Source organism: Prosopis cineraria, unplaced genomic scaffold, assembly GCF_029017545.1.
Source record: "Prosopis cineraria cultivar Desert tree isolate PC_DT_omini unplaced genomic scaffold, ASM2901754v1 PC3, whole genome shotgun sequence".
NCBI lineage: Eukaryota > Viridiplantae > Streptophyta > Magnoliopsida > Fabales > Fabaceae > Prosopis > Prosopis cineraria.
Window position 1 is genome coordinate 47,426,406 of NW_026555334.1, and position 107,023 is coordinate 47,533,428.

The window sequence follows — 107,023 nt, forward strand, 5'->3', positions numbered from 1 at the left end:
AAGGTTAACTTTAAGGTATACTGTTAATGACTATAGCTCATGACTCTAACAATCAATGTTTCCCATTAGCCATGGCTAAGAGTGAAAATAGGGATTCTTGCAAAACTTGCATGAAGACATTGGGAGCATGGCTAAAAATATATGGATGTTTATTTCAGACCAATAAAAGATATTTGTTTGACTTTTAAAATTCCACATGTTTCAGTATGTTGACTTTATTAATTATGTGTTTCACCTTTAGGGGTTAGTTTAAACATTTAAACACTTGCTTAAAGGTGCTTAGCATATATATTGTGTCACGCACTTGTATACCAACATAAACTCAAGGTATAAAGGTAAAATTGTAATCAGAGATCTAGTAATGTGTGCAGCAAAAGCCACTTACAACTTAACATGTAAGGAATAAACGAGGCAGTTAAGAAGTGTATTTAGGGAGGCATATGACCACTTAATATCTTTTAAATCTTCTCATTAGACCAAAATGTGATATGATTATGAATAACATATTAGAGTCCTTCAATGGTAGATTGTTGGAGGCAAGAGAACTTTCAAGTATCGGTCAACTTGTTTGGACTTATATTTATTTAATGATGATATTTGCAGAAAATTGCATCAAAGCATACAAGTATTGTGGCAAGGGAAAAGTGTGTCCTCAACCTTATAAAAGGCTTGATAAAGAGGTTGAAAAGTCCCAAAAATGGTTAGCTATAGAGGTCGGAAATGATATCTTTTGAAATCTTGTGCAACTTTTATCGGTTCTCAATTAATCTTAAAGTAAGAACTGTGAATGTAATTGGTAGCAATTGATTGTAATTTCATGCAGGTATTGGTTTTAGTCATTTATACTTTCATTGTTATCATAGTCGATTTTAAAAATATCGTGTAATATCTTATAAGCATGTTGTTTCTCGTATCTATGTCAAATGAGAAGATCCTCAAGGCTATCTTGATGATTATTTGACTCAAAAGAAGTATGTTGATTGCTAATCTCTTGTGCTGCAATCTATAAATGAAAAAGATATATGGGCTGGAACTAACTTGGGGCCAATTGATCCTCCAAGATATCACAAGCTTCCTGATAGGCTAACAAAGAAGCATAGAAGGGAGAAAGATGAGCCACTACCTTGAGATAATTGAAGAACTTATAGTCAAGCACTCAATCAAGCTTTAAATGCAAACTCACAATCTGAATCTAGCTCACAAGGTGGAAGCAGCACCCTTGAGACAATGTGTTTTTTAGCATATAGTAGATAACTTGTGTACTTGATGGTTGTACTCTTTTGGTTGCTTTAGTTTTAGTAAATGACTTCGATATTATTTTAGACTTGTCATTCCAAGTACTCTTTTGAATCTTTAGCAAATATATAGTTTTATGTCCTCGGGTTTTAATTCATAAAGGGAAGTTTATATGACAATAAGTGCTTGTTTTTTACTTTTTATGTTGGTTTTCAAAATGATAATTAGGTGCAAGGTGTGCAAATGCAATGTTCTAGTGTAGACAAGCACAATTCCAGGAGAGACATCTCTTGAATGCATCCCTCTGTGTTTTTAGGAGAGTATAGGTGTTCATAGATTGATGATTGTGCTTTAGTATATAGGGCTTTCTCGATTTCATAAAAGGGAGCATAAAGATTGAATGACAAGCTTTTTATTGAAACCAATGCTGACATATTTCACTGTTGAATAAAAACTTCTTGCTAGCCTATAGATGTCATGATAGCAAGTTCATATGGTTTCATATTTTAGTGCAGGATGTTGGTATTTGTGGGTTTCATATATTGTGTCAAGAAAAGAAAATACATTAGAAGGCATTTGAAATTATACATAACAACAACAATATCATTTTGTACATTAATATATTATACCTTGTTGTCGCATTTTGTGCATCACCAGCAACTTTTGTGCTGCAATATATTATATTCAAGCAAGTGAGAGCAGTATTAAAAAGAAGATGATAGCAAAAATGACAAAAGAGAGTAGCGACAAAAGTCACCTTATTATATAATAATGGTAATTATTATAACCCATCTACACATTTTACATTCCATTACTTTTAGTACAAAAAGAAACTAGAAGACAAAGTGTTCCACTTATCCACTTAATTATATTTCACCATTTTCAATCTAACAACCTCTCACACCCCTATATGATAAAAATCCTTTACCTCATCAAAAAAGTATGAATGATACCTACAATATACAACATAGTCTTTAAGGTCTTCAAATTTCTCTTCAACCTTTCTATCTTTTGCTTCATGCTCTCATTCTATACTCCAAATGTCCTATCTCAATTCTAAATTTGCATAATCTCCTATAGTTGCCTTCATTAATAGTGGATTTGGATAAGAAAACAAAACAAAATGATACATAAAATAATAAAGTCAATTGTTAAGGAAACATGTTTACATGGACATGTTCATGTGTCTGCAAAGAAGACATAAAGAGAGAAGGCAAGACTGGATATGTTTCGTATAATGACACAATCAAATTAAATGGCTTCTAGCCCTAGTTGCAATGATATGACTGAATTTCATCCCAAGAACCATCTATACACAAACATATTCACATCTCAATTATAGTATAAAAAAGAAAAGAAAAGAAAAGAGAATCTTGAGGGTTTTTAACTAGTTACCCCCTCACTACCACTACCAGTATTACCTTTCAAGGCACGACATTAAAATAGATCCATATATGCAACACAAATAGATATATCATTTTTATTTTTTCTTGATAATCATTTCAATAAATTGTAATACCATCTTTATTGTCCCAGCTATGTAATCAAAACCACCTTGATAAAAGTAAGAATTAACTCAATAATCAACTCGGGCTTTTGGACATAATAGTAATAATTATGGGATCCCAAGTTTTTAATTTTAAAGCTTTAAATTAAACCATGACAAGTTAAAATTAGAGTAAAAATGTTTATAGAACCATGAGATACTCATTTGTACTTAAAACCATTGAAAATAATGTGCAAAACATCATTTATGCAAAAACACAAAGGAATTCACTACAGTTGATGGTATAGAAAAGGCATACTTATATTTTGCTCCCTAATTGGGCTTAGGTTGCTTAATTAATTTTACTTTGAACGGCTGTAGTAAAAGTTAAATAGATCTATTAGCCCTCTTTAACTATCCTTTATTCAATTTCACTTAAATTTACTCAATTTTCCTTTATTAGATTAGTTTAATAGGGAATTAAATTTGTTTGGATGTTACACAAATTCTCTTCACCTCTTACTTACTATTTTATCAATACTAAAAAGCACCCAAAATTATCGAGCAAACAAAATTGACCTATTGCATGAAGAAAATGCCAAATCGCTTTGTCGCACGCCAAAATGATCTTTCTTGTGAACATAACTGCAAGCCCTCTAAATTTTTTGTGGAATGAAGACTGAGTTGAAGCCTTATGTTTAATGAGGATTCCTAATCGCATCAAGTAACCTTTGAACTTGCATGTGTTCTCCCTCAAAATTTCAAAATTAATGCCGCCCGGTGCTTCATAAATCCCTAAGGGTATTTCAAAATATTAAAGGGTTATCGTGGCTAATATAGGAAACTTAAAAGGGAAAATAAAAAAGAAAAAAATTATACGTACCGAATTAAAAATTGAAAGAAACTATACGTACCAACAAAATGATCTTTCCTTTTTCTAACCATTGCTAAAACTATTGTTATTACTGTGTTGGCAAAAAATCGTTCTTGTGAATAATTTTATTTTTTAATTTAAAGTCTAAAATTACTGTGACTTTGTTTTCAAGACATACGTGTTAATTTGATTTTTAATGCCAAGAATGTTTTGTTAAATATTCTAAAATACTTAATTTTATTAATCAATATCAAAACTGTGTCGTGTATATTCATTTGCATTTCTTCATAGTCTAATTATCTATTCTTTTTAGATTTTTAAAATTTCAATCGTTAGATGTGATAAATTGATAATAGTTAAATAAATAATTTATAGAAATATTAAAATTAATTAATATAAATTATGATAAAAATAATAATTTTTTTAAAAAACACATGAATTATGATGACTAATTTATCTCTTGTTATATTAAATTCTTAATTCTATAACTATTTTTTTTGCATGTTTTTGAAATATTATCTTAACCTATTCATACATTTAAACTTTAACATCTCATACCGTGTAATTATCACCTCCATGTTTTTTAATTATTTAAAAAAAAATTAGTATCCTCCCATAAAAAATAATTATATTTGAAATATAATTGAGTATTAAGTGTGGGCATTTTTCCCAACATAAATTTAAACTTTGATTTATCTTATTATGAGGGATTAACTTTTTTTATTATGCCTAACCCTATCAGTATCACCTTCATGTTTTAGGGCTAAAAATCAAAATTTCAAATAATTTTTTATTTTTGATCGTTTATTTTAAAAAAACTCAGTCGGACGTTTGGAAAAATTTAAAAAGGAAAAAAACCCATTTTTTTAAAAGTACAAAACGGCGAGTTTTAGGGAGGGAAGTCGTGGCAAGCCAAATCCGGCGGCATATGGCGGTAAGGGGCCTAACGTCTATCTTGTTGACCCATAAACCCTAGTTATTTGGGACCATCACCCGTGTCACCGAGACAACGGTCACTAAATTTCAGGAAACCGTGATGGCCGTGAAAGCGCTGGACGAGTTCGATGTTGGCATCTCCTGCTACATTTCCGACCTTCCTGGTTTTCGTGGAATTTTAAAGCAAAGGTCTTCAATTTATTCGTTTTTCTGCCCTCCTCGCTGTCCACGCTCTGTTTGGCTATTTAGATCATGCCCAGAACAACATGATTTCGGATATAATAGTTCCCACGAAGTGCATGCTTAAAGTTCTTATTTGTCTTTACAACTTTTGTTAGCGCTTCGTCCTGCTCTACATGAACAGCTCAAATCACGTGGGCCTCTTCGTATATCTGGGTGAAAGAAAAACAACTGTACTTGAAGTTGAGATATCTTTTAGTTGCTGTAAACATTGAAATCATAACCTGTTTACAATAGACATGTTGAGGCAACACCTAAAAAAATTGATACTAGAGTCTTTGATACTGGCTGTATGGATCTGAGGGAACGTATATAATGAGACAAACCATCTAATCTAAGTTCTAATGAAAAAAAAAAAAACATGAGATGGTTTTATATTTATCTTGATTGAATTATTTTATCTTCCAAAGTGATCTATATGTTCCTCAAAGTTAGTTTGTATGCATTTTCTTTATTTTATTTTTTCCCATTTCTTTCCCCAATTTTTTTTGGCCAACATACCCAATTAATCATTATGCACAATTAACGCTTAGTCACATGACAATTCTGTGTTGTGAGTCAAGGTATTATTATTGTTTTTGTCGTAGTTACTTCACAGTGTCTTGTTTATACTGTATTAATTGTGTTTTTGTTGAAATTTGATTTAGGTATTCTGATTTTATTGTAAATGAAGTTGACAGAGATGGAAATGTTGTTCAATTGTCCTCACTTGACGTCCCTGAGGAGGTATTTAGGTTTTGAAGACCTAATTATTTCGGATAATTTATAAATTTAAGTTTCGTATCTTTAATTTTGACTCCTTGTACCCTTTTCAGAGTGTTGAAGGAAAACAAGAGCAGATATCTGACACAACAAGTTATGCGTCTCTAATTGAGTCATTTAAATCTCTTGCTAGTGATGCCGATGGACAGCGTTTGGAAGAGTTTTTGAATCAATTAAGTTCCAGTGGCGGAATTAGTGTTTCTCCCATCGTTCTATCCCCAGATTCTGATAAAGCTCATAGAACGGTAGGTTTAAGTTTTGTCACATTACTTCCATTTGTTTTAGGGCACTAAGGGGGCATTTACACCCTATGTTACATGTGGGAAACTGATGGGTATCTAAGTTGGGTGGGGAACACTACCTTAAAAGCTGGCAGTTGAAATGGGAGAACTAACCCACTTAAATAACTCATTAAGAATCCCATACTATTCAATGTGAGACTTGGTATCCCATACTACCAAGTCTCTATCAATTGACCACTCTTGGAAAGTCAATGTCCTAACGATTGCACTCCATAGCACTTAACTTGGCATATTGTTGGTTAGAATCCTTCATGGGTAGCCTTCTCTACATGGGTACCTAAGTAGAATAGGGAGTCTTACCTTAAACGCTAGCTGTTGAGGTGGGAGAACCAATCCACTTAAATACTATATTGAGCATCCCATACTATTCAATTTGGGAGTTGTTATGCTATACTACCAAGTCTCCATTAGAAACATTGACAAGATGCTAATAATAGATACTGCTTTGGGTCAAAGGCAGGTCCTAAAATTTAATTCAATAATTTTTGTTTTCTGGGACTGAAAAAAATGGTTACATAACTGAATCTTTTTGTTCCTGCCTCATTTGTTTAATTTATGCTGTGATTATAACTTTAGATTAATTTGAGTTCAGTCTGCAGTTTCTTACCAAGCAAGGACATCATTAATTTGTACTTCTCAAAATTTTCAGGCAATGCATAATTTCTTTAAAGAGAACTTCAAGTTTCTTGTCACTGACACTATTGATGGACCAGATGCTTCATCAAAATGCATTCGTGTGAGACTGGATTCAGATGGACCTAAGAACAAAGGCAGAAACTCCAAGAAACGCAAAGAAAGAGATTACAAGCCTTTTGACAGCAGAGGTTCAGAAAATTGGCCAGAGAATACTGGCAAATTCCTCAGGTAAGTTGTCCATCTACTTTTCTAAGAATTAATCAGTGCTTACTGTCTTTCATTTGATTATTTTTTTACATCTATTTAAATTGTACTAGGGATTTAATTTTCATCCTTAAATGGATTCACAATATCACTTTCTCTTAGAAGGACCCAGGTATATGGATATATTAATATCAGCTAGGCTAAGCAGGATACTTGGATGAGATTCATGTATTTCTATCCTCGCCTCTAGGTTGTCTGTTGATGTGGCTTGTAAAATTGAAATTGGAGAGTGTGTAGAGGTCAGAAAGGAGGCTGATAGGTGCAAGGAGCCAAGGATGTTAACTTATAATTATCTGAACCATAACATGGGCTAACCTTTCTAATGGTTACGTATTGACCATACCACTCATTTTTAATGTTTTAAATTCCAGCACCTATTGATGTAATTACGCAAATCATCCTTGAGCACTGTGGGTGTGGTGGGGCTTCAATCTAGTACAGTCTGGTTAAGCAGGAAGCGAATTCATTTATTCAATATAAGATGGTACAAATAGTTGAGTTTAGACAGGATCCTTTCGGTGGGTGCCTACATGGTATTGTGCAGAAGACTCCAGCTAGGCCAGCAAGCATTGGAGATTATAGAGAGTATTTGACAAATTCATTTATGCTATCATGAAACTGATAATCGTTTGTGATTGCTTCTGATCTTTGGTCATAATCCTTTTCCCCTTCTCTCTTAATTTCAGCTGTTTTAAGTTGTTCATGCCTGCAAGCTGAATGTTTTCATCAATATGATCACTAGGTTTCATCTTTATAAGGAGAATAAAGATACACAGGAAGCTCTGGGGGTGATTGGAAAGATGCTTGGCGTACAGGTGAGTGTTACTTTTACTGTGACATAGTCCTTGGGCTGTTTTTTTTAGGGAAAATAATGATGAAGGACTGCTGGAGGAAATTTATATCAATTAAGGACTAGTTGTCAAAATTCGAATGGAAAAAAGCCCGAATTGATTGTTGTTAATTTAGAATAAGTTGTTAAAATTTGAATGGATACTTGTTGATAAAAGACTAATCCAATCGACAGGTATCTATTCAAATTTTAAAAAATAATTTTTGACTGATATAAATTTTCTCTAGTGGTCCTTGATTGATATTTTCTTTTTTTTTATTTGTTTGGTGATAATTTATTGCGTTGCTGTGATTTTTTTTCCATTCAGAAATGACACATGGAACATGTTTGTAATTGATCCTGCATTTTCCCCAATTTTTAAACTTGGTAGATAACTTCTGTAGTCTTTCGTTATTCAAGTGTATGAATTTGATGTGCACTTTCAATTTTCTCTTTTGCTTTCTTTGGGTCTTCACTGTAACTTGTATCAATTGATGCTGATTATTAAGAATATTTTTAATGTCTTGAGTGCTCCCGTATCTACTAAAAATACATGAATAAAAACTAGCAATTAGGTCAAATTCATATGTTTTCTTGAAAAGCTAGTCGAATGGTTTTCACCTTAGCTTATTGATATTTTTGCTGACAGCCAAAATCATTTGGGTTTGCCGGTACAAAGGACAAACGCTCTGTTTCGACACAAAGGGTAATTTATATTCAGATTCTTGCCTATTTTTTATTAGAGAATGATTTCTTATTTTATCTACACGCTCATATCTTCTGCTAGTCTAGACAGTAATGCATGTGATATTAAGGAAATTCTAAAAGAAAGCTTAGGCCTCATTTGGTTCATTGGAAGCATTTTGATGGAAGTGAAAATGGAAATAAAAATATGTTTGGCATGTTGGAAGAAATAAATGGAATCATGAAATTATTTTATGTATCAAATTGATTTTAAAATGTGAAAGGGCAGTATTATCCCTATATCTTTCACACCAGTTATCCTAGTTCTTCCCAACCTCGCTGATTGTTCATAATCAATGTTGCGCAACATGGAATCATACAAAAAGATGCAAAACTAATAGCAACAATAACAAGCCTTATCCCATTAGGTGGGGTCTGCTACATGGGTGGTACGACATCATTATACCCCATCATTTACCAAGTTTTTAGGAATGTTGCTATCTGAGAGGTCTCAATCAACAACTTTCATAAGAGTTTTTTCTAGCCTCCCTCTGCCCCTTTTATCAGGGTTTAAAATTATCTGTTCCACTTTTCTTATTGGTGCCTCACATGGTTTTCTTTGTACATGTCCAAACCATCTTGAATGATTTTCTATTATTTTCCCCTCAATAGGTGTGACGCCCAAAAAGATGCAGAACTAAATTTCTAGAAAAATCAAATAATAATAAACAAATTACCAAACTCCAGGAAAAGAATAGTTAACAAATTCCTGAAGCCATTTGTAGAAAAATATTCAAATTCGAACACCTTCCATGCTCATGTGAAACCCAAATCTTCGAATTCAAAAGCCTTCCTCACTGTTCTTGTTTCCTTTGAGCCATATATAAAAATCTATCAACATAAAGTTGCAAATGCTGAAGCAACCCATCTCCTTTCTTCATTAGGGTCAAAAAATAAATAACAAATTCCAGACCCTCTGTCACAACTAGATCTTGGAACATCTGTGAAGGTGAGAAGTAGTTACCTTCTCCAAATCTATGATAGAGGGAGGGAGATGACGGAGGATGAGGAAGAAGCTTTGAGTTTGATTTAGGATGAGGGAGAAGGTGTGAACACCATTTGGCATCTTGTGCACAATTTCACATCGGATCATCTTCTTTGTTAAAGAAGAACATTGAATATCACCAAAACTAGTGGATGCATGGCAAAGTGTGGAGGTCAGCTGAGATGGCAGTTTGATGATGGCAGGTGAAGGTGAAGCTCGATAGAGTTTTTCCTGGTTCTTCACAAGGACAAGGTGGGGAGTGGAAATATTTTCTAAGGAAAATAAGATTTTCCATGGCTCAAGGTAAGGAAATGAATTTCCAGGTTTATATGGAAAATTTGGGTTCCAAGAATCAAAAATAATAGGAAACCAACCAAACAATAGGAAATACATTTTGCATTTCCTGAAGCCCATTTCCAATGAACCAAATGTGGCCTTATTGGTCATTTATAGTTGGATTCTCTATTGGTTCGATTATTGTTTTGTTTCTAGGTCACTGTTTTTAAGCAGCAGGCAAGTAGGCTAGCTTCCCTTAATGAGAGGTTGATTGGTATCAAAGTTGGTGATTTCTGGTAAGATGAATTTTTTTTTTTTTTTGTGTGTAATTTGGTGTTCCTATTCGGTTGGTCTTCAATTCATTAGTATATTATAAATGAATTGTTGTCCAGTTATGTTAAAGAAGGACTTCTTCTTGGCCAGCTATTTGGGAACCGATTCACAATCACTTTGCGGTGAGGCTGTTTTCTGTGTTTGAAATCCATGTTTTACTGTGTTTATTATTGTCTTTCGTGGTTAGTATTATATAATGACTAAGGTAACTGAACAACTGCTATATTTGCACCATTCCTCTGACTTGTTCTTAGAGGAATTGTTGCAGATTCTGAAGATAGCATAAAAGCATCTGCAGATGCTTTAGGAAAACACGGCTTCATCAACTATTTTGGTTTACAAGTACTTCTTCAGCCACCCTCTTTTTTCTTGCTTCCTATTCCTGGATTAGTTTTTTTTATTTGTTTAGGCTAAACTTTATCTTTGATCCTCTAACTTTATATAAAATTTTAGTTTAGTCTTTTAATTTTATAAAGTATATTCTCAGTCTCTCAATCCTATCATCGTTAGCTTCAAATGATTATTCTGTGTCAATCAATCATTGTTATTTTAGAAAAATAAACTTATTATGTAAACATTTAAGAATGTTTTGTTCATATTTATAATTTCAATGTAAAAATTTTTTGTTGATAAAACTAACAGTGTTAGGGTTAAAGGAATGAAAAGATATTTTATAAAATTAAAAGACCAAATGAAACCTTGTATAAAGTTAGAGGACTAAAAGTGCACATTAGCCTAATTGTTTATGACTTTTGATTTTTTATGATTACATGCGAGTGCTGTAGCATGAGGTTAAATTCTCTAAATTATTATTCAGAAAAAAATTGCTCATGGTCACAATGGTTAGTGTATTACAGTTTTGGCCAAATGATTGATTAAAGTTTAGTTAGTATTATTTATTGAAATTCTTCCTTTTACCACTCTTTTTTCTTCCTACTTGAACCTGTGTATGTAGTGCAGGTAAACTGCTTGTTTACTTTCATTCACCAATAAGATCTGTTTACCAAGAAACTATTCATTTTTTGCTTTATCAAGAAACTCATATGTATACAATTGAATCTGATCAGCGTTTTGGTAGTGGTTCTGTTCCAACTCACCGTATTGGGGCTTCATTACTTAGAGGGGAATGGAAGGTTGCTGTAGACATGATTCTTGATCCACGAGAAGGAGATATCCTTTTTTGATTGAATCAAAGTTATCCCCACCCCCAAAAAAAAAATTATGATGGACAGTATCTTCTTTAGTTAGTTTGTTATGTGCTGATAAACGACTTCAGCATACTTATTTTCTTTGTTTTTTCATAATACTGTTGTTTGAATACAAAGAAATGCAATAACCAAGGCACGTGAGTATTATAAGAACAGTAATGATGTTGAAGGGACACTGAAGCAATTACCTCGACATATGGTTGCTGAAAGGGCTGTGGTGAGTTTTAGTGAAAATTCCTCCTGCATGAGTTTCTTTCTGCTGGAGCAGTAGTAACTAAGTGTGATTACTTAAATTTCATTTTATACTAAATTTTTTTATGCCATGTTGCAAATTACAATCTGTTATGTTTTTGTAATTTTGACATTTTATTAATTAGGTATAACTGTTGGTTGGTTACTAGCCATTGGGTATATTCAGCAGCTATATAAATACTTTTGTGTTTTATTGTGTTGTGTTGTTGATCAATAGACTTAGTATTATTCAGAAAGTTCTCGCCTCTCTTTTTTCTCTTTCTCTTCACCCTCTCGTCTCTCACATTCTCTAAGCCTCATCTCTTCTTCTCTCCTCCTATTCTCTTTCTACATCTATTCTATTCTGTCCTAGTATTACAAAAGTATAACAGTGGTATCCAGAGCCAGGCAGTCCTTGGCATTTCCGTATTGCATGGTTGATGGTATATGGTGAAAACTCGCACCCAGAAACAGCAAGAAATGGATGAGCGAGTTGCAAGACTGGAAGAAAGATTCGGAAGGGTAGATACCTTGTCAGAAATGGTAGAGGGGATCTCCAATCAACTCCAACTACTCATGCGTGATAGGGAAGAAGGTTCGACCAACCATGACAGCAGGGGGCGATGTGACCACAGACACGATGAGCGTCAAAATAGAGACGACGGACCACGCTACAGGGAAGACTATAGGCGGCCGACTCAATTTATGAAGATGGAGTTTTCGAAATTCCTCGTTCTGACGTGGTGGGTTGGCTTATGCGTTGTAAGGAATTCTTTGATCTTGACAGTACACCAGAGGATGACAAGATTCGTATGGCGAGTATTCATTTGGACGAGAAGGCTTGGTCGTGGCGTGTAGCGGTCAAGAAATTATGGGATGGCATCGAACCTACCTGGGAACAATATGTCCAGTCCTTGCAAGAGCGGTTCGGTCCTATGCATGAGACACCCATGGCCGACTTGATGCGTCTTCGGCAACAGCGGTCTCCGTCGGACTACAACGATATCTTCGACACCATAGCCTGTAAGATGAATCTTCCACAAGATTATATGGTTCAAGCTTATGTGGAAGGATTGGTAGAAGAATATGCTGGCCCAGTCAAACTCTTCAAGCCACACACACTTCAAGACGCTCGATCCTTAGCTCGGATGCAAGAAATCACGTTACAGCGCCAGAACGAGAAGAAGACGAGTGGCAAGAATTCTTCGCACGTGGCCAGCTCTTCGAATTTGTATCCCAAAATGTTCAGCATACGTGGGGTTCTTATAAAAACGCTTTGTTAAACGATGGGACCCAAAGCAAGGGGAAAATGACTTCTTTAGCCTCAAAACCCCCTTCTTTGTCCACTAAGAATGCTGGCAATAATTCTAAGACACTTTCTGCAGAGGAAGAAGCTGAATATTGAAGTAAAAACCTCTGCTTTTACTACCATGGAAAATTCTCAAGGGATCATAAATGTCCCCAAAGACAAAAATTACAACTTCAGTTTATTGAAGTTTCAGAGGATATTGAAGGTTAGGTTTGTATGGAAGAACCAGAAAAAGACGACAATATGGAGGAAGGAACACCTCAGGTCTCCTTATACGCTATTGAAGGGATTGATAGTGCTTCCTCAATGAGAGTGGTGGGGTGCTGTGGCAAGAAACAATTCCAAATTCTCATTGATAGTGGAAGTACACACAATTTTTTAGATCTAGGCTTTGCAATAAAAATGAGGTGGCAGCCAGATCAAGCTTATGAATCATGGGTTGAGATTGTTGGTGGCCAGAAATTAAAGGTGCAAGGGATGTGGAAGGGCTTTAGATGGCGAATGCAAGGCTTGGAATTTATCTTTGACTTTAGAATTTTAGAGCTGCATTCCTATGACATGATTTTAGGGCTGCACTGGTTGAAAAGCCTTAAAAATGCTTTTTAGAACTATGAAACTCTCACCATGATTTTCTGGTATGAGGGAAAATTGTGCCAACTTCAAGCCAACATTCCAAATCAGCTTAAAATGGTGCAGCCGAAAAATTTGGGAGTAAAAGTTTCCCAGGAAATTCAAGCCTACTTACTACAACTCATTATAAACCAATGATGCACCCTGCAAAATTTCTCCCTTTTCACACTGGGAGAAGTTCCTGCAGTGATTACAGCCACTTTGGAAGAATTCTCTGACTTTTTTGAGGAACTGGAAGGGTTACCACCATTTAGGGATGGTCATAATCATCCCATTATTCTTCAGAAGGGTACCAACCCAATAAACCTTAAGCCTTACAAATATTCAGCCTCACAAAAGGATGTTATTGAAAAATTAATTGGCGATCTCTTACAGTCCGGGGCCATACAAGAAAGTTCCTCTCCATTCTCATCTCCTATTGTTTTAGTTAAAAAGAAAGATGGCACTTGGAGGATGTGCATTGATTATAGAGATTTGAACAAGAGGACAATTAAGAACCAATATCCCATTCCACTAGTGGAAGATTTGTTCGATGAATTAACCACAGCAAAATGGTTTACAAAGTTGGATTTGCGTGCAGGATATCATCAAATTAGGATGGTACCGGAAGATGTGCACAAAACTGCCTTTAAGACTCATAGTGGACACTACGAGTGGTTGGTTGTGCCTTTTGGCTTAACAAATGCCCTAGCAACATTTCAAGGGGCCATGAATAGCATCTTCCGACCATTTTTGCGGAGGTTTGTTCTTGTGTTTTCTAATGATATGTTGGTTTATAGTGTTAATCTTGTTGACCATGTGCAGCACTTAAAGCAAGTCTTCTCTATTCTAAGAAAAAACCATTATTGTGTCAAAAAGAGTAAATGCTCCTTTGCTGCCACGGAGGTGGAATACTTGGGGCATTTAATTGGTAATGGTAAGGTTAGAATTGATCCTAGGAAGATACAAGCGGTGGTTGATTGGCCTAAACCCCAAAATATGAAACAACTAAGAGCATTTTTGGGGCTGGCAGGTTATTATAGGCATTTCATTAAGGGATATGGGATTTTAACTAAACCTTTAACTCTTCTTCTTAAGAAGAATGGTTTTGTATGGTCACAAACAGCCCCGGATGCATTTAATAATCTAAAAAGGCATTGATTTATGCACCTGTACTAACACTTCCAGATTTTTCAAAGCAATTTGTAGTTGAGGCAGATGCTTGTGGAGTTGGAATTGGAGCAATTTTAATGCAAGAGGGACAACCTATTGCTTATTTCAGCAAAGGATTGGCAGAGAGACATCAAGGGCTATCAATTTATGAAAAAGAATTGATGGCAGCAGTGTTGGCTTTGCTTCATTGGCACCAATATTTAGAGAGACAGAAATTTATTATTCGATCAGACCAAAAAAGCTTAAAATACTTGCTTGGACAGAAGCTAAAAACATCCTTTCAGAATGATGCTGTAATTACAGAAATCCAGGAAAGGGTTCAAGCAAACAATGGGTTTTGGAGCCATTTTTCTTGGGATGGAGAATTGTTAAGAAGGAAGGGAAAGCTGGTGATTGGAAATGATTTTAGTTTGAGACAACAAATTTTAGAGTGGTTGCATTCTAGTCCTCAAGGAGGGCATTCTGGAATTCAGGCCACTTACCACAGAATAAAGGCACTATTTTGGTGGAAAAAGCTGATCAATGATGTGACAGAATTCATTAAACACTGCGACACGTGTGCTCGTTGTAAGTATGAAGTTATTGCACCTCTCGGGCTGTTGCAACCTCTTCCAATTCCTAGTCGAGTTTGGGAGAGTATTACGATGGATTTTATTGAAGGACTTCCTAAATCACGTGGTAAGGACACAATATGGATACTAATTGATAGAATGAGTAAGTATGCTCACTTCATTCCTCTTACTCACCCTTATTTAGCTTCTTCTCTAGCACAACTTTTTATGGATAATGTGTATAAACTACATGGTGCACCTGTTGAAATTATAAGCGATTGTGACCCTATATTTGTGAGTGGGTTTTGGAAGGAATTTTTGCAGGTTTTGGGGATTAAATAGCAACTTTCAACCGCATATCACCCTCAAACGGATGGGCAATCCAAGGTCCTAAATAGGTGCTTAGAAACCTATCTTAAATGCATGTGTTGGGAGCAACCCAAGGATTAGAGCAAGTGGTTATCACAAGCTGAATGGTGGTATAACACCACATTTCATACAGCTACTAAAGCGACCCCACACGAACTTGTGTATGGTCAGAAAGCTCCTATTCATTGTCCTTATTTGCCTAATGGTTCTGTTTTAGATGTTTTAGACGGGACTTTTTCGGCTAGAGAAGCTGTGTTGGCTGTTTTGAAGCATCACCTTCATCGGGCAGCCAATTTGATGAAGCAGAAAGCTGATTCCCATAGGACAGACCGAGAATTTGCTGTTGGTCAATGGGTTTTCCTTAAGTTGAGCCATAATTTCTACAGCAGCAAGGAGTACCCAAAAGCTGGCTCCTAAGTATTTGGGTCCTTACAAGGTCATTGAACGAATAGGTGCTATTGCCTACAAGTTGGAACTACCCGCTGAATCTAGAATACATCCAACTTTCCATGTTTCTTTATTAAAGCTATGTCCTGATCCTAAAGTTAAGCAAAGGCATCCGTTTCTTGATTGGCCAGAATTACCTCCAACTTTGGAACCTGAAACCATTCTACAAAAGAGAGTTGGTAGGAAGAGGGGACGTATTATCATTGAAGTTCTAATCAAATGGAAGCAACTACCTGATGAGGAAGCGTCTTGGATGGCTCTACATCAATTACAGCAGAAATTTCCTCAATTTCTTATTAATGATCCTTGAGGGCAAGGATCTTTTTGAGGGGGGTATTGTTATGTTTTTGTAATTTTGGCATTTTATTAATTAGGTATAACCATTGGTTGGTTACTAGCCGTTGGGTATATTCAGCGGCTATATAAATACTTTTGTGTTTTATTGTGTTAAGTTGTTGATCAATAGACTTGGTATTATTCAGAAAGTTCTCGCCTCTCTTTTCTCTCTTTCTCTTCACCCTCTTGTCTCTCATCTTCTCTAAACCTTATCTCTTCTTCTCTCCTCCTATTCTCTTTCTACATCTATTCTATTCTGTCCTAGTATTACAAAAGTATAACACAATCATCATGTGCTTTTCACTGAATCTGTTGCAGCTGCAAAGTTTGAAGAAGGCTCCTGGAAACTACTTGCAGGCTTTGAAAGCTATACCACGGACATTGAGAATGATGTGAGCCATTTATATACAGATATGTTTGAAGTAGTAAATTTTAAATTACACTCTGTTATTTATAAACAGATATGTTGGAGTGTTTGTATAAGTGCACCAAAGAATTTCTGTTGTCCATTAATTTGTGCCATCTGGTGTCATATAAGTCAACGTCTCATTTTTTGGATACCGAACAGTGGTATGCTTCTGTGTCAATGTTTTCTTGCTTGAATAATCTTTTTTTTTATTGTTAGATTCTACTAGCCTTTGTAATGGTTTGACTCCTTCTCTTCCTTTTCAAATTAAACACCCTTCTTTTCAAATTAAACACCCTTGATTTGAAAATTGGCAGACATCTTGCATTAAAATTTTGAGATGTATCAGTGGCCCAATGATAATGTGAAGTGTTAAGGGACCGTGGCTGACTTACTCTAGAAAGCCACGTCAGAAAAAGAATTAATTTCCTGTTTGTTATTTTTCATCATTTATTTCAGTTAATGGTTGAATTAGTTTAGGAGCATGTTGAGAGAAAATAGGACCCTCAAGGTGTTATGGATTCTAACGTGCAAGTAGTTATTTACTGTTAGAGGTTTTCTTGGCATTTCCTTGATTTATTCAGTTGTAAGTCATCTATATGTATCCTAGCTACTTTCTAAGCAAGATATCTTGAATTAATCAGAATTTATTTCATTCAATTGGAGATTCTCCTATTGTGGCTGTTGGGAGATAGATGAGTGAGATTCTTGCTTAGTTATTTCTTAACAGATTTAATTTGGGTACTAACATAATGTAATGTCTTCAAGGTTTTAGAAGGGCTTATTGTCAGTTAAAATAAAATGTTTGTCTATGCCACTATTAATGCCACACCTCACATAGCTTGTGAGGTGTGAAATGTAAGTGTAAGAGAGTGAAGGTTAGGCAATAGGTAAAGAATATATAGGGGGAGTGGGATCAGTGAGAGGGAAGCAAGAATTTGGCTGTTGTGAGGAGAGTTCTCAAGTCTCTCGAATCCTAGAGTTCCTTGTATGTTTCATTTTGTGTTATCCATATTATTTTCTTCCATTTTCATCATTAGTTGTAGCTTAATCCATTAGACTTACACACTGTGAGTAATTTCATGTATTTAAATATCTTTTCTGGAATTGGTTTCCATGAGAGGCTTATCCTTCAATTTGTGCCAGTTTATTTCCCATATTCAACTTTGTTCTCGGATTATATTTGCTTTTCAATCACCCTGTTTTGTTGGTAACTTGTTAAATTTGATTGACTTAATTCTGTGGCACAGGGTGGTGCAAACCTACTTGCTAAATAATTGATAAGTGCAGTATTTTATTTTTTTTTTCATCCTGTGGATTTTCAGCACCCCTGGCACGCAAAAAGTTTTGGGAAATTAATATTTTGGTACTGATTTTGGAGGCACATTAGTGTAATTGATTCTACAATCGAAATCTTCTTTTTACTGAAATAGAAAAGTCAACATGAATGCAAACTGAACTTAATCTGAAAGTAGAAAAGTACAAACAGAAAATGCATGTTGAAGCTTCAAAATTGGGTTATTTAGTCAGTCCATTCATCTACGCTCTCTTCCGTATGTCATGTACAAACATGTACTTTAATGAATGCAGATGAGAACTTAATATTTTGTATGTCATGTACAAACTGTGTAAGTAATGAGAAATTGTTTATTTTAAAATTGCTTGTTTTTTATCATGGGAGAAAAGTTGATTATCGAATATTTAGATTATGATAGCTATATTGCTGCATTTTCAGGTATGTACATAGTTACCAAAGCTATTTGTGGAATCATGCTGCAAGTATGAGGGTGCAAAAATATGGTAAGTTGGGAAATGTGACAACTGGGCTTTCTGCTGGTGCCCCCCCCCCCCCGCCCCACCCCAGCTTTTCAGCATAGTGCATATAATATTCTCCATACTCAACATTTTCATAAAGTTGAAATGCTTGGGGGAGGTTCAGATCTTGATATTTCTGTGATTTAATGTTTGGCAGGTATTGAACAAGTTGTATTAGGAGACTTGGTGTATCGCAAAGATAATGCTGCTGGAAATGGCACAGGGTTTGTCGGTCTTGACTGTTCTGATAGCTGTAATAGTGGAGGGAATTCCTCTAATGAAGATGAAGAAATGGATGTTCATGAAGAAAGCAATAGCCATGTCAAGGTAAGTGAGTTATTTTGTTGATTTTGGTCCTTTAGAAAGTATTGATATTGCACAATTTGCTTTAGAATAATCAATAATGTCCTTAGTTTTGGTGGGGCAAATGTATGCACAGATATGCAAGTGCATAATTTCAGACATGCTATATATTTTTGTTTATAATAACAGTAGCAGTCCAAAAAGTTTTAAACAAAGTGAGGCTTCTTAAATACTCTTCATATACCCATTTCTGCATTTCTGTGTGTGATACACACATCTGTGCATCAATCAATGTATCAGCCTCACAAACTGTCGCCATACATAGGCAAGTTTGCTTCTCATTCCTATTCATTAGAAACTATAACAAGTTCAATACTTTATGGGCAAACAAATTATTGCTACATTGTTGATGAATGAAGAATTATGCTGAGCCATGTTTGTCAAGGAGAGGGCTCCTTTTAAGCTAACGCCCACAATTATTGCTAATATATATATTGATAGAGAGCAAAAACAATTTTCTTTTACTTTACAATCTTACGATAAAGACTGAAATTAACTTTGTCATGCTATCAAAGCTCCTTTGTGCTTTGAAAAGAAAATTTTAGAAGCTATAAGACAAATAGTTGGATTTCAATGCAGTAACTTGATGGGTGCTTAAGGAACCCTACTCCAAATGCCCTATAAAACATTCAACAATGAGAGATTTGGGCATTCTATATTAGCCAAATCTTCATCAATTGGTTCCCCTTGGAGAGGCAACGCCTCAATAGCTTCACTCTGCAGAACTTTGCACAACTCCCTTACTGTTGAAGACCTTTTCTAGGTTAGAACCCTTTGTAGGTAGCCCTTTCCATAACCATCAACCACTTACTTTGATGCAATTCATGGGTATTTAAGTGAGATGGGAGTCTTCCCTGAAAGCTAACTGTTAAGGAGGAAGAACTAACCCTCTTAAATAACTCATACAGCATTCCATTTTACACAGTGTGGGGCTTAGGCACTCCATACTTACCACCCAAGTCCCCATCATGATTACAGATCTAAATTTTCTTGACTTTTTAGACCTAAATGGTTTATGAGCCCTGTACCTTGTAGTTGATGAGTAATTTGAGGAGCAAGCTTACTCAAAGAGTTGTTTTTATAGTGTCTCACAGGAGGTTGACAGTTGCATTGACATTTTATGGCAGGTTATGACTACTGAAGACCTTGAGGCAGGGTGCTATAGTATTGATGATGTCATCCTTCCGATGCCTGGGTAGGTTAGATCAAATGATCCATATAACTCAGATCCTCTCAATCAAATTTGAGTTTCTTGCTCTCTATTTTAAGTTGAGCCTGACATTTCTGTATTGATGATTCTGCAGTTCACGGGTAGTTTATCCAGCAAATGATATTGCCCAAGTTTATCATGATTTGGCAAAGAAGGTATTTACATCTTCCCTACTCGTGTACTGGATCCAAAGTATGATCAACTGGTATGACTGATTCATGTGTGGATCATTCTTTTTCTGGAAGCATCCTAGTCTTAAGTACTTCATGAATAGTTGTTATTATTATTTTTATATATATTAATAGCCTTTTTACTTATACTGGTCAGGATGCGATCAGTTTAACAGAGTCTGTCCATGATGTTAAGTAAGATACAGATTATCTCGACTGTAATTATCTTTTGTTCCATTGCCTCGTCTCACTTCTATTTATTTCTTCTTTGGGTTAGGGAATTCTCAATAACCAGCATGACTGGAAGTTACAGGAGGGTTTTTCAGAAACCAATAAATTTTGAATGGTACATAGTTTGACCCTCCTGTATCAAATATGCATTCTTTTCTTTGTAGCCGCTGTCTTTCCAGATTAGTTCACTTCTTGAATAGTGTCTATGAATGTCTGCTTCTGCAGGGAATCACTTACATATACTGATAGTAGCAAGCCATTGGCAGAGACAGACTTGGACAAGATGGGGAAGACCCAGCTTGTAGACAATGTCAAACCAGTGGACGATCCCAGTGGGGGAAAAGAAAATGTTGATTGCATTAGACAATCAGAAAGTTCTGATGCTGGTGCCAAGCTTGAGATTGCTAATGATGAGACGCCTTGTGATGAGGTAGAGTTATTGCAAGATGAATCCATATGCACCTCTAATTCGCAGGATTCCCAAATTGCTCTCAAATTAAGCTTTACTCTTCCTTCTTCTTGTTATGCGACTATGGCCATAAGAGAGCTGCTGAAGACTTCAACATCTGTGAGTACTCTATTTGAATGTGTCATATATATATATATATATATATATAATTTTCGGTCCTATGATGCAATCCCATTTATCCTTTTACATCTATTTATTCAATAACATAGATGTTCTCCAAAGATAATATTTATTTTAAAAGTAAAGGTGCATTTTTGTCTTTGAAATATTTTTTGAGGAACACCCAATACTTTAAAGTATTTGTTAGAGCATTTTCGTCCCTAAAATAAATAACAACAGGGTAGAGGATGCTCCAATTTAATTACTTTAGGGGCAAAAATGCTCCAATAAATATTTTAAGATACCTAGTGCTCTTAGGAAAATATTTGGGAGCAAAAATGCATCTTTACCCATTATTTTAATAAGAGGCTATTGCAAAGAAAGAGAGGCTACACTCTTTTACACGTTTAACTCTCTACACGTCTTTCAACAACAGATTCCTACACTCTTTAAGGGAGTTGAATTAGCAAACTTTGTAATGGCAACCAATTGTATTTCCCAATTTGCTACTTTGGTATGCGGTTAATTTTAATGTGAATCTTTTTCTGTTGCTTCAGGTTGCATATCACAAGACATTAAACCAGTAAGGTAAGGTTCAATGACGCGTCAAAAGGTGCAAGTGTAGCTTGTTGGAAGAAATTGAACAAGATGTCCCACGTGAGAACAAAATACTCGTCGGGGTCCGTATTCTCGCCATTTAAGTTATTCAAATGTCTGTACACACTTATAATTAGGCCTATGTTGCGCTGGTTAAGAAAAAGGAATGGGAAGAACAAAATACATCAATTACTTAACTACAGGAAAGCAGGGTTTGAACCTGCCGCGGGTGGAGAGATTCGTGAGATAGACAGAGTTATTTGGTCACCTTTATCTTTTTTTTTTCCTCCTTTTGGTTTGTGGGATAATAAACAAATGTCCCGAGACGGAATAAAAATTGTACTAATGACTGGAAGCTGGAAGTGATTTCAGAAATAAGTGTGAAGAGATAGGAATTAAAATAAAAATAAAAATAAAGGAATACTTTATAAATTCGTGAATACTTTGTAAATTGTGTCATTTTTATAAACTCAATATGTTAATCTTTGAAAATATTTTATTAATTCATTCAAAAAAAATATTTTATTCATGTTTAAAAGTTTAATATAAATGGAGCTGTCTGACCTATAAATTGAGCCCATGTAAGAAGAGCAGCTTAGTAGCTCATGAAACATCTCTTTCCACGAATTCATTGCAATCTGCTTCAAGCTTTGAAGTTTGTTGTGCCATTGACAATCATGCCCCGCAGCTTGTCCAGCAGAGTCCAGCTGTATTTTACTATTGCTGCTACTATTATTATTTGCGCCCTACATTCATCAAACCCTAGATTCAGCTACACAACGTAGTGTCTGTATGAATAAGATGATGGCGTGGTATGGGCAAGAGCAGCTTAGTGAGATCATGAACACGGCCTAAAATGTAAAATGGTTGCAGGCGGAGGAAATATTCTTATTGTTGGAGAGTTGAGTTGTAAGAAGTGCGGTCGGAAATAGCAGGGACTCCATCAAAAATGGGAATGGGTTTGAAAATATCTTAGTCGGGATATTCAGACGCAGAATATGCTTATCCCTTCTGTCCAAATCCAAGGCGAAGGGTGAGCGATGAGGCTGTATCATACCACCGTATTCCATTGTACCATCTGAAGATTCCCTTCCTTAAATAATTCGGCCCCATCCTCTGCACGTTTTCACGTGTCCCCGTGCATGCCCATCCCAAATGCCGTTATTTACACCATCGGCCTCTCTACTCTATCGGATTCATTCTACTGCCCCTTTTCACACTCCCATATTTCCTTCGCTCCTTTGTAGAGAATCGTCTTCTGCTCCCCCACGCGCGTCTACTTAAACCAACTCCTATTCACGCAACTAATTAATCAATCACCTGGAGAGGCCAGCTGTGATGTGCTGCCCTGAGCGGATGGGACAGCAAGCACCGTTAATTTTGGTACGGTTTTGTAAAAGATGAGTTTGGAGTTCGTTGGTGACCTTGATTGAAAACGAGGATATATTATATATTATATGGCTTGTTATGAAGGCTGAATTGAATCTACTTGTTCGTTTTTTTAATGCAACGTGGTTGGACGGAGGTTTTCACGACGAGCACGTTTGTGCTGGATAAAATATTTTCTCTAGGGGGAAGTGAATTCACTTTCTTCTAAAAGCGTGTGGTGGGCTATCCTTTCTGAGTTACAAGCAAGGACAAATTCCTTGATAAATGTGCGTGTCTGCCTGTGAGAGAGAGGGGGGAGCTGTGATTTGTAATGTGCTTTACAGTGAGAACAGGGGGCTGAAGGGGTAAGGGAGAGAGAAGTCACTCACAGTCACAGGGGGGGAGGGGGGGGGAGAGAGAGAGAGAGATGTTCGATGGAGCGCCAGAGCAGTTCCACCATCTCATAGCTCCCAGAAACTCATCACTTCCCTTCCCTCCTTTCGATGCGCATAACCCTTCTCCTCATCATCATCTCTTGTCCCCGTTGCACCACAAGGATGAAGAACGCGAGCAGGAAGAAGCTTGCACCAACTTGGAGATTCATGGAAGACAACCACAACCGGCCCAGCATGAGCTCCTCGATTCCCCCTGGACCGACGATGAAGTGCTTGCTCTTCTGAGGATCCGATCTAGCCTCGACGCTTGGTTCCCTGAACTCACCTGGCAACATGTTTCGAGGTACCACGCCTTATAACTGTCTTCTCTCTTACTTCCCTACTTTCAGTTCCCCATTAATTAATTAGCGCCACTGAACATCTGGGCTACCTCTCCATCCTCCGTCCACCTGATCATTGCACTGAAAAATTCGTTACTGGAAAAATCAATACCTTATGTTTACCTTCACGTGTAGACATGGGAACACGTGCAAGCACAGTTACACACACTCCGAGAGAAAAAGAGGCCCAAGTTTCAGGCGATATATCGAGTTGGGAAGGGGACGAAATTAATTGTTATATGAAAAAAAAAAAACGGGAACGAAATTAATTATAGTATTATTTTTTAATCATTCATCTCATATTGAAAAGTGCGTCGGTTGTTATTGCAGTAGATCTATAGTTTCTTGAGCAATATATTTTTTCTATTAGCTTTGAAGGAATCAGGTTAAAAAATTGATGATAATTAAATTTAGTTATCAGAATCATCACATAGAATCTGAACCAACATTGAATGGACAATGATTATCCTTCTTCCCCTTAACATAATAATAAGACTATGTGATATAAAAAATCTACACATCACCAATTAAAGTTGGTGAGTAGTAAGGACTTTTGTCACTTAAGTATGAAAAGATAATCTATGATATCAGTGGACTCCTTATGATATAAAAAAAAATTCACATATCTTAATTTAATTCAAAATAATCACCTTAAGTATGTAACACTAAATATATAATTTTTTCCTTCCCAATACTCAGAATTTGGAAAATAAAAAGATATTTTATATTTTATATTTATATAAGCATAATATTTTATAATCTAAAATAAATAAGTTAACAAATAAGCTTCTCAGGATTAGCTTTAAGTGTTATTTTTTTTGTCTGGATATTTGATTTTAAGTTTCAGGGGTGAATTTTTCATTTGTATAAAAATAAAGAATTATAAAATTACTTTTATATTTTTAATGAAAATTTTGAGGGCAACGTATGTAATTTAATTCTTTAATTTGTACAAGAATAACAAGCAATATTATAAAATGAATGAGCGGCTACATTTTTAACATATCATAAAATAAATTATTTATATTTTTGACACAAACAAGATGTTTCATCATGCATTAATATAAATAGCTATTTATGTTTTTTTATGATGGCAACAAAAAAATTCTTACATTTTTTATTGAAATTGATTTTATAATCTCATTTTACACATTCTAAATATTATTACATTAAATAAATTATTAAATTAATATTTACTTAACTTTATTTTCTTATTTAAGTTTTCCCGCGCATTGCACGTATTTAAAATAAGGAACAATTCTAGAGCAGATTTAATAAGTAATGCTGGGATGCAGGAAGCTTGTAGACCTTGGATTCAAAAGGAGCGCAGAGAAGTGCAAGGAGAAGTTTGAAGAAGAAACTAGCTACTTGAACAACATTCATTACACTAAGAACAACAGTTGTCACTTTATTAGTGAGCTCGAACAGCTTTACCAGCCACAGCAAGCGCATCAAATCCCCAGGGTCGAAGTTGAGGTTAGGTGTCACGAGAGCAAGCAGCCATCAGAAAAGTTGACTGATCAAGAACTACATAGCAAGACAGATCATACTGTAGAAGATGGCCCCAAAAACGATGCAACACTGACCCAAAAATGCGAGAAAAGAGCGAAAACATCAAAACTCGGGAAGCTAAAGAGGCACGATCAGTTTGAGATTTTAAAGGGTTTTTGTGAGAACGTCGTGAAGAAAATGATTGCAAAGCAAGAGCAGATGCACAATAGGCTACTGGAGGACATGATGAGAAGAGACCAGGAAATATTCGCAAGAGAGGAAGCTCGAAAGAAACAGGAGATGGATACGGTGAACAGGGAGCTCGAAATGATAGCGAAAGAGGGGGCTGTGGCAGGGCAAAGGCAGGCCGCCATTATTGATTTATTGAAGAAAATTTCAGACCACCAGAGCCATCCCATGAAAACGGTATCGGTGGATGATCCGAATCCAACTTCTGTGACTACTTCTTGCCCGTCAAACTCCAAAAACCCTAATCCGTTTTGTAATTACAGCGGCAAGAGCAATCCTGAGCCGCTGCCACGCGGGGTTCGAAACCGCGCAAGTGAAGGTGTAGAAGATCAGAACCCTGATAATTCGAGTGAAGTTCCTGATGCAATGATCAGGCAGTCAAATGGGTGGAGCAAGAGAAAAGCATGGGCACAAAATTGTGTGGTGAGAGAGAAGGAAGAGGTGGGAAGAAGATGGCCGATGGAGGAAGTGAGGATGCTAATAAAGCTGAGATGCAGTGCCAAGGAAGAGAGAGAAGGAGGGAGCAACAGGGTTCCGGTGTGGGAGAGAATATCGGAAGGAATAAGGGAGATGGGGTACGAGAGGAGCGCTAAGAGGTGCAAAGAGAAATAGGAGAACATAAGCAAGTACTTCAGAAAAACGAAGCATCTGAGCAAGAAGAGGTCACTGGATTCTACAACATGCCCTTACTTCCATCAACTCTCTTGCTTGTATTCTCAACAGCTCCCTCCTTAGCATTTTCTTCATTTCTCCTTTTTCCACTTCTCCCAGCAGCTTTTATGTAATCATATGATGCTCCTATGATCCTATCTCTCCTCCTTTCTACTGTTATTAATGCTCGAGTGTGTCTCAACACTTATATACATTTTCCTCTTGGCCTTGGGTGAGCACCTAAAATATATTTCTCCCCTTCTGTTGCATTAATTAATCTGTAATCATTTTTAGTGAACTAATAGCTGGCTCTATTTTTCTTTTAAAAAAATAATCTTATGATTTTGTAGCAATGTTTAATATATGTGCATTTTATCTTCAAGAGATTCAACTATATAATACAACCCAAATATAGAATCGCTCATGTTATGCTAATACCCAACCTTGTAGTATGATCCGCGGCTTATAGCTAACCTGCCACATTAAATTATCTATTTCTTCATTCCTTTTTTTCATCCAGAACTATATAAAGTTTATGTTGATTGGTTTATAAACATATTAGGTCAGCTTCGTGTATTACTCAAAATTTAAAGTATTAAATGTATGATAATATGAAATATAATAAAAAAAATTACAAGCATTTATATATGTGTGCATATATCCCACCGTGTGTGAATAGGCAGGAGACAGCGTGGAATGGATAGGGGTGAATGACGAAAGTATGAGAAAGGTTATTGACAGTATTGTTGTTTTAATCAATGTTATTTGGTGAAAGAAATTTGTCAATACATGAATCATATATGCAATTATTCAACGTCTAGCACAGGTCTTTGAGGAATTCAAAGGTCAGTAGTATTCACAGTATTGTTGTTTTAATCAATGGAAGAAAAAAAATGACGATATATATATATATATATATATATTGTGGACAAGTTTTGGGTAGAAGAAATAATTCCAATCAATGTTCTATAGACTTCCATCTTACTTTCTTCTCAAGAACGGCTCTATATATGCTAGTTCACTTCCGGGCACACAAGACACTTGCTTGCTTTTTAACGAGGTATCAAGAGTGTTGTATTTTGATCCTTTTTGTATGTTAATATTGCTCTTGGTTTCAAGAATAAACCTTGAAATGTGTGAGGGTGACAGGCTATAGTCAAATTGGCTGCTGACACAAATATTTTGTGCTAAGATAGCCAACATCTTGCCTACCAACGGGCGCTTATCTTAATGGTTAGAGACCTAGATAGCTTAATTTGAGGTCTTGAGTTTGAGTTTCAAATTATGTAGCAACATAGTTGAACATGTAAAACATGTGTTGCCAGTGGTACCCACAAAACCCCCTCAAAGAAGGTCCCACCTAAACAAGATTTTGGATCAATTTGGAATGGATTAGACAGGTAATGAATCTAATAAACCTAAATGCTTCAGGATATTGAGTGTGAAAGGAAAAAAATACAAAAAAGAAAAAAAAACATCTTGCCCTTTTGCATTTACTATTATCAATCGTCACTTTTTCCCCTACCGAAGGTATTCACACAAAGTAATTGTGAGATTAATTTTTCAAACAATTTAAATGACATTTAAAAAATCGTCCCCTTTCAAAAAATATTTTTTCATGCATAACTTTTTCAAGTAAGTGTGGCATAGACAGTTATCATTTGTGCCACACTCACTTGATGTCAATCATCACTTTTCATGTCAAAGTTATGATTTTTTAATATTATATAGATATTCACTTATTATATATAATTGGAAAAATTTTAGTAGGGCCCCTTGACCCAACTTAATTATAGTCAAAACCTTTAAAATTTTGAAATTTTACTATACATGTGGGAATTGAGATAACCTTATCGAACATGATAAAATGAACAATTAATGTATGAAAAATGAACAAATGATGTATGTGAAACTTACAACTCTTACTAACAATATAACACCACTATAAATATAAACAGGTGAAGTTAGGTGTATGAATAACTCATGTAGAAAAAATGAACAACTAACATAAACAGAATAATTCACAGTAGTATTATGCTACTAATGAAAGTTGCAAATTCTACCTATGCCAGTCATTCATTTTTCATACACTAATTGTTCATTTTTCTTATATAAGTTGTTTATGCACTTAGCTTCATCAGGGATAATAAGAAGAGGAGACTAGAGATGATTCGATAGAAGCTATTAATTACTTAAAGTCAATAGAAGAGCTATGTTGATAAGAGGAAGATGCAATTAGAATTCGAGGTAGGTGACTATGTTTTCTTGAAGGTTACACCTATAGCAAGCATTAGAAAGTCAAATTGAGCTAAGAAGTTGACTCCATGTTTTATTGGTCCCTTTGAAATTTTAGAGAGGACTATGACACTTGCATATCAGATTGCATTTCCACCTCATCTTATGGGTGTCCATGATGTGTTTCACATCTTTTAACTCAAAATGTACCAACTCGACCTATATCACATCATTGAATCAAAAGATGTTGAGCTATGAGAGAACTTGACTTATCAAATAAAACCTGAATGAATTATGGATATGTGAAGGAGAAGCAACTATGAAACAAGATTATTCACCTACTTAAGGTGATATGGAAGGGAATGGTTTCTGAGGATGTTATGTGGGATATTGAGGAGAAGATAAAGCAATAATACCTTCAATTGTTTCAACGAGGTATGTGTTAGTTGATTGTGCAAATTTTGAAGATAAAATTTTTAAAAAGAGGGAAAAGTTATAACATCATAGAAATCTAACCCTTGATTAGCTAAATTAAATGAGGTTAATTAAATAATTAATGTGGTGAATGACTACAGAAAGCTAATGAGTAATTTGAATTGTGGTTTTAGCCCTAAGGGTAAGCCCGGAGCAGAGTTGGGACAACCAAACTTCAAAATGGGAGAAAAATTAAAAGAAGTGTCTTTGTACCGTATGCTGCAAAACATACATCATGTGCTGCAATGCACGAGTCTTACAAGCATGAAGATGACTCTCTGTATCACATGCTGCGATAAAGTGTGATTCGTGTTTTTTTCTTCCATCAAGGCTCAAGTGGCCTAATTTCATTTTGAACTTAATTCAAAAGCTACAATCTCTTCTCTCCTTTGAGAAGAGGGAAATTTTTTGTCCTCTCCATTGGAAAAGCCTTTTTCTTCTGTTCCCGCAATGTCTTTGTTATTCCGTTATGAATCATCACTTCAAAAAATGCCTTTCACCAACGCTCTTCAAGCTACTTTTATTTACCAACTCAAGGCTTAAACTTACTAGTTGGTTCATTTGTTTGTCAAATTCAACGACATTTTCAAATCCTATTAATTGATTGTTTAAGTTACATGACAAAGCATCTTTTAAATTTACTCGGTTTGAGAAATAAGCAACAGATCATCACGTACGCAGAGAGTTGACATGGTTTGGCTTTTATAATGTGGAGCCAGATACTTTTTGAAGAGGGGAAAGTACAAATGTACAAATAACAGAGGGCTTTGTTTATGGAAGTGGAGCTGGAGACCTTCCTCCATCGTTGGCAATTTCGTCGGTCTGAAACATCCAAGACCGTGTTTGGTTCGTAGGAACAGATGGGAATGAAGTGGGAATGGGAGAGGGAATTAGCAATCTAAATATTTGGTGCATATGAATATCCATTCCAATACAATGGTCCATTCCATCATTTGAGGCAATGGCCATTCCACCAGGGGAATGGGGATCCATTCCTAGAAATATTTTTTTTATTGACCAAATTATCCATGGTTATAACTTTTTCAGGCAATCTTATCCTTCCTTACTTTTTCGTACTCTCAGCCATAAATAATAATAATAATAATAATAATAATAATCGTGAATGTAGATAAAGGAAAATACTAGGTTAGAATGGGCAAATTGGGAAATTAGAGACGCGTTGTGTCGGGCTCGGGAGGTCAACGCCACAGTGCACTTCCAGTCTCCTCCTCAAACTTTTTTTGTCGATAACTAAATCATCGTAGAAATTTATATTTTTGAGAACTACCGACTCGGGGCCAAAATAAAATAAATATCGGTGGTGTTCCCCGTGCTTCTCCTTGCCACCCCACCCCCCTTATTATTTTCTTCATATAATTGATAATTGATTCTCTTTTATTTTCTTCATATTTTTAGATCTCCGTCTCTTCTATTTTCTTCTTCATATTAGTTATGGTCTCCACTAACAATTTCTTAACAAGGGTTTGACCATCCCATTGCGTTGAAAGAAAGGCCAGGCAATGTGCCTAATATTATCAAGTCACGTCCCTTGCTTGAATTTCCCAGAGTACACTACGAAACAAAAAATATGCTGCAGTCAACGGTTATTTTCCTCCCTTGATGGCGGTTATAACTGCTACAATAACAGGCGATCGGAGTAAAATCAAAGTTTTTTAAAAAATAAGGACGAAGATTGAATTAATCATGAATGGCAAAAGCAAGCTTGAAATAAATAATAATAATAATAATAAATACTGTTAAGCAGAGTAATGCGAAGTTGCTCGGGTTGGAAACATGTGACTTATAGAGAGGGACAGAGGGTAGTGCATGGACTATGGCGCGGGTGATGCGAGTCTCACTGCTCACACACGGACAGTCTCCCAGTTTCCCACCAACGCATTACGCATCGCTTGCTTTAATAAACTGCAATCTAAATCTCTCCCCTATCATTTGTCGTCTTTTTACTCTGCACGGGAATGGCGAGAGAGCTTCTGCAACTTTATCTGCTGCTGCTCCTCCTCCTTCCTCCTTAACAACGGAATCCTTTTGCACTTCCTCTGCTCATCCCCAAGTTTGCTTTCTCTCATCTGTCTTCCCCGACCGCATTTTAAATTCCTTCGATCTCTTTAAATCTTCATCCCTAAGGTGCGTCCCGCGCCCCCTTCTTACTCTATCCCTGCCCGTTATTTTGCTATTCTCTCCACTTTATGTTTCATTTCACTCCATTTTCTGTGCTTGCACTTTTCACAGTTGCAGTTCTTTTTTTTTTTGCTTCGGATTTACTCACTCCTTCTGTATTTGACTCTGCCACAACTTTATTCTTTACTTATTACTGTTACCTTTTCGGCGTTTTGGCGGCGTCAGGTTGTCCGCAAAATGTAGCGAAGGAAACAAGTTATGATTATTGATCTTAGTCATTCATTAATTCCTCTATGGCGTTCTACCTACACCCTCCACAATTAGCTCCTTGTCCTATGGCGTCCGCCTATTCCGGTCGTACTGTTGAACGGTGTTCTACCTACACCCTCCACAATTACTGTTTCTTTCCTCTTGGGAATATTATTGGTCCCTTTTTTACCAGCAAAATCAGATATTGGAATCATTTTGTGCTTGAAGTGTGGAATTGACAACCCAATTAATCAACCTCGATTATTCCACCTTGAGAGACAAATAAGTAGGATTAAATGCCGCATAATCATATTTATTGGATACTTGATGGTTAAAAGATTGGCTAAACTAGCTTCATGATTACACATTAAGTCTCTTCTGTCTTTTCTTTTTCCAATTCACACACGCACGCACGCACACATTTTTGGTTATAGAGCACTGCTACGAATTTCTTCATGGTGAATAATTACAATGATATCGCCTTCATCTTTCCCAGACATCACTATATTCCATTATCTATCTTCGTGACCTTGTTTTCTTTCGTTTAATTTTTTTCCCCTAACTTTCTAGTACAATTTTATAACTATCCTCTTCTGCCCCGTTCCCATGTTTTTTAAAAATGATCTAACATTCTGGATTTGAACTTTACACAGTGGAGGAAAATTTTATTACTGATCACATGGAGCAGTATGAAATACTTGAGCAAATTGGAAAAGGTGCTTTTGGCTCTGCTCTTCTCGTGCGGCATAAGCATGAGAAAAAAAAGTGAGAATGGAATAAAACTTGCGTTACTTTCTTTCTGTTACCTACTTAATAATGACTATTCAACGATATGATTTGTGGCTGAGGCCTGGAAGTGGTTTTTTTCTTTTTTCTTTTCTTCTTTTTTTTTTTAAACTGTCTTTGAATCATATAGATATGTGCTGAAGAAAATTCGCCTTGCTCGCCAAACTGAGCGGTCTCGTAGATCTGCACATCAGGAGGTTGGTTCTTAATAGTGTATCAACAAATGAACTAACTGAACATTTTGATGTCATTTTCTATTTAATTGATCCCTGCCATCTTTGCTTTTATGGTGATGCTAGTTTGTGGCGTGTTCATGAGCTCTAGACTAGACAAATATCATTTGCTAACATGCCCAAAGAGCAGCTGCACCTACTAGCAAATTCTGTTATTTTGGATGTTTATTGTGAAATTTTGTACTGAAATTGTTATTATACGGGTTCTTGCTGACATTTCTTTTTTGTCTTGTATAGATGGAGTTAATCTCTAAATTAAAAAATCCATTTATTGTCGAGTATAAGGATTCCTGGGTAGAAAAGGTAATACTTTTGTTTCCACTGATAAAAAGCTCACCCTAATAAGCCTGTATTGGAAAAAAATGCTAATTATATCATAATAATATTGTTTAGGAAGTTTAACTCTTGGCCTTATCTGACACTTCCCTTGAATATAATATTGCTCATTTGTTGTTATCACTTGCTGTAATGGTGACCATGCAATAGAAGTTCTTGTCCATGCCATAATAAATGGTTTATTCGTTTTCTTGTATTATGACACTTTTTGTTTCTGATTGCCAATTACATAAAACTAATTGTAATTGCTTTATGTTTGCCAATATTGCGCCTTCCTCTTAGGGGTGCTATGTGTGCATTATTATAGGTTATTGTGAGGGGGGAGATATGTAAGTTTCTCTCTCAAATACCCTTAGTTTATATAATTTGTCGCCTGTCATAAATTGTGGCATTATCTTTTAATAAATACATTATTGATTTAAAACAGGGCAGAAGCTATAAAGAAGGCTAATGGTTTTTTTTTCCTGAGGAGGTATGTCTTTTTCTTTCGTCCTAGCTGACATTAGAATGTCACGATGTGTGATCAAATTCTCTGCATGAGAATTTATCTTTGACTGCATTAGGTTTAGGTGACATTTTGTTATTTGCACTTGAAGTCTAAGAGTCCTTTATCTGCAGAAACTTTGTAAGTGGCTTGTTCAACTTCTTATGGCCCTAGACTACTTACACCTGAACCATATTCTTCATCGTGATGTCAAGGTTAGTGGCAGGTTTCTCTTTGCACTTAACAATGGTATTTCTGTTTCCATGTAAATTTTCTTAACCCTATGCTGGTAAGAACAATTTCATGCTCCTTTCAGTGTTCAAATATATTTTTGACGAAAGATCAAGACATACGCCTTGGTAAGTTATTCTGTTATTTTCATTGAATATGCCATTTGAGGGTTGAAATTTACTTACAAGTGGTTGATGGTGAAGCAGGTGATTTTGGACTTGCAAAAATATTGACTTCAGATGATCTTGCTTCCTCGGTAAGAAACATGCAATCTGTAATTGGATTGATGTTCCAATTTATAAATATTGACCTCTTGTCATCGTAAAAAGAAATAAAATGAGAGTACTTATCTATTGGTTTTGTAACTTAGGTTGTTGGAACTCCTAGTTACATGTGCCCTGAGCTCTTGGCTGATATTCCTTATGGTTCTAAATCAGATATTTGGTCCTTGGGTAGGCAATCTTGTGTTATGATTTTTAGTCCGCGGTGAGTGCTTTGTTATCTTGATAAACGTGCATTTTTTATCCCTTGTATTTGTTGTTTAGGATGCTGTGTATATGAAATGGCAGCTCATAGGCCTGCATTTAAAGCATTTGTAAGTTTCTTACCTTTTTCTCATCTCCATGACTTTGTTAAAGTGACTTATTCTTTTCCATTTTCATTTGAATTTATCCTGTCTCTTGACTTTGTTTCTCTCTTGGATGCCATATTCAATATGCATTGAATTTAGGGAAATTCATCAACTATTTATCTTATCTTCTCAATTAATTGTTAACGTTCATTTATCTGCTTGCTTTATTATCTCTAAAAGAATTGAGAGTTGAGCAGTCCTGCATTCATTGTTCTTTCTGTCTTTTCTGAAATTTTACTGTATCAAAGTTTCAATTTATCTTTCAATTTCACTGAGCAGGATATACAGGCACTAATCAACAAGATTAACAAGTCTATAGTGGCTCCACTCCCAACAAAGTATTCTGGTGCATTGTACGTCTGTCTTTTCATCATTGAGTTATTTGTCTGTCCTATCTGTTACAAATTGCATCTATATGTTTTGCATTATCGAAACCAACATTTCCACAAACTTGGTGCCTAAAATTGTGCCAAAAGGCGTGCATTAGCCCATTACAGATCATTAAGAGTGAGTTTTCTGGTAAAATTATTGTGAATAATGACCAGTTGGTTGTAATATGGAAGATTATTGATTCTAATCCTGTTTGTTTTCTCTTTATGCAGTCGGAGTCTTGTTAAAAGCATGCTGCGGAAAAATCCTGAGCTTAGACCTAGTGTATGTATTACTCTCTTCTGACATAGACAATGCAGTCCAGTATGGATGCTTCATTGCTCTATATTGCACCAGCTTTTGTTAGCTTGGTGATTGATCCATTGTAGACATAAAATATAATCACTTGTGCCATGCACAATAATGCATGTCAAGCATATTTCCCTCAAAATTTGACCTGAATCCAGAAGGCCTGTGCTCATAGTTTTTTTTTTTTTTTTTTGAGCAAATTCTTTACCACCTTTTATGAGTCCTTTGAATGTTAGGATAACAAAGGCTATGCGTGCAAAAATGAGTTTCCTGATCTCTTTCCAGCATTTGGTTGGGTTTGTATTCACGAGAGGATTTTCTTTTGTTCATCTTGTATGAAGGAAATAATTTGAGTTGATGATACATTATAGATGATTGAGTTATGATTCTTCTAGATGACTGTAAGCTCCTGGGAATTTGGTTGACTTAGCTGAGATGAAGAATCACTTTCTTTGATATATTTGCACATGATCTTTAAAATTAGGCTGGCTTCAGCCGACTGAGTGATTTGCTTCCTTCTCTACCTCACTTACCTTTAGCTGCTCTACATTGTGCTGTGCCTGAAGGCCCTGCATAAATTTGACAGTTCAATCACACTGACTGCGATATATAATTTCCATTGCACCCTGTCACGCCTTGCATGATCCATGTGATTCTTATCACTCCTGTGCAGCCCGATTCTTTTTGGTTGAACAACACTGTTGAGTAGTTAAATCCTGTCTTTTGACATTTGTTTTTTGGTCCGAAATCTTCTGCTGAATCATTCCAAATTAGTTGCGGGCAGATATGATGCCTATTTGCTTACCCATACGCATCTAACATCTGATCCATCACATGGAGCCACATTCTCATCTGAAGTGATTTTCTGTGGCAGGCTGCGGAGCTGCTTGGCCACCGGCATCTTCAACCTTATGTTCACAAGATCCATCTAAAGCTTAACAGCCCCAGGCGAAGTACACTACCAGTTCATTGGTCAGAATCCAACTACGTGAAGAAAACTAGATTTCTGGAGTCAGAAGATGATCCTGTTTCAATCTACAGAGATAAGCAACATTCTTTTGGCAATGATCTGACTCTTAATCCCAGCCTATCTGGAGCTGAGCAAGATTCTGTATGCTCTACCCTAGAAATAGATTGTACTCCAGATAATTTGAATCAGAAGTCTGCAGAAGTATATATTGGAGATAGCCTCGAGGTGAAATCAGTCTGTAAGCCTGTTGTTTCAAGGACATCTAGTTTCACCAAGACTCCAAGACATGCCTCCATAAAGGCTTCTACCACCTCTAAGAAATTAATGGAGCCCCAAAAAAAGCACATGTCGGTAAGACATAGCCATTGTTTTCTCCTTTTCTCTTTCATTCCTCTTCCTACATTCCCCCAGCCCCCCTAATTAAGTGGAAGCAGCATAGTTGTTTGGCTTCTAAAGTACTTGCTTGTTGCAGCTTCCTACTCTACGCAAAGCCAGACAATCAGTCAATACATCTCGCAGAGCATCATTTCCATTGCACACAAGAAGTTCTGGTCAACACTCTCGGCATGGGCCTGTTATTGGTTTACTTAGCCATATAAAGTCTCCAGATATTTCAGTAAACTCTCCTAGAATTGATAAGATAGCTGAATTCCCACTGGCGTCATATGAGTATCCACTTTTTCCCATCTATAGAACTCCAACCTCAGTGCAGGGTTCCTCAGGCTCCACACCTTTTGGTGGTCGTTCAATCATGAAAGATAAATGCACGGTTCAAATATGTGATAGAGCCTCTGTCAAGCATCGATTGACAGATTCATGGCAGGGAATCAAGCTAAACACGTTTCGGGAAAATGCTGAGGATAAAAGTGGCTCCTCTGATCAAAATGCAACTGTTGGAGCATCAAGCCATGCCTCGTCAGACATGTGCCGCCGGCAGTTTGACACCTCATCATACCAGCAAAGGGCTGAAGCGTTGGAAGGGTTGCTTGAATTTAGTGCAAGATTGCTACAACATGAAAGGTATGAAGAACTTGGGGTTTTATTGAAACCATTTGGACCAGGGAAGGTCTCTCCTAGGGAAACTGCTATCTGGTTGAGTAAGAGCTTCAAAGAGAACACTCAACCGTGAAGAATCCCTCTAATCTGGCGTTTTGAGCACTTTAGTCATAGATGTGACTATTTGGAGCGTTCCTTTTTTTTTTTTTTTTTTTCAAATCTCCCATACCATGGTAGCATTTAAACGACTTCTGATTTTTGTAGGTTATCCTTAACGGATTTCTTCATTCAATTCTTTTGCTGAATCATGTTAATTCGAAGTTCTCAATCCGACAAAACGAACAATTCTTGTCTGACAATTGTTTATATGGTCGTATTCTGCCCCTTCCCTTTTCTTAAACCTTATGTTGACCGGAAAAGGAAGAAAAGTTAAAATTCTAGTCTTGACTTCAATGCATCAGTTGATTACATGAGTAGATTCTTATTGCAGACACAGAACAAGGAGCAACTATCGTTAACCAATATATATCTATTGAAGCTCTAGTTAGTTACAATTTCAAAATTTTCATCCAAAACACCATGCTTTGCTGCTTTTGGATGCTCGGATTAGAATCCCGTACAACAACACTCTCTCCTGCTCCAAGATTAACAGAGAGGCAATTCGCGATTGTCAGTATTCAGGTAAAATTAAAAAAGGATACAATTATTATAATCGGTGCGCTGAGCATATCCGTTCTCCTGAGATGTCATTGATTTATCAATATTCGCATGCCACTTGACTCTTAAAAGTTGGATTTCTTGCTTTTTGTTGGGAGCAATGTAGTTTCAATAACAAGAATTACTAGTCGCCGTGCTGCCGTGGAAGGACCCACTTTTGCTGTCCGTGGATGACTCGTAATGGTTCATAACCCAATGGTCCTCGTTTCCATGGTAGATAAAGCGTAAGGAGTTCGAGGACATAGATTGCCTTCGACCATCCAATGAAAAATTCAAGTCCTTTGTAGATTCTACGGGCTTGTTTTTGCGCCTTGTACCTTGTACGGGTCGTTGTTTTGGTTCACTGCAAGACCTTGCTTTAGCTCTCGAAGATTCCGTCCTAGTGAGGCCATTGGGTGCCCGTGACATTGAATGGCGCTGGTTACTTGATAAGCTGTTTCTTGAGCTGCTTGGTTCTGCGTTTAACGCATGATCCTGGTACTGATATTTTTCCTTTGGATAGAATGACATGACAGCATGCTCTGTATCTGAAGGATCTAGAGGACCACTTCTACTTCCCATGATTTCCAACATTTCTTTTAGGTCCATATCCTTTGGGTCCTGTGAATGACCACGTGATAGTTATGTACTGGGAATTAAGGTTTCATAACCAGAATAATCATCTACTGCATATCTTTCATCAAAAATACCATATATATTGGGAACATTTGACAGAGACTCACTTTAGATTCTTGTGCAGTAGATGGTGTAATACCAGAAACCATATCCCGAGAAATTTGAGGATGTGGGGGTGAGTATTTTGGAAGCAGCAGATTAGCTTCTTGTGCGGTCTGAAGTCTTTGAATTCTGGCTCTTACTTGAATAGCCATCAAGGCATGCATGCCTCGCAGTGTAGCGCTTGTTTGTTTCCTTACAAGATGGCCTCTTACTTGTGCCTGTATCTTCACTAGTCCCCTCAAAGCAAGCAATGCTTTCCTCGCCTAACAAAAAATTGCATCTTCAGAATTCAGAGGAGCGGGCATAAAATTGAGGAGTGATCGAGGGAGATGGAGAGAAGGACATTACCAAATAGGAGCGAAAAGCAGCCTGAATCTTGGTAGCAGCAGAGCTTTCAATGTTTGTAGGAGCCTTTGGTAGTAGACAAGTTGAAAGAATGTATGGAGCGTCGGTTTGCAGAAGCGATTGTACTTGGAGGTTAGCAGAGTAGCTTGAATCAAAAGAAGCGGAAAATCTATGCGCAGTTGCGTTCCCTGTCGTTCTGGTGCTTGACTTTCTTCCAAGGCTCCACCTGCGCTTCACTTTGGGACTTTCAGCAATGTTGTTCTCATTGTAGGACCTGTCCACCTTATATTTCGCTTCCTTTTTCCCCATGAGATGGTTTCTTATCCATTTGCTCGCCTTCTCCATTTCTTCTTGTCTGCTTCCGCTAACGGCAACCTAGCAAGTTGGTGGTTAATAGCTGACAAAATTCTAGGATTAAACACACGCCTGCATAGATGCTTCTATATATTTAGAGGACCAAGTCCTGGTTGTGGTCCATATTTTAGTTTTGGTCTCCTTAGTCTTGCATTATTAAATACCGCATTCTTCAATGAGGTCAGTGAAGGATTTTCTTATAAATTGGTGATTTTCTGGTCATCAACTACAAGGGCTCTTGCCTGCAAAGCTTTCCCTGATAAAGCCACTTGCCACCCTTGTGGGAATTCTTGAATATAATTTGATGGAGCTTGCCATTCCACCATTGCCTTAGCCGAGTACTGAAGAGCCGTAACATTACCCGAGCTCAGGCTCCCACAAGACGGCCGCTAAAACTTGCTTGTGATGACGGTGCTGCTATATAAAATTGAGAATTTACAACTGTCACTGTTATATTCCTTCCTTCCTTGTTTTCTTTTTTTGGTCTTCTCTGAGGTTAAAACTAGGACTCAAGGGCCATCTTGGCAAGCACTCGTCAGCTACTACAACAAACCACCAGAGTTTAGTTTAGCTCTAAGATGATTGAACCACAAACCTCCGACAACAACATCGTGCACAACCGAAGCCTTTTTCATCAACATACCGACCAACACTTTGATTTTGAAAACTGGCAACTTCAATTTCTTCGGCCTGACCACGCCATATAATAGCAAGGCTTTTCATATTCCATTTCCCATCTGCGATTTGTCCAGGACGTCATCGCTCCTGTTCAATTTCAATGGATTCCCCCCCCCATCATCATAAAGTCTGTCTGATGTCTCTTGGAAGAACTTGAGGACCGAGATTTATGCCAATGGGTTATCTTGTGAACGTTTGATGTGGGTTTACCAGTGTAGGTAGAAAGCTGGGATTCTTCAAGTGGCTTGCATTGAAAGAGAAAAATGATCAGATGATATTTAGTCCCTTTAGATTCCTTTAGATCAATAAGCTGGGATTCTTATAGTCAAGGATTTGTAGTGTTAACTAATTAATCTTAAGTTAGAAAAGGATGAGAAGAAAATGGAGTGTCATGCTACTGATTTGTTCAGAACTCAAGTGTAGATTGCAGTTTCCTTCAAGAGTGTGCTGTCTTGCTTATATTGTCTGATCACTCTCTCTCTCTAGTTAATTAGTAGTGGAAGCACCATGTGTTCCTGCAGTTCCTTGGGCTTTCTGCTACAAGTGAGAGCGTAGGGAATATATTCTTTCGAAGATATATTGGGCGCTCCAATCCTCCAATGCAAGGATAAGAATCATAAGATCACAAGTAGTGATAAAATGCATAGCTTTAACTGTCGCAGATAAGTCTTGTGAATAAATATAATGTCGAAAGGGGAGCTTGCATTGTAATAAAAGACTTGAACCATTAAACCTCATCCAGGGGAAGGCTGTCCCCGTGTTGACATCCAATGACTCGAATAGGGATTGGGTGAAGATGGACGGCTTTCTATTTCATTATTTCATTTCTTTTCTTTTTTTTTTTTTGCCAATTACAATTTATCGTTCTCCCCCTAAGCTCTGGATTCAGAATGATTCGTCTCGTACAGTGGTACTTCCATCAACGTTATATTTATTGATCTCATGGGGTTCATCAGAATACATCCAACAAGGTACAATTTTTTTTTTTTTAAAGAAAAGCAAGATTTGAGAAACAAGGACCTACACTACCCGTTTGAGATTAATGGCAAGCAGCTCAAATCATCAGTGGATAGGGAACAAGAAGATAAAATCCGAGCTACAGAGGAGTTATGGAAGTCCTCGCCACGAGCAGGACGTAATCGATCACTTGTTCTTCATTTCAACTCCACTCTTCCCAGCTATTATCACGGAAGTGGCCATATTCAAGAACAGTCCGTGCTCCACAACGCCTTCCAACGCAGATATTTCAGCTCCGGCAGCCACCCCATCCCTAATCGGAGTCTTGAAGTACAAATCTACTATGTAATTCGAATTATCGGTCACATAGGGTTTTCCGTCTGCGTCTAATCTCAATTTCGCATCGCATCCTTCTTCCTTGAACAACTCTTGAAGCCTGATCAAGTTGTACTTCCAACAGAATTGAACCACCTCAACCGGCATTGCCAATCCACTTCCGCCAAGGCCGGTCACCAATTTCGTGTTGTCAACAACCACGACGAATTTGTCGGAGGCAGCCTCCACCATTTTCTCTCTCAATAGAGCTCCACCGCGGCCTTTGACCAGGTTAAGGTCAGGGTCAACCTCATCGGCGCCGTCGATGGCCAAATCAAGACGGGGATTGTCATCGAGGATGGAAAGAGGGATGCCAAGAGAGCGGGCTTGCTCTTCAGTGCGCTTGGAAGTGGGGACTCCCACAATGTCCTTCAATTGACCGGACTTAAGGAGCTCGCCTAGCTTGGCGACGACGAAGGCGGCAGTGGAGCCGGTGCCGAGACCGAGGATCATGCCGCTGCGGACGTACTCGACGGCTTTATCGGCGGCGAGCTTCTTGAGGTCATCCTGGGTGAGGACGGGGGCGGAGAGGGCTTTGACGGAGACGGCGGCTCTATGGGGGAAGGTGCGGAGTTTGATGGAATTAGGTGAGCGCAGGAAAAGGTTGATAGAGGCAGTGTGGTGCGAGGAAGACAGCGAAGGAGGCGATGAGAGGGATAAGGAGGCCATGGATTGTGTGGAGACCAATGTCCACCAACGCTAACAACAGCGGATGCGATTCTAATTCTATGTATTGCAGAGGAAAATTTAGCCAATTACTTGAGCCTCGCCTTTTTGTCTCCTAGCTTCACTAAACGCAGAGGTTGGTGGCCTTGGTTCTCCTGTACTGTTGCCTTTCAGGTTTTCACCTTCTCTCACCTCTTCCTCCCATCTTTGTTTTTCTTTCTTTTTTTTTTTTTTGTTTTGTTATGATAAATCGTTGACCTCTGGTTGCATCTTACTTTCATTATTTCATTACCTGATCATGGCTCTTCCCTCCCATGCTTGTTTTATTTTGGAGTTTTGTTACTTTTGTTTTGAAGTTTTAGTTAGTTTGTATTTTTTATTTTTAAATTCACGAAACAAAAGCTATGCACACCCTTTGTGGTGTAAGGTCTTGAGTTCGACCCTTCCGCTCTCATCTATTCATTTCATGATTTCATCTTAAAATGATTCATGCCGTTTATTTTAAGTTTATTTTTTCAAATATTTTTAAATTATTTTTATTAAAATAAAATTTTAAGATTAAATATTGATGGTCTTTTTTGCTCATTGGGGGATGAGTATTATAGTACTCATCACTACTGATGGGATTTAAACCGTCCAAACTTCAAGCTTTTTATTTTTATTTTATGTTTATCATAATAAAAATTTATAAAAATTATAAAAATTTTTAATACATTTGTTTCTCATCAATCTAGCTAGTATAAATTTAATTTGGACTATCTCATTTAATGTTAAAATATTTTATAATTTTATAAATTGATTATTCAAATATAATTTAAATAGTATAGATATAATTTGAACGATTTAATTTAATATTAAATTTTTTATAATTTTTACAAATTAATTATCTAGATATGTTTTAAATAGTATAAATTGAATATTAAATTTTTTATCATTGTTATAAATTTTTTTAATAATAAAATATTAAAAATATCTAAAAATAAACTTAAAGTGAACGGTATAGATATTTTAAAATAAAATGAACGGCATAGATTATCTAAAAGTGTGATGAGAATCTCGTGCTCGTCAGCAATGTGAACGCTTGTTTGCATATCTAAGCATCCTGCCACTTGCCTTGTCTACCATGTTATTTGCAATTTTCGAATTATATTCTGGTAATATTGCTTATATAGAATTAATGGGGGTTGAATTTACAAGAAAGAACTAGCCCCTCATAAGGTGGCAAATATAAGGTTAGAATCTTCGTTGAAAAAAGTGTCAACATTCATTCAGTATCTAGTTATACTTTGAATGGGATTATCCTACTAAAAGGACAATTGTAACCGATAAAAAATTATTGCTGATATAGACCCCACTTTCTTGACCCTTTACTTGTACTGTAAGAGTGGAAGGCTGGAAGCCGATGGTTATGAAAGGGCTCGAAGAGGACTGAAGATCATTGACTTTGGGGAAAGGGCATATTCAAATTGGATAGGTGCTTGTTGGTCCAAATATGGATAGGTGCTCATGCCCGTTACTCGCTCCTCCTCTTATCATGTCTATTTCATTTCGTACAGGATGTTGCACAAATCCTTTGCCATAACTGTCTTGTATTTACTACTTTTTTGGGTTGCATGTGATAATGTATAGAATCTAGAGGTTATGTCTCCTTTTACTGCTGAATATGAAAGGAGCTTGGCTTCATTCATAATGTTATCCATCACTTGTGTCATTTACACGTCTTGCACCAATGGATGAGAGATATTACCTGTTTATTGTCTGTTTCTGCAGGCACATCATGCTTGAATAATGCCCTTGAAATACTGTAGTGGTTCCCATAAACCATATTTGAAGCTCATGGTCCAGCGTGAGCTATGCGTCTTCTGATCACAACTTTGGCTATTTACGGCATTTTGTGATATTGGTTATTGAAAATTGAAATAGGCCATAAAATAATCCAAAGCCATTTCCATTTATCATTTTTAGAATATTTTGTAATAATGCTTTAGCAATATGCAAGTAAATCTTCATTTCATAGCATATAAAATTCTATATAATTAAGTCATATCAATACAAATAAGCCACTTGCCATTTAATTTTCTGCATTACCCGTTTTGCTCAATGAATCATAGGGAGATGGAGAAAGATTGTAATGCAATGATATCATGATCAGGGAGATGGATAAGGTGGAGAACTGGTGGATTTCAAATCTGGTGAATTTCGGATCTGGTCCATGAGCTTCAAATTTGGGAGGAGGGAGGGCGATTACAGTTGACGGATATGAAGAGGGCATTCAATATTTGAACGAGTGAAGATGGAGAACCAGTGAAGGATGTCAATGTTCGGACCTTGTGGAAGAGGTTCGTTGGAGGTGATGTTTGAACCAGAGCAAGCCAAATGGCATTCATCGGGGATGGCAGAGATGACTTCACAGACCTGATGAAAAGGGAGAAGGTCAACGGTGGTGGTCACTGGTGGAGGAGGTTTGCTGGCGTGTGGGAAGGTTGACGGAGATGAAGTGGAAGGAGGAGTAGGGCTGATGATGGGAGTGAGCAAAAGAGGAATACAACATTATGTAATGGGGAACGCATACCCTTTTCCCTTTTTTTTTTTTTTTTCCCGGGGTAATCCCAATTATGACACGAGGTAATCTAGTTTATTCATGTCACTGCTTTTACTTAGCTTTGGCCCAACCAAACATTATGAATGAGGGTTCTAAGGAATACATCTAACCACACGAGGCCTCTAGAATTTAGATCATTCTGGTCCTTTCCCAGCGACATGATAGAGAGAGAAGCCTTTATAAGTTATAACAAAGGTAATTTGAATCTTCAGCCTCCTGGGGAAGAAAACTACTAAGTTTACACCATCTCGATCTGACCCTGGAAATCACTCTATTCAGCTGGTAACTATTCTATCTTTACGCTGTTCTTGCGTAAAGGTCAATGCTCCCAACTTGCAGCCGAGAAGTTGATTGAATATCTCTAGATGCCAGAAACCTGAACCTGCTAATCCATACCTTCCGTGAGTCCTGAACCAAAAATGTGAAGCAGGGTCAAGAGATGCGAAGGTTAATACCTGAAAACATTAGATGGCAAACGCGTTGAGGAAATTGTGTATATTCTACGCTGGAAACGATCTTCAAAGACCTGAGAGGTTTGCTTATCCAGAACTCGCCAGCTGATTCCATCATCTTCGCTCCCTTCAAGGATCCTGAGAACAAATGCTGAAAAAGGTCATCGATGTAGCACACCCGCCTTAACTGAAGCAACAACCCAAATGTACTCTACAAAGCACAGAAACGTTCACCGCAACTTTCTAAGAAAAAATGGTCAACAAAAGAGTCCCTTGCAGCAGCGTCAGTTCCAATTCTTTTGTTGTAGCAAATAAGTGATTAACAAGCAGACAGACTAGAGTACAACAACATAAAGGATACTCAACAACTTACTAATTAATTTGTAATGAAAAAAGAGCTAGAGAAAACTAAAACATCATTTGATCCTGAAAACATCTTCACATGCTATTTGGAATTACAGTAAAGATCAAGAGGCATGGGATAAATTGGTTAAACAAAACCATACTAATGATTCTTTTAGGGCCCGTTTGGTATGATGGATTTGGGAGGGTTGAAATGCATATGAAAATGAAATTGAAAATTGTGTTTGGTTGGTTAAAATCATATGGAATTGGACTTTCACGTGGAAACCATTTCCATCAAAATTGATAGAATTGAGTTCCATCTGTAAAACTGATAAGGATCCAAATCAGCTTTGGAGACCCTTAATAACTTATCATCGTAGAAAGAAGAGGAAGATAGTTGAAATTGATGCTGTCATGCATGTTTTAAGGGATTTATCTGATTTAAATGATTTAAATTAATTATTGCTGTTATTTTATTTGTTATTTGAATTGTTATTTTGTTAGTTGCTAAATAATAGGACCTCAAGGCTGTTAGGGAGGTTCCTGCGAGTAGTTCCTGATCTTTAGGCTAGTATCTTGCATTATTTGAATTATTCAATTGTACTCTTTTATTTTAAATATCCTGGCTCCCATACACAGCAGGATATGAATGAAGAAATAATCCCATTACTCCTTAGCAGATTCTCCTACTTGGCTGTTAAGTTATTTAGAGTGAGATCCTTGCTCTAGCTAACTTAATAGATTACTTTTCCTAATCCCTACTATTCTAAGTCCCTATCAAAAACTCAGTTTTTCAAATCCCATCTTACCAATTTCATTTTTTACCCTTCCTCTCATCCACCGAACTGAATGACAGCAACCTTATTTGCAAATGGCAAGGATGAACCAAGGTCTAAGAACGGTGAGGTCAAACCAGGATCTCTGGTGACCTCCAGTGATTTCGCAATCTCTCCTACCAATGGCGGGTCTTCTTTTTCACAGCAGCGGCGATGATGAAGGCTTCCCATGAGATCGGCAAGCAAGGATGATGAAGCCAGCAATGTGGGTAACAATCTTATTCAAGCTAAACCCGAGGCTTATTCAACACAGAATCCTTGATTTCAGGTTTGTGGTGGTTTGGCGAAAGTCCAGTGAAGGTGGTTCATTCTCAAATCTGTGGGCAGGAGCTTCATCTTCTTCATCGATCTAGGTTATAGGGGTGGTCCTTTGATCTGTGTTGGAGCACATTTTTTTGGGACTAGGGCATTTTAATCTTTTCCTGTTTTTAGTATTAATATTGGATAAAAATAATCTCTCAATTCCATGAACATATCAAATATATTTGTAAACCTCATATCCATCTCCACTTTCACATCCATTTTCATTTCTATCAAAATCATTTTCACCGTACCAAATGGGGCATTAGGTTTCCATGCAGAATTGGATTGTTTGAAATGCTAAACATGATGCAAGCAAGATGAGAAGAAGGGAAGCTTTGTTGGAAGAGGATTTTTGCTCAAGCTTGCCGGTTGATTTGGAAAGTGAGATTTCCTTTAATTCTCATGATGTGGATGACAACTGGTCTCCACCTAATGTCAATTTGGTCCGTTTGGATGTGGACAGGTCAGTGAATCACAAAGGGAAGGCTACTTGTAGGGGTCTAGCACGAGACTCACAAGACAACCGTGTCAAAGTTTTCATGAAAAAGCTAGGATTAAGAAGCAGCTGCATAGAGGTTGAGTAGAGTGGCATCCATGAGGGGCTCAACTTATGTTGGACCAGTGGTATAAGCAATATAGTTGCTGCTAGTGACGCAGTAAAAGCAGTTAATGAGTTTGTCAAAAATAATGTTACGAACTGGCCTATGGTTGATATGATTGAGAGTATTAGGATCCTCCTTGCTATTGAATGGAACATCAGTTTTTATCATGTATATTGTGAGGCCAGTTAGTTAGTAGATCATACCACTTATTAACCGAGTGTTTATTAATAGCTGTAGCTTGTAATCTCCCTCATCTGTAAGTCATTTTAGAAACTCTTCTTTCTTTCCTTTTCACAGTCTTCTCACATGCTTTTCCCATAGCCTATTAATTAAAAAAGAAAAAAGTAAAACATGATTTGACCAAATGTTCCAAGGACCGTACCAATCCATCGGATCCCTTTCTGGTGCATCATTGGCTGACATCAACTCATATGCTGCAAGTTCATACTTCTTATTGCCAAAAGTTCTATACTCGATCCAACAACCTACAAGATCAGTCAAAAAATAATCTATTAATATAAGAATAAGCAAAGTAATATTTGTACCTTTTAACCTCATGAAGACGGAAGAGAAGGTTAGGGGTTAAGTAGGATAACACAAGGCTGGCATTTAACCTGTAGTCAAACATATACTTGGTTGTATGTAATAAGTAAAGGTGTTATCTAATTACAATAAGAAATTTCATAAGAATGGAATTAGTTGAGAATATGAAATTCAGGGTTATCAGTATTTAGTATAGCAAGATGGTTGACGAAAATAGTGCAAGCTATAAGCAGAGTGGAAAGCATGACAAACCTCGTCAAGATAATCCTCATAAGAAACTAAAAGGGAAAATGTAATTTTCAGTCCCTAACCTTGTCCTCAATTACCGATTCAGTTTCTAAACTTCTATTTAGAAGAACTCCATCCCTATAGTTTTTTGACTTAGAACAACTTAATTGTTATAGTTTTTCGACTCAGTACAGCTAAGTCTTTATAATTTCTTAGCTCAATCGACGGCAAGAATTGAGTTGTATTGAATCATAATTTAGAGACTAAATTGATAATTGAGAGAAAGTTCAGAGACTTAGTTATATTATCCCCAAAGTAAGAGCAATATCTTGGTTAAATAGTTTATGGAACTAAATTTAAGCTTTTGTCACATTCTCCACTACAGTTTTGGCCAAAATAAAATTTCTCGACTACATTAAATAAGCTATTTCATTCAGTCAAATGTACCTCTTGCACCATTTGGTTCTTCCCATTTTGACAGCCGGGTTCCATCAAATGCTGATGTAACCTGAAATACGATAGTTATAATTATAAATGCCCGAAGATAAAAGTAACAAGAAACATAGAGTAAACTGGCCGTATGCAAATTTACAATCCCGGAAGGCAACTCTTCTGCGCTTGCAACAACCGAACCAGAGTGTATTCTGTTCAACTTCAACATTGGCAATGCAAGGGACTCTGCAGTAAACTTTTCACATTTTTCAAGACTCGATAACAAATCATCCAGAGCATCCAACACCACAGGCAATGCCAAAGAAGTTCTAACAGGGTCACCAGCCAACCAAATTTCAACACTTCCATCTGTGTCCACCTTCTTCTCCAGTGAAAGAGCATCAAGTAGCTCATCAAAAGATGGAAACGACTCCTGAAATATTGGATTCTTTAGAGTTGAATCGGATGACGTCCTTCTTGTCTTGAAGGGGGAATGTTGAAGATTCAAGACTATTCCCCGCATAATCTTAAGTACTTCAGCAGCTTCAGATATTGTTAGTGCTTCGTTGACAAATTGATGAAGGATGGGACGAAATGCATTATAAATTCTTGTCACGTGCTCATCTACACACAAACGAACAGGGCATGAAGAAGAACTTAGCGTGGAATTCTTATTGGAACCAATTTCCATTCTGGATCTACACCATTCCTCATCCCCACTTCTCCTTCCAGGTAATGAGAGTGAGACATCATCTTGAGAATGTAAACATCTCTCAAGAAGTTGTTTTTCCTCCACATCACGGGCTTCAATGATTGAAAGTAGTTGAGATGGAAAGCCTCTTCGACATTCTTTTGTTATGTTAGCGAGTACAGATGACAAGGCAGGCTCTGTAATTATAGTACGTTGAGATAGAACCTGTGGTTTCAAATTGATAGGGAAATTTCTTATCAATATTTCAATAATTTAGAACTATTACACATGTTTCAAAATCATGATTGATAAGGTATACATAATTTTTTTAAAAAAAAAAAAGCAGTTGCAAAATCTACCTCATGCCACTTCCTTGTGTACCGTTTGGTGACATCATAAACTCCATCTTTGGCCACCGCAATACAATAGTTCAATTTCTTATTCCACCTACGGCATAAATGAGAAAATGACATAACAATGAGCAAGACAAAAAATTCTCAGTACAAATACTTCCCCCATTCAATTCATGAAGGCACTGCAAAAGTGAATATACCCCTTTTCATATAATAATGGTTTGTCATAGACTCCTTCGCATGGGTCAAGATGCATCCACCTGGAAGATCAAAAGAACTCAGAGACAAGTAATGCCACTGAAGAAATAAATTTCCTGCAGCAGAATATAAAAGCCAGAAGCTTGTGGGTCAATCCTACCTTCCCAGGAATTGTGAGAAGCATTCTGTCCAAACATGATCTGTAAAGTCCACAACCTGGAGATAAACAAAAACCAGCATCGGTAAACTTCCTCAAGAAATATACCGACATACATATTCCCCAGCTAGATAAGGAAAGCTTATTCAGAGTTTCCAGGACTCAAAGTTGATCTTAAAATGCATGTTGTGAAAAGAAATTAGCAGGGACAAACCAGGCGTGAATCATAGCCAAAAGCTCGGCAATAGAGGGTAAAGCAATTAGCCCATTCTCCACAACGCCCCTCTCTTGTCTGCACTAACTGCAGATCAAAAGCAAGGAATGAGAATAACCATCTACACATGCCTTACTTAGCCTTTGGTTTTGCCGTTTTGCCAAAAACATATTATAAAACTAACATTTCATCACTAGTTGAATACCTTTATTGGATCATTGTAGCGAGGAAAACGAGTGAATTTGGAGCAAATGGTACACCTGTGTTGTGAAAATAAATGAAGATAACAAAGGAAAAATAAAGCTAGTCAGGCAGTGAATAGAAGCAGAACATTAGCCGATCCAAAAAAAACTTTTTAAAAAAGCCTTATAAGCAAAAGACCAGAACTCAGGCAACAATGGTCAATCAAGTTAAATGGTTGTAAGCTTATCAGTATCACCGGATCTCCCAAGCTTGCATAGGGATGTCATGAAGGATCTTATACTGAGATAAATTTTGCTAGTATAAACTTGGGTCAAATACTGTTCAAACAGAAGAGATCGCACGAACTTATTGCAGATGTTCTATATTTTCTGCTCTATCTCTCTCCCAGCTCAATGCGTTTGAATAAGTTAAAAACAATATACTGATAGTCAAAATCAAAGCAAGCATATCGTTTTAAAAAACATACTCAGCATATCATCAGAAAGGTCGCCAAAGCATGACAATGAAGTATCACCACAATTACAGGTAAAACTTCTAGTTAATTAACAAGAAAGAGCTTGTTGATCCTGGAACATTAAGATGGTCTTAACTATAAAGAAACCAATGAGCTGATTCTTAAAAAAAAAGTCAAAGATATATATATATATATATATGAAAATTAACTGCATCATAATGGAGGTGCACAATTAGTTCATCCAACATGTTACAAGATAATACAAACATTTAAGATTAGTAATTACAGAAGCATCCAGCCATGAAGATTGCCTGAGGAAAATAGGAAAAACCATGCCACAATCTAAGTCATATATTCTAAGGCCATACCTGTAAAGTTCAACCCTGGATGCCCCATAAAGAGTCTCAGAAGGAAGAGCATCAGTCATGCCCTGGCCAACAGTTTTATTGCCACAATCATGGCAAGGAGGTGAATTAACCCATCTATTGGAAGAGGGCATAAATTCACCCCGAAACAAAAAAGGAAAAGAATGATCAAATGCAACTAGTACAGTAAAACAATAAAAAATGCAACTGGCGTAAGAGAACATATATGAAAATTTGCTGGTGAATGAGTAATGAAATATCACAGCAGCAATGAATTATAGTTGAATGAAAAAAATTCCACAATTTTATAAACATGATAATTCTGCTCTGTCCAATCTCAAGGGAAATATTAATCATCAACATATCTTTTTAAGTGAGCCCCCCCCCCCCCAAAAGGCAAGGGTGAAATCACGTTGCCACCTTATTCAAAGTGTGTCATTCAATCTCATTGTGGCCAGTGCCTGCATCACATAACCACTCTAAGGTACGTTTACTCTTTAACAGAACTAATCACATGGATGTTAAAACCATGAAAAAATTCATAATTGAAAGTATGTTTCATCACTTATACTTTGAAGAATTCCACAGTCTTCTAAGCCTTATTGGAACTAGGGCAACATTTAGAAATTGAAATTACTTGCTTAATGTCAGCACAAATCTCAAATTACAATGAAGATATTCAGCATTTCAATCAAAGAGTTATTTTACAATGAATCTGCTCACTGTTTCAACATCCACAAGTTTTTACCAATTAAAATTTGGATATAAGAATTTTGAAGTTAAATGTTAATGTTACAAAAGCCCAAGTGTTGAATCACACACTTTAAACCACAAGGGTCAAACTAACTTTGAGCCGAACCAAAAAGAGTAAACTATGATTTACCCTTTATTTTAAATTAAGAGTTGAGCAGCAAATGCAATGAATAATGATCTATATACCTAAAGGATTGTTTAAACCAGAACAGCAGCTGGAGAAGGAAAGCATGATCTTTTTCAGATTTTGATGGATTGAAGTTCCCTTCCTGAAAAATGTTCATTAGATTTACCAATCACCATATACCGTAGCAGCATTAAACATGCTATGTGATGGAGAATAAGAAGAGAATATTAGGATACATGGAATGGTGAGAGAAGTACTCTGGGTGAAGCAAATTCTAGATATTTAGTTCCTCCCTACCTTCTTCCCTTCCTCTCTCTAATTAACTTCCTCCTTCCTCTCTACTTTTCCCTCTACTGGTCTAAATCACTGTGCTTATAACATGGAAACCAAATCTCAACTCTCAAGCTCACTATTGAAACAGAACTAAGACAAACAAAAGACATCCAAGAGTACTTCAGAAAACCAGAATGAAATAATTTGCCAAAGAATTCAACAGCAAGTGAATTTTAGGTGTTCATTTTCAATTAGGCAATCAATATTAAAGAATTACGTTATGTTTGGTCATGTTCCTTCCGTTCTGTGGTCTTTCATGATATATACAATCACCATTTCTATAAATCGTCCTCATAGCAGTGGCCAGCATTATAGTAGATTCCAAATACAAGGCTGAAACCGATTGATGATAAAAAAGATTCACAAACACATAAATCATGACCATATTTGTGTACTGAGGACTTCGTTTCCAAACTGGCAAAGGTTTCATGAATGGGCTTTTATATTTATAATTTCACATAAATCAATTTGGCACTCAATTCCTAAAATGATAAGTAAAAGCAACTCTATCTAAAGAACTGACTTCAAGTCCACTAGTCCTCCCCATGAGTACGCTCATATATCATGCCTCCTCTTTCAAAGAGACAAAGAAACTCACTAACCTTGGCCAAGGAAACCAACGCTTTCTCCTCAAGTTCTTCCACAGGGACAGTCTTCCGAGCAGCTTCCTGGCTGCTTGAATCCTCATACTACATGAATCATGATATCAGAAGACTTAAAAGATGGAACCATTGGAGTTGTAATTATTCAATAGCAAAAGGAATCCAAGTTATTCTATTCCATGGACCACAGTATACTTTTCATTTTTACAAGCAGTTTCATGAACTCAAACGCCTTGTATTCATCTTTCTCACTACCAAACGTGTGAAATTACCATTTGGATTTGATTGAGGTAAGGCCGTATTCTATTCCCAAATTGTCCATTATCTTGGCTCGCAAGATACTGCCGCAACATAAGCTCTTCCTCCTCCGCCTGCACATACAAATAGAAAAATAGATAAAAGAGAAAGATAATGAATTTCAAATAAATATGATATGCACTTCAAAACTTGCATCCATTGCCAAAACCTCTGTAAAATGACCCAAGTTCTCCTAGAGGAAAAAAAGGGGCGGCACCTGCAAGAGTCTGGCCAGCTCCTCGTCTGATCTCATCAATTCGGCATTCTGAGTGCTTGATTCTGCCTGTTGTTCATCTTCGTCGATGGAAACCAATCGCAGTTTCTCGGAAATGGTGATGAGATCGGAGTCACTTGCCACAGGGCGATCATCTTCACAACCATAAATCTGTACTGAAAATTATCGATAAACAAAAGAAGGCACAAAATTTCGCCAGCTGTTGGGCACTGGCACACAAGGACAAGAAAGTATAGATAGAATGGATTAATGAGAATTGGAACCTTTTGCTCATCGGGGGGTATAGAGGTGAGGGAGAAGAGCTGGATTTTGAAAACCTGCAGAAAGTAACGAAGTCGGGTTACAGGAGAAGTGTCGAGGGGAAGGAGGAAATGGTTTTTGGGAGGAACGCGAGCATACTTCGAAGCCATCGTCCGGATCGTATTCGACATCGAAGTTGGAGTCGTGGTGGAGCACTTCAAATTTTCGGGCCACCATTTTCTCTTCCTTAACAGCTCCGAAGCTGAATGTCCGATGTCGTTGGAGGGAGGATAGTCAGTGAGAGCTTGCTGTCTACTATTTTTTTCGATCCTCTTCTCCTACCGTTTACGGCCCAAAAGGAAGGCATGGTCAATGCAAAGGAACATGACAGAGAATCAGTGCCTAATTGGCCGTAGACTCGACGTGAGAGAAAATTAATACTAATAAGTTTATCATTATACAAATAATAATAATAATAATAATAATAATAATAATAATAATAATAATAATAACACTGCCAATTTTTAATATTTGGTTATTAGCACTGGTAGCAGCCAATGGCTAATTCATGCTGATGTGGTCAGAATGTATGAAGGTCATATACTAACTCTTCAATATTAAAACAAATAAATATATCACCAAGAAAAAAAATAGTTATTATTCTTAAACATGTCGCAAATTGAAAATTTTCCACAAATACCTCTAATTTAATATTGAACACTCCTATATTATATTAATTATTTTTAATTCTTAATTACTTTATCATGAAAATAACATAATTCTTAATTACTACTGCTACAACCCCCTAATATAATGAAGGGTATAACTAAAATAATGTAATTAACATATCACATAAGTTTATGCTTTTTATAATTTGGATTAAAAGAAGTCTCCTAAAATTTACAAGTTGGGAATTAATTATTAATTATTAATTAACATTTCAAATCCGCGAATGTATTAAACTGCCGATTCATTAGATTAGCTTTCCTAAGCATGAGTCGAGAGGAGCCTAAAGGCAACCTTATTTGGTAGCTGGAGGTGATTTTTAATCCAATACATTGGAATAATTGTGCTTGAAAATTAAATTAATTAGGAAATTTAAACTGCTCCCAAAATTATAATACATTTGTAGCCTGAATGTGTAAATGTACTGTCCCCCCCCCCCCCAAAAAAAAAAAACAATGCAGTTTTTAAATGTTAAGCATTTATAAATCAATAAAAATGCGCGCACGCTCACTTTATTCATCGCCCTAAAAGACTAAAGTATGTCCAGGCCACGTGTCGAATGTTTCTCGTCTTTTTGGCCCTTCTGCTTTTTTATTTTGACTAACGCAGCGCTTATAAAAGAGGTATCAAGAGACTTGAGGCCCAGGGTAAGATACGAGTCAAAAACAACATGATACGACACTCGGTATGGTTCATGGACCACTACAGATTCGCGGATCATCTTGGTGGGCTTGGTTTGCTACACGAGTTTATGTATCTCTCAAAAATTACGCTCGTATATAGTTGACGGTTCAATCTTCATAAATAAATCTCGTCCCCTCGATACATCTGCTAAGCGGATGTGACTTGTTGATTTGATTAATCCTCGTTACTAAAATTGATGGGTTCAGCTGAAATCGCAGATCATGACTTGTCTAAATGATGATTGGTTCCAGCAGTATGTATGTTAAACCCTTCAAATGTGCCCATTGATTCTACAACTGAGCTTGGCAACCGTCCCATCATCTTCTTTATGAAACCTCCATCTAGAATAATATCTTAATCTTTAATTTATAGAGTGCTCTCTCAAATATAGCGATTGGTCTACTAAATTGAAATTTCTTCTCCTTTTGACGTCCCTCGGTTGCAATGACACTAAGGAACTCGATCGTGCCGCATCAAGTGGGTTCTCACTGGAGAGTTACTTTCTTTATTCCCTACATGTCCTGGCTGGAACAAATATCTTCAATCCCCATACAGATAAATTGCATCGCCTGGGCTTCATGCACGGATGCCAAAGTCGGGAAGGGCATCATGTATCGATCGCATGGAAAGTTGAAACATAAACAGACCTAAAACAAACACACCGAAACAACTTCCGTATTCACCTTTTCTCCATGTGCGTCGCTTCACGGGGTGGTCGTTAAATAACAAAACAAAAAAAAAAAAAGAAAAGAAAGGCGCGCGCGCGAGCAAATTAAAAGGTGACTGTCGATAAAGCTAGCTATAATAGAGAAAATTTATGTTGATCGATTGCATGTGCTTCTACTGTAGTACGGAGCAGGCTTCACCCGTCGTGGGGATGGAGGAACTAAGAGAGGCTGCCAAGGTAGGTGAGTTGTCTTAGCTTGATATGTTACTGAATTAAATTATACAGCTTAGCTGTTGCGGTAACATGGACGGACGGTGCAAATTGCAAAATGGTCCCCTATGCACGCACTGGAATATGTGTTGGATACTCTATTTGGGTCATTCGAGTGGATGCCTACCTTACACACAACACAGATTAAAAGCAGAGGAGATAGAGAGAGAGGGGGTATGAAAGGCCCTCGGCATGCATGTATACAAGGCGTCACTAGCCAAACACTGTCTGCATGTGGTGGCGTGAGCGTGATGTTTTTAAATTCTTCCCGATCGGGACCACTTCTCCACGACGCTTCTCTCTTTGTTTTTACTTTTCATCCCTCATCCTAACACATCCATTGATTCTTTCTTACAATCTCCTTTCCGCCCCGTGATTAACCATTCTCTCTCACTCGAGATTTTTCCACGAAGCCCCAGCGTGCTTATATCCCTCTCAGTCTCTCTCATGCATTTTTCTTCTTTTGTCTCCATGTAAAAGTAGGGTTCTAGTGGCGATTATCCCTCAGCCTAAGTAGATGCCACTGCTACAAAGACGCCCCAAGAGAATATAATTATATATTAACGTTCACCCATCACACGGGACAAAAAGGATAACACCGGAAGCACCAAAACTGGCTCCGCAGAATTGTAGAGATGGTCCAAATGTGGCCTGATGAGAAAAAAGAGGGTCCAGAAAAAAAGGGAAGAAGGGGGAGGTGGGGGACCACATCTACTTGTGCCTATATATATACATATATATGCTGTATCCTCCCACGGCTCTTCAATTTTTGCAGAGAGGCCAACAATGTGCCGGCTGCGATAATCTTACGGTGCACCCTCTAGCAGTTGAAGCTGCCAGCATGATCTGAGCTTCCCTTCTCATGTGGCCGCAACAGATCATGCGGCAGTTTCACCTGTTGAACGGAAGCATCCCAACCCTAATTAATTCGCTTTCTCCTATCTGCTCTCACAAACCCTATAAAAGGTTCCGTTTCTGCTTTTTTTCCATCTATCCTCTTCCCTACTTTTTCTTAATCCCGCGCACTCGGTTTCCTTACTCTCTTCCCATATTCTGCCTCGTGCATATATCTGCATTCATCTGTGCTTTGCTTCTGTTCTTTTGTGACTGTTGATTCGCCGTTCACTTGCAATTTCCAGATCTACGGAATACTATTGCGTGTGCCGCTTTAGATTGAATTTTCCATTACTCCCACGCCCACTTTCCACCAAGAACTCGTCAATGCGCTGGCCTTCGTCTTTGGGTAATTTATTTAGTCCGTTTTCTGGATTTCACTGGTCAGCGCGGAATAAGCTATTGCTTTTTTAGTCCATTGATTGATTGATTTCTGGTGGAGTTATATACGCATTACAAATGCACGCACGCTATCATTTCTGGTGGAGTTATGTGAGCAGCGCTTGCTGTAGATCTATTGATAACCGTCCCAGCTGGGACGACATTAAAACGTGTAGGGGATTTATGATGCGATATAGATTGAACAGACTTGCAATTTACTACTTTTCTGCAGGAAGCGTGCCAGAAACTCCGGTTTCTTTCTTCGGGGTGACAGGGGCCGGCATAAAATTTTAACTGAGGAGGCAATGAATTTAATTATAAATTAAAATAACAGGGCTTGTTTGATTCTATTGTTTTTTTTATTTCCAGGATAATTTTATAGAATAAGTTTTTATAACAAATTTTGGAAATGAAAAAACTGTTTAAATCATTATTTTTAAAAAATATATTTAAAATGATGGAATAAAAGGTGAAACGATTATTTATTTTATTAACGTAATTCATGATATTTTCTAATTTTTTTTCTGTATACTTGTTAGTTAAAAAAAAAAAAAAAAACCGTTCATCCTGAACAAACAACAGCAACGGAATGATCTGGGGACATCTTGAATCAGTCAATGACCATTTAGTTGAAATTAATGGTTCATTTAGGTCCTGAACTCGAAGAGAGTTAATTAAGGCTATACAGTGGGAGAAGTTTCCATGGAGCCAAGCCCTACGTTTAGGTAGGCTTCATATACATAGAGCATTGTTTTGTGGGAAAGAAATCTAATTGCGAAAAAAGAATAATTAAGGTTGTTGGATGGGAGCGATGAACCCCTTACAAGCGGATCATCCGTCTTATAATTAGTGAGTTTCGTGGGCGGTGGAAAGTGACATGAACCCCGTAATTGAAGGATGCCATTAATTGATTTTTTTCTTTTTAAGATCTTGAACTTGATATAATATAAATCAGCAACTAAATTACATAAACAACGATTTGTTCTAAAATTAGTATAACCCCGTGCACAATTTACATTATATTGTTGGAGGTTTTAAATTCTTTCCATGTGATCAAAAAAGGAGTTTAAAGAATTTAAAAAAATATGTTATCAAACTACAGTAGCTAGGGACGCTTACATAATGTCTATAGATGTTGATATTAATATTGACGAATGAATAACACTTATTTTTATGGCATTCAAATTAAAATTCTGCACAAATATGTGAATATATGTGTGTGCGTATTTGAATAAAATATTAAAAACAGAAAGACACAAAATTTAATATTGATAAAATCATGTTATATTATATAATGTTGATTTTGATTATGAATCATGCAAACAGTTGTATATTGTCTGTGATTTATATCGTGACATTTATAAATTAAATATTATATCATATGTTATATGATTTATCCGTGTTATAGTAATATATAGATATATGTTCATAAAAATATGTAGATATTGATTCCATAACGGCCGGTCCCTGCAATTTGATGTTTATCTTGCAAGGTTAGAACGAGTCATCGTACTCGCGACTTCAAAAAATTATAGCATAGAGCAGCTAATTGTTAGGTTTTATATTTTACATTCAATATTGACTTTGACCGCGGTTATAACCAACTAGTCATATAAGTTTTTACAATTTCACTTAATTTTAAATTAAGTCTTACAGTTTATTTTATTTTAGTCAAACTCTTATAGTTTAATCTATTATATATATTAACCTCCTAAACGTTAAAGATTAATAATGAATAATTAAATTTTATAAAACAAAAATACTCTTAAAATTTATAAAAAAATCACTTTAATACTTTTATTCAAAATAAAAAATTGACTTAATATATTTTTTACATTTTTATTAATTTTTTTATGAAATTCTATATGTATAAAAATATTTAAAAAGACAATCTAATTATATAAATTTTTGGTTATAAAATTTTTTTAATTAATTCTAAAGTCATATAATCATTTAATAAAAATATAAAAATTTTAATTTTTTAAAGGAAAAATATAAGGATTTTAACTTTAAAAGATTAAAAATTTTAATTGATCAAACTATAAGAGTTTGATTAAAACAAAATAAACTGTAAGAGTCTAATTTAAAATTAAATAAAATTGTAAAGACATATTGATATTTTTTTCTTTAGCATATTATCTTGAAGAATAGGCATGTTGTTGCAGATTTGTGTAAATTTAAATATATGTAAATAAATTTTGTAATGATTTTTAGTCTACAAAATAGCTAGTTGATGCACACAAATATTTACTGTGAGTGTACAGGTTAATATGTAATATATTAGCATGTCAAAGTCAATCCTGCAAGAAATCAATCATAATGACAACTAGGTAATAAAGTTTTCACTTTTATTTAAGTTGAACAAAACTAAGTTCGGATTTGATTTTGTACAAATTGAATCTACATGAATGCACTAAAATTAAAGTTTCAACAACCACAAATAATCAAAACAATCTAAGACGGCTAATTCCTTATTCAATTCATTAAGCATGTAATTATCTAAATAAATTTTTTAATATTAATTTGCTAACCTAGAGTAGTTACACCTCCTCCCTTGAATTAAATATGTTATATTTCTAAGACAAATCCCAAGGAGGCAAAAAGGCACAAGCTTACTCTAATGTAATTATATGGGTCCAATAGGTATATTCTTACCATATTGGCAAGTTAAAATAAATTCTAACTCCACATTAATTAATCTAATGATCTAATTTAGATTTTTCTTTTTCAAGGTAAAACCCAATCCCTGAAATTTACACTCAATGATGGCTAAACATTAAATGGGCAAATAAGTATAAGATTAAGTAAATAAAATTAACATTAAGTCCAAATAAATAATTGAAACATGCTCTAATCCCATAGTCAATTCATAGCTATCCTAGATTAAGAGAAAATTACCACTTATGACTCTAATGACAAAAAATATCAGCAACGTGTACATCAAACTAAAGAGAAGAAGAAGAAGAAATGTTTAAATTGGAGCAATCTTGAATTAAATCCTTAATTTTTTGCCAAACTCAAGATTTTTCAACCCTCTTTTTGGATCTTTTTGCTCAACCTAGCATCCTATAGCTGTTGGAAGTGAAATTTGGTCTAAAATGAGGTCCCAAAACTCTCAAAATGTGCTAAAGATCAAACTTGTAAGCTAAAATTCACGTTTTGCTGCAACAATTATAACCTATGCAAGATTTCTTTTTAGATTTCTCTTATTATATGCAGGTTTTAAAATTTTCATCTTTTAGCCTATAAATTGAGCCTCCTTACATATAATCCAAAATTAATGTTAGAATTAATCTACTAACTTCTAATTACATTTTCACATCTATTCTCACACATAATCATCTACTGAATCAACCATTCTCACACATAATCATCCACTAACTTCTAAAATAAATGACTTTCAATTGTATTAGCAATACCAATAAATTTAATACAATATTAAAAATCATCACTAGCTAGTAGTCTCAACTTTTACATTTAGTTTATACTTTTTTAAGCCTCGCTTTTTCATTTTTCTTTTGTGAGCCGAGAACTTACTCATCAAATCAATTACTAATTACTAATAATTAATTTAATTTGTAATTCTAACTTGCTTACTTACAGAGACACGTTCCACAAGCTTTCAGTTGGCATTAGTTAGTTAAAAGACTCTTCCTTTTCCTGATTGGAAGCAGAGACTGGTCCCTTGCTTGGGAAATTATATCAGACCTTGGATAAAAAAATCATCAAATATATATACACATGATATAAGATACATCGCAAAATTCATTCTTCATAAATTTTAAATAGTACATATAACTCATTTAATTTGTTTAAAATTTATGCAGTACACTATAATACAAGGATCCGTTCACTTCGCGCCAAATACCCGAGCTAATTTTCCCGTGCTTCTTCCGGAAAATAACGTCATTAATTGACAATGACTTGGAACTTCTTTACTCATCAGGCAATTTTTTTCAACCTTTATTAATTAGACTACGAATCTATGGTCTATATAGAACTGGAGGTGACTTATACTTTTATTATTTTTACTTAGTCAACAAAGTTTACTTTATGGCCTATGGGTATCTAAATGTAATATTAATATATTATACACATGAGCAACAAGATGCTGAAACTTTGACAAGTCAAGCATATCTTTGAGAAAGAAAAGTCGTACATGTTGGGGAGAATTGGTTCCCTGACTTTGGCTCGTTGGGGCGATAACCAGGGGAGAGTAAATGGAATCGCTGCTTGTGGAGCCTCATCCATGACAATTAAGAAAATGGGTTATATCTATATTTGTTTTCAAAGCACGTTAGGCATTTTATATTAATAAGTGAACTTTTTTTTTAAATTATTTTTTAAATAAGCAAAAATCTCCATTCATTTTGAATCCATTAATTTTGTCATTTTATATTAACGTAGTATATCCTTTGTTATATCATGAGATAGTTTTTGAGATGTGCTTTTGAAACATGATCTCTCCTCTATTTTTTATATGACCATAATAACTATGATTTTTATACAAAAAGAATTGTATGCAAGTTTTTGATAGATTAAATTTATAAAAGTTGGGTTTCCAAGAAATTTAAAAAAAATAAATTGTAACAATATATTAGATAGACTAAACAACTAATCATATTAATTTTTAATATTAATATAAATGAATTATTTATATAATTTTTTTTCAATATGTCAAACTTTATATTTTTTATTCTTATTATTTAATATATCAAATTTTACGTTATTTAAAATTTTTATACATATCTTTTTCAAACATTTTCAATATGAAGCATTTGTATAATATAAATTATAAATCATAAAAGTCAATGTATTTTTTTTATAATTGTGCATTCAAAATTATTTTTTATTATACATAATTCAAACAACTTCTTATATACCAAATTGACTTTTTTTAAAAAAAATGTATTTACATCTAAATTTTGTTAAAATAACTAATTTTTATTAAAATGACTTTTGCCAAATAAACTTTTAACAAATTGATTTTTGGCCAGTAGAAAACCAAACATGCACCAAGTATCTTCAAGGGCATTGATCAAGTTGGGAGTGTAGTTTCTCCAAAGTCAACATACTCTAACTCTATTGAAATTCTCACATTTAATCAAAGCAACCTCAACATGAAACATCTCATTGCCGACACTGTCAACAAAATCAAGGATCTAGTATTAAGAAATTGGATGATTACTTTCAATCATGTGTTTAGAGATGTTAATAAATGTGTGGATTTCCTCTCCCAACAAGCTTATAATAATAAGTTGTTATTAAGATTTTTGATGATCCACTCTATGAGTGTAGAAATTGTATAATGTCATAAATGGCTTGAACTTTTCCCTTGCACGGTCAGGTGTACCCTTGAATTTTCTTTGGGGAAAAAAACAACAAAGAAAGAGTACGTATGAATGCTTGTATTTTACTTCCTTATATCCTTTTTCTTTTTGGCAAGTATATAGAAGGAGTAGATTCCACCGAGTGCATAAAATATCCCCCCAAAGGCATTAAAAATAAGTAAATAAATCTCTTTCAACTAAATTGCTATATATACAACAGTTAAGGTTCAAATTCCTAACCATTTGCTTAAGTAATGAGAGCCTCAACCACACGCCCCAACTTTAATTGGTTACTTCTTCCTATTTTTAATACTCCTTCCATCCCAATTTATAAGATAATATTGGATAAATTTGGTTGTCCCAAAATATAAGATAATTTGACATACTTTTTTAATACTACCGTTCGAATGGAGAAAGAATTAAAATGATATTGTAATATAAAGATTAAGTATGTATGGATATTTTTAAAAATTTATAATTTTTCTTTAAAAAAGTAAGTTTATAAAGTGATATTATTGAGCTTTATTAGTATGCATAATCTTATCTCAACTTGTTTTATAATTTGGGATGGAGGGATATAAGATAAAGTTAACAAACTTAATTCTTATTAAAAAATGATATAATTTAAAATTGTTTAAAAAAATATGTAACTTCTTAATTTTACCCTTCTTTATAATTAACAACCACGATAAATTGTTGCATCGATGTTAAAATGGTAATAAATAAACTCTTTGCCTTGCATTGAGGACAAAAAAAAATTCAAACTTTGTGTTATATTAAAGATAGATTAAAAGTGAGTATTTCATATCTGATATATACTAAATATTTATAATTAAAAAACATTATTTTTCAAAATCCGTACAACGTATTTCCTTCATTTCAATTAATATACAAGTTATATTTTGGAATATTTTAAATATTCAAAATATAAACTTCTATGCAAAATCCAAGCACTATTAATTCTTTTTTTTTAATTTTACCCACCTTAAATCATCATTAGAGTTATGGTGGAGAAAAGGATGAAGAAAAATATGATTATGTGAGTCACAATTTAAGAAGAGCAATTTTGTAAATTGTTGGTAATTTTTGAGAATATCAAAGAACTGAGTTATTTTAACAAAGTTCACAACTAAAATATAGTTAAAAGTGATTTCCTTTTTTCTATGTGCATACTTCTTGATAGATGAATGGTAATGAAGGTGCTTCCTAATGAGATTATCTCTTTGATAAATCGAAATTTTTGGGGGATTTTACTACCTCTTTTTGTGTACTAGCGAGCAAGAATGTCTGGGATTAGGCCCGTTTTCCGCCAAAAAAAAAATCAGATCTTAACATAAGTATTCACGATTAATTAGAATTGGATCAAGTTAGTGCCCTTTAATGTCACCAAGTTTCCTTTGTTTAGTTCTGTATTTCAGTACCATTCCAAAAAAAGAAAAAAAGGAATTTTTTTAAAAAAAGTCACCAAGTATCTCGTTTGAGTGGTATCTTTTAAACGTAAAGTTGCGGATTCAATTCTTCGTAGTTACGCATATCTGTGAATTATTTTTCTCGGGCGAAGTGTACGTATCTCTGTGAATTATTTTTCTTGGGCGAAGTGAAAAGTAATAAGCTAGGAGAAATATATACAAGAGTACCTGATAATGAACTAATCATTGGAATTATTGGAATATATACATAAGCGGTGCCTCGTGTATGACTGTATGTGTTATTTCCAGCAAGCTAGCAGACTGAAAACAGTAATAATAAATGGCCAAATTAATACTCATGGAGTTGGATATTTATTATTATTTTTCCTGCAATGTATGCGTCGAGGATTAATCATATCGTCAAAAATATCAGGACATTGAAATGAAATCTCCCCCTTGACTCGGAGCTAGTAATTAAACCAATGCATGGCGATTTTCTGATAAAGGAAGGAATTAAATTAAACAAGAAATTAACTATACTTGTGTTGAAATATGGATCAAGAAAGCTTAATCACAGCCGAGACAGCGTACGTAATGAAGGCTTCGTATGCAGCCAACATCATCCTCACAAACTCCTGGTAATCCACCAGCCCATCGCCGTCCAAGTCGGCGATTCTGATCATCTGCTCCAGCTCCTCGTCTGTCACCCTCTCTCCCACAGTTATCATAACACGCCTCAACTGTAAATATGCACAGTCACTTCTCTCCAAATGAAACGGCAAGGGCGGACCCAATTAATTAATTGAGTAAATGTACCTCGGTGGGTGATATATAACCATCTTGATCGATGTCGAACGCCTTGAAAGCTTCTTGGAATTCCCCTTCTGCTTCAGCCTCAGCTTCCTTCATGTTCCAAATCAAGACGTAACCACGTCCATATTATATGATCTTCTACAAACATAGCTAGGCCCTGGGCCCTGGACGAAATTGAAATTTGGAACATTTACAATTTGATATGTACCTTGATTTTGGTAGCCATGAGATTCAAGAACTCTCCGAATTCAATGGTTCCGTTGCCGTCCGTGTCCACCTGGCTGATCATAAATCGCAACTCTTCCTGGGTAGGGTTTTGATCCAATGATCCGATGGCAGTGCCTAGTTCTTCAAGGGTTATACAGCCTAGTTCATGTCAAGAGAAGAGAGGTTCATATATGCAAGGAAAACAAATCACTAAGAGAGTGCGTGCGTGTATATGTATTGCACAGAGGAGAGAGGATGGAAATAGTGGAAGTCATGGATAGAGAAATACCATCTGCATCTTTGTCAAAAAGACGGAAGGCTTCCAGAAACTCAGCAATCTGCTCTTGAGTTAGAGCGTCCTTCATGGTTCATGCTACGAACGAATGGCAGCTCAACGCAGAAATTATGCAAGACCATTTACGTTTACTTCGAGAAAGGAAGGCAGATTCCAATCACATACATGTACGGTATGCGTGCGTACCAAGTCACCAATTGAGGGATTGCCCATTTGACCAGCTACCGTAATCTTCCACCCCATTCAACATGGAACCATTTCGGTCTCTCCCATCCATCTTACTCTCACCTCCTTGTACGGACCCACAGCAGATGCTCGTGCTTCTCCATTTTTTTTTTCCAACGTCCTACTAACGTATTCTATTGATTTAAACACAAATCGCATCAATAATAAAGTCTTCTTCTGACTTGTTGGAATCACGGATTTGCCCTTTGGTAGGAATCGGATCATTATGGCGGAACAACCTGTGGATCCGGTATTATCATGATAATAAAGAGTCGACCAAAATTAGGAATTAATGCAAAATTAATTTATGATTGAATTTTAAAATAGTAATGGTAATTATTTCAATCAGTTTATTCTCTCTATAATGAGGTGAACTAATGTTAATTAGATTTTCTTTCACTGCGGTGGCCTCCCTTCACTATAACTAGAGACGAGTGGTGGAAAAAAGAATTTATATCAAAGTGAACAGTTATTTTTCAATGTTTATTTTTCTTCTCTTTCTCTTCGGTGTATTTGTTGTGCACTTTAGTTTTGAATCTAATAGTCTAAATTTGTATGAGTAATCGGGTAGAATCTGCTATGTTCAGATTTAGTAAAACTTTAAAACGACTCTTTTATTCAATTTATTATTTATTTAATATTCCTTTATCAATAGTTCAACATCCATGTAAGCCTAGGAAATTTGGTCACCGTCGTGATTTTTGTGATTATTAATTACAAACAGTGTAGATGAGGCTGCATAATGTGGAGAACTTAGAGGCGGTCGTGCTAAGCTTTTGGTCCACGACGTGCTGATAGTGATCCGATCCTTGCGAAATTAGCTGCTTGATATTGCATTTGGGGTTGACTATCAAAATGTTGTCAGACCCCTTGATTCAAAGGGACGCTCATTAATTTCTCAGTTCCAATGCCTGTTCCTGTCTGTATCATACACTTCGAGAGAGGCAGGCCTTCGAGGTGGTCGATCTTTGACGACAAAATACTTGGGAGCTCAACCGCTCCTGCTCCTTGTATGGTTGCGATTGTTGGATCTAACATAAAAATCCACCATTGTTTGAGAGCCAAGCTTCATTGTATTCAACTTGAGGGCTAAATAGAGGAAATTTCACGCTATTGCGTTTGCAGTTCTAGACCAGTCCTATACTCGTTAGACTAGGCACATACGCGGAAGACTCTTCCTCTCTACGTTCAAGTTAATCTTGAGATCTAAGTGGGCCTGATATATAGATCTTGGTGGTTTGAATGTCTGAGGGACAGTTTCAATTGTGAACCAGTGAAGAGAAATATTTATCAAGAAGTTTTAAAAAAATTTAAAACTTCTTTGTAAGTTTTTTAGACTGAACTGAAATAAAATTGATGGTTAAAAATGCTAAAATACCTTTCTACAAAATTAATAAAGTAATTTTTTTGGTGAGGCCTGTAAATGTTACATATTAGTCATGTTACATAATTTGTTGTTTCTTTCATGTTAGTTGTAAAAACTTTGAAATGATGTTGCAGCAATAAGTGTGGCAAGTTTATTTTGAAATTCATTAAAATCAATTACATTACTTCATTACTACTTAACTTTACTTGTTAATTACTTATTTGTACTTGTTAATTCCTTAACAATATTTGTTAAATAGTTCATTAGTCAATTTCGTGACTCCATAATCTTAAAAACTTTACTTGTTAGCTTCACAATTTTACTTTTTAATTTGTCAACTTGATTTGTTAACTACTTAACTTAATTTGTGAATCCTTTACAAGACTTATTCACTCAATTTGATCAAAAAGCACCATCATTAGTGGTTATTTTTTTTACTTCACTTATTAATTAACCGATATCAATTGTAAATTACCTGATTTTACCTGTTAATAATCATATTAGTTTAATAATTTTGTGTAAAATATAAAATCATTAGTTGTTAATTTTTTAATTTTACTTATTAATTTATCAATATTAATTGTCAATCATTTTTTTCTTTTGCAGAAGGAAATTTTGGTCTTTTCAAATACCAACTTTTTTTGTCAAAGAAATCTACAGAGAATTTTTATATTTTTTAAAACCTATTGGTAAATATTTCTCTTCCCTGACCTTTAACTAAAAATTTCCCGATGTGTTGCTTGAACCCGGATTTGTAACGAGAATCACGATATGAATATGTTTTGGGGATAACTATATTTAATTAGCGCTTGAAAAAATTCGAATCTGATACAGGATCTCGGATGGATGTATAAAAAACTAAAATCGTTGGTGGGAGTTCACCGTCTCTCGCAGACAAAAATTGATGTTTAGGAATGAACAAAGAATTATTGACAGGAGCACGGGCTAAGAAATATATGTGCTCCAAAATCGAACTGCCAGAAGTGGAGAAGGGAGTGCAATCGAAGACACTTGGGCATGTCGGTTGATCCTAAGGCAATGCCTTGTTCCGAGAGGTATAGGGCTATTTGTTTTCTGTGTTTAAAAGTTGTTTTTTATTTTTAAAAATAGAAAAAAATTAAAATTTTATTTGGATAAATATTTTTCATTTAGTTGTTTTAAAAAATTGTTTTCATTTTTTGTTTTTAAAACCAAGAAAATGAAAATAACTTTAAGTTGTTTTCGTCTTATTTTTTTTATTTCTAAAACATAATACATTTAATTATTAAAAATTATAGTTACTTTGATCAATTTATATTATTAATCACAATCATTAAGTGTCTATACCCATCACTATCAGTCCATTTTTTCAATCTTACAACTATTTTTAAATTGATATAACTAAATGAATTTTCATGTCATTTTATTTTAAAATAATTTTAAAAACTGCATGAAAAAAATTATAAAAATAAAAAATGAAAACATAAACCAAACAGGTGCATGAGATCTTGATTTTTGGACTTTGCTTTGCCTTCACTTCCTCCCAAGAGGCCGAAACATACTGAATTAATTACTGAACATACTCCCTCCGTTTATATTGGTATTTTTTGAAGAGTTAATTATTAAAAAATATAATAAATTGTTAATTTTTGAAAGTGTAATCATTGTCTTTTTTTTAAAGTACCCCTATTAATGAATAAGTTTATATTTATTATAAGTGTTTAATAGGAATAAATATAAAAAGATATGATCAGTTTAAAAGTCATTTAAGAGTGAGATTTTATTAAAAATACTTTATATTTTTATAAGGAAGGAGTGTAAGTTTCTAAATAAACATTTCCTGCTTTTAGATTTAAAAGATGATAAAAAGACACACGTTCTATCCATAGGAGGCCAATATCTTATATTTTGTTCTTGTCGGTGGCGTCTTCTTCGAATTTGGCGCGGTTGAATTATTTTAATCTGGATTTCAATAATTAAGTTTGTTCGTTTCCGCTGAACTATGGGAAATTGAATGCATTTATTCTTAAAAATTATAATTTCTTATCATTTCGACCAACCTAAAATTATATTTCCTCTAATCTTACGTGTAGGAGTTAGTCAGTCAATTTATATAGATTAAAAGAAATTAGGTGAGCTGGTTATTTATAAAAAAACGTGTGCTGATTTTCTTAAAATATTCCTCTTGTTAATAAGCTACATCAGAGAATTATCAGCACAAGTTACATTTAAAATATCTAATTATATGGGTAGTTGAGAAAAAAGAATATGTACGGAAATTGTGCTCATACATTGAAGACACAAACGAGCCGACTGACTAGGTCTCACGGGTGAAAAGAACAAGGGGAGTGATTTCTAAAGCATGGGTTTTATTTTTAATTAAGACTAAAATATAAAAAACCTCCTGAACTTTAAAATAATTATATATAACTCTCTTATTTTTAAAAGCTTAAAATTAACCCCCTTAATTTTTATTTTATTTTTTAAAACCTTTTATTATTAATTATGTTATTTTTTTTATAAGTGTTAAAATATCATTCAACTAAAAAATGTTATTAAATAAAAATATTATATTGTATAATTATTTATAATAAATTTTTTTATATTTTTTGAATAGTTGAGCTATTGATAACAAAAAAAAATTATTATCATTGTATAAAATTTTAAATATTTTAACTATGTGTATTACATTAATCTAATATGAAAAATAAATAAAAATTTATCTTTTACAATAATAAAATTATGCACCATTGATAACAAAAAAAAGGGATAAAACTAATATAAATATACATATTTAAAATTTTATATAGTGATAATAATATTTTTATTATTATCAATATCTCAACTATTTAAAAATATAAAAAATTTATTATAAATAGTTGTATGATATAATATTTTTTAGTTGAATGACATTTTATTCTTCATGAAAAAAATAATATAATTAATAATAGAGAGTTTTGAAAAAAAAAATGAAGAGGTTAATTTTAAATTTTTAGAGGTAAGAAATTATATGTAATTGTATTAAAATTTAGAAAGATTTTATATATTTTAATGTTTAATTAATTAATTGCAGTTTTAAGATGGCATGGCCCAACGGAGGAAGCAATCCATGTGATTTCAAAACACGACAAAGCTTCCCAGTGATTGGTGCCGGTGTTGCAATGTGCAAAGCCAGGAAGGATTTGAAAGGCTAAGTAAGAAGCGGAGGGTCTGCTCAACTCCATACCACAAACAAGGTTTCCCTGGGACCCACCACACCCCACGTTAACCCGTTGTCTTCGGATTGTACTGTTCCTCACGCATCCACAGGCTCAGCTTTCAAAAAGCAACATAAACGAGAAGGCTGGCTAAGCAGACACCACAGCATATTCTCTAAGACTAATTATGTTTCCATCTACTCGAGACAATATCTCCCGCAGATCGCATATAATTATAAAATATCAGTAAATGTTTCTTTTTTAAAAAATAAATAAATATACATATATAGCCCCGCTATCGCAACCGCACCAGCCACCACCTCATCGAAGGCCCCCAACAGATTTATTCACAAGGTAAAAAGGCAATCTTACTATTCTTATTTCACCAACACAACTTACATCTGAGCCACAAGTATCTTGTAGCTTCCAGCACAGTAGAAACACCTTAAGCAGTACACTGGCTTAACCAATCATAAAATACAAAACAAATATTCAACTTCCCATCTACACATACACGGACAGCAAAACAAATTGCTAATAAACCTAAACCACAGAACTCTATGACATAGCAATACAGGAGCCCGCTCCCCGCCCCGCCCAACACACTTGGGAGACTACTGCTACAGCCACCCATTAACTACTTTCCTCTTTGCCATCTGCTGCCCGGAGCGAGCCTAGTTGAACTGGGGCTTGGGTCTGCACCACTTTGGATGACCCATAAACTGATATATCAGTACCTAGAGCCTTCTCTTTCTCAATCTGTTCCTTGATCCAGAAGTATGTAATTCTCAGCCCATCCTGCCATCAGATTTAAGATACTGTGAGTGCGCAGAATTCAATTGGTACTTGTCAGTTTAAATGAGGAAGAAAAAGGGGGGGTTGGTGTTAGGCGAATTTACATAGGATCGGGTCAGCTAGCTATTGAGATTAAAAATATCAAGTCCACAAATCTCATTTCAATTTCATTATATTACCATCTTCCTTGGAAAAGATTAAGGTTCAAATTTGGCAGAAAGAACTGCACTTAAGCGAACAGAGAATCCTTGATGTGACATATGATTATTTACCCCCGCCCAAAAAAGAATATAGGAAAATAATTGAATTGGAAAGCCACCTTCAACTTCATAGTCGGAGCCCATCCAAGTTTCTCTTTAATCAGCGTGTTGTCTGAGTTACGGCCACGAACACCTTCTGGCCCGGGAATGTGATGTATAGGAGTTTTCTTGCTCTCAAAGCTAAGAACAATCTCAGCCATCTCATTCATGCTGACCATCTCATCACTTCCAATGTTCACGGGCTCGCGAAAATCTGATTTTGTCAATCTAAATTCCAAATTCCCAAGTGGAAAAAAAAAGAAGAGCTGAGCGGAAAAAAACATATGAAGTGCATTGAAATATGCTTGACAAAAACTATCTACCAGCTATCCTGTCCTTAATTAATCAATTCAAAATCCTCAGTTTTGAAAAGGTAGAAAATTCTCCTGTGTCCCTCATTTCAATAGCTGTTGACTGAGCTAATCGCATCAAGTTTCTTTCCAAATGCTCCAATTTTGAAACTTGCTAGTCATGTTTCTTTTGAAAAAATTGATATGCTGTTATGGATTACACACACACAACAATAGGTAGATGGATATGCAGATAAGGATTAATCAGCAGGGAATTTACCTAAGTACACCTTCCACGCACTCATCTATGAAAGTGAAAGATCGCGTTTGATGTCCATCCCCCCACATCTCAAATTTATCTGTGGAAGTGATTGCCTTACGACAAAAGGCAGCAGGAGCCTTCTCCCTTCCACCTGTATGGCATAGAAACAAAGAAACAAATTCAAACACCATAAGTTTACAAAATCAAACACGCCCAGCAAAATATCCATGAATGAGACCAAGGCGCAAGACATGCCATTCAGTTATGACATACCCTTCCATGTCCCGAAGGGACCATAAATGTTGTGGAACCTGCCAACGCGACACTCAATTCCAAAATCCTTGTTATAGTGCTTGCATAATTCCTCCGTTGCAAGCTTCTCTAGCCCATATGCATCTTGCGGCTAAACCCAACAAATCAATTAAAAATATTAAGAGCAACCTTCATATGCAACAGAAGAATCATCACAACTGAAAATTGAAATATCACCAACAGACCTCAGCTGGCCAAGCATCAGACTCCTTCAAGCTCACATTAGTTTCCAACTGTTTAAATTCAGGGTAGATACAAGCACTAGAGGCATAAAAAAACCTGGGGTAAAAATGGTTCATGTGAACCATGAATTAAAGTTAACACCTCGACAAACTTTTTATTCAGTGATTAGTCCAAATTGATAAATTCAGGTGTCAATATCCAGGACGGCTAACCTCTTAACTTTGTTAATCCTGGCAGCCTCAAGCATGTTGAAACTAATCATTGTGTTGTTGTACATGATGACAGAATGGTTGGATTGGATAAAGCCCATCCCACCCATATCAGCAGCAAGGTTGAAAACATGGTCAACTCCCTCAGTCACCTTGAGACAGTTATCCATAACCCTCAGATCAACAAGATGGAATTCGTGGCAGAACATGTCTTCAGTCATATGCTCATTTTTCTTCCAGTCAGAAGCAATAATATAATGCCCCTCAGTCTTCAAGCGCCTTGCTATGTGGGAGGCAATAAAACCACCAGCTCCGGTGATGGAAATTCGAAGATTTTCTGATGGCCAGTAAGGTTCTCTCTCAAGATTCTCATAGGTGAATTCACCATACTTAGTTCTTTCAGTACTTCCCATTCTGCAGCGCTTGAATAGGTCAGATATGCGGAATTTGTTGACAATTAGCTTAAAATCAAGGGCTTGTACGATGATATTGAGAAGCAGAATTTGAACTTTTTATCAAGAGGGAAAAAGGGAAAAAGAACTTTAAATACAGCACTACAAAGGGAGAGACATGCAACAAATGGCCTCATGAAAGATGATAATAATAGAATGCAATAGTATAAGGCAGAAACATTTAAACGGTTAACTATTTTTAGGTGTCGAAGTTTTCCCAGAAACGAAATGCGCCCGCCAGATTTGTATTGAAATCAGTTCCCGCAACGAAAAGGAAAAGTTAAAAACTTAAAGACCCGTGGTTCCATATTGCTTGGCTGCAGAAGATTAGCATATCAGGCATAATGAGGAATAAAGTTGCCAGAGAGAAAAAAGGGAAGGAGGGATGGTATGAAACAGAATGGAGAAGATCTATATCGAGGCACGAAAGAGACACTATGACTCTATGAGAGCGAAGAGAAACCGACGAACAGTCGAGCCCTAAATTAGAAGAATGATGTCATGTCAGGGACTGCAAAGGATAGCTCAAAAATCAGAACAATACGCGGGGGGAAAAGAAACAGATTAAGAGGTGAAGCAGAAAACGAATTATGCCGCATACCTGGAAAAAGCAAAATCGGGGATTCGGATGAGAGGCGGGATGAAGGAGAAGATGAATCGAAAGCCATGAGTGTCCACGCCATATATAGAGCGGAGAGGCAGAGCGAGAGAGGAAAGCCTCCCATTATCTTTTTTGTTACTCCATAATAATTGGCTCCGAGTGGGACAGAGCTATAGAGGGGGAGGGCGAGCGCATGTGAAAAAGTAATGTGATCACAGATTTCTCTCTCTCTGAAAAAAATAAAAAAGAAAAAAACACGTTGCAATATGCCTCCTAAAATAATGATGATGATGATAAACAAACAAGGACGTTGAATTATTTTGCCAACAAGAAGGACGTTGAACTTACTTATCAGGTTTTAACCTATCAAATTATCAATTTTTTCTATTAAATAGAGATGTTCTCTTTCTTGCCAATATTTAATAGAGAATAAATAAAAAAATTATAAGAACAGTTTAATGATGTAATTTATAAATTTAAGTTAAAACCAAAAAAAAAAAAATTCTCCCTTCATCTTTCTCTGAAAAAAAAAACATTTTATATATTTATTATAATATAATTGCAATTGCTTTAATTGAATCCGTTTAATCAGATATTTTGGTCATTCACTTGGTAGAAAATGTTTTAACTTGTTTTCTTGTACAATAGAAAAAAGATATAGCCTGCGCTCATCAAGTTTGGAGCCACCCTCACTCTTTATTTCAATTCGAATTGGTCCCAATCGTTTATTTCAATTTAAATCATATTTGAACTGTCCATAGTGGTTAATCAAATTATAAAATTATAAAAAAAATTAATATTAAATTAGATTGCTAGATTAAATTTGTACTACTAATGAACATATTTATTAAAATTTTAATTTTTTTATATTTTTATATTAATGAATATAATATTAACATATTTAAAAATAATTTAAATGAATGGTAAAGATCAATTTCAACTAAAATGGAAGGCCAGGATGGCACTAAATGCAAATCCTAAGAAACATGGTGGGGAAATTGGAGTCACCCTTCAACCATTTTTATTTTAGAAAGTTAACTCTAATCTCTAGAGGACTTTCTAAAAAAATAATTTCTCATGAAGTTCGAGGTAAAGTATTAGTTGTTCTAAAAAAAATTAAAATAAATACAATTTTTTTGTATTGAAGACATTATACGCTCGGTTTAGATTTAAAGATTCAGTTATGAAGAGATTCTAATGACATTAACATGAAATATTTGAAAATTTTATAAAGTTTTGTTTGAGGATATACTTTTCAAGCATTTATGAGAAGTTTAGTATCAATGTCTTATTTGATTTTGTTGTCATTTTTTATTCCACAAACTATATCTCGCAAAACACTTTTTAAAAATGTTTTTTAAGTAAAATGAAATAAAAAATTGTTAAATCATATTAATTTGAAAACAGTCTCAAAGATAACAAAAACTTGATCGAAAATGATGGCTAGAAATAGTTAATAATGGTGGTCTATTGCTCTAATCAGTCAGGGCTAACGGTGATTGTCAGCCAATATGGTTGATGATAGCTAAGAATGGCAATTGGCATTGAATTAAGACTTACATTGATAATTAAGATTGTAAATAGAAATGACTCATGGCAACAATTATTAGTGATAACAATTAATGATGATAGTTGATAATAATAGTTGATGGTGCTTAGTTGGCAATTTTCAACTATGGTTAGCTGGTGGCAGTTGATGGTAACAATTAGTGATGATTTGCAATGGTGACCAATGATCGTGGCAAACGGCAACAATTAATAACCGTGGTCAATGACAATAGTCAATGTGATAATTGATGGGAATTGATAATGACTGCCAACAGTAACTATCGCTTAAGATTAATTTTAAAGGTGATAATGACAGTGACAATAGAAGTTGGAAATCAAAATGCTCTAAAACTTATTGGGAATTTATTTTTTATGTTTTTGGATCTAATGGAAGTAAGCAGCCTACTTTTCAGTTTTGAGAAGTTTTACTTCCCTCTCCTAACGTTTTCACGTAGAGCTCGGATTAGGTAAAATTAAATATCAATTTTGCTATATGGAAATTATTATTGAAAAACAAAGAAGAACACATGAACCAATAAAAATTGGTTCAATTAGTATAAACTTAACTTATAAGATCACGGCAAATCCTATCATTAATGTGGTAATTTTATTAGTTGGTGATTTGTAAGTAATTTTATAGGTGTTTTTTAAAATCCAAAGTACTGTCTTGATTTTCGTGAAACTTTGAGGCCCAACTCATTCGATTTATTTATTTATTTATTTATTTTTGTTATTAGGGAAAAAAAAGGGAAACACATGGAAGAAGGCAAGGAGGCTGAAGTGAATGGAAATGACGAGGAAACTGCTTTGGTTTGGAGGCTGCGCTGGCCCACTGGATTCCAATTGTCAAAATGTTTGAATTACTCTGTCCTCTGGGGCCCTTCCCCGCCCGGTTGGCTATGCTGTTGCGTGGGGTTAACTACCAAAAGCGGGATTGTCAAGGGTCAACTTTCACGCTTTTAATTAATCATTAATCATTAATCATTAATTATTTTATAATGATGATGCGTTTGCTTTCACTGAATTAAGAGCGGCCAGCAGCTTAGTGCCAGGAAGGAACGAGGAAGCCGACACAAGATCAGAAGTTGAGTCCAAAACAAAATTGAATTAATAATAATTAAATTTTCAACAATCTTTCATAAAATACTTACTAAAATATTGATTTAGTTAATTATAAATAAAATATTTAAATTTTAAATGTAACTATCTTTTATTAAGATTTCTATTTTTATTTAAAAAAAAAGTTACTGGAGAACTAATGGCCGTTGATATAATCTTTTGGACTTAATTGTAACCAAGACATGACTTGGATGGTTGATTGGATGAGCCGTAGCCATTTTTTAAGCTAATAAGACGCCGGCGACGCTCAATCATTCTTCGCTGATATGCCTTTCCCCGTCATCCGTCTCATCATTTCATCAGATTTGGTGTGAGTGGCCTAGAGTCAGCAAAACGAGTTGAACCTACATGCTAGCTCATTTAACTCGTATAATTTAACAAGTTGGATTGAAGAAATTGACCTGTTTTTTAAAATGGGTTGGGTTAGCCCAACCCGCAAAAATAACGGGTTAAAACAGGCTGACCCGCGGGCTAACAATATTTTTAAAAAAAATAATTTTTTATTTTTTAATTACATTATATTTTTTTATAAATCTACAACAATGATAATATCTCTTAAATATATAATTTATAACTTTTAAATATGTTTTTTACATTTGAAATATAGTGTAAATCCTTTTTACAATTTGCAAATAAAATTTTTATTATAGTTTATGAAGATGATTTAATAGTTTTATAAAAATGTTTTGAATATATATTATTTATTAATCTCATAAATTCTATTGATTGAAATTATAAATATGAATTTACTAAGAAAAATAATTTGAATTTATATTCAAATTTTCTTTATTAGTGACAAAGATAGCACACTTAGGTGAGAAAATGATTAATAATAAAAATCTAGCAAAATGAATTTGCTTGGTTGAATTCTATATTTATTTTATTTATTTACAAGTTTTTTAATTTCTAATTTACTTTAAAATATGAAATAAATATATATATTTATATTGTATAAATTTTAAATTATTAAAAAAATTTGATAATTTTTTGCGGGCTAGCCCGCGGGTTGACTAGCCCTCTAGAAAATGAGTTGGGTTGGATTTTTCAGCCTGTTTTATCTGGTGGGCTGGCCCAACCCAACCCATAAAACTGTCATCCCGCGCGGGCTGGCCCGCAACCCGTTTGCCCAGTACGAGAGTGACCTTCCTGTTTACTGTTGTTCCACTCGAAATTGTGAAGCCTCTTTTTGCCCACCCGCCCAGCCCGACCCAGTTGCTGTTCTTCACTTTATCCAACTGCAGTTATCATCAAGCATTCATTTGCTCGCAAACTAATTCTCAAATACAAGTAAATACAGAACATTCAGTAGTTATGTGAATAATGATAAAAAATATATATATTAATGAGTATCCTATTATAAATTATCATGCTAATAGTATTGTGAATTCTAACTTCTTAAAATATACAAAAACTTTTATCAACTTTTAAATTTTAAACACAAAAATATTACCATTAAATTAGAGAAAATGTCATCATTTTTTATAGTTGTGGGGGCCAGTTGTACGTTGACGTGGTGGTTATCCTGATCGTTAAAAATAATGACCGTTTTCTTTAACTTAACGTCAAGATTGCAAGCACTCAAAATTTAGAAGTGGAAAGAAGTTTTTACACATTTTGAAAGTTTAAAATTCATGATGCTTTTTATATAATAATTTAAGGTTTAAAATTTTCGTTAATCCTAAAAATGTTAAATATATAATTCAAGAAGGGAGAAGCACTCAACTTAATCTAGTTAAAACTCACCAATTGTAAGCGTTGACAGGAGGATTAGAAGGGGACGCGGCAACGTGGAACCTTCCCAGTTGCAAATTGCTTGTTTTGTCATGTTCCTATTTTTTATTTTTAAAAATCGTTTTGCAAATACAATTTTTAAAATTATTTTTAAAACAAAATAAAAAAATATGTTCAATTTTATTAATTTAAAAATAGTTCTAGAATTAAAAAATTGATTGGTAGTGGTTGTTGGTAATTAATGATGATAGCTCGTGACAAAGATTGATCAAGATATTTATAACATTCAATAATCAAATGTAATGCACTTTGAAAATTAGACAAATAAAATGAAAAAAATTTAAGATATATTTTTTTGTTTTTTAAAAACAAACAACTATTTTTAAAAGAAAAAAAAAGAATAATTTGAAAAACAATTAAATTTAAAATACTTATCTAGATCATTTATTTTTCAAAAATATTTTTTTAAAAAAATGAAAACCAAACAAGCTCTTTATTAGGGTGGCTTTTCCTACCTTCATGGTGTTGTGTGTGTCAAAAGTGTGCGTGTGTCAAAAGTTCCATGTGGACTAAATAAAGGACTCTCCTAATATATACATGTACTAAGGAATAAAGTAGGTTAGCAGAATGAGCTTGGAGGAAAAGTGACCTCATGCATATGAGACAGGTCAACATAAGGCAATCGCAGTTGAAATCAGCCAATTTGTCCCCCTTGCGCATGAGGCAAGTTCAAGAGGTACTGGGTTTCTTTTACCGGATTATTTTTACAAAAATAATTAAATAAATAATTATTTTTAGCTCACCTAAAAACCTCTAATTTTGCTATTTTGAATTTGAACATGAAGCCTTGGTAGTTTTTTGGGCATTAAACCACTTCTGAAAATTGATTTTGTGAATTAATGTTTTAAACGTTTTTGTTTGCTAACGTCTCTAGATTAATGGTGTTTTATACGTGTGTAACTGAAGCATTAATTCGGTGATTATGAGCCAACATTCATGTCTCCATCTTCAGACTATATATAGCCATGAGTGTGGACAGATAAACTCGACCAGCCTCTTGAGTTTTCGGGGTAATTCTCTCCTCCCTTTGCCTCATGCTCTCATGTTCATCTGAGTTCGTTTCTAGTTTCTGCTATTCTGGTTCCTTGCTCTGCAGGAAGTGCTTGTTTAATTCTGGAGAACTTTCGGTCCATCATCTCAGTGTGTCGGAATAATTCTTAAGGACAGTGTCCTTCCAGGCACGACTCAAGTAGCTTGTCATTCATCATTCTTGTCTACACTACCGGTGCCACCAATAATCTTAAGAACTACCCAACCGAATGGCGACTAACAGTGCTAAGAATGTCATACCCGAAGATGTATCCAATGGTTCGATTGGTGATTAGTACGTCCCTGTCGTTGTTGTCGTTCCCCTGCCAAGACCGTTCCTAAACATATCAAAAATAAAAGTCTTTGACGGCAAGAACTTCAAATGCTAGCAGGAGCGAGTCTTCACCATTCTTAACATGCATGGTGTGGCTGCTACTGTTGCTCAATCCAAGCCTCCATGCCCAAAGAGTTGTATGGACTTATGCAAACAAGGTATGCCGACACACTATCATTAACACTTTATTTAATAATTTGTTCGATGTCTACTATGTCTAAAAGAAAGCTTGTAAGATATGGGAGTCTTTAGTGACAAAGTACACTGGTAAGAATGCTGGCAAATAAAAGTTCGTTGTAGGAAACTACTACAAATGAGAGATGACTGAGTCCAATGGTGTCACAAAAGGAAAAAATAGAATATTAAAAGAAATAATGAATGCTTTGTTTGTGAGTTCTTCTGCACCTGATAACTTGTGGGGTGAAACTATTTTGTCTGCATGTTTTTTACAAAATAGGATACCTCATAAGAAAATAAAGAAAATACCTTATGAGTTATGGAAAGTATTTACCCTGTAAGCATGTTATTGGACAAGTCTATGGATTTTAAGCACTTTAAGTTCTCAAGCTCTGGCATCAGAGAACCTGAAAGTCCATTCACTTGAAGAAACAAAGTATCGAGGTTTTGAAGTTTCCCAAGTTTCGATGGTATCTCACCAATCAATCTGTAGTTTGCAGTATCAAATCTGACGAGTTGCGACAAGTTTCCAATATCAGGCGGTATGCCGCGTGTGTAAGTGTTAAAGTATCCAATATAAAGTTCTCGGAGGTTGGTCAAGTTTTTGATCTCCGGCGGTATAGTGCCATTCAGCTCGTTACTGGAAACAACCAAGTATTCCAAATGATCCTAACATCAGTACTCCGACAGGATCTGACCCGAAAAGAAGTTCCCGCCGACATGCAAGTGCCGGAGATTTGGCATTTGAGTCACCATACACAAAAGCGATCCACTCATGTTATTGTTATACATGTCAAGAACTTGAATATTCTTGAGCTGGGAAAATTCAGGAGGGAAAGTGTCATGAAAGACATTGGAATTTTACCTCAGAAGCTAAAGAACACTCGATGCATGCACCACCTGAGAGATTAAGAGTTTAGGCAATTGAACAACTGAGGTTTCTAAAGATGGAACAGTTGAGAGAATGAGAGATTGAGGGATCAAGCTTCAAAGAGAGACAATTAGAAGAAGATAAATAAAAGAATGCATGACTCACTAGTTGCTCAGAAGCAGAAGAGCACTTAATGCATGCACGTTAGAGAGATTGAGAGTTAGGGTGATTGAACAATTAAGCAGAAGAATGCAATGATGAGCGGCTTGTGAAAGACACATGGAAGTCTGGCAGTATAATTTTCATTAATTAAACCTCCCCTTGAGCTGTGTGTTGATGGCGTGTAGCCGTTACTGTAAATGAAGCTGGGTATTGATCATAGAGCTGATAAATAGAGTTTATTGTTTGGAGCTGTGTGTAAAGAGCAGCTTACCTAGAATACTTTTGTTATTTTGATTGATTCATTTCTTTTTCTCCCTCGTTTATTAGTCTCTAGACATTACATAGATATGCACATTGACAAAAAAAATTATAAAAAAAGTTTTGGTGAATTAAATTCCGAAAGCATCTTATGTTTATATAAAAATTTATTTCTCAATAAAACGTGACTTTTTGTTATTAAAAAAAAGAATGTGATTTTTATATTTTGTTCAATGGACAACATATTCTTGGTGAGTTGTGATACAATATAACTTTACTTTTAGTAAATTTTGCCAATCTTTTGTGTATCTAGATAATATTAAAAGTTTTGTTAGGCCCTATTACAATGTTATTTATGACTATGTACACAGTGCAAATCGTTACTTTATATATATATATATATATAGATGAGAAGTTGTTTGGCGAGTAAAAAAGGTGTCTGTATCTTGTTGTCAGACTCTAGTGACCAGATGGTTGCAAAGATGGGTGACCGATGGTCAAGGTATTAAAAATTGAATTAATTATTAAATTAGTCTAAATAGTGATTTAAAGGTTAATGTCTCAGTGATTCAATTGGGAGTTAGACCTAAGTCAAACCAATCATGATTAAAATAACAAAATTTAATTAAAATATATAAAAATATATTTATTTAACCATGAAAAAATATTCAAATAAAAGACATTGATGTTCAAAATATTAATGAAATAAATAAAAAAATCCAACGAATTAAAAGACAAGAAAAAACATATATAGTTACCAAAATACAATCATAAAGTTAAGGAAAGGTAGGATTGGGTATTAGGAATATTAAAATTAAAAAAATAAAGAAATAGTGCAAGTCTTAAGAAAAGTAAGAGGTGTGCATCTACTGGCAATACAAGAAGTCAATCACAGAAGGCTCTCACAGTTATCAATGCTATATTTTTGGAAAAGTAAAATTGACTTCATCTTCCACATTTTGAATTGAGTAAAAAAGGAAGAGAGAAACAGAAACAAGAAGCAGCTCAATGGCAAAGAAGCTCGACAATAAAAAAGCTCAATAAGGAGAAGCAACTCAACACTGAGGTATTCAACTTCAGTTAGTGTAACATCCCAATATAAATTTTAATAGTTAATTTGGGTTAATAGAAATTAAAAAAAATAATTTTAAAAAAAAAATAATTAAAAAATAATAATATTATTAAATTATTATTATAATAAAAAAAAGGTGTAAAAACAAGAAAGAAAGGAAGAAAACGTGAACGCAGCTGCCGCCTCAACAGTAAAATATAATAATAATAAAAAAAGAAGAAGAAAGAAAGAAGAGAGAGAAAATAATTTAAAAAAAATGTGGGACCCACTGAATTTTTATAAAAACTCACCTGTTCCTTCATTTCTTCATTCCTTCTTTCGTGCGTGAGCTTCGGCAGAGAGAGCATCTGTGAGCCAAATTCACCGGTGCAGGGTTTTAAGGTAAGAGTTTTTAATAGGATATTTAGGATGTGATTTTAAGCTTTTCAAGACTAAGTAAGTGTTCTAAAATTTTTTCTCAGTCATCCTTTTTCTTTTGTTTCTGAGTTTGTAGTGGTAGAAAATTTAAGATCTGAAAGAGGGATGAATTTATGTTGAATAAATATGATTTTTGAGGTTGTCAGTAGTATAATAAATATTCTAGAGTATAAATTTATTGATGATCTTTGAATCTGTGGCTTATGGATCAAATTCTAAACTAGATCTAAAAATATATGTTGATTTATTGAGGTTTAGATGATTATTTGGAATGAGAAATGAATTATTATTGCTATAGGATTATGATTCTAAGCTAGAGACTTAATTTTTAATTTTTGAGTATTTTAGGTACGAATTTATGAAATAAAAAGAAAATTTTGATAATAGAAATTAGTTTAGAAGTTGATTTTTAGATTATTAATGTTTATTGATAATTAAAAGAGGAGTTAAAAATTATACTTAATAGTATTGACTCTAGATTTGTATTAAGATTGAGATTAGGAATTATGTTATATTTTTAATTCTATTATTAGAATTATTTTATTAGTTTCAAAAATTGAAACTAATATTTATAAATAATATGTTATTTGTAGATTGTATTACTGGTGAAGATTGTGGTGAGAGAGAAATTTTAAGGAATAATTTATTGAAAAAGCCACAAGGTAACCATGCTTTTAATTTGTGATTTGTGTTACTTCATGTTAATTGGGTGATTATTGAGAAAATTATAAATTTTGTAATATTATATAATTGTGCAATATTATTATGAATTTATTTGATTATTGTGGGAGGTGTTTGGAGACTTGTTATTGTTGTTATATTTATGTGCCACGTGGTACGCCCCTATTGGAGCTCAATAGGTGGTTTGTAAGGACTCGAGCTAATCTACCTTTGGCCGGGTAATTTAGTACCGAGTGAGGGCTACGGCTCGAGGTTAATGGAGGGATATAAGGATGGTTGTTTGTGTGTATTGTAATATTTCTTATATTTGTTGGAATTATATTATTTTTAATTCTCACTTAGTAAGCACACACTTAACTGTTTGTATACACTATCATAAATTGGCTTTGGTTACTGGGACTTTTGAGTCTCATTATGTGGTTAACAATTTTCAGGAGAAGAGCCACGAGTGACACATGGAGGAGTCCCAGAGGCTTAGTGGTATAGATCCACTGTCTCTTTTGGGTATTTAATTTATGATTTATAATGTGTTATATTGCCAATATTAGGGCTTTTTGTTTATTGTCAATTATATGAATATATAAATGTAATCATGTCTTTCAAACTATTTCTATTTTTGGTACAATTTGGATGACTGTAATTTTAATATTTGGTTTACTTTGAATCGGTTAAAATGGCATGATTATAAGGCTAAATAACTGGCTTGTGTTGAAAATTGACTAAATTGCTTATTTTACTTGTTGGGAGTATAAGGATGGATAAATGTGATTTAGTTTACTTGTTGGGAGTATAAGGATGGACAAATGTGATTTAGCCTAATGGCATGTGGGAGGTAAAAATTTATCTGAAATGTTAATTATAAAATATTTTATATTGAAATTATTGATATAAAAATGTGTTGGGTGGCTGTAACCCAACTATGGTTGAGTTAAATTATTAAAAAAAAAAAATTTTTGGTGTGTTACAGTTAGGCTGATAGCAAGAAGAGATGGAGATTCAAGGTTGACGACAAGGTTAGGGATCTAAAGAGGTAAAGATTGAACTCCAAGCTTTAGATACAGGCATTCATGCTTTTGCTTTTTTCCCTCCTTTAAAAACCCACAAAACTACATCGTTTTGAGGGTATTTTAGGCAAAAATTAATCCAACTAACCCATCCACCCAAGTTATTTTAGGTTAACCTAGGATTGGGCGGGTCACTTCTAAAATGGTTCAATAGAAAATGTGGATAGAAAAGGAGGCCAGTTCACTAATTCACTAAAGGAACTGCTCAGTCTAATTCAGTTTTTCATTTCATATTCACGATCAACCATCCGCTATTACTAGTGATGATATTTTTTGGCAAATTTTTTTTATTATAATTAAAGACCATGGTCTTTAAGTTGAATTTTACTATTTCAAGGGTCTAAATTGTAATTACAAACTTCTATGTTCCTTATCTTTTATTTTCCTTATCAAATTCATAATGAGGTTATTAAAACTAGTCGAGATAGCAAGTATTATGAGATTGAATTTAAGGGAAAGTTAAGGCATTGCTTGGTTTGGATAAAAGAACCTTAATAGGATGAAAATACAAGTAAAAAAGGAATTAAATGGAAAAAATAATTTTTAAAAAAAATAATTTTTTTTGGTTTATTAAAAAAAGAAATTTATTAAAAAAATTGATATACGAATAAGCAACACACAAAACAAGAAAAGCAACGTTTTGTGAAGAGATATCCAATAGAATAGAAATGAAAAAATTGAATGGGATAAATAACTTTTAAAAACCTAGAATTACCCTCGAAATAAATGTATGAGAAACTATTTTCGATGTGAGAGTATAATTTTGGAAACAGCTGCATGGCATAGCGGCATCCCATGGATTAAATAATGGAAAAATGTTTGCAGGACTGAAGGAAGTCAATGACCTAGCTAAATAATCCATACCAAATGAATCTTCCTGTTTTTACTTATAACCCTCAAAATAATAATTAAGGAAAAACCTAATTTTCAATCATTTTATTTGTAATGTAAAGAAAAATTGATATCATTTTATTTTTACGTGTGTTTTTTTTTTTTAAAGGAAAATCATACTAAGATCCCAAGCAAAGATTCTAATTACCAGAAATCTCCCTTCTTCTCATCTACCTCTATCTCTCATTACAAATGGAACCCAGAGCAAAGAATTACGTCCCTGCAATATCAGTCAACCTAGATCCATCCTACAGAAGAATATTCTTATATATGCTCCGGCGATGGATGTTGGATAGCATGAAATCCAAGCACAGCATGTCAGGAAACACGTGATGAACTTCAACCTGCCAATCTCTTCTCATCTTCCCCTCTCACCATCAAGCTTCAAAACTTGACCATCATGCCATCCTTCTGATACTTCACAAACTCATCATTTGAATCCAGGGCCTTTAATTCGCTCGACTCTCTCCAGCGAGAAATTTTCCCCGCAAGTGAGCTGACTAATTTATCCAAATTTACCTTTAATTCCTCTGACAACATCCAAAATCTCTCTTAACTTCAGTTTCAAGAGGGTGGCAGACACCGCCGAGCCTGACGGCAGGACCGGATCGCCTTGAAGGTCGGTGATCCAATCGACAGCCATTGCGTCACCGCAGATGTGAGCATTTGCCTGGACGACGGCCAGATGACTAGGATGTGCGATATAGGCGTCAAAGTCTGGTTTGGAGTTGTAGCGACTATGGCATATGTGAGTGAAATTGAGAGTGGAGGATTTGATTCAAAGCATAGGAGCTGCAGTGACGTGAACAAACTCTTTGAGGAGGCTGAGAGAATTTATTCGGTCGATCTTGGCCGAGGCATGTGAGGGTTCCTCGGTGTCTTTTACATTGAAGAGGACGACGTGCTCGATCATACGGGGTAGTCAATTTGGCGTTAGTGGAGTCATAAAATTATTGATTTATCCTAATGCTTTGCGGGGACATGCCTCTTATTTATTTATTTGGTGATTAGGATTAACCTCATAATGCATGCCATATTTTCTTCCTAATACAGCAACAGGAGCTTTTTTTTTTTTTTGAAAAAAAACATTTTAATAAATACATATCAAAACCTATTTGTAATGAAGCCTTTGGAACTTTATGATTATTTTTACCTTCCGTTAGACTTTTCAATAATTAAAATTAGAATATTATGTGACATCCCAGCGTGATTTTTTTTTTAATTTTATTTTTTACCTAAACGCGCATCTTGTTCCCACTTTTGAATTATTCCTCAGATCAATATCCGATATGCCCCCATATGATATAATGAGATGACGAGATATCTCCCTGGCAAGTAGCAATAGCAGAGCCGGCGCACGATAGGAAGAGGATTCCAAAAAGCAAGGTGGGCGAACAACATGGATAGGGTGTTTTCGGTGGATGAAATATCCGATCAGTTCTGGTCGCCGCCGATGTCCACCGGAACCCATGAACCCTCCAAGATGAACCGCAGCGCCTCCGAGTGGGCCTTCCAGCGCTTCCTTCAGGAAGCTTCTGTTCCCTCCCCGACCTCTCCGGCCTCTTCTTCCTTTCCTCCTCACCGTAACGATGACCCTTCGCTTCATATCAAGGATCAACCTAAACAGGATCCCGCTCTGAATACGGGGGTCACGCCACTGCAGCCCAATGTGCCTTCTCCCGCTCCTTCTATTCCTAAAATTCCCGTCAATTCCGATGACTACCAGGCTTACCTCAAGACCAAACTCAATCTCGCCTGTGCGGCCGTCGCATTGTCTCGGGTAATTATCCCCCCCTCTTTCTTTTGTAATTGCATGTACATCGCTGGAAGCATTCGGGGAAACCAATTGGAAAATCTGCGGCGGCTGAAAATAATATGATTTTATTGGATCTGGCTTGTTTGATATTTTTTTTTTATGCTTTTATCTATCGTTGTCCAGTCTGTGTGCTAGGATAAATTTTAAATCCGAAATTCGGATGGAAATATTTCATACTTAAACTTATTTGGATGATTTTAAAACAGCTGATCATCCCGCTGCTGTTCTGGTTTTCGGTATCTTGAGTTTTACTGCAGAATCAACATTCCTGAACTAGGGAAATTAGTGGATTTGCGCACAGAAATACAACTTTAACTTCGAACCCATTTATGGTTGTAATGATTTTTTCCCTAGATCAATAAAAGTATACTTTTGCTTTCCAGTTGGTGCACTTCAAAGCCAAAAAAAAAAAAAAAAGACTGCATCTCCTTTGGTAGGCAATAGTTAATTTTCAACTTTTACAATATTTCTTTGTTAACTCCCCCCCAACCCCGGCGGTCTGGGGCCCCTCCCTTCACATGCTTTGGATATCGAAGCGCATAATTCCTTTTGCATGGGTAAAGGAAATTCTTATATTCCTTTCATCTATTCTACAACCAACACAAGATGTTTGGTTTTCTTTTGATGCAACTACTTTTGTGTGATAATTTCCTTTTGACTACTTTGTTTATTTTGATTTTAGACTTCTGCATTCCAATCTTAGAAATTGATTTTAGTTTCATATGTTTTTCCTCTACATTTTATGTTTGTTACTATGTGTCCTTCTATGGTAGTCGCATTTCCAAGTTTACATCTATCAACCAGAAGAAAATATAGCATCTTTATTGTATCTAATTTACAAATTTTACTTAAAATTTCATTCCCTTCCCTACTTCCCCCTGGGGTGTGATGATAAGGTCAGAATCTAATGTTTTCTTCTAATCATAGCAACAGGGATCTTTAGGCAAAGCTCAAGATTCAGCTCCTTTTGTTGACAGTGGATCACAGGCTTCTGATTCTTCTCAAGTCGGACCTCAGGCTACTTTTAAAGGTTTGATTTGGTAAATGTATGTAGATGTGTTTATGAAAGTTTATGTGTATATGAACGAATAATTGAAGGTTTAAGAAGTAGATTACATTCATGAAATAACTTCATGTCAATATTGGCTGATAGAAGAGCAGGTTGATACAGAAATTAAAAGAGATCATTTGCTACATGACTACTGTAAATGCATCACTCAACTATAATATTATGTTCCACCTCTTTTTTTCTTGATCCTCCTGGTTTTTGCATGAGCAGCTTTAGAGGTTGAATTTTGTCTCTCCACAGTCCAAATGTGAGCAATACCGTTTGAATTATGTTTTTGCTGTCTATATTTCAGGATCTGGTATATCTGGTCCATATGGAAGTGATCCATCTAAATTACTAGATAAAGATACGAAAGCACCAGTTGGAATTCCTTCCTTACCTGTGATCCAAAAGAAGCCTGCTATTGCAAACAAGCCAACAACAAGTGGATCCTCAAGGGAGCTGTCGGATGATGATGATGTTGAGGGAGAAACGGAGATGACTGAAAATATGGACCCTGCTGATGCAAAACGAGTAAGGAGGTAATGATGGTTTTGGAATTACTGAGTTAAGTATGGGAAATGTCAGTGCTTGTTGTATGTACGTGCACTCAGGAGTTACATGGCCTGACTTCAATTTTTTGCGGTATAACATTCACAGGGACATCAGTATTTTGTGAAGAAAAAGTTATGCAAGTGTCCGTTGATCTTAAAATTGTTATACCCCTAGGAAGTTATCCCGTAAACAACAACAAAAATAACAAGCTTTATCTCACTAAATGGGGTCGTCTTCATGGGTTGCACTACCCCACACATTGTGTTCTATCGTTTACCAAACCTTTAGGAATGTCATCCCATAATTAGACAAAATACCTTCTCATATTGGAGGTTAAGCTTCAAGGATCTGGAAATATCTTTTAAAAACAGATTGTTTTCTATCTTTGTTGATTGTAAGTCAGTGTCAAACTTAGACAACTTCTGCTTTGTTTAATCAATTGCCCAGTGCAATGTATCTTTCAGGATGCTTTCCAATAGGGAATCTGCTAGGCGTTCAAGAAGGAGAAAGCAGGCTCATTTAACTGAGCTCGAGACACAGGTGCATACATTCTCTTTTGGATCTAACCTTTTTTGCAACCCCTCTTTCTGTTATTTCTCCCAACGATTTGTTATACTTGCTAAACTAATATTTTATCTGTAGGTTTCTCAATTAAGAGTTGAAAATTCATCCTTGTTAAAGCGTCTTACTGATGTAAGCCATAAGTACAATGAATCTGGTGTTGACAACAGAGTATTAAAAGCTGACATTGAAACATTGAGAGCAAAGGTAAAAAGCCTTCCTTGCTTTTTATAATTAGTTCCAGTGATAGCAAAGCCTACTAGTTCTTGTTAGTTAAGTACCCGTGTTATGGTTGGCCTGGCAAACTAAAATTGGAGCCAATTAGGGTGGTTTCCTTCATAGTCAGAAGCTTAGTTAAAGGAAAGGGAAATTGGTTCATGTCTATTTCACATGGATATGGCATGTTTCATTTCCTTCCATGCCCTCCTTTTATCAGGTGAAGATGGCTGAAGAGACTGTCAAAAGAATTACTGGATTGAACCCAATGTTTCATGCCATGTCCGAGATATCATCAATGGGTATCTCTTCATTTGATGGGAGCCCTCCAGACACGTCAGCAGATGCAGCTGTTCCTGTGCAAGATGATCCAATCCATCACTTTTATCAACCTTCGAATACTCCTTTGTCCAGTCATGATCTGGGAGTGAACAATGGATTGGGGGATGTTTGTTCAAATGAAAATGGTCAGCTGAGCAGGGCAGCTGTGGTAGCCGGGAACAGGATGGGACAAACAGCTTCCCTTCAGCGGGTGGCTAGCTTGGAACATCTGCAGAAGAGAATTTGTGGTGGTGCAGATTCATCTGGACCTTCTTCCAGTGGAGATCATTAGTCAATTATTGTTTGAGAAAGTTCAGAAACAACTTGTATTTTGGAGGTAGACTTATTCATCTTTGACCGCATCAGTCTGTTGTTCGGGATATAGCCCATTGTGTTCCAGACCATATGTACAGCTGATGGAGCTGCATGCAAATCTGATGTAGTTAAATTTGATGGAGTCAGAATGAATAGTGGTAGATTAGCATCGCTAACGCAAAATGGGGATTATTATATCTTCCGGTGAATTGATGTCGCATTGTTGCGGTCACCAAGGCTGCAAGGAGAAGTTGGCACCATGAGCCACCAATGATTTATAAATTACCTTATGTTGCTTAGGGAACGCACCAATTATCTCCTGTTTATATATGGAGTGTCATTCAATTCATACCCCAGACCCATAAGAAAAAAGCTAGTAGTTTATTATTTCTGTGTCTTCGCATGGTAAGATCTAAATGGAAAAATATCGGATCAGCTGTTACATCTGCTGGCTTTTCCAACGTGTCACGCGCGCCAAAGTTCCCAATTTTCTTTTCTTTTTTTTTGATAAGAAATAGATGAGCCTAAACTCTAGACTCATTTACAGTACAAGTGCTATCCATGCAACGTCTAAGACTCTCCGTGGGAAAGCTAAGAATGTGCAATCCAGGCCACGCATCAAGAGCTTGTTTCGCCAAATGATCTGCAGCAACATTTGCATCACGAGAAATTTTCTATATATGATACCGATATTTGAAAATTAGTTTCTACGAAAAGATATCATGAATTGAAACAAAGCGACCCCAGACAGCTTGAATCTGTAATTCAACGACGTTTATTGGCAAAACTGAATGGAGTTGCCCACGCGTTCAGACCCACTTCACGTTTGATGGGGTTTTCATCACTTGTTTAGTTATACAAGGGGTTTTTCTTTAACTAGTTGGGCTTAGAAGTCAGTGAAAACATGAAAATAGAAGGCTTAGCTTTATGAGGGCCGCAGAACCTCGGGAAACTAGTTTACTAACCAATGCTTCCGCCGGAAGCAAGGGAGACAAGAATTTAAAACTATTTTTAACGACTCTTTTCACCAACTTGCAGGTTATGGGGTGTAGAATTCGTGCACAACAAATTTCCTTTACAAATCTTACCACTGTTATCTGTACAAGTACCAAAGCAATCACCCAAAATGTCATAACAAGATATAAATCACTACTCTCGAGATATTGAACCACCTAATTCTGAATATTCTGGATCTGACAAATGCCAAGTACTCATTATTAGTCTTGGTTAGAATCCTAAGATGGACGAAGCAAAATCTCAGCTCGAGTCTCTGCAAACTTATCAATGCCACCTGCTGCCTCACCAAAATCATTTCTTGCCACCATTTCATCTCAATTGCTCGATAATTTGCAAATTTTTATCAGAATGGCCTCCGTGCAGAGAAAGCTTGCCAAAACAACGACATGCTTAGCAGAGGACTCCTAATGGTAAACAAAAATGCAATGTTGCTAGACTACCCCAACATAAAAATCCATATACCATCGCTGCTCCCACCAAAACAATCACGTTGCTCCAGAACTCACGGTAGCGCCACCATCTCTTAACCCCTGAAGGCATAGATGCAAAGTTCTTTGCACGCCATCTGCAACTATTTTTAACCTACCTTGACTCATATCTGCTGTTGAGCTCCCATTCAGTTCCACTGCTCGTACCACTCTTTGTTTACATTTTTCCCAATCATCATGATGCAACCAGCAAGCCCTACCTCCATGGCTTCCATCCATGCCAAGAAAAGTCACATTAGAACTTTCACCAAATGAATATCTCAACCTTACAGAAACACAATATGGCAACCAAGCAGCACCACCAGCAGCATTGATGCGAGGGATATGTGCAGGATCAAGAACAACAGTCAGGGCAAAATCAACAGAATTATGAGGTCGATTATAATGGATGTTGCTTCTGAATGCAGATGAGTTTTCAGAGTTCTCATCCATATTCAGCCCAGCATGGTTTTCAAGACATAATTCAATCCGTGGTTTTTGAGCTGGAGTGGCATCTCCAACTTGTGCTTGGGTTAATCCCTTTTTCCAAGCTATTAATTTCAAAAATTCTCTGAGAACTGATACAGGTAAGGTGAGAAGTGTTATGAATGAAGCAACACGAGAGGCATCATAAGGCTCTGATGCAACTCGACGGCTGAAGTAATCACATATTTCACTTATTTCAGATTGACTCAATTCCTCTTGTGCAGTGTTTGAGTTTTGCTGCTGCTGCTGCTGTTGATGATGGAAGCGCTTCACACTCAAAACCTGAAGAAGAAGCTGAACACGATGGACACTAACAGCAAACACATAACCCCTGCCAAGCACACACAATAAAGGGTCTGTTTTATGTCTGAAATTACAGAAGCAAGATGCACCAAGGGATATAAAGTTGTGGATAATTAGTGGCTAATAAGTCATTATATATAAATACGCATGCTGTTTACTAACATAGAAAATTGATTTGAAATCATTCACAGAAACAAGCTTGAATAACAATAAAATTTAAAAAAAAAAAAAGGCATTTCACATTCCCTCATTTAAATTTAAAAATTAACAGGGCACTAGAAAACACGAGGCTAAATCATATGAGCAGAACACAAATAAAGAATGATTTTAAAAATAGAAAGAAAAGGCACATGGATAAAGAATAAGTGCAAAAGGGCATTAATCTTGAATTTCATCCCCCCGGCTTATCTTTTTTTCCCAAGTTCAAAAAGGGATATAGGTGACAGACTGTAATAAGAGTTTTGATTACAACTTACCCAACAAAAAACCGCAATGCAGGCTGCTCTGGATCCAAGTTCAAAAGTGCTCCTTCATTTTCCTTCAAAATGGATCCTAGAATCTCCTTCAGAAGATCTGGTAACTGAGCAAAAAGCCATAGCACCCCAAGATACTTGAGAATACCTCTCAAAACCTTCTTAAGAGCAACAAGGGGAACCCAACCACCACCATACCCTCCATCATCACCAAGGCCAATTATGGCTGTGTTTAGCTCACCTCTAACATGCGCAGGGACAGCTGTTCCTGGTGATCTCCGTAAGGAGACAGCTGATGTCATCATAGCTAAGTTTGAAGATCCTGCTAAAGCATTTCCCACACGATTTAAACCAGCTGCTTGATTTCCCGCTCTAGACATCACAGCAGAAGTAGGAAGGTTAATTCTACTTCCATTTCCAGCAACAGATAATTGGGACCCAGAACTTGAGTTTGGATTATTAGAACTTGCCAAACCACCAGCATGTTGTCCAACGAAACTAGGATCCAAACCGTTCAATTCTTGGGCAACATGTTCCATGATGAATGGCCGAAACTGAGGACATGGCAATGATCCACCAGAAGGACGTCCCTCTTTTGGTGGTGTTGCAGGCTGCAACCAGACCTGATCTCCAGCAAAGCAACGCATATCAACTGCAAACTGTTTCCGATATATAATTCGTATCCAGTAGGGACCACGTAACACAACAGAGACATCAATGGGCAACAGTGAACTCGGAGCAATGCCTGGACCGCCACGCCCCGCAGCAGCTAGCATAGCAAGGCTTTGATTATTGAGAGATCCACTAGCAGTGGATGCGATAATATTTCCTCCAGAAGCAGAAGAAGCCTGGACAACATTTGTAGTTGAACTACCAAGCAGAAGTCCCTGTGGCGGTAAATAACCAGTCTGTTTAGGAATAGAAGATAGGGCTGCCGCAATCCCAGGAACCCCTGGAACAGGACCAGCTCGTGCTGGCCTGGTTGCAGCTGTCAAGGCATGTAAGGGCCCCGCAGTGAGCCGAATGCAATCTAAAAGTGATGAAACTTCAGCTCCATTTATAAAATCTTCCAGAAACTGTGCATGACAATAGCATCAGATATCATAAATATATATTCCCAGGAGTTGTTTCTGCAGGTATGGATAGGGCGAGAAGAAGCAAGCATCTTTGATGTATATGGGCAAAAAACAGATTCACATTATGTTAACTGGTTTCCTAGCATAATAAATATCAGATAAGGGAATTGCCATAAAACATTACCGCTTAACATTGGTAAAAAATTCTCAATATTATATTGCAGAACTTAAGATCCGAGGAAGTTTGACCTTTTGACCATCAACAATTTTCAACAGATAGAAACCAATAATGAACTCAATCCAACGCATTCTTTAGTTTTCAATGCGCAAAGAGCAGATAGAGCAGAAGAAAATTATTCCAGCAACTTAATTGGTATAAAATGGACCCTTCAGCAAGGATAACAAATACTCTTGCACAATCAAATGGATTAATTCCCATGAAAGGGAACAAGACCCAACAAACAAAACAGCAATAGATTAAACAATAAATACAAAAATAATTATCAGAGCCAAAGAACATGACAAGGTAGCATACCAATCATATATTCTTAGTATCACACATGCAACGATAACCAACACTAAAACACAGTACATATAGAAAGAACAAACAAAAAATCAGTTAAAAGAGAAATCGACAAACCTTGGTATGAGGCCAAAGTTGATCAGGGGATACATGCATTGTGCAACCCTCTTTACCTGATTCCCACTCAACAACAAAACGAGCAAGAACACCTGAACCAAAGCTAAACCATAAGCTCATTAACCCCACTGCCTCAATTCTAAACGTTCTTTTCATCTGTTCCAATAGCTTATCTGCAGTATCTGAAGCAACTTTGGCAACAGATGCTTTGGCATTAGAAACTGTCATGCCTTCTTCTGGTTTCTCATCTGATCTTACACCAAGCAATTTCCTCATGCCAAGAGCAAACGTTCTTGCATTGGCAAGCCTTTGGATATCAGCCACTAATTTCTTTATACTATCTACCTCCACAGATTGATAACTCAAAACAACACCATCTGGATCATAGTGTATATGTGAATCTATGTCAGATGTATTAGCTATCCGAACACCTGATCCCCAAGGTGTGCTACTACTCCCTTTTTGAAGCTCCCACAAATCCCTAAAGTGCTGGTCACTTATTTTAACATCCCAATGCATGCAACCTGGTCTGCCAAGTCGCAAGCATATATGTTGCCATGAATCACCCCCTCTGGCAGATGGGAGTCGGAACCATATGTTAGATGAAGCACTCCTTAAACCCACTTCTTCAACGTATGGAATGTCTAATGCTTCCATCTGACTGGTTAGTCTAGCATGCTTGATGCAAAGTGAACAGTGCCTGACCACATGAAGAAGGGCCGCTATGTAAATGCTAGATGGAACATTCCCTTTATTTGCTTCCATGATCAAATTTCCATAACCGTATACTTCAGTTTTAGGTATCATTTCAGTTGATGTAAGCACTTGATGCAAAGAAGACTGAGAACAAGGTGAGTCTGAAATCTTTCTTCTCTTACAGATTACAGAGCCGTTTTCAAGACCTTGAAGGGATGGAATCAAACTCAGCATATCTGAAGCTGTTCGCTTTCGAGATCTCTTGTCATTTTTGGAAAAAATATCATGATTGGTGCAATCATTCACCATGGATTCCATTGCTTGAGCTGCAAGGATGCACCAATCAAATCAAATATGGCCAAAAACAAACATGACAAAAGTGAACACACAAAGAAAGTGTCTTACATACGGGAGTTGCCGCACATGAACCAGATCCAGCAACCCTGAGTGATCCAACTGGAGGCCCATTTGGTGAATTACGAGGTCCATCAGGCTTGGAATTAGGTGTAGAGATTCGAGAGCCAGCTGGTCGAGGAGGAGATAAAAGTTGTGATGATTGATTTACACATAAAGTATCATTACTGTTATCACTCAGGACTCTTAGTTGATCTTCATCCATAGAAGTACACGAACCATTATCAACTGAAGGTGGCGATCTAAGAGAAGCCAGATTTTGTTCAGATTTTGAAGCAGATAGCTTTTTCCCAGTTGTACTCCATCCTTGACCGGTGGAAAGCAAGCCCATGGAGCTAGACTGAACTGGGCCCTTGACACTACTAGATGAGTACATGGAACCATAATAATGGGAGGCAACGCCAGAAGCATTTGCAACATTATTAATCTGTGATATATGCATGCCCCCTTCCCACTTTGGAGAAGAGGTTCCACCTTTTATACCATGGAGATTCATTGGGACAGAACCATAATGAGTAGAAGCAGAAGTGTTCAGGGATGAGGCAAAATTTTGAACAGAGTGTGGAAGCGCAGAAGACCCTTTCTCCTGTCCGAACACTTCATCAACAAGTGATGCAAAACCTGATAACTGACACCCTGCATTTTGCAATGAACTCTCAGGACCAACATCCAAAAGAAACTCATGCTCAGAGGTTTGAATTGGGCCAGCAGCATTAGGCAAAAAGGGGCACAATTTTCGCCTTTCAACCAGGCTTAAATTCATTTCATCCTCCAGCATCTGCATCTGTCCTATATCAATATTCTTAATCCGCAGCACATGATTCAAGTCACCAGATGAAGGATCTTTCCCAGATGAGTCTGGCTGAGTCTCTAGCAACTTAAACAGGGGTTTAAAATCCTTATCAAGTTGCATGACCAGAAGGTAAGAGCTTCCAGAGTCAGGAAATCCCATGAGTAGCATAGCTGAACCATTTATAATGCTCTTGGGTATTTTCACTGTACTCAAACCATGCTCATACACCTGCAAGCAAATCACATAAGCCATAGGCCACAGGAAAACCATATTATGTACGCTCAACTAAAAAGACAGTCCAAATTCGTTAAATATATGTGCATGTATATATATTATCTTAGGTTCTTTGTTATTAAAGGCCAGAGAATAGTAGCATACCTCTAGGCATAAAATTCTTCCAATAGATGCATACAGGTGCAATAAACTTTTGCTTCTCAAGCTAATGAAGACCTCAGCTGCAGTCATGGTTCCTTGATTTAACACCTCTTCACATTCTGACAGAGCCAACGGAGCAACTATATTCCATGATGATTGAAGAAGGAAGCGACCATTCCTGAATAACAAAACAAATGAAAGTCAAGTGCATACAGAATTTATCACCTTGGGAATCAAGACTAAAATTCACAGTAAGCATTATCAAAAGCCTATAAACATAGTTATCCATCACTTCACTTATTCTTTGAACAACAACCATGCTTCACATTTGAACAAGATGACTACATAGGAAAATAAATATGGACAAGAACACAAAAGGCACCTGATATTAATCCCAAGAGTAAAAAATGATGAGCCATATGCACGCACACGCAATACCTCCTGCCCCACAGCGTCCTTACTGCCCTTATCATCTTTCTGCAGGCAGAAACAAGCCTAACTCTTAAAAGCCCTCACGAAATTGAGCAAGTAATAAGACAAGGCATAATATTACACCACAAAGACATAAAAAAATGCAGACATAACTGAAATCATAAAAACTTGCAATTGCAGTTTGCATGGCATGTCAAAAAGTACAAGCATAGTTTACTAAAAGTCTAAAACCAGACATATCAACACAGAAACACATATTTAACAGACAACCCAGAAAGATAAGCACATATGACTGGAACTAATTTAAAGTCCTTTACTGTAACTTATAGGAAACATCCCTCGGCCAAAATTGATAGGTTACGTGTAGCATATATGAAATTCACATGAAAATCAATGTAAAAGATCTTATCATCAAACATAAGATATTCCCCAAATGAACTACGACAAAGCAGAGCAGGTGAGGTGTGAAGATCAGATTTTAAAACAAGCTACACGTGCAGGCTTATGATCATAATGCTGACTAGAAGAACAACCACAACCCTTCACACCTTCAGCATATATTTCTCCCAAACGGATTAAACCATAATGGGGCAACAACAAAAAGTAGCATATAAAGTAGAACCTGAAGAAGGCTGTACATAATAAAATTACCTAAAACAACATAGCAATGTGACACGACAAACAAAATTCCCCTCAATAAGGAAACAAACATATGAAAGAAATAAAGGAAAGTTTATAAACACGCTTGATGAGAAGAAATCCACAATGAAGTGTAAACTAACCAGTTTATATTCAGTATCGAGTTCACCCATACAAGACTGAAGCACAACATCATCTGCTGTTCGGCAGACCTGAACATTTTTAGCTAGCTCTTTCTTAATTTCCAGAAGACGTGTATATCTGTTACAGCATATGGCTCTTAACAACAACTTCTCAACATCAATACAACTCTGGTCCAACAAAAACTCTGCCTCCTTGCCTGTTGATGGATCTATGACAAAGCTGCTGTGTGTGCACTTTATATGGAGATCTGATCCAGGTTCAATTTTTATAAAAGGGCATGCCCCTGAGTCTGATGCAGCATTTTTATCAAAATCTAACCAATATATAATTTTTAACCCTGGAGTTCGCAGGCTAGATGAATCAGATTCTACATCAGGATTCTGCATAGAAATGGTGTTTGCTCCATGGCCCACACCACCCTCAGATATGAGGTCAAACCGAATTGCATCTTTCCATCTTCCTTGTCGAAGAGCTTGCACTTGCCTTATGACAGTATCCATAACAAGTGCAACACATAGCTCATGAAGAACCGTGTACAATATAAGAAAAGGATTTTCCGCTAAAGCCATTCTTCGCTCTAAATCATCTCCAAGGGTATGACGCTGCAATTCTTCCAATTTCACAGGTCTTCCTTTTTCACCAACAAGCAGCTCCAAATGCAATATCCTCCACATCGATAGGTGTCCTCTATAGCCAAGAGTTACTAAAACCTTAAACTCTCCATCCACCCTAAGCAATGCTGTACCATCAGAAACATTAACCTCAGAAATTTCTTTTGGAAGTGAAACTTCAAGCAATTTTGAGCGTACAAGCATGTCCAGCTTCTTCAAAACAGGCTTTTGCTGATTTTCAGTTAAAGTATTCTGAGTGCCCACATCTTCTATACATTTTGGTAATCGCTCATAATTTCCCGTTAGAAGAACTTCAATTGCTGATGGAACGTCATAAACAGGAGCACGGGCTTGCTGAAGCCCCTCATGCATGAAGAACAATGAATCTGCTGCTTGAGTAAAACACGTATCATGATTTGATACAGTAGATGTTAGTTGCTGACAATACTGTATCAAAGGAACCTGCAAGTCAGACAAATACCGATTATACACAAGCAGCATGCCACATGGTGATCAGATGAAACTCCCAAACTTGCTTGTCCAGTATTCACAGGATCATAAGTAATTGTTTAAGAAACCTCCCCCTCTATACTGAAATGTAACGTGGGAAAGAGAGTTAACTCGGCACTGGTATGTGTCTGTACGTTTCCCCATTGAATACAGTAAGTAAACAAGGAATCATTCCAGATTCTAATTATGTTTCGATTTCAACAATCCATCCTAGAGTTACCCAGCCCAAGATTCAACCCCAATCATTACAAGCATTTAAAAATCATCCTATAAACCAAAGTAGTACTGATCAAGCACTAAAACAAAATTGTAGTGACAAAAGCTCCCATAACTCGTTTAAATGACTCGCTTTCACCCGAAACTCAATGAACTAGCAAAAACAAGTATAAACTAAAGTGAATTTAGTTTAATAAAATAAATCAGCAGTCACGTCTCTAGAACAACCAAAACACAGACTCGGTTCAATCAAAGTACACGATTTCTATCTATCTCGAATTCTGTCGATTTACCATTTCCAAGGCACGACAAGGAAAACACGGAATCTGCAAGTTCGCACTAACACGACATGAGGAGCGATTGGAATTCAACCAAGACAAACCTCACGCAACTTATTACCAAGAAGAAAAAAAATCCAAGACATTCAATTTTCTTCCCCCTTTCCCTTCAAGCTATCCCAAAGACAAAGAAATAAAATTACGATGCAGGAAGCAGTAAGAGGGGAGAAGATGGATAGCCATTCACGAGGGAGTGGACAGAAGATAATAGAGAATTGAAAGGACTAAAGTGATATGAGAGACCTGTTGGCACCATTTGGAGATGACATTAAGGCGGATCATGCGCTGCTGAGTCTTGTTGAGAAACTTGAGAATGTTAATCTTCCTTTCAGAATCAGATAGTTCAGTGGACCCGCATTTGTCAATTAGTTCTTGGAGGGAAGCGTAAGAATCGTGAGCAGCTCGACTCACAAGGGTGGATAACTCCACCGTCTGTTGCCCTAAATCGGCAGCCATTGAGATTCGAAGGTGGTGAGGGATTGTTAGGGATCTATAGTGTTAAAACCATGGAAAATAGGGTTTCGGCACAAGGAAGCTTAGAGAAATTACAATTGCACGAGACGGAGGGGGGAAATAGAGGAGGAGAGAGCTGGAGAGAACAAAGGCAGAGTAATTCGCGCTCATACAGCTTCGTCCCTCTCTCTCTCTCTCTCTCTCTCTCGTTACTTCGTAAACTTCATGCGGTCGCTCCCTGGATTCCAGAGACGCCAATGGCCAGAGGCGGAAATAAGGAGGGACAACTGCGGCTTTGGACTTTGGAGGCGGGTATTATAGCCCACGTGATTAAAGCCTCGCCTTCTCACGCCTTCTTTTGCTTTTTAACTCTGTTTTGTCTGATTAGTCACCCCGCGGCGCTAAGCATTCAAGCAGACGGAAATAAAACATTCATTTCGCCACTGAACATCGGAATAATAGTGCGTTCGTTTGATCAGCCTTCAGCTAATCAGCTAATCAAATTAAAAGTACCGTCGGTTTGGTTTCGCTTCAAACATTGATTTTGTTTGTTTATTTCACTTTGTTTCGCTCAGCTTCTAAATTATGGGATGAAATATGGGCTTAGAGATTATAATTATTTTATTATAGTAACTCTTTTATTTTACAATTTTTATATTAAATATTAAATTAAATATAAATATATTATAATAATAATATAATATCAATAAATAATTAATAATGATAACAAGGCAATCGCCCAAACTTAAAACTCTTGTTTTGGCTAAACTTGGTACGGTAACACAAATAGTATCTCAGTATATGAAATTTTATTTTAATTAATTAATAAGTTTTCTAAAAACTAGATTTATACCATCATGCGATGCACAGAAATGTTTTATTTTTAACAAATAAAAATAAATATAAATATTAAAAAATTATTTGAGTATCCTTAAAATAAAATATATTGATTTTCCTTCTATTTTATCTTAATTACAATGATTTTTTATTTTAAAAATATATAATAATTTATCTTAAAATCAGTTAAGAGTTACAAAATATAAACATGCTTCTACTTTTAAATTTTTATTTTCATTAATATAATTATTAGTTGACAATTAACTCATAAATGTTAGACTAAAATATCATTCTTGATATATTCTTTTAAATTTTTATTCATATTGTAAATTTATTAGTTTTACAATCCGATTTATTTAGTACTTTTAAAAAAATTGAATACATACTCCCACATTTCAAAAATTTAAGACATTTTTAACTTAATTTTACCTCAACAAAATAGTTATTTGTGTTTAAACTAATACCACCTTCTTATATTTACTTTTATTTAATAAAATATTTTACTTTAAAATAAATATAAAATGATTTATGCATTAGGACACTTTAAAAAAACAATAATTACATATTAAAATATTAAAAATATCTTATTTTTTGAATATCCAACCCCTCAAAAAATATTTTATATTTTTTAATGAAGAAGGTAATTTTCTAGAATAATATTTCAAACACGTCTATGCAAAAAAAATTAATGTCTATGTTTATTTAAATTTTCATAAATTACTTTTAAAATATTGTCATACTTAATTGTTTAAAGTTTATTTTTGGCCAAAAATTGTTTGAAGTTTTTTAAATTAGGAAGTAAGGATGATAGACAAATGGATTATAAAAATAATTTAATTATTTAAATTTTTTCAACATAAATAAAAAATAATAAATTAAATATTTTAAAATATTTAACATAATATTCCTAAAAGTGTTAAAAATAAAATAAAGTTAATTTTTAAAAATAAAAAATTATAATTCTAATAAAACAAGAGGAATGTCAATATATTTTACTCTATAATTTATTAATCTGTGCATATTAAAATATAAAGAGTATTTTATTTTAAAATTTGTTATGTCCATATATATTAAAAATAAAAATAATAACTTATTTTATTTTAGAATATTTTGTCATGTATTACTTATATACATATTAAAAAATATCAATGTTTTTTTAATTTATCACCTCCTCCAGTTTGGAATTTAATCCAACTTATTCTTTTTTAAAATTTTGTTGCTCCACATGTGACCTTAAGAAAAATAAAACATGTATTATTGCAATTTATGTCATAATATTATCTATAAATCATAATTATAATGGTTGTAAATCAAGCAAATAGTATAATCCATGTTATAATACCATTTATCAATCATGTGTACAAGTATTACATGTGATATAATGATTATTAATAAAAAATTAGGTGTGCAGTGGAAGATAAATTCATTAACACTATGTAATTAACTCGCTGCTCATAATTTTTTTCCCCAACTTAAAGCACATAATTACATTAATATTTTACATGAGTTTTCAATCCATAATCTACCTTTACATATAAATAATAGAATAATAAATTTTATACCTCATGCATTTGAAAAATACAAACAAAAACTTATTTTATGTATTTTCACCAAACTATTTTATGATTTGTTATCATGCGTTGATAATAAATATACAGTAAATTATTTTTATCCAAACATTGTTATCCCCATATAAATTTTATTGTATATCTAACTTCTATTATTTTTACTAAGAATCTTATATTTACCTTTAATTTTTACAATGGGTCATATATGATCTTTTAAAATATAAAAATTTTATCATTTTTTACACCTTGTATAAAATTTTAACATTTAAAACAAAATTTTTATATGGAAAATGTTTTTCCTCCTATGACCATTTTTTTACCATTAGTGATTTATTTGCATATCTAACACCTATTATTTTTATTAAAAATTTTATATTTACTATCAATTTTTACTATGGATTCTACATGATCTTTCAAAATATTAAAATGTTAATATTTTTTATACATTTTTTAAATTTTTTACACTTACAAATGTAGATCCCACACTCACATTTTTTAATGAGGGATCTCATATCTACTTTTTTTTTTTACCTCAAGTCTCACAACTATATGTATCTTTTATTTTTTTAACAAAATTTCTGTTAACTAATTTTTTTAAATTAATTACTAATTTAATTTTATTAATTTAATTATAGGTCTCATACCCACTTTTTTTATCATTAGTAATTTCTTTATATATTTAACATCTATTATTTTCACTAAGAATAATTTTTACTATAAAACCCTACATAATCTTTTAAAATATAAAAATTTTATTATTTTTTACATCTTGTCTGAATTTTTAAAATTTATAAATATAGGTTCCAAAGTCAAGCTTTTTAACGGTAAGTCTCACATTCAATTTTTTTTACCATGGGTTCCATGACTACATTTTTTTATTTTTAACAAAATCATTCAGTAACTAAATTAAAAAAAAAGGAAAGAAAGAAAGAAAAGCACCATTCAAAGTACCATAGATCTTCGATGCTTTGGCATTGTGAATTACAATACACATATTTACATATAAATATATATACATATACATATATATTCATTTTGATTGACGTGCAATTTGATTTGAAGATGAATCATAATTGTTCAAAAAAAGCATGATTTTTAAACAGCGTCAGCATATCAGCATAAAAAAAAATATCTAATTCAACATTATTATAGAATTACTGTTTGCCATTGAGTATTATATTTTTAAGTAAAAGGGAATATGGTATTATATATTTAAATAAAAGGATTAAATTATATTCTTGCCCCTCATATCCTTTTTTATGGTGCCACGTCTCTTTCAACATTTGAAACAGCACAATTTTGCTTCTGCCATTAAAAAATGTTAAGTTTAATTATTAGTTGACTCAAAAAATTACACTAAAAAGTATATAAAAAATTAATATCAATTAAGACCTTTAACTTTCAGCAGATTAATGTTATTTCTCACCAATATATAAACTGGAATATCATTTTGACTGGCCATCGGATGGTTATCGGATCATCATTGTTAATAAAAATTATTAAATATTAAAATAGTTATATTTTAATAAAAATTATTAAGACAAATTTATTTTGTGATCGATCTAATAATCATTGTCAAAATAATTGGTCAAGATGATATTTCAGCCTTTTCCATGGAAAAAATTAATAATATGTCTATAGATATTTATTTGTAATTTATGACACATAACCAATATTAATTTTCTTGCAGAATATTTATTTATAATTTCATTTTTTCTAATTTTAAGTCACTTTCTATAATTTCTAAGGTAAGTTAACATTTATTAGGTAGAACTACTAATTTTTAATGGATTAAGGACCATTTTTTCTCTTAAACATTTTTTCAAAGAGCACTCATTATTCTATAAAATGAGATGGTGTAAATTAATTCATGAGGCAATAAAGATGAAGCATTTGGCACCTTTTGTCTATTTTGAACAAATGGCCATTTATTGATGAGGCAAGGAACTTGGTTGACCGGAGCTCTAACTAGGCGGCATGACATGCGGTGTGTAAAACGTCCAATTATCTAATCATAACTGAGATCAAGGTAATCATTAGGCCAAACCATTTAGGTTATCAAACTTGTAAATTTATAAAGATGAGATTTCAAATTTTTATAATTAAAATTATTCAATAATTATTTAACAAACTTTTAATCAAAGTAAATTATTATTTTAAAAGTATGAGATACTTTGAGGGGATGAAAAAATTTAAAATCAATTGAAAAATATTAAGGCATAAAAAACAAAGGGACACACTGTGGTTACATGCATTGTGACTATCCTTCTCTGTACTACATATTGCGATGTATGTAACATTTCAAAAATTAACTTAAGATTAATTAAGTTAATTTAGAACAAATGAATAATTTTAGAAAAATATTTAGATATAAATAATTTTAGTTAGAAATTATTATTAGATTTAATTTAGATTAAATTAAATCCTGTAACCCTTGCCCCGAGTGTTATCCAAAAATCACACAATTCAAATAAACTAAGTGTGGTTAAGGAGTTAATCCTAAAACCAACTTAGTAAACAAACCATTTAAATCACTAAGCAAATATACGATTGCAAAGTAAGCGTTTAAAACCTTAAAAAAATTATAGGTTCTAACTATAGCGCACGGAAGCAAGTTAGACGAAAGAGAAATAAAAAGATACTGTCATGACAGCATTTAAATTGCTGTCATGACAGCCCTTCCGAGTCAACTTCTGGGAGGCGTCGTTCCGCCATCCGACCTCCGATCGAAGTGATTTTAAAGCTCACACGTCACATTCAAAGGGTACTATAAATATACCAAATTTCAAAAAGATCCAACGGTCGGATTTAAAATTAGACATGTTAAAAATTTGATTATTTTTGCTGTCATGACAGCACTTCCGGACCAACTTTCGGAGTGCACCATTTCATCATCTGACCTCCGATCGGAGTGATTCCAAAGCCCACATGTCACTTTTAAAGAATACTATTAGCATACTAAATTTTGAAAAGATCCAACAGACAAATTGAATTTTGTGCAGGTTATAAAATTAATACTGTAGCTGTCATGACAGCAATTTAATGCTGTCATGATAGCACCTCCAGGCCAAATTTCGGAGTGCGTCGTTTCTCCGTCTGATATCCGATCGACGTGATTCCAAAGCCCACACGAAGCTTATAAAAGGTTTTACTTGTGACCCAAATTTTAGAGAAATCCAACGGTCGGATTAAGATTTGGACACCCGGATGCAAAAGTGCAGCTTTTTGGTAAAAACCATTTTCAAAATTGTCCAAATCTCATCCTAATGATCACAAACCTGTGGAAACACTTTGGACACGTCAAATAAGATTAAAAACACCTGATAGAACATTCAAATGATGGAAAACCCCCATACATCAAAATTTGACCACCCGGGTGCCATTTCCCAAAATGGACCCTAAACCCCCAAAATGCACAAATCATACAAGAGTGGTCACAAATTAATCCAAATACTATGTATTTATATAAATACATATGCTAAATATTTTCACTTGGCTCAGAGCTCCTTGTGGGGCCCACGCACCCACTCTCTCTATCCAAGCTGTATGTTTGCCCATAGCACACCATTTGCAATGCAACCACTTTGCATTTGCTTATAAAATCACATATATATCAAAATAAAGATCTGCTTGTAATAGAAACTTGGTCTACTAAGTAAATCCATCAAAACCACACACCATAACCAAGTTTCTTAGCCATAAGTCTGCAAACAGACAAAAATTCATACACAAGCACACAATCCACACATATTCACACACACACACATAATCATATCCTACTGGCACCCTAATCTTAAATACATTACAATATATTTGCTCAAAAGAAAGGGGTTGCAGTTCTTTACAAATCACAAGCAAACCCCTAGCTTTGCTCCTTTCCCCGTCCACCACTGGATCCTTCGCCTGGACCTAGAATATTGAAAAGAAAGGGGTGAGACAACCACAGTCTCAGTAACAGCGAAATTTACATTGATTATTATAAAGTAAGCCATAATCAAATAAACGAATAATAAATTCAACATAGTATATAATTTAGCCATTTAAAATGCATGAATGCATGACCTAGGCCGGTATGGCCTTTCATGACCAACAGAATGCCCCCTGGCACTCTTTAACTCGCAGGTAAACCTTATACCTACTTGTACCTCCACAGGTACAAAACATAATCTAAGGCATGATCTAATCCACCGAACCGCCTATGCCCCTTCGACGTGAATCCTGAGCAGTCAAAGCTAACTCCCTCCCAGAGCCAGCCCGACTTACTCTCCATGTGAGGGCTACCTTGGCCTAGGCACTCAACCTCACACTTCATATGTCGGATTCCCTCCCCCACTGAGAGGTGTCGAACACTCAATACACTAACCACTTTAGTGCACTGAGCCCACAATACGTAAGACAACACTGAGTACTGACAGTGTGCCATAGAATATCAAAAATCCACACCTTCTCATTGGTGAACTCCCACCGAGATCATGCCTTTTACTCTTGTCTACCTTTCCTGAGTATTGACCATTCAACACTCTAAAGTAGTATAATATTTATAAATCTTATTTCTATAAAAACATTGTTATTAAACAATTAGAAAACATATTTGCACTATAATCAAAGTAGTACCCCATAACCCCTTATAAAGCACATTTAATCTTTTAAAACATGTAATGCATGATAACTAGTAATATTTATTCAAAAATAGCTAAAACAAAGTAATAAGAAATATAAATTCCCCTGTTACCTCAACCCTTTGGTACTAAAAGGGTTTCCCTTGTATAAAATAGGGCTCGGCTTGTTCCTTACTTCTCAATAAGTTCCACCAACAATTTTCTACAACATATAAGTGATCCACATCACTTATCATGACAAATAGCATTAATGAAGACTATAACTCATACCACACAACTTAGGTCAATGAGTCATAATCCACCCTAATGGTCCATATATTAAACCAACCATTCACATAGTATCACTTAACCACCAAAACCATTTATTAGCCATCACTAGGCTAATTTTCAATTTATATAATTTTTTAATCAATTAAAAACCTTTACTTAGTGCCACCAACTTTCACCATTAGCCCTTATAATGAAAACCAAACCTTAATTTAAATCTTATTGGGCTCAAATAGTAAAATTATAACTAAATCAATAGGCTTAAACCATTGAGGAGCAAAAACCCAATTTCTCAAGGTTTATTTTGTGCCCAAAACACCTCTTTTCATCCAATTATTCACTCAAAATATTAGATCACTATATAGAAACTCAAAACATGCTCCCTAGAATTCAAAGAAAGAAAAGCTTACAAGAATAAAGCCTTTGGGATCAAAATTCAAAAATTTTCTCTTCTAAAAATTGAAGAAAATCAAGAGAAAGAGAAGAGGATTGAAGTAGGGAGTTTACCTATCGTGTAGCCGAGCTCGCAACGGTCGCAAAGACTCCTAGATCCAAGCCTAACTCCCTCCCTTTCTCTTCTTTTCTTCCTCTCTCCCTCTCATACATTTCCTTTCCTTTCCTTTCCAATTCAATTTCTGCGTTTCTGCATCAATTTTGGTCTTTAAATTGTTGGTCAAAAAGTTTGGGGAAAATTACAAGAAAGGGCCCAA

General features: G+C 35.4%; 10 protein-coding genes and 2 long non-coding RNA genes across 19 annotated transcripts; 6 read left to right on the plus strand and 6 right to left on the minus strand.

The window, feature by feature from the left end:
• The first annotated feature begins 4,519 nt into the window (after positions 1 to 4,519).
• On the plus strand, positions 4,520 to 21,930 carry LOC129307146 (multisubstrate pseudouridine synthase 7). The gene is made up of 20 exons (XM_054948028.1): positions 4,520 to 4,721; positions 5,420 to 5,498; positions 5,588 to 5,779; positions 6,486 to 6,700; positions 7,479 to 7,551; positions 8,215 to 8,271; positions 9,787 to 9,866; positions 9,963 to 10,025; positions 10,158 to 10,245; positions 10,971 to 11,073; positions 11,225 to 11,328; positions 16,455 to 16,528; positions 18,278 to 18,342; positions 18,515 to 18,684; positions 19,848 to 19,915; positions 20,025 to 20,085; positions 20,258 to 20,295; positions 20,378 to 20,446; positions 20,557 to 20,899; positions 21,457 to 21,930. Exons 1-20 carry the CDS (start codon positions 4,633 to 4,635, stop codon positions 21,484 to 21,486), a joined length of 2,061 nt encoding a protein of 686 aa, XP_054804003.1. The 5' UTR covers positions 4,520 to 4,632; the 3' UTR covers positions 21,487 to 21,930.
• A 1,295-nt stretch (positions 21,931 to 23,225) lies between these two features.
• On the plus strand, positions 23,226 to 26,303 carry LOC129307148 (trihelix transcription factor GTL2-like). Its single transcript, XM_054948029.1, has 2 exons — positions 23,226 to 23,602; positions 24,935 to 26,303. Exons 1-2 carry the CDS (start codon positions 23,292 to 23,294, stop codon positions 25,989 to 25,991), a joined length of 1,368 nt encoding a protein of 455 aa, XP_054804004.1. The 5' UTR covers positions 23,226 to 23,291; the 3' UTR covers positions 25,992 to 26,303.
• A 4,274-nt stretch (positions 26,304 to 30,577) lies between these two features.
• Positions 30,578 to 36,764, plus strand: LOC129305207 (serine/threonine-protein kinase Nek2-like). The gene is given in 16 exon segments (XM_054945192.1): positions 30,578 to 30,884; positions 31,104 to 31,892; positions 32,044 to 32,110; positions 32,384 to 32,449; positions 32,765 to 32,811; positions 32,910 to 32,935; positions 32,938 to 32,954; positions 33,101 to 33,181; positions 33,283 to 33,325; positions 33,404 to 33,453; positions 33,568 to 33,649; positions 33,743 to 33,792; positions 34,108 to 34,181; positions 34,431 to 34,482; positions 35,381 to 35,827; positions 35,949 to 36,764. Coding segments are annotated over 15 exon segments (1,845 nt in total). The 5' UTR covers positions 30,578 to 30,884; positions 31,104 to 31,806; the 3' UTR covers positions 36,606 to 36,764.
• Positions 36,765 to 36,954: 190 nt separating this feature from the next.
• On the minus strand, positions 36,955 to 40,047 carry LOC129305208 (protein IQ-DOMAIN 19-like). The gene is made up of 3 exons (XM_054945193.1): positions 38,255 to 40,047; positions 37,912 to 38,169; positions 36,955 to 37,789 (listed from the first exon to the last, which is right to left on the minus strand). Exons 1-3 carry the CDS (start codon positions 38,594 to 38,596, stop codon positions 37,298 to 37,300), a joined length of 1,092 nt encoding a protein of 363 aa, XP_054801168.1. The 5' UTR covers positions 38,597 to 40,047; the 3' UTR covers positions 36,955 to 37,297.
• Positions 40,048 to 40,197: 150 nt separating this feature from the next.
• Positions 40,198 to 41,416, minus strand: LOC129305209 (probable ribose-5-phosphate isomerase 3, chloroplastic). Its single transcript, XM_054945194.1, has one exon. It carries the CDS (start codon positions 41,282 to 41,284, stop codon positions 40,427 to 40,429), a length of 858 nt encoding a protein of 285 aa, XP_054801169.1. The 5' UTR covers positions 41,285 to 41,416; the 3' UTR covers positions 40,198 to 40,426.
• Positions 41,417 to 43,912: 2,496 nt separating this feature from the next.
• LOC129305206 (peptide-N(4)-(N-acetyl-beta-glucosaminyl)asparagine amidase) lies at positions 43,913 to 53,245 on the minus strand. Of its 7 annotated transcripts, none has more exons than XM_054945188.1 (17): positions 53,007 to 53,243; positions 52,871 to 52,924; positions 52,590 to 52,757; positions 52,348 to 52,446; positions 52,076 to 52,162; positions 51,200 to 51,282; positions 50,264 to 50,377; positions 49,443 to 49,497; positions 49,238 to 49,324; positions 49,027 to 49,082; positions 48,869 to 48,928; positions 48,675 to 48,762; positions 47,785 to 48,540; positions 47,640 to 47,700; positions 46,804 to 46,906; positions 44,339 to 44,473; positions 43,913 to 44,268 (listed from the first exon to the last, which is right to left on the minus strand). In XM_054945188.1, exons 1-17 carry the CDS (start codon positions 53,082 to 53,084, stop codon positions 44,181 to 44,183), a joined length of 2,172 nt encoding a protein of 723 aa, XP_054801163.1. In that variant the 5' UTR covers positions 53,085 to 53,243; the 3' UTR covers positions 43,913 to 44,180. The 7 variants fall into 7 exon arrangements, with proteins under 7 accessions (XP_054801163.1, XP_054801164.1, XP_054801161.1 ...); XM_054945189.1 differs by having other exon boundaries at positions 43,913 to 44,265; positions 53,007 to 53,241; XM_054945186.1 differs by having other exon boundaries at positions 43,913 to 44,291; positions 44,410 to 44,473; positions 47,640 to 48,540; positions 53,007 to 53,245.
• A 2,558-nt stretch (positions 53,246 to 55,803) lies between these two features.
• On the plus strand, positions 55,804 to 58,116 carry LOC129305000 (uncharacterized). The gene is made up of 2 exons (XR_008591843.1): positions 55,804 to 56,160; positions 56,334 to 58,116. It is a non-coding gene; the product is annotated as an uncharacterized LOC129305000 (long non-coding RNA).
• Positions 58,117 to 63,437: 5,321 nt separating this feature from the next.
• LOC129304999 (calmodulin-like) lies at positions 63,438 to 64,788 on the minus strand. The gene is made up of 4 exons (XM_054944893.1): positions 64,518 to 64,788; positions 64,230 to 64,387; positions 64,025 to 64,111; positions 63,438 to 63,948 (listed from the first exon to the last, which is right to left on the minus strand). Exons 1-4 carry the CDS (start codon positions 64,591 to 64,593, stop codon positions 63,766 to 63,768), a joined length of 504 nt encoding a protein of 167 aa, XP_054800868.1. The 5' UTR covers positions 64,594 to 64,788; the 3' UTR covers positions 63,438 to 63,765.
• Positions 64,789 to 69,645: 4,857 nt separating this feature from the next.
• On the minus strand, positions 69,646 to 72,853 carry LOC129307171 (GDP-mannose 3,5-epimerase 2-like). Its single transcript, XM_054948054.1, has 7 exons — positions 72,694 to 72,853; positions 71,644 to 72,054; positions 71,434 to 71,527; positions 71,210 to 71,339; positions 70,955 to 71,087; positions 70,405 to 70,612; positions 69,646 to 70,088 (listed from the first exon to the last, which is right to left on the minus strand). The coding sequence occupies exons 2-7, from the start codon at positions 72,051 to 72,053 to the stop codon at positions 69,924 to 69,926; spliced, it is 1,140 nt and encodes a 379-aa protein (XP_054804029.1). The 5' UTR covers position 72,054; positions 72,694 to 72,853; the 3' UTR covers positions 69,646 to 69,923.
• Positions 72,854 to 81,379: 8,526 nt separating this feature from the next.
• Positions 81,380 to 82,821, plus strand: LOC129305092 (uncharacterized). Its single transcript, XR_008591867.1, has 3 exons — positions 81,380 to 81,435; positions 82,065 to 82,133; positions 82,587 to 82,821. It is a non-coding gene; the product is annotated as an uncharacterized LOC129305092 (long non-coding RNA).
• A 2,574-nt stretch (positions 82,822 to 85,395) lies between these two features.
• On the plus strand, positions 85,396 to 89,288 carry LOC129306432 (light-inducible protein CPRF2-like). Of its 2 annotated transcripts, none has more exons than XM_054947043.1 (6): positions 85,396 to 85,887; positions 86,851 to 86,953; positions 87,285 to 87,513; positions 87,991 to 88,066; positions 88,169 to 88,294; positions 88,524 to 89,288. In XM_054947043.1, the coding sequence occupies exons 1-6, from the start codon at positions 85,507 to 85,509 to the stop codon at positions 88,914 to 88,916; spliced, it is 1,308 nt and encodes a 435-aa protein (XP_054803018.1). In that variant the 5' UTR covers positions 85,396 to 85,506; the 3' UTR covers positions 88,917 to 89,288. The 2 variants fall into 2 exon arrangements, with proteins under 2 accessions (XP_054803018.1, XP_054803019.1); XM_054947044.1 differs by having other exon boundaries at positions 85,397 to 85,887; positions 86,857 to 86,953.
• Positions 89,289 to 89,993: 705 nt separating this feature from the next.
• On the minus strand, positions 89,994 to 99,316 carry LOC129305155 (mediator of RNA polymerase II transcription subunit 14). Its single transcript, XM_054945116.1, has 8 exons — positions 98,813 to 99,316; positions 96,894 to 97,967; positions 96,062 to 96,156; positions 95,683 to 95,857; positions 94,503 to 95,532; positions 93,402 to 94,423; positions 91,689 to 92,761; positions 89,994 to 91,240 (listed from the first exon to the last, which is right to left on the minus strand). The coding sequence occupies exons 1-8, from the start codon at positions 99,023 to 99,025 to the stop codon at positions 90,442 to 90,444; spliced, it is 5,481 nt and encodes a 1,826-aa protein (XP_054801091.1). The 5' UTR covers positions 99,026 to 99,316; the 3' UTR covers positions 89,994 to 90,441.
• Positions 99,317 to 107,023: the final 7,707 nt, after the last annotated feature.

What these genes read in the sequence shown, in the direction of transcription:
- LOC129305208 (XM_054945193.1), bottom strand. Translation starts at nt 38,596, where the DNA reads ATGGAGAAGGCGAGCAAATGGATAAGAAACCATCTCATGGGGAAAAAG. An exon ending in CTGCTTTTCGCTCCTATTTG is followed by an intron (nt 38,170 to 38,254) that starts GTAATGTCCTTC and finishes ATTTTTTGTTAG; the next exon opens with GCGAGGAAAGCATTGCTTGC. An exon ending in CTACTGCACAAGAATCTAAA is followed by an intron (nt 37,790 to 37,911) that starts GTGAGTCTCTGT and finishes GGTCATTCACAG; the next exon opens with GACCCAAAGGATATGGACCT.
- LOC129307148 (XM_054948029.1), top strand. Translation starts at nt 23,292, where the DNA reads ATGTTCGATGGAGCGCCAGAGCAGTTCCACCATCTCATAGCTCCCAGA. An exon ending in ACCTGGCAACATGTTTCGAG is followed by an intron (nt 23,603 to 24,934) that starts GTACCACGCCTT and finishes GCTGGGATGCAG; the next exon opens with GAAGCTTGTAGACCTTGGAT.
- LOC129307171 (XM_054948054.1), bottom strand. Translation starts at nt 72,053, where the DNA reads ATGGGAAGTACTGAAAGAACTAAGTATGGTGAATTCACCTATGAGAAT. An exon ending in TCCCTTCGGGACATGGAAGG is followed by an intron (nt 71,088 to 71,209) that starts GTATGTCATAAC and finishes TATGCCATACAG; the next exon opens with GTGGAAGGGAGAAGGCTCCT. An exon ending in CTCCGACTATGAAGTTGAAG is followed by an intron (nt 70,089 to 70,404) that starts GTGGCTTTCCAA and finishes ATCTGATGGCAG; the next exon opens with GATGGGCTGAGAATTACATA.
- LOC129304999 (XM_054944893.1), bottom strand. Translation starts at nt 64,593, where the DNA reads ATGAAGGACGCTCTAACTCAAGAGCAGATTGCTGAGTTTCTGGAAGCC. An exon ending in TTTTGACAAAGATGCAGATG is followed by an intron (nt 64,388 to 64,517) that starts GTATTTCTCTAT and finishes GACATGAACTAG; the next exon opens with GCTGTATAACCCTTGAAGAA. An exon ending in GTTATATATCACCCACCGAG is followed by an intron (nt 63,949 to 64,024) that starts GTACATTTACTC and finishes GCATATTTACAG; the next exon opens with TTGAGGCGTGTTATGATAAC.
- LOC129307146 (XM_054948028.1), top strand. Translation starts at nt 4,633, where the DNA reads ATGGCCGTGAAAGCGCTGGACGAGTTCGATGTTGGCATCTCCTGCTAC. An exon ending in TATGAGGGTGCAAAAATATG is followed by an intron (nt 18,343 to 18,514) that starts GTAAGTTGGGAA and finishes AATGTTTGGCAG; the next exon opens with GTATTGAACAAGTTGTATTA. An exon ending in AAACCAATAAATTTTGAATG is followed by an intron (nt 20,447 to 20,556) that starts GTACATAGTTTG and finishes CTGCTTCTGCAG; the next exon opens with GGAATCACTTACATATACTG.
- LOC129306432 (XM_054947043.1), top strand. Translation starts at nt 85,507, where the DNA reads ATGGATAGGGTGTTTTCGGTGGATGAAATATCCGATCAGTTCTGGTCG. An exon ending in CGGCCGTCGCATTGTCTCGG is followed by an intron (nt 85,888 to 86,850) that starts GTAATTATCCCC and finishes TTCTAATCATAG; the next exon opens with CAACAGGGATCTTTAGGCAA. An exon ending in TAACTGAGCTCGAGACACAG is followed by an intron (nt 88,067 to 88,168) that starts GTGCATACATTC and finishes TTTTATCTGTAG; the next exon opens with GTTTCTCAATTAAGAGTTGA.
- LOC129305155 (XM_054945116.1), bottom strand. Translation starts at nt 99,025, where the DNA reads ATGGCTGCCGATTTAGGGCAACAGACGGTGGAGTTATCCACCCTTGTG. An exon ending in ATGTGCGGCAACTCCCGTAT is followed by an intron (nt 94,424 to 94,502) that starts GTAAGACACTTT and finishes GCATCCTTGCAG; the next exon opens with CTCAAGCAATGGAATCCATG. An exon ending in AACTTTGGCCTCATACCAAG is followed by an intron (nt 92,762 to 93,401) that starts GTTTGTCGATTT and finishes TGTCATGCACAG; the next exon opens with TTTCTGGAAGATTTTATAAA.
- LOC129305209 (XM_054945194.1), bottom strand. Translation starts at nt 41,284, where the DNA reads ATGGCCTCCTTATCCCTCTCATCGCCTCCTTCGCTGTCTTCCTCGCAC.
- LOC129305206 (XM_054945184.1), bottom strand. Translation starts at nt 53,084, where the DNA reads ATGGTGGCCCGAAAATTTGAAGTGCTCCACCACGACTCCAACTTCGAT. An exon ending in ATCCGGACGATGGCTTCGAA is followed by an intron (nt 52,925 to 53,006) that starts GTATGCTCGCGT and finishes TACTTTCTGCAG; the next exon opens with GTTTTCAAAATCCAGCTCTT. An exon ending in GCTACAATGATCCAATAAAG is followed by an intron (nt 49,325 to 49,442) that starts GTATTCAACTAG and finishes TTTGATCTGCAG; the next exon opens with TTAGTGCAGACAAGAGAGGG.